A 119,346-nucleotide genomic window follows, 5' to 3' on the forward strand; every position below is an offset into this window, starting at 1 on the left:
TTGTGAAGAATCATGGTCATTGTGTGTTAAAATGTCCTTGCTGAAATCTTGGAGAATTAATATAGCAGGACAGTTCTAACCAGAGATTCCCCATATGGACTCCTGCCTGCTTCCTCTTCCAGGCATTGCAGCCTTGTGGGTCCTGCTGCTTCTCACTCCAGCCAGTTCTGTTGCTCTCCTCATGTCACACCGAGCTTTGTACCCTCACATACTTTGGTTACTGCAGTATAGCAAAGCAGACCTCTGGCTTATCCGGATTTTGGTATGATTTTAAAATATATTAATTATGAAAGTTTGAATCTAGGGAGACAGAAATGAGGTGTAATATGACATGCCCAATAATGAACAAAGTTATTAAGTCATAATTAACGTTTATTTCACTTCTACATTTGGGCAGATTTTCAGTTGCCTGGGCAGTCAGTGGACTTGCAAACTAATTTTCCTTAAGAAGAAAATGCTTGACTTGGGCTTTAATCAATGTGCTATGGTTGCTTCTCTTCACTTTCATTTTCCACATTAACTTCTATGTATGGCAGGTGCAAAATGGAATCACAGTTTATGCCACATGGACCACAATAGCCACCCTCCTGAACTTTACATTTGTGTTGATCTACAGTATGAATGTGCCCAATATGACGGCAACAGTCACCTCTCTATGCATCCTTTTCTTTGCGCTAATAGTATAGTGAGTGGCGCTGCCAGGCTAGGCCCATGTGATCCATTATATTCCTATTCCTAATGAACTGATATCATGTAACAACCTGAAAAATTAATCCGCCCTGCATTTTGCTCCTGCCTTGCAACGGGAACAACAAAAATAGTGACTGCGCTGACACAATTGTCAGATATTAACATATCTCCGGATATAACAACATTTAGAGCACTAGGATCCTAAAGCACAAACAGCACTGAGGTTGTCAGGGACCAAAACATGAAGACAAGACTTAGCTGAGTGAGAGACCATGAACAATGTAGGTTTCAAGGCCTTATTCAGGTTCAGGAAACAGCCGTGTGCAACTTGCTTCCACACAGGTGAAGGGCTTATCTGTTCTTGACATATTCTGTAATGGTTTCCCATTATTGCTCAGTGTCTCTTCATAATAAATGGGCACTGTCAAGGGATATCTTTTTCTTTAACCCATGCTAAATACAAATCTGTATTTCTGGGTAGTATTTTTACATAGAGATAGAGCCCTCAGCCTCTCCCAATTAGTCTGTGGCCCATTCATGGCAAAAGGAAGTGATCCAGGGATTTGAATGGAATGAAGCCAAAACTCGGAGCCTCTTTTGATGGTACTTCTGCTCAGATACAGGGCTGAGACATTTGAGTAGCACATAAGCTCCAGGGAACTTTGCCAGAGTCATGTCTCGGACTCACCCATTAGGAAGATGTCTGTGCCTGTAGCCTGTTTTCTCTCTCATTCCTTAAACTGGGCTTCCAGGAAGCAAAATTAGAAATGTGATTTCAGAAGTTGCCATTATTCCTTACAGGTTCAGAGTTTATAGCTTGGTGGTCTTATAGAAGTTTTGATTGCATACTAAATTCACCCTTTTCTCTAGAATGCCGTTTTTATTCACTCCCTTTTTAACAGAGAAACTAGCTGATGGCTTTGTTAAATCACTAGATCGCCTAGGATCTTAGATACAATTGCTCACAAGTGAAAACAAAGACCATAACCCTGTTTCCCACAGTGCCCCATCAATTGCCTGTGGGAAGCCCCAAAACAGCCCCATTAGACTTGCTGCCTGGGGGGGGGGGGAGAGAGAAAGCTTGCCTAGTTTTTATGACCTTCTAGTGAGTTGCTAGAAAATCAAATGAAAAAGTCCGTCACTGTCCTCCCCCGCAAAATATCACTATATGTAACTATGTTGTTTATTAATAAGTCTTCAGGCACAACAAGGATGGCAGGGCAAGGGATCCTGTGATGAGGATGAGGTTCTGGGCCCAGACCAAGCGCTTTAGAACATGGTGTACCAGGTGGCCATATCTGACTTAACCTACCTGCATATAGAACATAACATACCTGTTTATTAACATACCAGCAGAAACAAGACTGCTTCAGCTTAACATGAATCAGAAGAAAAACAACACTTTGCAAATGACTGGAAACAAGCACACCCACTTTACCTAATTGATATAAGTAATGCATGTAGCAGCTTAGACAAGATAGCATCTAGCTTTCATAAACAAGAATGTCTTGTTTAACAGCATACAAAGTAAGTCTCCAACAAAACTCTCAAAATGATGACGGAATGTAGTTGACAAGGCTGAGAAAATATCTGGAGAAAACAGAAGAGGAACAAAAAAATGCTAGATTTACACATTGGATGATTGCCAGCAACATAAATATCTTCAATTCAAATTGTGTTTCAGTAGTTTCTCCCCCCACCATGTGCTGTTCATTCAATGTGTAACATCTTCTTTGTGAACTGATGATAAATGTATAGGTTTTTGGGGTTTTTTACAGTGGCCACTCTGCTTCTTGGCACCAGGTGCTGAGAGAAGGAAAATCCACTTCCAAGATGCTAAGAGATCAAATAGTCTGTTCCAATGACCTGACCCAAACCAGAAACCTGACCAAGGTTCCCATGGCTTGCAATGGGAGAGGATGTCAGGGGGCTGTCAGGAAGGCAGGTTCATCCACAGGTCAAAAGGAAGACTCGAGACTCAAAGTACAACCAGCCTGTCCTGGGTGTCTAGCCCTACTCCTCTGGACTCTTCCCAAGCAGACGTAAGTTACAGCAAGAAGGAGTAACACCCTCTCTGGGACTGTCTGGCCCATTGCTCAGCAATGTGCAAGGATCTTCGTGATCTTGGTGTGAGGAGGGCAGTAGAGCTCACTCTAGAGGAACCAGCGCACTGCTGTGAAACTGAAGCAGCGTCCAGCTCCCCCTGTCCTCTCTTTCAGATTCTGTGCTCAAACTGAGACCCTTAGCCCCCAGCCCTGTCCTGGAATGGCTGCTCACCGGGTCCAGCGGTGGGTGGCATTTGCAGCAGGGTGCGCAGCTTCCCCGTCCTCCTGAAGCCTCACTGTTCCACCAGCCATTGCTCCGCCTGTCCACGGCAGCCTGGGGGGCAGGGCAAGAGAAGCGGACTGTGTTGGAGCAGGCTTCACTCCAGTCCGCTCCAGAAGCATTAAAAAGGGGCCAGAGTTGATGCTGGTAGCACAGTCAGCCCCAGAGCCAACATCAAGGGACATCATCAGAAGAAGACCCAGAGAAAGGATCTTTGCTGGATCATCAGCCTTTTTCCATCCGGCTTTTCCAGGCAGAACACGCAGTCTGGCTGAGCGGTGCGCCAGAGCCAGTTATAGAAGAGCTGAAGGCACTGAGTTGGCTTAACCTTTCAAGCTCCTACCGCAGCCAAAAGCTCTGATAGATAGGGCTCCCACCTTGGGCCTTAACTTGAAAATCAGCTGTTGTTTTTTGGAGGAGTGCCCAGACAGGCAACCAAGATCGCTGGATCTTGGTTGAGGGGGTAGGTATAGCACCTTTAATGGAAGCAATCTGTGTTCAGCACCATAATTTGGCAATCGGGTCTGCCTTAATTGTCAAAATGGTTCTGACAATCCATAACTTTTTATTAGTACCGGAAAAGGCATATTAATGGGCTAACTGCCCCATGTTTGAACTAGCATTCAGTCCTCAGAGAGGGCAAAGACTTTTAGGTGGGGCATTTAAGGCATGGATGGTGGAGATGGTTATTCAGTTTGAGCATGTTGCTGATAATGCCAAGATGCAGGTTTTGGTCCCCATACAGGACTGATGCACATCCCTGCATGCCGGGGGGGTGGGCTAGATGACCCAGGCTCTTTCCCAGCTCTGATGCTGGACTCCTTTGGTACGTCAGTTCGTATTGTCATGGTTTATTATATACGCTTACGTGCGTGGTGGGCATGTGGTTTGCACATATGCATACATGTGTGTGTGCATGTGTATGCATGTGCTGTGTATGTGTATGCAGTATTCACATTCATAGCTGTGTGTGAGAGTGTATGTGTGATCATAAATACAAGAAATAATAGTAATAATAATAATAATAATAATAATAATAATAATAATAATAATAAATTTTACTTATATCCCGCCCTCCCCAGCCGAAGCCGGGCTCAGAGCAGCTAACATCAAATGTATATCACATTAACATAAAATCAGACAATCAATTAAAATACATCCTCAAATCAGATCAGGATCAGAATAAAATCCAATCAGATGGCAACCCGCAGATTAGGGTTGGGGACCTTAAATGCTCACCAGGCCCAACTGTTTGTGCTGAACTTATATGGGCCTGTGAGAAAAATTGGGAGGCCACTTTCATGCAAGTTCTTATGAAAGGGGAGAGGGAATCAGACTGAACCCCGACCAAAGGCCTGGCAGAACAGCTCCGTCTTGCAGGCCCTGTGGAAAGATGTCAAGTCCTGCAGGGACTTTAATACCTTTTAAAAATCCTTTGTATATATATTCTGAATGAATTGAGTAATGTGAGTTAAACTTAGTGTTTGCGCACAATGAATTGCGCACTAGGACTCAATTTCTTGACTTTAAGAAAGCCGACTTCATAAAACTTAGGGAAGTGCTGGGTGAGATCCCATGGACAGTAATACTAAAAGGAAAGGGAGTTCATGATGGCTGGGAGTTTGTTAAGAGGGAGATAGTAAAAGCACAACTTCAGGCAATACCAATGAGACGGAAACATGGAAGGTGCCTAAAGAAGCCAGGGTGGCTATCAAAGAACTTTTAACTGAGTTAAGATTTAAAAAGGATGTGTACAAAAAATGGAAAAGGGAGAAACCACCAAGGAGAAATTCAAACAAATAGCCAGCACGTGTAGACACAAAGTCAGAAAAGCTAAAGCACAGAATGAACTCAGGCTTGCTAGAGAGGTTAAAAGCAACAAAAAAGGCTTTTATGGGTATGTTCGTAGCAAAAGGAAGAACTAAGAAACAGTGGGGTCACTCAGAGGAGAAGATGGTGAAATGCAAACAGGGGACACAGAAAGGGCTGAACTCCTCAATGCCTTCTTTGCCTCAGTCTTCTCCGATAAAGAAAACAATGCCCGACCTGAAGAATTTGGAGCAAATGATTCAGCAGGAGGAAAAACAGCCCAGAATAACTAAGGAGATAGTACAAGAATACTTGGCTGGTCTAGATGTATTCAAGTCTCCAGGGCCAGATGAACTGCATCCAAGAGTATTAAAAGAACTGGCAGATGTGATCTCAGAACCACTGGCAGTCATCTTTGAGAATTCCTGGAGAACAGGCAAAGTCCCGGCAGACTGGAGGAGGACAAATGTTGTCCCTATTTTCAAAAAGGGGGAAAGAGAGGACCCAAATAATTACCGCCCAGTCAGTCTGACATCAATACCAGGGAAGATTCTGGAGCAGATCATTCAGCAAACAGTCTGTGAGCACCTAGAAAGGAATGCTGTGATCACCAATAGTCAGCATGGATTTCTGAAAAATAAGTCATGTCAGACTAACCTGATCTCGTTTTTTGACAGAATTACAAGCCTGGTAGATGAAGGGAACGCAGTGGATGTAGCCTACCTGGATTTCAGCAAGGCATTTGACAAGGTGCCCCATGATATTCTCGTAAAGAAGCTGGTAAAATGTGGTCTTGACTATGCTACCACTCAGTGGATTTGTAACTGGCTGACTGACCGAACCCAAAGGGTGCTCATCAATGGTTCCTCTTCATCCTGGAGAAGAGTGACTAGTGGGGTGCCACAGGGTTCTGTCTTGGCCCCGGTCTTATTCAACATCTTTATCAACGACTTGGATGATGGACTCAAGGGCATCCTTATCAAATTTGCAGATGACACCAAACTGGGAGGGGTGGCTAACACCCCAGAGGACAGGATCACACTTCAAAACGACCTTGACAGATTAGAGAACTGGGCCAAAACAAACAAGATGAATTTTAACAGGGAGAAATGTAAAGTATTGCACTTGGGCAAAAAAAATGAGAGGCACAAATACAAGATGGGTGACACCTGGCTTGAGAGCACTACATGTGAAAAGGATCTAGGAGTCTTGGTTGACCACAAACTTGACATGAGCCAACAGTGTGACGCGGCAGCTAAAAAAGCCAATGCAATTCTGGGCTGCATCAATAGGAGTATAGCATCTAGATCAAGGGAAGTAATAGTGCCACTGTATTCTGCTCTGGTCAGACCTCACCTGGAGTACTGTGTCCAGTTCTGGGCACCACAGTTCAAGAAGGACACTGACAAACTGGAACGTGTCCAGAGGAGGGCAACCAAAATGGTCAAAGGCCTGGAAACGATGCCTTATGAGGAACGGCTAAGGGAGCTGGGCATGTTTAGCCTGGAGAAGAGGAGGTTAAGGGGTGATAGGATAGCCATGTTCAAATATATAAAAGGATGTCACATAGAGGAGGGAGAAAGGTTGTTTTCTGCTGCTCCAGAGAAGCGGATACGGAGCAATGGATCCAAACTACAAGAAAGAAGATTCCACCTAAACATTAGGAAGGACTTCCTGACAGTAAGAGCTGTTCGACAGTGGAATTTGCTGCCAAGGAGTGTGGTGGAGTCTCCTTCTTTGGAGGTCTTTAAGCAGAGGCTTGACAACCATATGTCAGGAGTGCTCTGATGGTGTTTCCTGCTTGGCAGGGAGTTGGACTCGATGGCCCTTGTGGTCTCTTCCAACTCTATGATTCTATGATTCTATAATTCTGAGCTATTTAATTGTTCATGGGATGATAATTAGCCAAAGAGGGCTCTTGGGCATAGCCTCGGAACTGTATATCCTGACAGCGTTTCTCCCCATGCGGGGCCAGGTTGACTACCGAAGGTGCCTCAAACTCCCTTGGCAACCTGATTGTGGGATAATCCATGTGGTAACAGCATTCTGTTTTATTTTGCAGCTTTCCTTAGGTGCATGCTCATCCTTTGTGGCTCTGTGGTTTCTCCTTATAACTCTTTGCTATACCACTCCCTAGTTTTTTACAGTTCTGTCCAGTAATAATATAATTAGCCAATAATAATAATAATAACAACAAAAGCAAACAAACAAAGAGAAATCCAATATCAACCTCACACGCTCCCTAAAGTGACAGCATGCCACCTGCCAGCACAACTGAACACCCCACACAAGTAAGGGCACAGCAAGGGGAGCTCCCAGCCAAGTTGTGCAGGTCGCAAAAAAGATCAAGAATGGGGCACTATTGGTGGGGAGGAAGCGCACCACCACCCCCAGTAGCTGGAGGCAAGAACTCGGCAGTGGGGCATCTCCCCACCTCTAGGAGCCTGGCGACCGCCAAGCATTGCACAACCAAGCGACCTGCACTTTCTTCCAGGCGCTGGGTGAGTCCTCCCCCCGCCTTTTCCCTGATTACTCTTCTTCAAGTGAACATTGATCCTGCTCAGTCTCTAGGGACAGTAGGGACAGAACTGTCGCCCGCCTGCGGCAGCATCTGAAATGGGCCGAGGCTTGCATGGCGAGATCACGTTCTCCCTACCGCCATTCATGGATGGCTAGGCACAATAGTAGGTCTCCTTCCCCCTGTAACCTATCAGGCTGTTGTTTGAGCCCTGAACCGCATAGGTCACAGCGCAAGAGAAAAAGATCCCGCAGAACCAGGACAAGAGGACCTAAGTCCAGATGGGACTCTTGGGATTCACTGGATTCCTCAGGTAGGTTTGACTCCTTAGATAATGACTATGAGGACCAGATTTGTGGGATATGTTACATCAGTACAGTCAATTACAACATGCTTTACTTCCTGTAGTGGACAGAGACAGGGGTGTGTAACTTTCTGTTCCTGCTGTAAGCGACTCAACAGGTGAGTGTGACTCTATAAAAGCAGAGTCACACAGCCATTTTGGCTCTGTTCAATTCAACACTCAGTTAAGTCTCATCCATTTTGTTGTCTGCTGGCTCTCAGCCAGCAGCACTTGGGTCCATCCTCACAAAGGATGTGAGCCACGTTATATGTTTGTAACCTGAAGCGTAACGCCTGCCTTCTAGGATGTGTACTGTGAACAACTTCTGAGCAAACTTATTGTTGTACTTTTAAAGACAGACCCATGAGTCTTTATTGTATTTTAAGAGGCAGAAAAGGGGGCACCAGAGATCATCCATCCGGGCAAGCCAGATTGGATTAGTCACTTTGTAGAGATTCAAACAAATCTATCAACTAGCTTCCATGAATATAGAGGGGATTTGCTCTGCTACATCACTCACTAGCGTGAGTGAAGGAAGGATAATACTACTGGTAACAAATATTTCCTTGCCTATTATCCTGAACATCCCCACAAGATTAACGGGTACTAGGTCACAACAGCTAAATCGCCTGGACTCCCAAAATGGGTCTGGAGAAGGAGAAAGAAGAGGCACAGGAGTGGCAATGGTACCCTAGCCCCTTGCGTTGAGGAGGGATTAGACTCCAGGGGACGCATTAGAGAGTCTAATTTCAAATGTACGGATCAGCCTCCTGGGATTTGCTTGCACGAAAAAATATTTGAGCGCATCCTCAATGGGCAGTTTATAGACATGTTTTCCTTGCTGTCCCTGGCCTCATCTTGTAGTATAAAATCAAAACCTGCCAAGCAGCAAAAGAAGGAAAAGAAGATAACTATGGGACGCAACTTCCACAATTGGATGACTGGGTTCTCCATTTATGCGGGAGTCGTATCTTCTGCTTACCCAGATAGAGGATGGCACCTGTTTAACTATCAGCATCTCATCCTCAAGGCTGATGAGCATTGCAGCGCTTCTCACTCCCGTTCAAAATGTTTTCATGCCAGGACCTTTTTTTTTTTTTTTTTTTTTTTTTTTTTTGCAGCTCCAGGAATTCAGGACCCACATATGGAAAGAAGGATTTTAGAGTGACAGCCGGAACTTTGGGCTCCCAGACAGCAGAAGGAGCCACCCGAAAATATCCTGCTTTTCTCTCTAGCCCTCTCTCCAGTCTCTCTTGCAGCTATGATGCCATTCTTGTGCACATACCCCAACAGGGAGGCAGCAAGATACCTGGAGGAGGGATTTTGTGATGGTTTTTGTATCCCTGCTGAAAGTACTCCGATTCTGACTAACCCACCCAACCAGAAGTCAGTGAGGGAAATGCCACACATTGCCCAGAAGAAGATTTAAAAGGAACACAACCTTGACGGAATTGCGGGTCCTTTCCCATGCCTGTCCTTTAAGAAATTTATAGTGTCACCTCTAGGAATAGTCCCCCAAAAGATCCCAGGCGAATTCCACATGATTCACAACTTGTCTTACCCCAAAGGTGGCTCGGTAAACAATGCCATCTCGCAGGAGAAGTGTTCAGAAATATGCATCACTGGATCATGCAATTAAATGATTAAGGAGTGTGGCCCTGGTGTCCTCCTGGAAAAGTGTGACATTGAATCTGCATTCTGCCCACTTCCAGATCACCTGGATGACTTCTGGTTGGTGGGCTTCAAGTTCCAGGATCATTGGTACTTCGATAAAGCCATGCCCTTAGGATGCTCCAGAGCTTGTCCCGCTTTTGAGACCTTTAGCACATTCATGGAGTGGCGATATCAGGGTACCCCATTAGAAGGGTCTTGAGGGGAGTCTCTGTCCACAAGAGCACAACAAGTGGGCCATAAAACACCCCCCAGCAACGTGGGAGGGAGCCAGTTGCGTAAACACACGTTTTTCAGTGGTCCCATCTTCCTGTTCGACCCTGATCTGCCTCAGACCCCCAGCGGGGGGCTGAGAGGGATGCACACCCAATGCCTATGGCAAGGTTTTTCTACATCTGAAATTCAGTAAAGTTGTGGCCATTTTAATCCCAAAGATGTTGTTGTGTCTCCCATTTCATCCCGAGGTCTGACTCCTTGAGGGGGGGGACTGCGCCAGGGCACGCCTGGGCTTTCTTCTGAATCCCCATGTTCACTTCCTGCTTCTACCACCTCCCAGCTTGTTCCCTCTTTCAACCTGTCTCCTGTATCCCATTGCCAGTGTCCTGGGTCTAAGTCTTCTTCCTCTGAGTGGGGTGGTTCTTGGGCGGGCAGCACCCACCAGTCTTCCTCATCCTAGAATCAGAGAATCCTAGAATCATAGAGTTGGAAGAGACCACAAGGGCCATCGAGTCCAACCCCCTGCCAAGCAGGAAACACCATCAGAGCACTCCTGACATATGGTTGTCAAGCCTCTGCTTAAAGACCTCCAAAGAAGGAGACTCCACCACACTCCTTGGCAGCAAATTCCACTGTCGAACAGCTCTTACTGTCAGGAAGTTCTTCCCAATGTTTAGGTGGAATCTTCTTTCTTGTAGTTTGGATCCATTGCTCCGTGTCCGCTTCTCTGGAGCAGCAGAAAACAACCTTTCTCCCTCCTCTATGTGGCATCCTTTTATATATTTGAACATGACTATCCTATCACCCCTTAACCTCCTCTTCTCCAGGCTAAACATGCCCAGCTCCCTTAGCCGTTCCTCATAAGGCATCGTTTCCAGGCCTTTGACCATTTTGGTTGCCCTCCTCTGGACACGTTCCAGTTGGTCAGTGTCCTTCTTGAACTGTGGTGCCCAGAACTGGACACAGTACTCCAGGTGAGGTCTGACCAGAGCAGAATACAGTGGCACTATTACTTCCCTTGATCTAGAGCTATACTCCTATTGATGCAGCCCAGAATTGCATTGGCTTTTTTAGCTGCCACGTCACACTGTTGGCTCATGTCAAGTTTGTGGTCAACCAAGACTCCTAGATCCTTTTCACATGTACTGCTCTCAAGCCAGGTGTCACCCATCTTGTATTTGTGCCTCTCATTTTTTTTGCCCAAGTGCAATACTTTACATTTCTCCCTGTTAAAATTCATCTTGTTTGTTTTGGCCCAGTTCTCTAATCTGTCAAGGTCGTTTTGAAGTGTGATCCTGTCCTCTGGGGTGTTAGCCACCCCTCCCAGTTTGGTGTCATCTGCAAATTTGATAAGGATGCCCTTGAGTCCATCATCCAAGTCATTGATAAAGATGTTGAATAAGACCGGGGCCAAGACAGAACCCTGTGGCACCCCACTAGTCACTCTTCTCCAGGATGAAGAGGAACCATTGATGAGCACCCTTTGGGTTCGGTCAGTCAGCCAGTTACAAATCCACTGAGTGGTAGCATAGTCAAGACCGCATTTTACCAGCTTCTTTACGAGAATATCATGGGGCACCTTGTCAAATGCCTTGCTGAAATCCAGGTAGGCTACATCCACTGCGTTCCCTTCATCTACCAGGCTTGTAATTCTGTCAAAAAACGAGATCAGGTTAGTTTGACATGACTTATTTTTCAGAAATCCATGCTGACTATTGGTTATCACAGCATTCCTTTCTAGGTGCTCACAGACTGTTTGCTGAATGATCTGCTCCAGAATCTTCCCTGGTATTGATGTCAGACTGACTGGGCGGTAATTATTTGGGTCCTCTCTTTCCCCCTTTTTGAAAATAGGGACAACATTTGTCCTCCTCCAGTCTGCCGGGACTTTGCCTGTTCTCCAGGAATTCTCAAAGATGACTGCCAGTGGTTCTGAGATCACATCTGCCAGTTCTTTTAATACTCTTGGATGCAGTTCATCTGACCCTGGAGACTTGAATACATCTAAACTAGCCAAGTATTCTTGTACTATCTCCTTAGTTATTCTGGGCTGTGTTTCCTCTGCTGAATCATTTCCTCCAAATTCTTCAGGTCGGGCATTGTTTTCTTTATCGGAGAAGACTGAGGCAAAGAAGGCACTGAGGAGTTCAGCCCTTTCTGTGTCCCCTGTTTGCATTTCACCATCTTCTCCTCTGAGTGACCCCACTGTTTCTTTGTTCTTCCTTTTGCTACGAACATACCCATAAAAGCCTTTTTTGTTGCTTTTAACCTCTCTAGCAAGCCTGAGTTCATTCTGTGCTTTAGCTTTTCTGACTTTGTGTCTACACGTGCTGGCTATTTGTTTGAATTCCTCTTTGGTGGTTCCCCCCTTTTCCATTTTTTGTACACATCCTTTTTTAATCTTAACTCAGTTAAAAGTTCTTTGATAGCCACCCTGGCTTCTTTAGGCACCTTCCATGTTTCCGTCTCATTGGTATTGCCTGAAGTTGTGCTTTTACTATCTCCCTCTTAACAAACTCCCAGCCATCATGAACTCCCTTTCCTTTTAGTATTACTGTCCATGGGATCTCACTCAGCACTTCCCTAAGTTTTATGAAGTCGGCTTTCTTAAAGTCAAGAAATTGAGTCCTAGTATGCTTGGCTGCTCCTTTCCGCTGTATAGTAAACTTCAGAAGAGCATGATCACTCGCGCCTAATGATCCTTCCACTTCTACCCCACTAACCAGGTCATCAACATTGGTTAGGACCAGATCTCAAATGGCTGTTCCTCTTGTTGCTTCTCCCACTTTCTGGACAATCAAGTTGTCTGCAAGGCCAGTGAGGAATCTGTTTGACCTTATGCTCTTGGCTGAGTTTGACATCCAACAAATATCCGGGTAATTGAAGTCCCCCATTACTACTATCTCCCTTCCTTTTGCATGCTTGGCCATCTGTTCCAGGAAGGCATCATCTATGTCCTCCTTTTGGCTTGGGGATCTATAGTAAACTCCCACAATGAGGTCCCTGTTATTCTTCTCTCCCTTAATTTTGACCCAAATGCTCTCACTTTGGCTTTGAGGTTCTAAATCTTGGATCTCTTCACAGGTATACACATCCCTGACATATAACGCCACTCCTCCTCCTTTCTTGTCTGGTCTGTTTCTCTGAAATAGATTGTATCCCTCCATTATTACATTCTAATCGTGGGACTTATCCCACCAGGTTTCAGTGATGCCTATTATGTCATATTTAGTTTGCTGTACCAAGAGCTCAAGCTCATCTTGTTTATTTCCCATGCTTTGCGCATTAGTGTACAGACATTGAAGTCCATTAATCATTCCCCCGTGTCTCTTATTTAAGGATTTTTTCCTCCCACCACTAGGTCTGCGTGCTGTTTGCTCCATTTGGTCTATGACATTTGGATGATCATCTTCATCAATTGATAGACTCCTACCTTCAGGAGCACTGTCTCCCTCCCCCACATTAGTCAGTTTAAAGCCCTCCTGATGAGGTTTCTGAGATTTTTGGCAAAAACATTCCTCCCAACCGTTGTGAGGTGCAGCCCATCGCTTGCCAATAGTCCATCTTCAAGAAACTGCAGTCCGTGATCTAAGAATCCAAACCGTTCCTGTTTACACCATTTGCGAAGCCAGTTGTTCACTTCCACTATTTTTCCCTCTCTCCCTGGGCCACGTCGTTCAACTGGGAGGACAGATGAGATGACAATTTGTGCATTTAATTGCTTCAATTTCCTGCCCAGAGCCTCGTAGTCTCTTTTGATCTTCTGGAGGCTATTGCTTGCAGTGTCATTGGTTCCCACATGAACCAAGAGGAAGAGGGGTATTTGTCAGTCCCTAACAAAGGATAAGCTGTGTGGTCTCTTTGGGGGTGGTTGCCCATGCTAATGGTGCACAATTGTCTGTGAAAAGTCTCCTGCTTTTCCCTGAGATACTCCATATAAGCCTCGACAGATTTCATAGAACAGAAACTGCCAGTGGTGAAATGGAAAACTTAATTGAAAAACTTTTGCCAAATCTGTCTCCCGTATTCCAGACCAAAAGAATGGGACTGAGTAAGGGGGAGGGAGGTGCAAGTAATGTTTAAAAAGGAATCACTTTGTTTGGTCAATATTTAATTGAAAACCTCAAGAAAATTTTTTTTAAAAAAAGAAGAAGCTGCTGCTGCTGCATTGGGCACCCTTAGATTCAGTGTGTTGGGAGTATATCTACCTTTGCTTTTTGGGTCAAGATCTGGGCTGGGGAAGTGTCTTTTTTACAGTACTGTGATGGCATTTAAAGTATGAAAGGTCTAACCTTGGTACCGTATAATGCACATGAACTAAAGCAAGGCAGAATTCCAGAATAAGTCCCCAAGTGCTTGAAACCACACTGTGTGTATTTAGCTGTGCTCTAAAGCCAAACTAGGTGGCAAAACACCAAGTACTCTAAGCAAGAGCAAAGGCAGTGTGCTACTTAATGTGACTGAAACGTCCATTTATGCTACCGAGGGAGCCTCTCAGAGATGCATTGGGAAGGCTTGGGCATATGATAGAGAATTCAGCAAGGAAACCATCTTGTTGACCTACTTGGGCCACACTACAGAAAAAGAAAAAGGGAAATCCTACTAATGCCTCATGTCAAGAAAAGGTGTGCAGGGTCCTCTTGTCAAGAAAGACAAGGACAACACAGAGGGAGATGTATTAAAATGAGCAGGGGGTGCACTGCCAGAGCATGGGAAACCATTTAAAGTTATTAATAGAGATACCTAAAAATACACACAGAGTCCCAATGCTCTCTGTGCACGCATATGTAAATAATTCATATGAGCATTTTTTAAAAGGTTAAAACCACAAAGTTATTAAAAGCCATTGCAGTTAAACTCCCAATAGACCAGCAGAAGCAAGGCTGAACTGATGCATCTTCCATGCATTCCTAAAGATCACCAACTCAAGGCTGACTAAAGCATGCAAGTTTCCCAAGACAGAACTCGTAAGCGCAGAACGCTGCGCCTCAGGCTTCACAGCAATGACATTTTAGAACAGTTGACACCAGCACTTGGGATGCTCTTAATTCCCACAAAGCTGCACAGGGGGAATTGTCTCTGCTATAGTCAACTCTACCTCCACCTGGAGACAAAGAGGAATTCAAGGAATACCAGAAAAAGGTCTAATTTGGCATTAAACAGTCTTGCTCTGCACCCATGGCTTTGCTGTTTCAGCAACTCTTTCAGTTTATGTATTTGTATTTCAGCCGCCTCACATCTTGGGTTCTCACCTTGCTAAGCCGTGCACTGATACTCCCCCCCCCCCCCGCCCATTAAACTGAGTTCATTAAACTCAGTGGTACTTAATCCTGAGCAAATGTGATTCAGATTTCAGTAAAACACCTTGAACTTCCAAGGTACAGAATAGCACGGAAGGAGAGAAGCTCTTTTGGCTTTGAGGAATCATAGTAATGTTGTTAGAGATAGAAGAGAGTTAATTCCTAGGCAAGCAATTCCTGCTCTATTAAAGATGACATTTTTCAAGAAACTAAATTTTTCTCCTGGACTTGAAATTTGAAGATCAAACATAAACTGGAAACTATGTTCAAAAATCCTAGCGTGGGCTTCCCTACTTGCCAGCATGATCATGGGGGGGGGGCGAGTGGTGAAGAACTGTCTGCCTCCAGGCACTGGAAATCCTTCCCATGGTATCCAGGATTGACCATGGAGACTGACCCTCAGGTGAGACATCCATGGCAGTGACCAGAGGAGAAATCACTGCTGGGAGAAGCACAGAGAGAAGAAGCGCCATGGTGCATCTGCAGCAGTACAGCCAGACACCTTCATCTGCCCCAGCTGCAACAAGACATATCTCTCCCTTTTTCACCTCTGCAGCCATAGCAAGTACAGTGATACCTCTACTTACATGCCCCTCTTCTTACGTATCCTTTGGGATACGCACGTGGCAAACCCGAAAGTATATTTCCGGGTTTCGCCGCACGAGCATGCGCAGTAGCACTGTATCACGCCGCGCACATGCACAGAACAGGCACCTCTGGTTGCGGAAACCTCGGGATCTGACCGGAGCTTTGGAACGGATCCCGTCTGCAACCGGAGGGACCACTGTACTGTAACTCTCCAAAGCAGAGCTTTCCAAACTTTTCATGATGACACACTTTTTAGACATGCATCATTTCACAACACAGTAATTCAATTTAACAAGCAAACTGGAGATTAAAAGTTACCCCTTTCCAGCCCCAGGAAGAGTTCATGTGACACACATGTACAATGCTGTTGACACACTAATGTGTTGCAACACACAGTTTGGAAAGCTTTGCTCCAAAGGTTTGACCTCCCATCCAAAGGCACACTCCTCCATTGCTTCTGAGAAAGACAGATGCCAATCAACCAGGAGATCTGTTCCAAGTGCTGCTGTGGCACCGACTGTTTGGAGAGCTCTCCTGTCACACATCAGTAGTGCGCCATCCACAAGACCTTCTGGCCCCATCTACATCTGTATTGGGTTTGAAATCATTTTCATATATGCAATTACTTCAATTGCTTTTATAGAATTTGCTAAAATAGAATAGATGAATGAAGCTCTTGTAGTTAAACCAAGATGTATCAAAGGATGTGGCCCATAAATGGGTTTTTAAAAAGAAAAGAAAAGAAAGGCTGTCCATGTCTCTGCTTTTCCTGCCTTCCATCTTCCCTTTTCCCCTCTGCTGCCTCCCATGTAAAATACACAAAATTCCATACCTTTTAATAACAAAATTTGTACAATAACCTGTAAAAGTTGAAATCAGAGCATTTTCAAAGTTGATTGAAGTTTTGAGTAATAAAAATGTTTACTCAGATGGAAGAACCACTATGAGTAAATGTGCATAAAATTGCAGACAGGCACCGCAATCTAAACTGTTTGATGCTAGAGCACGGTGGCGTTAACACTGCGTCCCCAGTCTGGCCGCTCATGGCGGCAGCAGCAGAAGGTGGGGCACGCAGCTTGAGCTTCAGGCTGGGGCAGCAGTTAGGCCTGGATCAGACCCAGTGCTGCTCAGTGCCAGCTGGGAGAGCAGGCATGGTTTGTCATTAGTGGAAGGGAACAGTTTTAGCCTCTACCCTGATAATGTCATTCCATACTTGTGTGGAATTGATCTTTCAGCATGACGGCACCTGCCCTGTGGAACTCCCTGCCCCTTGATATGAGAGGCAGGCACCTCCACTGTATTGTTTTCAGCTCCTGATAAAAACTTGCTATTTTAGGCAAGCTTGTCCAGGTATGTAGCATGGGCATATATTTTAATATGTACTTTTATTATATATATTTAACTGCTGGTTTTATTTATATGGGAGGGAATCAGAGCAACTTGTTTTTAACTTCTGGCTTTTATTGATACATTCAAATTATTTAAACCGCATGGAGATTTGTACAATTAAACAGTATACAAATTATGTTAAATAATATATATAATATTCCTGGATCCTTTGAATTGACAAGAGGTTGCGGTGTGGAGGTCTCCTTCCATGCTTATTATTGGTCCCACAAGCAGGTGCAGACTTTGGTCTTTCAAATTTCAGCAGTGCCTTGTGTGAGGCCAAATTTTGGTGCCTCCCCCCCTTGCCTTCCACTTTGTGCATGCGCTATGTCATAGTTGTGACGCCCTGTGATGCCCCCCCTCGACTCAGCACCCAGTGAAGTGCTGCCCTAAATCCCCTTCTGCCCACAGTACAAGGACAGACATACCTGCCATAATGGTGAACAGTTGATTAATAATCACATGACACATGTACAGTTAATAGTGTTTCGCACTTCTTACAACAATTTGGGAAAGTGGTCTAGTTTGCCATTTTGATTAAAAAAGAATTAATATGATCATCGGTACAAAGTCTCTGTTTGAAGATGCCTTCGTCAAGTGTCCTTTGCTTGATGGCATCATTTACTTAATGGCGTAATTTAAAGGACCATTTACTGCTTGTGAGGAGTGAAAACTGATGCTACAATTCTCAGGATTCTTTGTGACATTTCAAAGATGGGGGAGCATGTTTTCAGAAGAAATAAAATGTGACTTTAGCACCACCTAGTGAATATTGTGATATATGAACAAAAAAAATGGAACCTTTTTCTTACCGTGAATTTCAGTTTCCAGATTTTTTGGGGTGGGGGTGATATTACTGATAGGGATGGCTCCCCCTACTGGAGACAGGCAGGGTCTTCAACTTGCAACGTCCTCTCCAGAGGGGAAGAGTCATCCTGTCTCTCCAGACCGAGTAGCATCGTGGAATAACACCTCAGCCCCTAAACAGGTGCCTGAACACCAGCCGAATCACTGGAGCAGAGTCCTAGAAGGGAAGGACACTCATACACAAAGCATATGGTTAGACAGCAACGCCAGCGGTAATGGCCCATATAATAATAATAATAATAATAATAATAATAATAATAATAATAATCTATTATTTGTACCCCGCCCATCTGACTGGGTTTCTCCAGCCACTCTGGGTGGCTTCCAACAAAGATTAAAAATACATTAAAATGTCACACATTAGAAACTTCCCTAAACCGGACTGCCTTCAGATTCATTCGCTTATCAGTCTATAAACCCAGAGCCGCCACTAGAGGCGACAAATGCTGCAATGCATTGAACCAGAGGAAGACAGAAGAGGGTGGGATGTCATCCCCCCAATCTGTAAACTGAAATTCACAGTAAGAAAAAAATCTGTTTTTACCAGATGAATCCGGATGCCATTCCTGATAGGGAAATACCCGAGCAGAATCCCAGCACTGGGGAGGGCTTCCTCTGCCTCCAGATCACTGTGGAACTACTCTCTGCAGCACCTGGCAACCAAAGGCTGCATCAGAAGAAGCAATGGACTCAGTTTTGCAATTTTGTAATGGAAGAGGCCCATGTAGCAGCCCTACAAACCTCTGCTATTGGAAAACCTCCCTTACGTACCACTGAGGCTGCTGCCCCATGCAAGGAATGAGCAGTAATCCCTAAAGGGGGGATTTGTCAATTGCTTGATAAGCATGAAAAATGGTCCGATGGCGATGTGAAGACTTTACTATCCTACGATGCACCATCAAAGGAAACAAGCAGCACCTCTGCTGGGGAGGGGCTTTCATAGTTTTGGGCTTTCTATCAGTTTTAGTTCTTATATGTTAGTTTTAGTTTTTGTGTTGCTGGTGGTTTTGCTTCCTTTATATTTGTTTTGATTGGTTTTTGCATTTCTGGTGATTTTGCTTCTTTTCAGGTGAAGGTTTTTTAGTTTCTGGTGGTTTCAAAAATAATAGAAAAGAAGCCATTTGTGGGGCTTCTTAAAATGCAGGGTTTTCACTGCAAAACTTTTGCCAAACTTTGACATCAGTTTCGATGGGATCCCAGATGTGGGTTTTGTAGTTATTGAAGCTCCAATAATGGATAAGTGATGACTTACTCCAGACCAGCCTGGCATTCATCAGTGATACTTCCAGCCTGGAGGGCTGGCTGGCCTGGCAGCTCTGATCCTGAAGGCAGGGAGCTGATGCAGAAATGAAAATTATTGTTCGCTCTTAGTGGTCTCTTAAGCATAGCTGACCCAAATGCTGCTTGTTCTGCCAATAGTTTTCTGTATGCAAATCTACTGTATGTTTTTGCTTCAGAGGACAGCATTTGAACTTCAGAGGGTGCTCTTCAGCAAAAGCTCTTCAGGTCCCACTTGACCCCGTCTCTGTGTGAAAAGATACCCATGTAACACGGCTGGCCCACTGATTGCTTTGGAAGGTAACACAAATGATGAAGCCATTAATCAGACCGGAAAGGAGCCAGAGCAAGCATCTGCTGACCTTTTAATACTTAACTGTCATCTATTTTCACTGCTGCACCACATCTTTTAAAAGATAATGTAATCATTAAGTACTGCCAGCTCCTTCTATGTGCCAAATTAATTTAGGTACTCGGGGGATGAATCTAAGTTTTGTTAGAAACCCTGCTGCTTTTTTCTACCATTTCAGCAGCATCCATGGATGACTCATTCAAAACATATACCTCACTTTATGCATAAGCATTTATAAATGACTAAGCAATCTGGGAAATTATCACTGTGTCTCGGATTGAGTGTCCTCTCATCGCCCACCTCCATGTTATGTGTGGGGGAGATTGAGAGAGGATGCTAATCTTGAAAAGCAGACAGCCACCATTTTGTTCTCACCCTTTGTCCTATGTGCAATTCTGCTTTATTCATTCTTTGCATTTAAATAAAGAGAATGATAACAGAATCAGTTGCAAGAAAGCGAAGATCTTCTGGTAGTCCTAACTCATGTGCAAGGGCATAAAATATCACAGAGCAGTTAAAATATTTCTATGCAAAGGTACAACTGGAAAAACCCGGTGCAAAGTGCAATTTATTTCTAATAATAGGCAAAAAACAGTGCAACAAAGTGTTATCTCCACTGCAGACTCAAAGGTCCAGTTCAAATTATATAGTGGCTTATTAAGCCAAGATATTCACTAGCCTTTTGCTCTCCTCCCTTTGCTGTGAAGAGCGATCAGCCCTAGAAATATCCAACCATAGTTTCCTGTTACATTCAAATAGGAAAATTGGGGTTACCAGTTTTCTTATAATCAAGGATCTAAAACCATAGAAAGCCAATAATTTTATTTTTGTATATTTAAGTAACATGTGATGTCATTAGTATGTAGAAATTAAGGATGGGAAATCTACTTCAAACTCCTCCCATCTAATCTGATTAGTTGATGGATTTATATTAACTAATGGGGCATATATTTTCACTGATAATGCCATCCTAAAGGACCAATCCTCCCACCCCTGCTCTGTGTTCAGGCCACCAATAACAGAAGGCGGGGCCTTCTGAGTGGCAGCTCCCCTCTTGTGGAGCTGATTTCAGCAGAGACAACGAGATGGAAGAAGGGCAGGGAAACCCACAGCACATATTTCCATACCAGGGAAAATGTGTGCCACTTATGAACTATGGTGCTAGTTTCACTGCTGAAATTGGGAACTATCACTGTTAAGCTCTTGCCAAAGCCAACCAAGGCAGGGCTCCCTTTGCCATGCTTTGCATTGTCTCTGCCTGGTCACTTGCTCCCTCTTCTTCCTCTGACCACTCCCCTGGCTCTGAGCCTTCTTCTCCTGGGGGTCCCCAGCTGGTGCCTCCCACCGTTCCTTTGCATCCAGCCAGTCCATGGCACAGTGTCAGGAGAACGGTGCCTCTGAATACCAGTCACTGGGAATCACAAGTGGCAGAAGTGCTGTTGCACCCAGGTCCTACTTATGAGCTTCCTGTAGGTGAACAGGATGCTGGACTAAATGGATCTTTGGTAGGGCTCTCCTTTTCTTAATGATCCGCTGTCTGCATCCTCCTCCTCTAGCCACCACTGCAGTTTGGAGGTGGGAAGGTCTGGTCTTTTTATATCAAAATATGGACTTCATTAGGAATTCAGCCTGGGTTTTGTGGTTTGATTAATTATAATGTGTTTTCTCTCTCAAGCATTAAGGAGACGTACCTGCCTTGTCCTTAATAGATGCAGAGAGAACTTCAGGAGTCAGCATCATAAAAGGGAGTTCTTTGGAAACTGTGTGGGAGGACTTGCATCCAATATGCAAATTGGAGTGTGGCACGACAAACTGGAGGTGGCAGGGAAAGCTGAGTGGTGCGATCTCTAGCACTTAATCTGAAGTAACAATTACAGCACATTTCCATCAGTTCCGCCTGCAGCTGAGTGATACCACTCCCCCCCCCCTGCAACTTGTGAGAATCCAACCCACCTGCAGAATCATGCGGTCCTCTGTTTTGTCTAGCAGACTATTAATAAACTGGTGTTTTCTACAACTCGGGATTACTGAACAGGAAAGGCAACTTTAGGCTGCAAGGGCTGCTACCTGGGTGTGTTCAAACTGCTGACTTGTCAGGTATTTGCCTTGATTATGGTGGGAATTTAAGGTGAATAATCCACCTAGCATCTGCAGGAGGCACAGGTGCACTTTAAACAAAAACTGGAGTGAATAGGATTGCATCTTTTCAACATACACAACAAGGTACATATGTGCAGATGGAAGTTTCTCATCAGCTCACAGGGAATAGTTCGCAGAAGATACTTTATTCATGCAAGTGTAGCCCCAGATATCCTCATGCACACATTCATGTGGACAAATATATTGTGCAGAACCACATGTCGAGATTCCTGCATTGCAGAGGGCAAGGACCCTCAGGGACCCAAATGCTACAGTTCTATGGTTCTGTTATTCTAAGTGTCCATGGAGATGGCTGACTGACTGCAATTCTCAGGACAGTGCAGATGGAAGACATCGCCAAGGTTTTCTGGGCCCCCAGGCAATGAATCCCTGTTAGCTTCCTCTTTCCAGAGAAAAGAATCCATTACAGCAGTGGCTCCCAATTAGCTAATTACTGAGGACCGCTGTGGCGTTCGTACAGAGCCCCCGGTCGTTTCACGGACTATTGACCTGTACACCACAGCTTTATTCTTCCACTGCCACCAACCAGGTTTCTTCTGGTGAAATACTGAGTCTCAGTCAGGTTGTGAAGTCAACAACGAAGATTAAAGTTTATTGAAGAATAAACAAGTTTTAAATATATTCAGAACGGTTTCTCAAGTGCGCGCCCATAACTAGATGTGGCACTATCTCCCACTGTCACACTCTTCTCTCTCAGGTCTATCCCTGTCTCTCACTCTATCTGTCACAACCACTCTGTTCGACTTTCACTGGCTCTGTCTGACTCTGACTCCTCTCTCTCCCCATGGTAAAACCCCTGGGCTGAGCCTCAACACCTGGTAGGCTCTGCCTCTGAGCTTTCTCATTGGTCAATATCTACATTAACCATTTCCACCCCCCTGTACAAACAAAATCACAAGGAATGGGCAAATGCCACAATCACCTATTTTTCAAAAGCTAAGCCAGAACTCTTGAAAATTTTGATAACTCCATGGTAGCTCCCAGTGCAAAGCAATATTTGAAGAAAATAAGAGGTAACCCCTAATGAGCAAATTATTTTAGGTATATTAAAAAAAAAAACAGAACATAAAATTTGTGATATTACCATGCAAAAATGACAAAGATTTAGTTGGAGGGAAGACAAATTTAATTTTATTAATGCATATTGTACAAGTGAACAAATTATGACATGTCTAGCAGCTCCTAAACCACGACCACAACCACCACCACCACCACCACCACAATTTATTTATATATGCCACCCTTCTGGCTCGGTTGCTTCAGGCACTCTGTGCGGCTCCCAACAAAATGTTAAAAACACATGAAACCTAAATGTGATGGGAGGATTCATGCCTCTTTTTGTCCTGAACAATCTCTTACACATCTGATGCAATATTTCCTACATTTATTCTCAAAACTGGTTCATCAAGCTGATTTCTATGCTAGTTCTTCATATAACAAAATGTTGAAAATATTTGTTCACAAAGATACAGTATGTGGAACAAAAGGGAATTAGACATTTCAAAGCTTTTACACCTAACTTCTTATAATCAGCAAAAACCCAGAATTGGTCCAGTCTACATTCTTTGAAAAATGATTTCAGTGATTCATTACAAGTCACGTCAACAAGTGGAACTTGCTCTTCCACACATAGAGAATCAAAAGGATTCCTTATCCATGAGTTTTCAGGATTTGGTGCAGGGAAGTAATCTCTGAAGCTAGTTGCTAAATCACACAGGTGCTCAGGGATGTAATGTTTTACTTCTGGTATCAATTCTACGTCAGTGGCCTCCAGTGTCGTGATGTTAGTGAGGCAACCACCTTCTACGCAGCTTGCCCATAATTTTTTATTTTTATTTTTTAAAATAATTTTTATTAACCGGCCAATCAAATCAAATCACATCACATAAATTCCAAATTACAAAGCCGAATTTTAAATTTTGTTGAGGGGACCCATATTTCAAGATCCGAAGGGGGATTCTGATCATCTTCTTGCTACTGCGTTAATGTCCAAATCAGTCCAAACAAAGTTCATAATTCTATCCAGTCTTATCTTGCTGTTTCCACATCACATCTTGTTCATATATTTTCTCTTTTTTCTTTATGATCTCTTCTGATAGTCTCCTTAAGCCGATAAACACCAATAATAATCCTGTGTGAATTTTTCCATTCTTCCAATCCTCAAATCGAGATGGTTTCCATATATCATCGCCTTCATAGATAACATCGCTCTTTCCATCATTAATTACAGAACTGTCGTTCTTAAGTCCCTCTGAGGAGTTTCACCCACAATATAAAAACAGCTCTATTTCTCTATTTCTCCTCCCAGACTTAAGTCCTCCGACAGAATTTCCCAATTTGGCGACGGTATTTTTAACTGCGTCATTCCAAAGCCCTTATACATTCCACGCTCTTCTTAAAACATGCTTTGGTTCGAAAGTTTATCTCCACACAGCCTTAAATCCACAGCTTAAGTCCTTAAAATGACATTTCTGACGTGAGGGGGGGGATTCTTGTTTAATCACATAAAGGAAAGAAAGGAAAGTTTTTTCCCCCTCCCCCATCAGTCCCTTTGCCATACCGAGTCTTGGCGTATCTTCTCATGATTTATACTTGTTCCTCCGACTCGTCTTGTTTTATCAGAGATCTCTTCTGTTAGCAGTCTTTATTCCCCCTCCTTCCTTGAAATATGTGCATTCGCTTCATCCAAATTGTTTCTTTTGAAGTTCTTGCAGCTAGTGGTGCGGATCAGAGACGGCGTCCAGGAGCGCCAAAATCCCACAGGAGGGCATTGTGCCTAGTGCCCCCATCCCCACAAATTCAGGGGTGGTATAGGGCACAGCAGGCAAGGGCAGTCCCCCCCACAATCCTGGGGGGGGTAGGGAGGCTATTTACTCCCATCACAGCCTCCAAATTACCTTGTGTGTGTCGGAGAGATGTTATTGTCAGCCATCTTCTGATGCGCCCCTAGTGGCCCCCCCTGCCCATAATTTTTTAATCACTGCCTCAATCTTATCTTCAACGTAAAAAATACTCACATCACTACCTTGAAGGCTTGTGTTGAGAGTGATCAAGTATGTGAAAATGTCTGCTAAGTAGGTTAATATATACAACCATGCAAAGTTGTTCAACTGATCACATGGAAATTTTAAATCTGTCAGAAAAAATTGTACTTCATCACATAACTCAAAGAATTGCTTGACAGCCAATGCACTAAAGCCAAGTTTTAGTAGTAGTAGTAGTAGTAATGTATTTTAGTAACTGTATTTAGGAATTAATATATTATTATTATTATTATTATTATTATTATTATTATTATTATTATTATTATTTTCTTCTGTGCCAAAGTTTCATCACTGGCTTAAATATATTAATTAGTTAAATACAGTACTTATTTGGAGTGAGGTTTTTATTCTTGCTGATTACCCAATAGGAACAACCAGCTTTTTAATTTATTAGGTTTCTGTTTCCTCCCACCCCCATGTGTAGCCACATAACTTCCCATAAAAACAATAAAACAAAATCCACACAGGCTGCCTTTTGCACTGAATTAAATAATCAGAGGGCGAACTGTGGCTATTTGCTTAACTATTTTCCCTGCTGGAAACGAGACATGAATCCTAAACTCATAAGGCAAGATTCACTTAAAACCCGACCTACAAGCTGTGGGAGAGTCCTCTAAACTTGACAGTCATTGGAAGCAATTACTGTAGAGGTTATTTTCAGCTAAAAGCAGAGAATAAGGGGAAGGAATCCCTTACATTAAAAAAAAAATGATAAGCATGTGGAGCAAACAGTTTGTGCTCTGTCTCTGTCTCCCTCCCTCCCCTTCACTTATAAGAGACCTAAGAAACTGTGTCAGAGGTTTGTGCCCAATCCCAGCTCCCTTGCCATCCAGCAACTCTTTCCCAGGCACTGGTCGCAAGCAGAGACTGGATGATCTGTGGAAGGCTTTCACTGTGCAATTAACAAGGTAAGTGAGTCCCCCAGCAAGAGATGGTGCTGCAGACCCTTTGCGCGTATCTTGTGGACCCCCAGGGGTCCCTGGACCCCTAACTGGGAGCCACTGCACTGCAGTGTTTGCAGGTGGCAGGCTTCTCCACTTGCTTCAGTGCATCCTTCCTGTCCTTTCTTACCCAGGCCCTAGTCCATAATGCAAACTCTGTCTCTCCCCTGCTCCCTCGGATCCAGGCAAACTAGAAAGAAGTAATAATAATAATAATAATAATAATAATAATAATAATAATAATAATAATTTATTATTTGTACCCCGCCCATCTGGCTGGGTTTCCCCAGCCACTGTGGGCGGCTTCCATAGAAAACCAAAAATACACTAAAATATCACAGATTAAAAACTTCCCTGAACAGGGCTGCCTTAAGATGTCTTCTGAATGTCAGGTAGTTATTTATCGCTTTGACATCCGATGGGAGGGCGTTCCACAGGGCAGGCGCCACTACCGAGAAGGCCCTCTGCCTGGTTCCCTGTAGCTTTGCTTCTCGCAATGAGGGAACCGCCAGAAGGCCCTCGGCGCTGGACCTCAGCATCCGGGCAGAACAATGGGGGTGGAGACGCTCCTTCAGGTATACTGGTAGCATGAGGATTCATACTGACCAGCTAGGGAGCATCAGGGGTGCTGACTTGGATCCCAGATTATGGGTGCTCAATGGCACCCATGACGTAACGTAAAGTCAAGTTACCTTGGCGGGGCTTCCAGGGCCTTGGAGGCTAGTCTGAGGCCTCACAAGACCTCCAACACGACTTCCAGTTTGTACCTGAAGTAGTTTCCCAGGCTTCGCAGGCCTTGGACGTTGCCTCTGAGGTTGCATCGGGCCTGCAGCATGTCTTTCGGGAGAAACCAGGTGGACAGCCGTGTTGATCTGTCATAGTCATAATAAATAACAAGATGAAAGATGAAGAAATATTTTTTAATAATTCCAGTGGCACCTTAAAGATCAACTACATATAAGCTTTCAAGGCATGAGCTTTCGTGTGTAATACACACTTTGTCGGATAATCTGTTTTGTATCTGACTATAAGGCCACCCTATGTCAATGTATCTGCTGTGTAATTTTGACAGCACAACTCCTAGCCATTATTCTGTAGGATTAACCTTTTTGTCATAAAGTGCTTGAAACTCTCTTTTGGGACACTGGCATTTTTCTTCGTCATTCTTGAACACCATTACCTCCAGCTGGGATCCTGCTGCTGAGCTTCAACCAATCAAGCTGGAATTCTTTTATGACTCACCCTGGTAACTTTGCAGTAAGTTAACAGCACAGGAATAGCAGTCTCTGTCTCTGTCTCTGTCTCTGTCTCTCTCTGCCAATTGCATTCTTGCACACTTGAAAAATCCCATAGCAACACATGGCAATGGTAAAGCAGCATCTATCACGTTTCTAAAGCAATCAGAAAGCTGTTCTTATACAATACCTCCTCCTCATTAAATGTTTTTAAAGTCACAGTAAGTGACAAAATTTCAAAAGCATAATAGGATCCTGCAATTGAGCAATATCTGTTCAGAAAACCCTAAATAGCTATTCACCGTAATGGCATACACACTCCAATCTCCAAGCAGTGAGAGACTTCGGGGGGGAGGAAACATACCCCACATCTGGTTTTCTGGGAATATAGGTCACTGGAGACTGTGGTTATCTCCATGGTATATTGTTTATTTACGCACCTACACATATATATCCAGGCTGTGCACAAGATGGAAAGGTTCATAGCACTGGCACTCCAACAGATCTTGCTACCCCATTAGGTTGGGGGGGGTTCCCCAAAGTAATAACTTTGGTTTCAAGAACAGAGAGCAAGTGAAACCTCTGGTCTCCAGAGAGACCAGAACAGACTAGCTCCTCACCTATTCTTCTCCAGTCCCTGGGATGACGTGCTGTCCAGCAAGGGGGGGGGGGTCTGCCCCATCCTTCTGGATGCATCTGTAGCTAATATGGCAACATACCTTCAGTTGGTCACCTCTTTAGTCATGTGTAAAGTTACGTTAAATGTGACCTGACTAGGACTAGCAATGCCACAATTCCTCTTCTTAGTCCTGTAATATACAGTTTGTGATAATTTACTGGTGTATGTGTGTCAGGCAAAATATGACACCAAATTACATCAGTTTTAAAAGCTTAAGGGCCTTTTGCTCTTATACTGTGTACCTCATAAAATAGTAACATTCTGAAATAATTATGAAATAAACATATTTAGTAATAGGGAAGGAGCTTAATGTTTATGGCTAATCAATGCTAATCACTGCCTTTTATTTAATAAAGTCACATTTAAATTAATGGAACTGATGCATATTATGTGCAATCAATGCCTTTAGTAAGGTTAAGTACTACATTTGTTAGAAAGCTTCTTGATCAAGGAAGCAGACTTTGAAATGTGGATTAGAATCAAGATGAGACATCAGGCTAACATGCTTTGAATGTCTAAAGCAACTCAATGCTATAGGCAATTGCCATTCCCTTGTTAATTCAGATAGCCTCCATAAATTACGGGGGACGGGGGACGGGATGGGATGGACAGACGACAAATAAATAATGAAAGCTGACTTAATACTTGCGAGTGTTTTCATGTGATTTATTGGACTGCTTTCCCAAGGCAAGACTGAAGCTACTCCATAGCTTCAACTTACATTAGAATGCATTTTCAAGAACTACAACAACCACAATAACATGTAAGCTCAGCCTCTGAAGCTCTTCTTAGTGTCTCGGCTCCATGTGAATATCAAAGTTCCCTTAATAAAAAAAAATTGAGCCAAGTTCATGCCTTGTAGTATGTTGACCATGTGTACCCAACACTTCAGCCTAAAAGACTCCCAGAGCAATTTACATACAATCAAAACAAGACCGTTCCTATCTACAGCTTACCATCCTAAAAAAAGAAAACCCAAAAAAAACCATGACACACGGGGAAATGGACAGGAAGAGAAGAGGAAAATCAAAATCAAGCAGTACCAGATTCTAATCAGATGTTCCTGTGTTGAGCAGCTGGCACAGTTCAGGGCCAAGAGGTGTTGGATGGAGCTGGACCTCTATCAGAACTGATGAAATGTGACCTGGCTGCTTCCTGTCTTGCCCACTGAGGCAGCCGGGTGGAATGGCTGCCCCCAGATGACAGCTGGGCTGAGATCAGTTTGGATCCAAGCACTGTTTCAGCTGTCAGAATACTCTCTGTCTTATTTGGAAACCAGATCTGACACAGTGAATTTTGAAATTCCCAAGCTGACAAAAAGGTGTGCATGTCAAAATAGTACAAAGTTAATATATTAATACCACACGTGCCACCATCCTTCATGGAAGTGGCAATTGGCTCACTCACTACAGTGTACCTGTTCTATTGAATCATCAAGGTATGCATATTACAACTGAAGTAAGACATGAAGGCAATGGCTTCCTTTATCTTTTTACCGTATAGTCAGAGATATAAACATAAAATAAAATAAAAATAAAATAAATGTGCCTCCAAATGTGGAGGCCCAATTCAGCTTCCATGGCCAACAGCTGCTGTGAGGCCTGGTCTAAGTGAATTTGTCTCATTCTTTTGAAAGCCATCTAACAAACCAGGAACATTCACTGCATCATTGTTTCACTGAATTCCATAACCATATATTGTGTGTAACAGGATAAAGGATAACGGCTCTGCAGATAGACATTGCACAACCACTTCCATTGTAATCACATACTATGGGATATCATGGTATATTATGCCTTCTATATCCATAAAGGATAACATTATTGCTTTTAACCTGTTTTTCACCTTAAGGTATCAGAGTGGGTTACAATAATTTAAAATATGTTCAAAACAGTTCTAAACAGTTTACAATGGCAAAAATCAGATTGGTCCTTAAACTACACACCTCAAAGGCCAGGGTAAAGAGGCGCAAACAGTATAGTGAAGATGCCAGACACACCTCTGTGGAGATGGACTTCCACAACGTAGATGCTGCCACGCAGAATGCCTCTCCATGAGCTTCTGGGGGTGCAGGAACTACGAAGAGGAGCCACCATGCTGATCTTACCACCACATAAGTTATGCAGGAAAAAAGGTGGACATCCAGATATTTGGGTACAAGCTCAATAACTGCTGAGTGTCTTCTAAAAGTATTTTTTAAAATAAACTACATGTTCTGATTCTCTGTTCCTTTTACACTGAAAAAGATTCTGAATCATTTTTTAACACGCGAAAGGAATTGGAAAGGAGGGAATAGGGAGAGATGGACACCTCAATATATATCTGAGGATTGTGTAAGACGCCAAATTGTTATTCTGAGTCCAAATCTTAATTTTAAGCAAGTCTGTTCCTTTTTTTTGACATGCATAGTAAAAGGAAGAAATAACTTGCTAGGGAGAATCGTGGGATAAGTCCCACGATTGGAATGTAATAATGGAGGGATACAATCTATTTCAGAGAAACAGACCAGACAAGAAAGGAGGAGGAGTGGCGTTATATGTCAGGGATGTGTATACCTGTGAAGAGATCCAAGATTTAGAACCTCAAAGCCAAAGTGAGAGCATTTGGGTCAAAATTAAGGGAGAGAAGAATAACAGGGACCTCATTGTGGGAGTTTACTATAGATCCCCAAGCCAAACGGAGGACATAGATGATGCCTTCCTGGAACAGATGGCCAAGCATGCAAAAGGAAGGGAGATAGTAGTAATGGGGGACTTCAATTACCCGGATATTTGTTGGATGTCAAACTCAGCCAAGAGCATAAGGTCAAACAGATTCCTCACTGGCCTTGCAGACAACTTGATTGTCCAGAAAGTGGGAGAAGCAACAAGAGGAACAGCCATTTGAGATCTGGTCCTAACCAATGTTGATGACCTGGTTAGTGGGGTAGAAGTGGAAGGATCATTAGGCGCGAGTGATCATGCTCTTCTGAAGTTTACTATACAGCGGAAAGGAGCAGCCAAGCATACTAGGACTCAATTTCTTGACTTTAAGAAAGCCAACTTCATAAAACTTAGGGAAGCTGGGTGAGATCCCATGGACAGTAATACTAAAAGGAAAGGGAGTTCATGATGGCTGGGAGTTTGTTAAGAGGGAGATAGTAAAAGCACAACTTCAGGCAATACCAATGAGACGGAAACATGGAAGGTGCCTAAAGAAGCCAGGGTGGCTATCTAAAGAACTTTTAACTGAGTTAAGATTTAAAAAGGATGTGTACAAAAAATGGAAAAGGGGGAAACCACCAAAGAGGAATTCAAACAAATAGCCAGTACGTGTAGACACAAAGTCAGAAAAGCTAAAGCACAGAATGAACTCAGGCTTGCTAGAGAGGTTAAAAGCAACAAAAAAGGCTTTTATGGGTATGTTTGTAGCAAAAGGAAGAACAAAGAAACAGTGGGGTCACTCAGAGGAGAAGATGGTGAAATGCAAACAGGGGACACAGAAAGGGCTGAACTCCTCAATGCCTTCTTTGCCTCAGTCTTCTCCGATAAAGAAAACAATGCCCGACCTGAAGAATTTGGAGCAAATGATTCAGCAGAAGAAACACAGCCCAGAATAACTAAGGAGATAGTACAAGAATACTTGGCTGGTCTAGATGTATTCAAGTCTCCAGGGCCAGATGAACTGCATCCAAGAGTATTAAAAGAACTGGCAGATGTGATCTCAGAACCACTGGCAGTCATCTTTGAGAATTCCTGGAGAACAGGCGAAGTCCCGGCAGACTGGAGGAGGACAAATGTTGTCCCTATTTTCAAAAAGGGGGAAAGAGAGGACCCAAATAATTACCGCCCAGTCAGTCTGACATCAATACCAGGGAAGATTCTGGAGCAGATCATTCAGCAAACAGTCTGTGAGCACCTAGATAGGAATGCTGTGATCACCAATAGTCAGCATGGATTTCTGAAAAATAAGTCATTACAGACTAACCTGATCTCGTTTTTTGACAGAATTACAAGCCTGGTAGATGAAGGGAACGCAGTGGATGTAGCCTACCTGGATTTCAGCAAGGCATTTGACAAGGTGCCCCATGATATTCTCGTAAAGAAGCTGGTAAAATGCGGTCTTGACTATGCTACCACTCAGTGGATTTGTAACTGGCTGACTGACCGAACCCAAAGGGTGCTCATCAATGGTTCCTCTTCATCCTGGAGAAGAGTGACTAGTGGGGTGCCACAGGGTTCTGTCTTGGGCCCGGTCTTATTCAACATCTTTATCAACGACTTGGATGATGGACTCAAGGGCATCCTGATCAAATTTGCAGATGACACCAAACTGGGAGGGGTGGCTAACACCCCAGAGGACAGGATCACACTTCAAAACGACCTTGACAGATTAGAGAACTGGGCCAAAACAAACAAGATGAATTTTAACAGGGAGAAATGTAAAGTATTGCACTTGGGCAAAAAAAATGAGAGGCACAAATACAAGATGGGTGACACCTGGCTTGAGAGCAGTACATGTGAAAAGGATCTAGGAGTCTTGGTGGACCACAAACTTGACATGAGCCAACAGTGTGACGCGGCAGCTAAAAAAGCCAATGCAATTCTGGGCTGCATCAATAGGAGTATAGCATCTAGATCAAGGGAAGTAATAGTGCCACTGTATTCTGCTCTGGTCAGACCTCACCTGCAGTACTGTGTCCAGTTCTGGGCACCACAGTTCAAGAAGGACACTGACCAACTGGAACGTGTCCAGAGGAGGGCAACCAAAATGGTCAAAGGCCTGGAAAAGATGCCTTATGAGGAACGGCTAAGGGAGCTGGGCATGTTTAGCCTGGAGAAGAGGAGGTTAAGGGGTGATATGATAGCCATGTTCAAATATATAAAAGGATGTCACATAGAGGAGGGCGAAAGGTTGTTTTCTGCTGCTCCAGAGAAGTGGACACGGAGCAATGGATCTGAACTACAAGAAAGAAGATTCCACCTAAACATTAGGAAGAACTTCCTGACAGTAAGAGCTGTTTGACAGTGGAATTTGCTGCCAAGGAGTGTGGTGGAGTCTCCTTCTTTGGAGGTCTTTAAGCAGAGGCTTGACAACCATATGTCAGGAGTACTCTGATGGTGTTTCCTGCTTGTCCGGGGGTTGGACTCGATGGCCCTTGTGGTCTCTTCCAACTCTATGATTCTATGATTCTATGATTCTATGATTCTATGAGAACTGACCTATCTTGAGGCAAAGATATCTCTACTTTTAGAAAGTGTTGCCTGAAAATCAAGTCAGGTTCAACAATGTAAAGCATAAGCAAGCAAGGCATGCAGTTCTGGAATAGCAGGCTGGATGCAAGAAGCTATCGCTGAAACTGTTATTCCAGTTTCCAGTAATTGCACCCTTATGTCTAAAGTAATGCATATGAGTCTCTGTTGACTTCATGAATTGCTAAATGGGCCTTCACGCAAATCAATGAACTCTAATAACTTGTATATAGGGAGCTGAGCCTCTGATGTTGGGGGGCGGTATTTATTTTGGACATTCCGTTCAGTCAGTTACCTAATAGCAAAGTCCTCAAATCACCAAAATTCAAAGACCATATGAAGCTCAGAAGCAAATAAACATTGTAATAATAGTTTTTAAAGCAGCATTAAAATAATGTTGCTGCTTGACTTTGCCCTTGAAAGTGTTTAAAACGATTATAAACATATCAGTGCACATGGATACAGTCTCCATGGCAGCATGGCAACAGTTAAGGGCTCTTTCTAAACATATCCAAAAGGAAACTAAAAATAGTGTGACGGTGTCAAAATATGTATATATATTTGGATACCAGTACACAAAAAGAGGAGTTTGTCTGCCTACCTCAGGATGGTGTAATTTATTTTTATGGCAGTCACTGAATTTAGCAATTAATAAACTCTGTTGTTTTGCTTCTCATAAATGGCACAGTCAATTTGTTAACACAGAGGTTTTCAACCTTTTTGAGTCCACGGCTCCCTTGACCAACTCCATTCTTCCTGCGGCTCCCCTGGGGGGCACAGGAGCCCAGTTATGTCCCCCCTTGCCTGCAGAGCTGGCAGCCTCTCACCCTTTTTCAAAGACCCTCCCCTGTGGAGTGTTCCCTCAGCCGCCTTTCCTCTCCCCTCTCCTTGGGCGCCCTCTGGGCAGCCACTGCTGCCACCCCTGGTCTTTGAGCTGCCCCCCCCATAGAGAGGTGCCTCCTCACACTGCCCCACAGGGGCCTGGGAAGCACATCCTGACTAGCCCCACAGGCACCATTTGTCTGAGGAGCTTGTAGCCAAGGCTGCTGCAGCAGAATGCTGTGCAAGCCTTTGGGAGGCAGAGGCGCAAGAGGGCATCAGAGGAGGGAGGAAAGGAAAGAGGGACAGAGGCTAGTGTTGCCCATGGCACCCCTGACCTAGGATGCCATGGCACACTGGTTGAAAACCACTGTGTTAACTCCTAGGGGCCCCAACTCCTAGGAGCTTAAATATTTTAAATATTTTAAAATATTTTAAATATTTGTGGGGGCTTAAATATTTGAGGGGGCTGGGCCCCCACAAAGTTGATGGATATTCCCATTCAAATACAGTGGTACCTTGGGTTAAGTACTTAATTCTTTCTGGAGGTCGGTTCTTAACCTGAAACTGTTCTTAACCTGAAGCACCACTTTAGCTAATGGGGCCTCCTGCTGCTGCCGTGCCGCCAGAGCCCGATTTCTGTTCTCATCCTGAAGCAAAGTTCTTAACCCGAGGTACTATTTCTGGGTTAGCGGATCTGTAACCTGAAGCGTCTGTAACCTGAAGCCTATGTAACCCGAGGTACCACTGTAGAGTGTGTGCACTGTGTCATGTGATTGATTATGCAGGGAGGGCCTTACATGGGCCCCCACAAAATGTTTTACTCAGGTTGGCACCCCTGGAAAGGAAGGACATTATACAGCAAGCTGTAACTTTAGTCAACATAAACTATCACCTTTTCCACATACCTCCTGTTTCTCTGAACTTCTGCTTTGAGCTTCCTGAACTTAAGAATTGAAGATCTGTGTGAAGTGAAACAAGTCTTTGCACTCTTTCACATGTTAGTTGGTTGTTTGATTGTGTGTCTGCTTCTTGTTTAGTAATCCAGTTTGACTGCAGTAGCAGTCAAGTTGGAAGCAACCCTTATATGGAAAACATACCTAAGATTTCTAGTTCAGCTCTAAAACTCTCCCCTGCCTTCCAGATCCAGTGCTGGCCTGCGGACAACTCTCATTCAAATGATGCACCACTTGCCTCATTGCTTTATTTATTCATTGCATTTTTATCCACCTTTTCCTCCAGGGACCTCAAAGTAGTGTACATTGGTCTTCTCCCCCAGTGACTAGCCCAAGGTTACCTAGTGAGCTACCTGGCTGAGTGGGAATTTGAACCCTGGTTTCCCAGGTCCTCTTCCAACACTCTAACCACTATGGCTCTCAGCACCCCTTTCTGCATCGCCCTGGCCTAAGCACATGGCTATTCAATCACACTCAAAGTGATTCTGCTGTGGCTTCTCCTGCCCACCAACACACAAGAGCATGCAGCTGCAGACGAGGCTGCAGGACTTTAAAATATTGCAGGCAGCTCTGGCGGGGGGGGGGGAGAGAAAGAGAGACTGGAAGGGCTTGAACTTTTTAAGACTTCGGATGACCCTAATCCTGTGCTGATGCACACTCAGCCAGCGGAGTCCAGCGGGAGCTGCTCAGAATCTGGTCCTGACATGACCTCTTCTGACCTTTTTGCCTTGCCTTGCCTTGCCTTGCCCTGCTGCTGGACCAGACTGGTAAAGGCTCTGGTATTCATTACCACTTTCCCTGAGGGCTCTTAGCCCCAGAAAGGCAGGGTTTCTGTCTCTCAGTCTAACATTCTGGAACTTGTTGTTTCTTTGAGCTCCTTGAGGGAAGGATGCAAACAAACAGAGCAATATATGGGCTAGCTCAGTACATTGACAGTGCCCTATTATCAGAGGGGCAAGCATTCAAAGCAGTGGCTTGCATCATCTTCTCCAGGCCATGTAATTCATTTATTCATTTGGAGAGCTTGGGTCCAAAGGAGAGAGAGAGCATTCATATCTCCCTCCCTCCCACCCACCCAGTGGTTCTGATTCCTAGAAAATTCAGCTAGCGCAGTTTCTTGCTTCTATACTTAGCTTAGAATAACATAATATAAGAGCCCTGCTAGATCAGACCAAAGCCTGCCTAGTCGTAACAAGCTGCTTCCCATAGTTGTCAGAGCCTTCTGGACAGCTCCCAAGCAGGACATATGAGGACAGTCTCTACTGCTGTTGCTCCCAAGTGACTGGCATTCATAGCCATAGTGCCTTTGATTTTGGAGGTAGTGTACTGTTGGCATCTGTCTGTCTTGAGAGACAAGGACATGTGTGGGAGTAAAACCACAGCATTAGCAGGACCAAAATGACTTCCCCGGGGTGCAACCCTGGACAGTGTGTATGGGGGTCCTGGGCTGCCCAGACAACAAGAACGCTCTCTCGGCCACGCTGATGTGGTCCAAAGGAAAGCAGAGCAAAATGTTTGGCACCACCTGGGCTGTGGAAGTTGCTGGAAGGTGGTCTTCAAGATGCCATCTGACCATCTTTTTTTTTTTTTGCAAATAAATTTTTATTTGTTTTCGTTAATTATACATATATACAATCTATATTACATAAGTTGCATATAACATTGCTGTTACCAAAATCATATACATAATACACACTTATTTTGAGCTCCGCCGAGCCTTGAACTTCCCTTCACTTCGTTGGTAAGTATCAGATAGTTTCAAAAGTTACGTGTTTTATCTCTTTTGCACATTTGTCAAACACTGTTAGAGTTGTTCTAATCCTGCCAGAGTCATCGAGGTTCTATACTTATCTCTTATATATACCAGATATTTATTCCAATTTTCATGAAACTTCTGATCGTCTTGGTCTCTTAGTCTTTCTGTTAATCTAGCTAGTTCAGCATAATTTATCATCTTGATCTGCCAGTCATTTATGGAAGGTATTAATTCCATTTTCCAGTTTTGGGCTAACATGGTTCTAGCGGCCGTTGTGGCATATAGAAACAAATTTTTATCCTCTTTTTTTATTTCTTTATCAACTATTCCTAGTAAAAAAGCTTCAGTTTTTTGGGGGAAAGTATACTTAAAAAATTTTTTAAGTTCGTTGTAAATCAGTTCCCAAAAGCCTTTTACTTTACTGCATGTCCACCACATATGGTATAATTCACCATCCCCCTTACCACATTTCCAGCATTTCTTAGTCTTCAGGTTATAGATCTTAGCTAGCTTCACTGGTGTAAGGTACCACCTATAAATCATCTTCCAGAGGTTCTCCCTTAGTACCATACACGCTGTAAATTTCATATTTACGTTCCACAATTCTTGCCACTTTACAAAGTCGATGTTATAACCAATATCTATGGCCCACTTTATCATGGCCTCCTTCACCTCTTCATCTTTTGTGTACCATTCTAGTAAGAGGTCATACATCCTTGATAATAATTTATTTTTACCTTCTATGATTTCCACATTAAATTTAGATTTTTTTGTCTTCAAAACCCAGCTTCCTTTTGTCTTCTTTTAACAAATCATTCACTTGATGGTATTGCAGCCACCCCGTAAGCACATTCTTTACCTCTTCATAAGGTTTAAGTTTTACACCCTGTTCTGTTTTATTAATGAGTTCTTCATAGGTAGCTTTTCCCCCCTCCATGTTAGTTTTTTTTTGACAGTTAAGACATCTATTGGTGAGACCCACCATGGGGTTTTCTTTTCCAACAAATTCTTATTTCTTTCCCATACTTGGAATAAAGGTCCTCTAATTATATGATTAAGGAAGCCTCTATGAACTTTTCTATGAAATTCTGTGAAATTTCCTATGAAAATAGGAAAAGCGCCGGGGCCAGACGGTATCTCAACTAAATATTATAAAATGTTAAGTGACCAACTTTCGCCAGTGCTATGCGAAGTTATGAATAATGTATTAAAAGAAGGGAGAATTCCAAACACCTGGAAAGAAGCATATCTTACTCTAATCCCTAAAAAAGACGCGGACAGCTTAGAGGTAAAAAATTATAGACCTATTTCATTATTAAATAATGACTATAAGCTGTTCGCAGACGTATTGGCGGAAAGGTTAAAAAAAAGTCTTAAATAAATGAATCCATAAAGACCAAACGGGTTTCCTTCCGGGGAGACAATTAAAAGATAACATAAGAAATGTGATAGATATTATTGAATATTTGGATAGTAGAATAGACAAGCAGGCGGCGTTGATCTTCATTGATGCCGAGAAGGCATTTGATAACGTCTCCTGGCGTTTTATGAAGGAAAATTTAAAAATGATGGGAATTGGTGAAGGATTTGGAAGAGGTATTGAGGCTATTTATCAAGAGCAAAAAGCCAAACTCATAATAAACAATAGTACATCGGAGGCTTTTGATATTGTCAAAGGGACCAGGCAAGGCTGCCCTTTATCCCCTTTGTTATTTATAACAGTGTTAGAAGGGTTTAATAAAAAATTAAGGGAATCACCGGAGGTTAAAGGAATTAAGATAGGAAGTAAGGAATTCAAAATAAAAGCATTCGCAGATGATTTGATACTAACTTTGGAAGACCCTAAGAACAGTTTACCAGAAGCCCTACAGAAATTAGAAGAATTTGGAGAAGTGGCAGGTCTTAAGCTTAACAGGAATAAAACTAAAATGATAACAAAAAATATAACCAAGGAAGATATAATAGAATTGGAACAAAGGACGGGAATTATGGTTGCGAAGAAGGTAAAGTATCTAGGAGTGTGGATCACAGCGAAAAACATAAATCTATATAAAGATAATTACGAGGTTACTTGGAAGGGTATCAAGAAAGATCTAGAAATCTGGGAGAGATTAAAACTTTCCTTCTTAGGGAGGATATCGGTTATCAAAATGAATGTCCTACCAAGAATGCTATTTTTGTTCCAAACCATACCAGTACTGAAAGGACTAAAACAGTGTAAAGAATGGCAAAGGACCCTAGCGAGATTCATCTGGCAGGGAAAAAGACCACGAATAAAAATGAAAATATTGGTAGATAAAAAAGAAAGAGGGGGTTTTTCTTTACCAGATTTGAGTTTATATTATGAAGCGGCTTGTTTAACGTGGGTGAAAGACTGGATAAAGCTAGAGAATACTGATATTCTGGACTTAGAGGGCTTCGATAACAGGTACGGGTGGCACTCGTACCTGTGGTACGAAAAGATGCCATCTGACCATCTTAGAGACTTCACTCCAGATTTGTGTAGGGTTTGCTCCTTAGCCCTTTCTTCTTCCAAATATAGCCCACAAAGCAGTGGAGGTTTAGGATCAGATTCTAGAGGGGCTACCTTCCCAGGCTGATGAGATGGTATATCACCTTCAGTACTAGTAGCCATTGCTAACCATATATTTTTATTTTTTATTTTTTATTAAAATTGTATACTGCATCCGTAGATCTCAGAGTGGTTCACAACATAAAATTACAATATAAAATTACATATCCTCCATGGGTTTGTGTAATCCCCTTTTAAACACACCTAAGGGTGTGTACACACCATACATTTAAAACACATGTCTTTACCCTAAGAATCCTGGGAACCGTAGTTTACCCCCCACAGAGCTGCAATTCTCAGCAGCCTTATCAAACTACAGTTCCCAAAATTCTTTGGGTGAAGCACAACAATACCTGTTGGTGCAGTGGGACTTCCTCCCTCTCCTCCTCCCACATGTCCCCCCCCCCCGTCTGCTCTGGAGGGTCAGGAGATGATTTTGCTGAGAAAGCAAAAATGCTTGGGCTGACAGAATGACCTTCTTAGTGCCTCTTTTAATGTGCATATGCAACCAAAGCTAGTGGCCATCTCTACATCTTGTGGGAGAGATTTCAATAGTTTAACTGTGCACCAAGTGAAAAAGTGTTTACTTTCCTTTGTACTGAATTTCCCACAGTTTAGCTTCAGTCTTCTCTTGTAATTAATATGAAACAACTTAACATGTCGCCTGGGATGGCTGTTATGAGAACTAATTAATTACCTCTCGACTGGTTTGACTATGCAGTAAAGCCCTGTCCATTGGTACACCAGAAAAACCCAAGAGCAATAGCTCACATCTCTGTCATAAGCTCCTGAAGACCAGAACCACGTTGGCAGTTAAATTTTGTGGTTCTTCCCACCCAAATGCTTTGCCCTCCTCCCAAGAGACAATCAGGGGGAAAGGACCAAATGCAGCTCTGCCCCCCATTGGTCCTGGTCCTTAGGCTCATAGTAGAGTTCTCAAGGTTCTCACAATGCCACCAATCAATGAGAATTGAATCTAAGAAGAATCATGGTGTCAAGATGCAGGCCATATACCTTGGCATATGCTACATGTCTGCTGGAGACTCAAACCTAGAACAGATTCCTGCCCCCGTGTGCCCTTCCTCCCAGTTTCATGCAGTTTTTACAGCCACCTCCTTTGAAACTTCCTGTGCTCCATTCCTGTGCCAGGATGCAGCAGCACGCATCCAAGTGAACACACCAAATGCACAGTGTACCACTGCTAGAATGACGCCATCTGTGAGCTGGCACACGGAAGCTTCTGATACTGTAACAATATAGCAATCATGCTCCGTACTCACTGAACTGCAACAATTTGTTTTCAAAGCACTGGGGATACATTAGCTAAATTTGAGCTAAAGGTGGAGAGTGAAAATGGACAAAGGGGGTGCAGTGGATCCCACTGCTCTTTACACCAATTGTGACGGATCCAGACTACATACACTACACATCCTATAATATAGGTGGGGGCTGCCGGAGAGGGCGAGGGGGAGAGGCTGCTGCCACGGAGGCCCAGCCTCCCGGAAGGCAGAGGGCAGGGCCAGGAAGAAAGGGGGAGGGGAGCAAAGAATCTTGATTGCTTTAAAAAATGCTTTGTGTGTCCATGTCTATCTTGTCCCTTCAATATATATATATATATTTGGTGTGCCATTTGTCTTTTTGTAAATCTACCAAAGATTAAAATTAAATAAACTCAGGCTTAAAGGGTTTTCTCAGGACGGTGGAGGGTTAAATGCTTCTGTATGTGCTTCTGATAGGAAATGCTTGGAGGGGGGCACAAAAATGGGAGGCTGAGGACGGTCAGTTCCTCAACACTGGGCATTGACAAAAGTCTTTATTTTAATCTGAGGAATGTTGGAGGGTATGAGGCTGCTCACCAGGGTGAGACAGTTTCCGCATATAACACCAATCCTGTCCCAAACCTGCTGGTTGCCAATTAGTTTGGTTGCCACCAATCTGGGCCCAATTCAACATCTCAGAACCACAGTACCTCAAAGGCCACCTCTCCCCCTATGAACTGACAGGACCCTGCAATCATCATCTGAGGCCGTCCTGCGTATGCCCCTTCCGTAAGAGGCTTGGAGGTGGCAAGACAAGAATGGCACCTTCATCTTTAGGTGCCAGGCAAAAGCTTTTCTCTATACTAACCAGGCCCTTGGCCTTTAACTATCTGTGGCCTTTAGAAGTAGGTGAGATTTTTTAATGCATTTCCCCGCTGTTGGTTTTAATGTATTAATGGGGGGGGGGGGTTGTAAGTTGCTTTGGGTTGCCCTGAGCAAGATAAAAAAGTAACAAATTTAATAAATATAACAAAAGGAAGGAAGGAAGGAAGGAAGGAAGGAAGGAAGGAAGGAAGGAAGCTGGGTTGTTATGGTGCCTGAGGCTCATATATTGTACATCTCCCTGTGATTTGTCTATGCAAACATTACCTGGGAAAGCTCAATGTGGCCCATGGCACAGATATAAACCTAAACCTGTTTGGTAGCCTTGTGGTCAGAGAAGCTTCAGCACTGGTTCTGAATCACTTTTCTATATTAGAATGAATCAGGTGTGAAGTGGTTCTGACATATGTCGATCATCTGATGAGACAAGCATGGGAAAGAAACCTTGCCCTTAGATAAGGTCCACATACTAGAAAACCAAAAGTTCACAAGGTTTGAAATAGTAATCTTTAGGGCCAAAGGCAGGGTTTATTGCCTCCTCAGTTTCAAGAGATTATTGGCTCCATCTGTTAGGCGCCTTCCATTATCATTCAACTGTCTAGGATGGACATAATGCATAACATGCTTTTGACTGGGGCACTCACTGCAGCCGCAAGGAGAATGCCACTGAATCTGGCTTCTCTATAAGAACTACACCTGCCTGGCCACAGAGTGCGTGGAGACTCATAACATTGTTTCCAAGAGCTGTGTCAGCCTTCCCCAACCTGCTGCCCCCAGATATTTTGGACTACAACTCCTATCACCTCCAGCCAGCACAGGAGGATGGGAGTTGTGGTCAGGGGCAGCCCATCCCTTTTTGCCACCTGAGGCAAAATGGGAAGATGCCCTTCTCCACTGAAGACTCACTTGTTATCAGAGCTGGGTCAGATGCAAGTCAGCACACAAGACGCAGAGCTAAGCACTGTAGTTAATTCTTTCTTCAAGAAAGCAGCATACAGCTCAGTAATAGCTCCCAATAGGACTTCCCCCTATACAGCAGTTGCCAGGACTGATGGTCCCTGCCTCTAAGTCTCCTCTGCTACCAGGCATTGCCCAAGCAGCCTCAAACTACGGTGGCCCATCTGCAATCTCTGTCCAGCTCTATGCAATCCCTGTGTGCCCTTGGAGACAAGGGGGGAGAGGAACTTGTCACAGCAGCAGAGTAAGACTCCTGGGACTGCACTTCACCCTCTGATTCTGAGCTGCTCCCTGTCACAGGTTCTCCTTACTCACTAAAGCCTGTTGCTTCTTCAGCATCCAACCATTCCTCCCCCCATTCTCCCTCTGGCCTTTCCTCAGTGTCCCATCCCCAATCCTCGGGCTCAGAGCCTTCCTCCTCTGGGGCTTCCCTCAGGGGTTCCCTAGCTCCTTGTCATCTTAAGGGCCCAGCAGAGATCATGGTGAGGGCAACACTGGCTTTGATTCTTCATTGCTATTTCTAGGAGTTCTTTTATAATGTGACCACAATCCAGATATTTTAACATGAATCCAATAGGTTGTCTTCCAAGGGAGAGAGTTATATAGCCTGGTTGTCATAACAGAAATGGCCTTGCCCAACATACCCATGAGCTGTCTACTATTGATGGAACAGGGGGCTCGGTTGAAGTGGGCAGATTAATGTGGGAAAAGAGGGACCCAATAAAATCCATGGCCCCAAACTATGTAGGACTTTAAACAATCATCGTTTTGAATTGTGCTTCAAATTAGTCCAGAGGCCAGTGAAAATGGTAGAATATTGGAGTCACGTGATCTGACATACAATACAGACACACACCCATTCAAAATGCTGGCTGTTACATTTTGCAAAAGCTGTCACAAGCCCTTTGGTTCCTTCAGAATCTGGCATTGTTTGGTTGCTCCAGACAGAGCAGGAGGGGGAGGCAGGGGGGAGCTGGAACCCAGGGTTGGAGAAGAGAGGTTGTCTCAACGTCTCTCAATGTCAGGGAAGAAAGATCTAGAATAATAGAATCATAGAGTTGGAAGAGACCACAAGGGCCATCAAGTCCAACCCCCTGCCAAGCAGGAAACACCATCAGAGCACTCCTGACATATGGTTGTCAAGCTTCTGCTTAAAGACCTCCAAAGAAGGAGACTCCACCACACTCCTTGGCAGCAAATTCCACTGTCGAACAGCTCTTACTGTCAGGAAGTTCTTCCTAATGTTGTCTCTCTCCTCTGTGCCTCCTGTGTAGAGCCTCTTTAAGGAGGGAGAGAGCCAACTAAATATGAGGATGTGGTGGCAAAGCTGGAGGCAGAGAGCCAGGTGCCACCTTCACAGGTGGGTTCAGATGCATCCACCCCTACTGAGAGCATGTGTATGCATACAACAGATTAATGGGCGAGCTCACCCCCACCTCATCTTTAAAACCTTAGCAGGAGAGGCATGACAATTGTTGGGGCATCTTTGTAGCTTCTGTTCAGTTATGAACCTTTTACCATGGAATCTTGTCTTATGGACTTTATGCTGGCTACTGAGCCCATATTGCTATTTGCCTTAATAAATATCTCTTCCTTACTTACAAGTAAAAGTTGCTGTTGTAGTGTTTGGGGACAGGAGTTTGACCAAAGCTGAAGTTCCCTAACTATTTTCAAAGACAGTCCCATGTACGTACCTTTATCCAGCCTGGACCCAACCAATGTAGATGTGTAGCGGGAAGATCTGCCTTCTCTGGGAGAGGGTGCAGTTGGTGCACTATGTCCAAGCTGACATAGGTGCTATCTGGAAGCAAAGACAGTACCAGAAGCACTTTCCTACTGAGTAAAAACACTTATGACTTTCCTGTGTTTATCCAACCCATTGTTAATCTCTGGAACTGGTTCAGGACTTCCAGCGCCTCCCTGGAAACAGAGGGAAAGGAAAGAGAAAGATGGGCAGTGACAAATATGGTAACCTCCCCCAGTGGTTTCATGTTCAACAACATATGGATAAGAGGAATCTGTGTGGCATTCGTAACTCAAGAGTAGCCACTCAGAACCAGCTACCTTCCAGCAAGGACTGATATCGCTTGAACATCCACCCCACCCAGGATAAGTGACCCAGAAGGATTTAACAGTTTGTGGAATTAAAAGCCAGTGGACTGAAAGGGTCCACTGAACCAATATGAATGTGCTCTCCCTTTTCTAGCTCCTGGTGTACTGCCCACCAGAATGATAAAGAATGGCTCAGTCCTCAATCTGGGTTAGAAACCAGAGTGAAAAGGGTATTGAATACCTGGAGTTCAGTTACTACCTTATGCTTAAGTGCCTTGCCACCCGCACACCCAATTACCTTAGGATCTTTTGATGCACCTGCCTCATACTGCTAAATGGACTGGCTTTCACTACACCCAATATAAGCAAAATAGCAGAGAATGTTGCTAAACAGGTAACAGCAGAATATTCTGTACCACTTTCTAAAATAATTGTTCCCCTTCTGCCACCATAATGGTCTTTTTTACTTCAGGCATCTACAAATATGGTTCAAAAGGTTAGATCATTATAGATCTTTAAAGTTTGTTAATTAGCATGTGATAAATTGCATCTCTAACAGGTTCCAAAGAAAATAATTAAATCTACATTCAGATGGATTGCAATAATTTACACATCCACCTATTTGTCTTTAGTATATGAATGCAGTGTTACTTGGAGGCAGTACAAAGTAAAGGGGCTGGGGCAAGCAGACGGTAACAGTAGATATTATTTCCTCAAATTTGGCGTAATTTGTACTGTAGTGGGGTTTTCAGTTGAATTGTTAATGGAACCAGTGAACCTTCTATGGGGTTTGGAATACATTGGCAGAGGTAGGAAATCTACCCAGTAATTACTATAATTTAAGGGCTTCATCTTTGCTAATTGAAGCAAGTTATAACTTACATCAGCCACCACTTACATTTTAAATATCGGCTCGTATGACAACAATGATTACACTTCCCTTAAAGTGTTTGCCTTTAACTTCTGGATTCATATTTTAATGTGGCTGGTCAGCACCCAATGATATCATTGCATATCTTCAGCACCATCATCCAGTCTGTGATAAAACATAGCAGCAGTGGCAGCTGTTTGTAGATTATTATTATTTTAGTACTAGGTGTCAAATGCTTCATGGAAAATTTACAGAAAAGGCAGTGGTCAAGAATTGGATTGATTAAAACAACTCTGAAACAAGCAGAAGTATAGACTGGGAAAGTCTACCAGAATCTTTGACAGGTTCCTGTCCAGGTATACACTGGGGAGAGACTGAGCAAACAAAAAAACTGTTCCAGATTCTGGCAGACCTAAAACTACTACAAAGTTATGACATCTGGAGTCAACTTCTAAACATGACAACAGGCAGGGGCACATTCTAATGCTTCATAAATATGATTCAATATTCTATAGATGTCCTGTTTCTAAGAAGACTTCCTGCTTCTGCTAGTAACTCTTCACACCTTCTACCTTCAAATCTGGGTGTGGAGGACAGAAGAACCATGCAGAGCAGCTCTGTGACCATGAACTGAAAAGGTATTGCCAAAATGCAGTTCAATTTAAGGTATGAATCCTTGGTGAACAGGTAAGCATGCGGTACATACATACCTAAACACATATCTGCATATTGTTCAAGGACTTGGGATTAGCATGTGACCATATAATGATGTCTGAAGCATCTCATTAAAAAAGAAAGAAAAAGAAAAACATTTGTAACTCATGGCTGTTTTAATGACTTCAGCAGTTTCAAATATATGCTGGGAAATAATACATGTTTTCTGTAGAAAACAACAGAGGCCACCACTTGTCATTTTATTCTGCATATATGACTCAGAAAATCTAGTTAGACACTGATGCCAGAACAGAATGTGCCTGTCATGAAACAGAAATTGACTCTTGTTTAAATATCAAAGATGATTGTGGAACAGTGTTTCTCTCATGTATCAGTTCTCTAAGCTCCCCTTAATGTGTATGTTTGTCGGGGGGGGGGGGACTTCCTAAACAAAATGCCATTGCAATCTTCCTGCTTTCTATCACATTTCTGATTTAGCTGTTTGCTTCTTAAGATTTAGGGCAGATTTCAACATAAAAATGGCTCTGAACACATATGTGTTGGGGTGTGCACAGAACACAAGATATTCTGTTCAGAAGTCAGTTTGCCAGATGGGAAAACAGAGAAGCCCAATGGCAGACTGCAAGGAGATTAATTTGCCCCCCGCCCCCCAGGGCACAGGAGGGCGAGAGGCCTCACCCAGCACCTACCCCAAACTGGGTAAGTGCCACATATATATGTATCTCAATACATGTCCCGTTTTGCTTATTTTATTCATAAGCAAGGCAAATATGTTGAAGGGGAGGGGCACAGCCCGGCAGCATCAGCAAGTGTGTCCCAATAGGAAATGACCTGAGAAAGTGCTCTCTGTGCAGCAAGTGCTGGCGAAGGGCATTATTGGCACAAAATGGGTTATAACTGTTCCCAGGGGCAGATCCCAGGGGCGAAACTTCAGGACCCCTAATCTTGGAAGCGCCCCAGAAGTGACTTTGTCCACATTTGCTTTAAAAAGTGCATCATGCGTGTATGTAACATTTCCCTAATTTCCCTTAATTTTCATCCCTCCATAGCTCAAAAACTCTAAGGCATAGGACATTTTTATTCACAACAGTGTCTTTGACATGTGAGCTAATCTAGTACAGCAATTTCAATCAAAATCTGAAGTGTAGTAGCTATTAAAAAAATAAAATAATATGGTGTTTTTTTGTGGAACAACCTCATTGAAGAAGATAGCAGTGGTTACTCAGACCTAATTGCTGGTTGTGAAGAAGCCCCCATATCAGTTCAAGCTTCAGGGCTCCAAAAATGTAGGTCCACCACTGATTGTTTCGGCAGAATGTGCTTTGGATTGACACACAGTGTAGGACAGGGATGATACGGGGATGTAATTGTATGTACAGCATCCCCAAAATGGCACCTGCTTCCTGCACTGAATGCCAGTGTGTACTCACTTGAAGCTGCTTCTGCTTCTTGAGAGAGTAGAAGCTCGGCAGCAAAAGGAACTTCTTAGACTGTGTGCCGTGCCCACTCCCATTCATTCTGCATCCAGTGCGCTCCCACCACTGGTTTGGGAAGTGGTACACACACAACTTTAGTCACAGTCCATATCAATCCTGCATTTATCCAATTCTTCCTTATGAAACTCTACATTTTGATGCATTCCCCCACCCCTGCCCGAAAAAACCCAGTTTTGATCCAAATTGAGAAAAATAACATCTTTGCTGCATTTGGCAAGCAAGAGGGACTGGTGCTGCCTGCACAGCTGCAAGGTGGGCTGCTGGTGGTGCGGTGCCCCTTCCCCCTGTTCAGCTGCTTCCTGCAATGAAGGCAGATGGTAAAACCAACTCAGAGTGATCCCAGGCGACACTCTGCTGCTTTCTTCCACTACTGGCACAGCCAGCTTCCTCGGCGGGAGGGGGAGCAGGGAAGGTGTTTTGAGTTTGGTGACAAAAGAGCTAAAATGGCCAATGCTACTGCTACCTATACCATTGCTTCCAACTGTACCCCAGGGGGTCCCATACAATACAGAATCCAAAAACTCCTAACCTAGCTGAGATGTTACCATTGCCTTCACTTTCAACCAAACTTCACTTGGATATCAGCAACTATCTGATTCCTCATTGTCTTTTCAGCAGTTATGAAATGAAATTATAAATCAATTTAACAAATGCTTTGAGTGCAATGAATTAGGTAATGATGTTTAAACATCCACTACATTATATAAATATATTAGCAATTTTCATTGGCCTTATAACAACGAGCATTTGACAAATGCTAATGCACAACTTGTCTGAAACTTCTGACCCTTTAATCATTCTGTCTGGAGAAATGTGATCTCCAGTGCAAATTTAAAAAACACACATTTTGACTAAGTCTGTGGTAACAGTCTTAATTTCTCCTTCTCAAATCACAGCTTGCACTGGGTGGATTTTGCAAACTTTTGTGTAGATCCTCTTACTTGATTGCACTCCATATGCACAAAAGTGTGCTGAAGGCGACAACGAGGAGGCTCTCTGTATGTCCCCCTAAAAATAGTCTGAGGTCAGTTTTAACTGTTCTGATTACCTGTTGTTTTTTAGGCCCAGTTTCCTGAACAGGTGAACTAGTGTTAGCGTTAACTGCATGTGACTACAGTGGTACCTCTGGATGTGAACGGGATCCATTCCAGAGCCCCATTTGCATCCAGAGCAGAAAGCAACCCGCGTCTGCGCGTGCCATTATTCGCCGCATGACGTGCATGAGCATCTGCGCATGCACGAGCGGCAAAACCTGGAAGCAACGCGTTCCATTACTTCTGGGTCGCTCAACGCGAAGCTACCACTTCAACCCGAGGTATGACTGTATTTTTGAATGATGCCTTCTTCTTACAACCTGATCCTAAGCATCAGAAATAAGTCCTATTACAGGGGTCTGCAAACTTTTTCAGCAGGGGCTGGTCCACTGTCCCTCAGACCTTGTGGGGAGCCGGACTATATTTTGGAGGGAAAAAATTAACAAATTCCTATGCCCCACAAATAACCCAGAGATGCATTTTAAATAAAATGACACATTCTACTCATGTAAAAACATGCTGATTCCCGGACCACCCGTGGGCCAGATTTAGAAGGCAATTGGGCCAGATTCGGCCCCCAGGCCTTAGGTTGCCTACCCATGTCCTATTAGCTTCCTGATCACATACTTCCTGGCTCCAATCTGCATTATACATTTCAGGCTTTCCCCAAAGAATCCTGGGAACTGTAGCTTATTAAGGGGTGCTGGGAGACCCCTGTTCCCTTCACAGAACTACATTTTTCAGAGTGGGAAGGGGATTGACAGTTAAACCACTCTGAGAAAAGTTACAGAATGCTGCAGCACCTTAGAATCACAGAATTGTAGTGCTGGAAGGGAACCCTAGAGTCATCTAGTCCAACCCCCTGGAATGCAGGAATCTCAGCTAAAGCATCCACAAGAGGTGGTCATCCAACCTCTGCTTAAAAACCTCCAAGAAGGAGAGTCCACCACCTCCTAAGGGAGTCCGTTCCACTGCCAAACAGCTCTTGCCATCAGAAAGTTCTTCCTCAGAGGCATAGCAAGTCCTGATAGTGCTGGGGGGGCGGTCTGCAGGGGCATGCCATGGGGGTTGGGGTGCCACCAGAGTGACTGCTTCCCTCCTGGGCACCCTCCACCTTGAGGGTGGCAGGGGTGTGTGCAGCAGTTCAGGCGCGCTGCAAGCCCAGGTCCATGCTGCTTTTGCGAGTGGCGCGCTGGGCTCTCAGGGTACAGGCACGCTGCCCCCAAAGGGAAGTGCAGCTCCTGTTCTTCCTGGTGTTCAGTCGGAATGTCCTTTCTCGTAACTTGAATCCATTGCTTGGGCCCTACACTCCGGAGCAGGAGAAAACAAGCTTGCTTGTAACAAAGGCTGGATCTCGACACATCAAAGAAGCGTTTCTGTTAAACGCTTTGCAAACTTTGTATGAGAAATCGGGTCAGCAAAAACGCAACTCCACACACCATCTGGTGTCACACTGTTAGAATGCATAAACAACACATATAAAGCGCTTTTTCTTTGTCAATGAAGCTGAGTCCTAAGATGTTTCTTTGTTTCACCTCTGTTTAGCCAGCAGTCTGGCTCACCTTCATCCCTCCTCTCCTTCAGTTGGCTATCTATCTCACAGTCAAAACAGAGACTGTAAGCTCCTTGGGGCACAAGACCTTTTCATTCTTGTTTATATTCTTCCATAAAGCACCCATATACATTAACGGTGCTGCCTAAACAGTAAATAACAACAACAAACTACAACATGGCTACTCTATTGGATTTCATCTATGTGCAAACCCCCCACTCCTTCAATAACTCACAAACATCTTATTCACGTTTTGTTCACATGCCCTGACATGAGCCATGAGAAAGAAGCATGCTCAGTGAGTATTAACAGGAACTTTGTCATGCAACAACCTTAAGACAGAATTTGTGACTCACAGGAAATGAAGAAACAAGCTGTTAAAAAGGCTTCTCGCCATGTTTGAAAAAAGCTGAGACCAAACAAAATACAGGATCACAAAAATACAGGGCTATGCCAGCTGCATTCATCTATCATTCCCACACCCATATTTCCTAGTAGATTCAACTGTGGTAAAACTGGAAGCTAAGAGTAGTCAAAGTGATTAAGACACATCATGGATAATTTTTGGCCTTTCTGAAAGGCCATTCAAACATGCCTCTCTTACATACATCCTTAGGGCAAAACAGTGTCTAAATACATTTTTAAGGCCAAATGCATTATTAAGACGACAAAATAAAGTAAAAAACATCTGAAGCAGCAGAATAAGTGGATGGACTTCCTTTTGCACTCATCCAGAAGGTGTCCCCCTAATTAGAATGCAAAATAACAATTTAAGTTCAGGGTGAAGGGCATAATGGGAGGGACGTGGCAGCTCAGGTGCCCTGCAGGTCCAACCAAGTCATACTCAGACGAGGCCACTGGCATCTATGGGCATGAAGGGTTCAGCCATACTTACCATTTGCCCTGCTCTTTCAAGGCATGGTCCGCACTTTAAAGGTCCATGTCCGAGTGTCCCCCCCCAGCTCCCTTTTTGCTCCAGAGCAAATGGCAATTCAGGTTTTCCGCGGATTGCCATTTGCTCTGATTCAGCTTTAAAGAGCAGGTTTTCATGGAGAAGACTCCGGAGCAGGAAAAATGGTGCTTGGATATGGAGCTTTAAAGGGTGGACTGTGCCTGGAAAGTGCAGAGGAAAGGGAAGTGTGGATAAGCCCTAAGTTAAGAACATTGATTTCAATGGGTCTGCTGACTTAAGTTGGATCTAACTCAGCGTCTGTTACTCAGGTCTCTGTTTTGGAGGGTACAAAAATGAATAGCAACTTTGAACTGACCGTTTTTCTAATTGCAGCCCAGGCAAAAGTCCTTGGCGAGAAGCAATTTATTTCTTATAGCAACTACTTCAGCACAAGTTCTGTGTTTCCTGTGTATTACAGAAGGCTGACTAGAAATCCCTGGGTAAATGCGCTGGCAGACCTACTTGGGAAAGTTCCTCCTGCAAGTCTAAGGTTGGAGACATTTTTTTCAGAAAACTGAAAGTATTTAGGAGACTTGGATCACTGATTGTGGTATGAGCTCTCTTTTGTATGATTGCAAACAACTGAAAAACCTGTTAGTCCAGAAGTGACGTTGGAACAACAAAAACAAAAAGCAGACACTGGGGGAAGTGAGGCCTCTTTCACAACATTTTCAACTCTGTTAAAAAGTGTTATTGACAGACTATGTCCCTTGGTGCTAGTAAAGCCCTTGGCTTGACTAGAAACATGCCCTTTAATTTCTCAGGAAAAGCTATGGCTTAACATATTTTGACTGCTTCTGTAATTCCAGAATATAGCTGCAACCTGACAGCTGCTGCAAAGGAAAACACAGGTCTCCTTTGAACATGTAGCTCTGTCAGCTCTGCCCGCATTGGTGATCAAATATTTTTCATAGAGGCTAATGTATTTGATATTTTATTTTTAATTCAAAATAATTTTACATTTTGCTGGTATTGCCGTTTGGAGGCCCAGGGCAAAAATGAATTTGCTTTGCTTCTCACAACATAAAAGAGCTAAATAAAGTTACAAAATTTCATCTCTATTGCCCACTTCTTCAAAACCAGTTGTGGGCTTAATCTGATTGCGGAATTCACTCCTCATCATTCACAATCTGTGAGAGCTCACATCCAGCACTATTGATTTTACAGAAATCACCACCACCTCACCTTTTCATCTTCAAATCATTTGTCACCTCCTCAACTTTCTCTTGAAGAGAACTTCTACACTCAAGAGACATTGCTTGCTCTTGTAGTTTCTTCTTGCCTCTAAGCATGCAGAAGTTTAAAAATAAAAAATGTTTCTGCTACATTGTGAGTTGTCCTGTACTGAATGGCCTCTTTGCAAGACTGTTGGGTTTGTACTTGAAGTGCATACAAAATAGCAAGTCTTTATGCCAGGAAGCATGTGCCTTAGGCTCATTATTTCGAAAGAATTTGTCATTTACATCCAGAACAGCAGCATTGTAGATGTTATTTGTAAATGTTGTCTTAGCCTTTCTGTGTTGGGAGAAACCTCCAGTCGTCCTGCTCTTACATGGTGATGGTGGAGTTAAATTTCAGAAAGTAATGCTGGGGGCGGCGATAGTTCTGCTCCTTGGTGTTTGTGTGCTATTTAATGTCTGCATTGCAGGTGGGCTGCAGGTAATCTCAGGTTCCAGGACATGATCTGAAGGCATGTGACGTTATAGTCACATTGCTGCAGTTAAGCAGATCTGGGTACTGATCTCGACGTCTCAGTTGGAAAAAACTTGGGACGCAGGTGGCGCTGTGGGTAAAACCTCAGTGCCTAGGACTTGCCGATCGTATGGTCGGCGGTTCGAATCCCCACAGCGGGGTGAGCTCCCGTCGTTCGGTCCCAGCTCCTGCCCACCTAGCAGTTCAAAAGCACTCTTAAGTGCAAGTAGATAAATAGGGACCGCTTTATAGCGGGAAGGTAAACGGCGTTTCCGTGTGCTGCGCTGGTGCAGGCTCGCCAGCTGCAGCTTCGTCACGCTGGCCACGTGACCCGGAAGTGTCTTCGGACGGCGCCGGCTCACGGCCTCTAGAGCGAGATGAGCACGCAACCCCAGAGTCGGACACGACTGGCCCGGACGGGCAGGGGTACCTTTACCTTTACCTTTAAATAAATGCACCTCTGGCCTCATTTTATGTGCTCCTGAAGTTACCCAATTCTTCCATTCCATCAGAGTTCCTTCTTTGCTTAACATGTCTTCTTTATATTTATTGGCTTTTAAAAGTGTTCTCCCTCATTCTATTTAATTTCAGAACAAAATTAATTGATGTATGTGGTTAATTTCTTTTAAAAAACTGGCCAGGCTGTCTGTCTGTCTGTCTGGTGCAATCACTTTATTCCAAAGTGTCACAGGAACCACCTTTTTGAAAGGCACCTGGCTGACCAAGATGGCAGAGAAGTAGCCAAACTAGATCACACACTCTAGCAGGCATCATGTGTGTGTACATGTACTCTGCACACATGACATATGTTGTCTGCACACATGACACATGGCATTTCCATTCCTGCATTGCGACATTTGTTTGTTCAAGCAGCAGACAGGTGCAAGGTAGTGCAGTGAACAAGTCAGGCCAAAGTTTTGGAAGACAGAGCTGTGCCTGCCATACAGATTACCTTCACCTGGCCTGCTGTTTTTAAGTGCAGTGGAGGATGTTGTTTCATCACCAGAGTAGAAGCAAGGTTAAACCACCGGTCCAGTTAACTTCCACATGTGAACTAAGGGACATACCATCTTGTCCTTTCTTCCCAGACAGCAAACTGTCCTAGATCAGCCCTGAGCTCAAAGACACATGTACGTGGCTGTGGTCCTTCTGTTACTTGTTTGATATATGGGATACCATTAAAATTATCCCCATATTATCATCTGGCGCTCCTATAGAAGTAGAGTTTATATAATTGTATAATTCTGCCACAGAAGCCTGTTGTCCTTGAGTCACCTAGCAGCAGACATCAGGATGTGAGGGGGAGAAGGGAAACAGGGCTATTCCATGGGCTTTGCTGAAAGACCAGGGCTGTCCACCCATGAGAAAAGGGGAGGAAACTACCTCAGGCAGAAAGATTCCCTGGGGCAGCAGTTCCCAATGTCAATCTTTCTTTCCCCTTTGTCCCTGATGTGTAGATATTCCCTCCCCTCTTCCTCCCTGGCAGGGAGGGGCATCAGTATCTTGGGGTCTGTTCTTAGGTGCCAAAATATCTTGGGCCAGCCCTGTGAAAGGCCAGCTGTTTTTGGCCCTTCTCCTGCCCTTTATCCCTGTTGTTGTTTATCTTGACATTGGAAATATTGTTACAGAATATAAGGGGAAATAGGGAAATTAAAGGCATTTGCTGACGATGTGGTATTAACATTGGAACAACCAATAGAGAGTGTCCCCAAGGCATTAGAAGAAGTGGAAGGCCTTAAAAGAAACACAGAAAAGACTAAAATGTTGGTTAAAAACATGGACGACCAGTCGAAAAAGGTTTTGGAAATGGTAAGTGGCTTAAAAATAGGTAAGAAATACCTAGGGATTTGGCTGACAGTGAGAAAACTCAATTTATTTCAATATGATTATATTAAACTGTAGAAAGATTAAAAAGATGGAGATTTGGGGAAGGATGAAACTCTCCCTGTTAGGTAGAATCTCAGCCATTAAAATGAATTTACTGCCTTAAAATGTTGTCAATCCCGATTGTTCAGTCAATCCCGATTGTTAATAACTTAAGTTGTTTCAAGGAAAGGAAAATATATATTTCTAAATTCGTCTGGCAGGGGAAATAGCCTCAAATTAAACATAAAATTTTGATAGATACAAAAGAAAGAGGGGGATTTGCCCAGCCAGACCTAGAATTGCATTATGAGGCAGCTTGTTTGTGTTGGCTAAGGGAATGGATTGTATTGGAAAATGCACACATTTTAGATTTGGAAGGCCACAATACGAAATTCAGCTGGCATATATGCCTTTGGTTTTAGAAATTTTAGAAAGCTAAAATTTATAAGCGTTTCATGAACCATTAGGAAAAATTTTTATGGTGTCTGGGAGAAATACAAAAACTTGATGGAAAGGAAAACACCCCACTGGTTATTGCCAACTGAAGCAATCATAATCAAGAGACTCAATGTAGGTAGATGGTGAGCGACCTATAGAGACGTGCTGGACTTTTCAGGGAGTGAACCCAGATTGAAACCAATGAAAGAAATAAGGAGACAAGTTACTGATTGGTTACAGTATCATCAACATATTATAGGTTTAAATTAGATAAGAAAAATGGATTTTGGGACCAAAGCTCACAATTTGAAATAGAGTTAGTACACAATAAGGAAAAATTATCATCATTATCATCTAAAATGTATAAACTATTACAGTGGTACCTCAGGTTAAGAACTTAATTCGTTCTGGAGGTCCGTCCTTAACTTAAAACTGTTCTTAACCTGAAGCACCACTTTAGCTAATGGGGCCTCCTGCTGCCGCCGGAGCACGATTTCTGTTCTCATCCTGAAGCAAAGTTCTTAACCTGAGGTTCTATTTCTGGGTTAGCGGAGTCTGTAACCTGAAGTGTATGTAACCTGAAGCATATGTAACCCGAGGTACCACTGTATTGGAATGGGAAACAAAAGATGAGCTGGTTAAAGCTTCAATGACCCAATGGGCAATGGATATATTGTATAATATAGAACTAAACCTCTGGGATAAACTTTGGCAAAAAGATTTGAAATTGACGGTATGCTACACATTGAAAGAGAATTACATTAACATGATTCATAGATGGTTTTTAACTCCAAGTAGATTGGCTAGAATGTATAAAGCGGAATCCAATTTGTGTTGAAAATGTAAAGAAATGGAAGGACCTTTTTCCATATGTGGTAGGCATGCAAAAAAGTTAAAGAATATTGGGAAATGATATATAATGAGATGGGAAAATGTTTAAAACAACTCCCCCCCCTGCAAACCAGAGGCATTTCTGTTAGGAATTGTCCAGACAAAGGTTCCTAGGTGTCAGAAAAACCTATTTATGTATGCTACAACGGCAGCTTGGATTTTGTTAGCCCCAAAATAGGTGAGGGAGGTCCCTAGCAAGGAGGATTGGCAACTCAGGATGATAGAATATGCAGAGTTAGCAGAGTTACAAGTAGAGTAAGAGAACAAGAAAAACAGGTATTTAAAGAGGAGTGGAAAATTTTCATTGAGTATGTAGAAAATAATTGTGCACAGTTGAAAACGCTGGTAGTATTAAGGTAAATTCAATAGCATAACATATTTAAAAGTGATGCAAGATAGGAGAACTGAAGTAGATGGGTATATTAAAATATGCAGGAATGGTAGATAATCTAATAGAACCTTGGAAGGGGAGGGAGGGAAGTCATTGAATGGTATGAAATATCTTTAATTTGAAATGTAAAATATGAAAATTATATCTATATATGATTATATATAGATATTATAGATAGATTAGATATGTGTGTGTGTGTATGTGTATATATATATATATATATATATGAATGAGAGATTCTTTGGGGGACTGTTAAAGTGGTGTAAGAGGGCTTTAAATAATGCTTTAGTTAAAATTCCTGCATTGCAGGGGGTTGGACTAAATGACCCTCAGGATCCCTTCCAACTCTACAGTTCTGTGATTCTATGAATGCCTACGGACAACAGGTGAATTCTTTTTAAAATGTCTCAAATATGTGACAAGAAAAGATGTAACGCTAGTGGTTGGATGAACTTGTCTGACTGTGATGCACATGTGAGAAAGAGAGAGAGAATGAATTGGCATTAGCAGGTATGTGGAAAGAGATGTTAGAAGCCAAGTTTTGTTTGGAAAAGAAATAGAATTTGTTGCTATCTCCACCTCTTTCTTTCTTTGGCTGGGTTTCTACATTTACCATTCTTTTGACAGGTAGAAATTCAGCAGGTGGGGGAGGATGTGAGTCACTGAAATGAATGTGCGTTGCTAATTTAGAGCCGTACGTTTCCTTGGGTCTGCTCTGTGAGTCTGGCCATTGTAATGGATTGCTTGGAAGTCATTTCATTCTGCACCGGGTCAAGACATTTTTAGCCGCCCAATTCCCCCCGCCGCCGCCCATGTTCCTTATTTTGCCGCACCGAAGGCGGCAACGCTCATTCCAGGGATCGCGCCTAAAGCCGAATTTGCGCATCATCCAAACAGATTGGAAGCGGGGGGAGGGGTTGCCAAAGTCTTTTCCCTAGACGCCCCCCGCCCCCCCTTTAACTTTTTAAGAAGCCAAGGGCGAAAGCTGAATGCGCACAAGTTAAACGCGCGCAAGTTGCGGGTTTACGGTGCTATTAATCTGAGTTGTTGGAATGATTTAAAACCTTGTTTGTAATAATTAAGCAAACAAATGAAGGCGGGGCTTCAAAAAACAAAACAAAGACCCGTCCAATGACTCTGGGCGGCGCCATGTTGGCGGACGGGGCCTTGTTTCAGGAGCGCCTCCCTCTCCGGAGGACTACAGTTCCCGTCATCCTCCGCGGGGCGGCGCGTTCTTATGAGGTCACCGCTCCCCGCCCGCTTCCCGGGCTATATGTGTCTGTGCGCCGGAGCGGCCGCTGCTGCTGCTGCTGCTGCTTCTTGTTGTGCCGCTGACCCGGAGGCTCCGCTCGGCTTCTGGCCCCGCCGCCCTCGCCGTCTTCCTCGCCGGCCCGCGGCTTCCGTCCCCTTCGCTCCCGCCTCGGCTTGCGGGGCCTGGCTTCCCGCCCGGCCGTGTCCCTGGCCGTGGTGCTTCGAGGGGCTTCCCGCAGGGAGGAGAGCTGTCCTGGGTGAGCAGCCTCGCGCTCCGTTCCGGGTTTTCTTTCCAATCACCATTGGTCGGGTTTGGCCGGGACGCGAGGAAACTGTGAAAGGGGGAAAGGCGGTTTTTAGGAAGAATTAAACTGTAAAAGCAAGAAAACGGTCAAAGGAAGAAAAGAATCCGTTCGTGTTTACCCCCCAAATGTGTGTGCGCGCCAAGCCCTGGATTGTTTTCCGCCTCTTGCGTCGCTGTCTTGAGGTTTGCGGGCTGCTCTTTGTCCTCCTGGAAAGGGAAATTGCACAGGCGGCCGAGCTCAGCAGCCCCGCGTCCTCTGCCTCCGGAAAAAACCTGGCTATGGTTGTAGTTGTTTTATTTTGGGGTGGCGGGGGGGGGAGGGATGCCTTTGTCATGGAGCTTTTCTAGGGGAAATCTCTCCTTTTTAGGGGGAGCCGGAAGCGTTTCCTAAAGCTGGGCTTGCCCGGGACTGACTAAAGTACAGTAGTCCTGGACGTCAGCTGAATAATAAAAAAGGCAGAACAAAGTAAGTCGTGTGCTAATGTGTAAAAGCTTTTTTCTCCTGTGTTCTTACTTATGTCCCCACCAAAGGATTTCCCACCTCGAAAAGGAAACGTAAATTTTTGGTGTGGTGTTTATCCTTTTAAAGTTTGCTTTTAAAAATTGGCCTTGTGTCCTCGGTCTCAGTTAACCCTAGTGTGATGTATTTGTAGCAAAGTTATTTTCCTTCTCCAGTTTCCTTTAAGCGGCTAAAATAGAGGAGGTGTTGTTTAATTTCTTATTTGTTTTTATCAAAAGAGGAGTACAGTGATTTGAGATGGTGAGGGTTTTGATGTTGTCATCTTTGTGATTTAGTTATGATTTGGTTCAATCTGTCAGTGTGTCATCTCTTAAAGAGAAATCTTTTACACCTGCTCCTACTAATTTGAAGTTCTGTGTTATACTGTTTCATTTAAAAACCTGCATAACATAGTTCCATGAGTCTTGGTTTATGACATTGTACTTTTCTGTGAAGTGTTTTATCACATTACCTTTTAAAAGGCTACATGTTTTATATTGGCTGGGAGTCAACTGACTTTTTCAGTACAATCATTGTGATTCCTCTTCTTGGCTTTCTATCAGCTGAATTCCAGTTTTATCTGTTCTGAATCTGAGCTGTCCAGCAATGGAATTATTTTTTTTCTATGCTTAACTTGTAAGGGGGAAGGAAAGTGGAGTGGCCAGAAGTGAGAGTGAAGCTAAGTTTCCTGTTTTCTGTTTTGTATCTCACAAAGCATATTATAATGAAAGGTATAGTAGCATGCTGGATGTTTATATTAGATGTGCTGCTTATAGTCTAGGGTGTTTTTGCCTGTATGCTGTACTTTGGGTTTAATATCTCTCATATAAATTGATACTTCCTGTAAACTGTCAGTATTACCCAAACATCTGGTTCATTGACAAGATATATTTTCATGCTTGTGTTCCCAGTTTGATATTCAGAGAACATATTTTAAGAGAACTAATACTGATACTAAAAAGTGCTCCTGAGGTTTTGGCCCTATTAAATAAATGCAGCATTGCTGTTGATCTTTGGAATTATTGACTGATGAATATGGAAAAACTATGAATACACCAAGGCCAACTACTACATACATCGACTGGGAAGTAGTTTCAAGTGAATCCAAGTGCCTTGTTTCAAAATGTATTATATTTGAGGCACAAGATCAAATGCACCACTTTTGAAGTCTGAACTATCAGCAGGTTTTATTACCACCCGTGCACTTCAGTGGTGTTTTTTAAAAGTTTTGTTATTTGTGAGCTTACGTGAGAGATTCTTGGAAAACTTGTTTAAATGGTTTAGAGACCTCATTGTGGTCAGGGATTTTCTTCTTAATAGAGTTTTTTTTAAAAATCTAAACTGGCAAATAAAGGTAGAAAGAGGATCTACTCCTAATTTCAGCATGTGTAGCCTTGACTTGTCTCTCCCCCCTCCCCCTCCCCCCACTCCCAGGGTGGAGAATATATTGATTTTGCTTTATAGGTGGTCCTACTTGCTCCTTGTACATGCTTCAGCTTCAGATATAATCAATTATGACTGTTTTAAGCCTAATGTGGATATGCCTGGTCTGAATGGTGATCACTCTTTGTCTGACTGACCGGGCAGGAAAGGGATTTGGAGGCTATGGTGGATTAGTCAGTGAAAAAATCAGAAAAAATAAAAATAAAAAACAAACTAAAACAGGTATTTATCTTAAAAATTTATCTGAAAAATAATTGTGGTTTAAACTCTGTTGAAGCATTCAAATAATTTTCAGTAGCAGTTTCAAGTTTGATGTAAAATTTAAGATAGACTAAAGATTACTAAATTTTAATATAATTATGTTATGTCAGTGAATAACTGATGAGAAATTGAAGTAAGGAGTAGATGGGAAGTTGGGTCTATAGAAAAAGACCATCGTTAATTTAAAGTTTTGAGATTATTAGTTAATGTATTAATGTTCTTTTTGTTTTGTGTTGATGGATATTTGTTTTTTCTTTTTGGTGTGTTAAAGTACACAATTAAAAGAAAAGAAAAAGAAATGTTGATTCAGTGTGGGCCTGCTGTGAAAAAGGCAATATATTAGAGATCATTAGGAAAAGAATGAGCAAATCTATGAGTCCACACTTGGAATACTCTGTACAGTGTTGGTTGCCACGCCTTGAAAGGGATGTAGTAGAACTGCTGGAAAAGGTTATGAATAGGGCAAATAAAATGATCAGGAACTGGAACAACTCACCTAAAAGGACAGGTGACACTGTTTGGCATTATTTAGCTTAGAAGTAAGGCAAGTAAAGTGGGGTTATGATAAAAGTGTATAAAACCCTGTGTGGCATGCAGAAAGTCCCTAGGGGGAAGTTGTGTCCCCCCCCCTAAAAAAAACCTAATACTAAAACCTTAGGTTTCCCAATGAATCTGAGTTTTATGGAGTGCAAGACAGACAAAAAGAAGTTTTCACAAAGCACACAGTTAAACTATGGAAATTTGCTACCACAGAATGTTGTGATGGCTACAAACTAGGATAGCTTTAGAAAATGTTTAGACAAATTTATGGAGGATACGTCTATCAGTGGGTACTTGTCTACAGGATCAGAGGTAGTGCCCTAGTCACTGAGAATATTAGTTGCTGAGGAGCAACAGCAGAAGAGTGCTATTATTGCCCTCATGTCCTAGTTGGTGGCTTCTCAGAGGCATCTGATTTGCCATTGCAGAAACAGGATATTGGAGTAGATGGGCCTTTGGTCTGATCTAGCAGGGCTCTCAGGACCCTCCTTGCTCCAGTTTTGAAGGATTGCAGTTGCATGTATTGGACCGGATGTGGGTGTGTAGTGCAACCTGACCTGCATGAGGAAAAGTCATAGGCCTAAGCAAATGTTTGTTGCGGACAATACATGGATTCAACACAAGTAAAGTCACCTTTGAATGGAGTTTTTGTTGTGATGCACAAATGCCAAGGCTTAGTAGGTGAAGCTGCTTCAATTCAAATGCTGTTGGGTTCCCACTTCACTCCCCATCCCCCGCCCCCAGCAATAATTCTGGTTTCCCTGTACTAAATTCCAACAGCATAAGTCGGGAAAAGTGTGAGTTTGCATGTCCAGAGCTGGTAAATATAAAGAGATGTTATGTCAGCCTTTAGATACAGTGGCAGAACTGTATAGCTTGTGAAGGGAAAGTAGTATCTTCAAAATGACATAATTTATTTTCATAAGCTTGATGATACAGACCTAAATTCCCAAAGCTATTGGAAGTCTAATACAGCTTCATTCTCAGAAATAAGGTAGAAGTTATGTTTAATTCATATATTATGCCACCAATTAATGTTGATGAAATTGAGCACAACCAGAGTTAAAGCACTTAAAAAAACCCCATTGCTATATAAAAAGGAATGTGATAGTCAAACTACAGTGTTTACTACACAGATGTTCTGCTATTTAGATTGGTAAGATTTTAAATGGATATTATGCTAGCTAGGGTGTAGAATTGGAGGTTTTCTCTCTTTGCAGGAAGTCAGATGAATCCACTTTCATATCTGTACTGTAATCAGGCAAATACTGAATCACAGAATTGTAGAGTTGATCCTGTGGATCATGCAGTCCAACCCCCTGTAATGCAGGAATCTTAACTGAAGCATCCATGACAAATGGCCATCTGCTTAAAAACCTTGCATGATCAAGAAGCGGGAGTCTCTTAAGAAAGGAGTCAGAAAGTTCTTCCAGATGTTTAGTTGGAATCTCCTTTCTTGTAACTTGAAGCCATTAGTTCAGGTTCTGGCCTCCAGAGCAGGAGAAAACAAGCTTTCTCCATCTTCCATGTGATGGCCCTTGAAGATATTTGAAGATGTATTCTCTTCTGTTGACCTGCTTTCTTTAAAATGGTAGATTAAAAGGAGACCAAAAAAGGAACTGTGTACCTCTGTTTGATTCTCTGTTTGATGATCATAGTTTTGAGGATGAAAATATGCAAAGATCTACTCCCTTTAGCTTGTCCTTGCTACAGCTTTTGAGGCATTTCCTATTTTTGGAAGACATCAAAGGACAGACTTAGTAGGTTCCCATTGAGAGGCAGATCTCCAGCTACACAAGTCTGGATTCTGTGTAATTAGGAAAGGAGGAAGGAAAATTTAAAAATCTGATTCCTTTTGTGCTTCTCTCAACCTGTGTTTAGGTCTGTACACAAAAACATGCAAGAGATCCAACACTGGCATTATTTCATCTGTGTTGTATTTCTTTCAGTGTTAGAAACTGGCATAGGAATGGTAGGACCCATGCTGCTCCTGGGACCTAGGTTATGGGTGGCAAAACAAAATGTCTAGGCACATTTTTTTCCTGCCCTTCCACCAGACCAGGCAGCCTCACAGCAAAAATAAAAAAGCCTCCTGGTGAATCAGGTGGTCTGTAGAGTAGTGGTAGGAAAAAGAGGCTTTTGCAACTGCACAAAAGACATGTCTTTTGCTGCTGCAGTGATGGGGAAATCAGGTGTTTGGTGAGGGTAGCGCAGCAGCAAAAGAGGCATGTTATTTGCTTCCGTTGTGGCTGGCAGACCAGCTGACTGCAGCTAGGCAGTTGGAGATGCTAGGCACCAATAGTGTCGCCTGGACATTTCCATCCAGTCACAAATGGCTGGTTGCAAAATGCGACTGGCACCTGGCTAATTTCGAATGCTGGTTCTTACCCTGGAACAAAGCTCAAGAGTGATGTCCTAGATCAGAGGTCATCAAACTAAGGCCCGCAGGCCTGATACGGCCCACCGGGCTTGTTAATCTGGCCCGCAAACCTTACAGACCCTGCCACCCGCTCGGTCAGTCCCCGCTCTGAACAGGTGTGGTGCAGAGGCCTCGCCATGTGGAGGCTGACTTCTGCGGCACGGCTTGGCTTCTGATTGGCTGCAGAAAGCTCCAGCAGCCAATTAAAAGCCGTGGATGCCTCTGGACGGGCAGCGAAATTGGAATGGCTTTTGATTGGCTTCCTTCCTGCTGAGGCGGCTGAGCGGGAGGAAGCGGCCGAGCAGGAAGGAAGCAGCAGTGGCGTGGAGGCCAGCAGCATGGGCTCTGTGCCCCGCTGAGACAGAGAACGCCGACGCTCCCAAAGACGAGGCAGCGTCAGCAGCTGCGGCATGAGTGGCATAGGCAGGGAGGTGCTTTCAGGAGGCGGTGGGTCCGGCTCCCCACAAGGTCTGAGGGACAGTGGACCAGCGCCCTCCTGAAAAAGTTTGCTGACCCCTGTCCTAGATCTCCCTAATGTGCTTTTAGGCATCATAAATATGTGCTGTTCAGCAACATACTAGGTTTCTAGATTGTAAGGCATGGGCTTGCCATATTAGTGTGTGTGTGTGTGTGTGTGTGTGTGTGTGTGTGTGTACATTATTAATAATTTTCGAGTTAACAATTTGGTGATTTGGCATTTTTCAATTTATCATTTCATGGTAAAGTAGAACTTGGTCATAGTTGACCATCACCCAAATTGATAATAAATCTAAGGCCCTTGGACTGTACCATAGTGGACTTTCCTGCCATGTGCCTCTTTTAAAATAAACAGAACAGAACTAGCCTTTCTACAGCTTCATTGAACATGGCTATCTCTTATGCCACCTTAGGAGCAAAGGAAGGTGTTGGCGTGATAGCAAGAAAAGAAATGGGCATGTGCACTCCAGGATTCTTGCAGAAGGAAATAACACATGAAAGGGGGGGGGAGTCCTTTCTTTGAAAGAAAGATATAGCATTTTCCCATTGGTCTGTGCAGTCAGTCAGCTCAAAATGTATGTGCAGTGCTCACAGATGCTCGCTTGCCATTGCCTTGAGATAGTGTTGTTGGGGAATCTTCTCCTTGCTCATTTGATTAGATCAGTAAGAACTAGCTAGAACAGGGGGCAGCAAACTTTTTCAGCAGGGGGCCAGTCCACTGTCCCTCAGACATTGGGGGTGGACGGACTATATTTTGTGGGGGGAAATGAATGAATTCCTATACCCCACAAATAACCCAAAGATGTATTTTAAATAAAAGCACGCATTCTACTCATGCAAAAACATGCTGCTTTTCTCATCCCTCCATGGTCACAAAAGCCTCCTTCCTGGTGTGGACAGGAAGAAAACTATAGTGTGAGCTGAAAATGTGGTGCTTTTGTTGGACTGTATCAGTCCTTGTGTGCATCTGACTCTAACACCTATGATCTGAATATGCATCAGATTCTAATGAAGATATGGGAACATTAGACTTAAAAGTCACCAGCATTATGTAATGATGGGTAGGAGGAGGAAAGGGCCATGGGCTGGGCCTGGTCAAGTATACTGTTGTGATTGTGGGAAGAGCAAGGAGAAAGGTTGCCTCTTGCAGTGCCTTTCCTTGCCACCTACAACTTTGCCATCCGCAGGCAGGTGAGGTGAGGCTTCTCTCCCACATCCCAGGCAGCATCAGTAAACTCAGATCAGTGTTCACAGAGGTAAAGTGTGTAATGGGTGATTCTGCATGCAGCTTGCAGGTGCAGTTGTTCCTTACATGGTATGCAGTCTCAAGCAATGGCTCACATTTGTAAATGAGCTGTTACAGGTTAAACACGGGCAATCAAGCTTTCATATTGCCTGATGTCACCTAACTTTACAACAGAGTCTGTTCTAAAGTTCAGTTGTGAGTCAAATAATATGTCCCAGCCCCTTGGTTTCTCTTAGATCCAGGAAGACACAGGTTACCTTCAATGCCAAACCATTGCATTTAGGTGTGTGACTGTTTGAACTCCCATATAAGTGAATGATAACAATTTGCTAGGTAAGGACAACATACAGTTGAAAAAGCATGGAGCTAAACTACATGGCTTGTATGTGATTAGCAAAAAAATCTGAAATTCATTACATATGTAGCCTTTCTATATTGTAAATATATTCCTTTCAGAGAAAGTCATAGCTCATTCCACTTCTGTAATGTACCACTAGGGATATGTTGCTAATTCTAAAAATATGTCAGTTCCTCAGTTTCCCACCATCTGCTGCAAACTTTGCTCCACCCTCTTTTTTGGCTGTTGTGTACATGCAGGTTTTTCTCTGCAGAATGAGAAAAAACAAATGTAGTTAGTAGTTAGAGTTTCCGTGGTTACTTGTTTGATTCCAGGAAATAAAAGGAAATGGCTTAAAGCTTGTCTAGTAAACTTGGGGAACAAGCATAAAATTAGGCATCTTATGTGTGCTGTTGACTTTTATTTATTTTAGTTTTTGTGCAGTCTAAACCTTTGCATTTTATTTTCCTATTCTGTTAAAGTGAAAATAGCATTTGTCCATAGTTTTGTGACTTCTTCATAGACCAGATCCCCTTGAATCTGTATAGGGAATCTATGAGGGAGAAATAAATGCATTCTTTTGCTAGCGTATCAGATTGCCTAACCAAAGGCAAACTGCACTGTACCTGTATATCAGAAATTAAGATTGTAGCTACTTTATAGGGTGGCAGCATGGTTTGGTCATGTGCATTACAATGTTCACAAGGTGCTGTGTATAAACAAATGTAGATCACGAGAAGCATGTAAATAATAATTCATTCAATTATGAGTCAGTTTGATGAGTTGTACTTATTAAATCATTTAAAATATTTTGGCTCTTGCGGTGTTTCAGCTCACTGATCTCTGTAGCACAGTTCATGTGGCAGCTGCCTGAGTAAGCCAGCTGAATGGCATTGTATATTGTTTCTATGAGGCAACTTACATGATGGGGTTTAGCAGCTTTTCATAACCTGTGCTACTATTTAAAATGGCAGATATTGGTCCTCTGCCAAGCCATGTGCAGCATTTAGTCGTGCTTTGCCAGTTAACTCTAATATTTCCTTCAGAGATCACCTTGATGGGTATTTTAAAAGGGCGGTGGGGGGGGGCTTAAAGTGGAAATGATTAGCAAGTTCTGCTTTTGTTCTTCAAAGCCATAGCTGCTGTATTCCTGGCTCTTGGCAGACTCTGCCTGCAAGTACTTCGTGTTCTGCAGGACTTGTGCCTGATTTAGAGTCTTGCATGTACTGAAAGCTCCCAAACCAGATTTTGTTCAGTTTTGTACTCTGCATCTAGTTTTATTAAATTCCCTTTTGAGTCTTGCTTTTCATGGAGGATTTTAGGCTTCACCAGTCAATACTGGTGCATGGAAATAATAATAAATAGCCTTCTTCATTCAAAGGAGTGTCTTTGGATTGAGCTACTTTATGGTGTAAATCACAATTAAGAGGCTCTGATTAAACTTGTCAGGTTTGTTTGTTATTAATATCTTAACATCATGATGCAATTATTCCCCAGGCGGTTTAAAAAGCTGAGACAATTAGTTCTGTGAAACTTTTGGCTAGCCTATAGTTTTATTTGTTTCAGGTAGCCAGTAAGGCTACGTTTCCATGTAATGCTAAACTTAGGTTTAGTAAGCTCTGTGGTGCACACAGCTCAAGCCCTTCTGCTCTGCTCCTGCCTTCACACAAGTGGGTAAACTGGGAAGGGAATAACTTAATATGTCTAGGGCTGTGCTATAAATCGATATACTGTATCGTCTGATAGCAAATTTTAAATCAAATCATAACATTTTTTTAAAAATGACCCTGCAATATATTGCAAATTGTGTGTGAGCAGTGGCGTAGCGTGGGGGGTGCAGGGGGGGCCAGCCGCACCGGGCGCAACATCTGGGGGTTAGGGTTAGGGGGCGCAAATCCACGGGTTAGGGGGCGCAAATTACTTGCCTTGCCCCGGGTGCTGACAACCCACGCTACGCCACTGTGTGTGAGGTATTCAAAAAGCACAATATTGGAATAACTGGGAAGCCGATTCTTCTTCCTGTGTGTTAAGCCCTTGCCAACTCCGCCTCAGTCAGCTCTTCCCTGCCATCGCTACACAAAGAACTGCAGCCTCTTTCAGTTATCACAACCTCTTTTGGTTGTACTGCTGCAAAAATCGCCTTTGAGAACTAGTTAAAAGCTGAGCAAAAATCGTCCCTTCTGTGGGATTGTGCTGCTGCGCGCTCTCTCTCTCTCTCTCTCTCTCTCTCTCTCTCTCTCTCTCTCTCTCTGTGTGTGTGTGTGTGTGTGTGTGTGTGAAGTGTTTCCCTTCTGAACTTCCAAGGAACTTCTGTGAGATGCTGCTGCGCTCTTGCTCTCTTGCCAAGTAGGAGGGAACTCCCCCCCATGCTCGACTTGCAAGTTGCTTCAGAATAAAAGAGGGGGGACCCCCTGTGTTTGTTGTGTGTGCCTTTCTTGGGGGGCAGAAGCAGCCCATAGGTTTCTTAATTAACCTAGCATATGAAGCTCCTCAGTCCAAGCAGGAGGTAAATACTCTTGAGATGCTTGTTGGCTTGCAAGTTGCATCAGAGTAAAAGAAGAAAAGCACCCTGCTCTGTTGTTTGAATCTCTTCTATCCCCCCATCGGCATCTGTGTCTCTCCCCATTTTCTCCTCCAGTCCCACTCCCTACCCTAGAACTCTTCTCAGTTCTCCTCTTGCCTCTTTGATATCTCATATTTGTAGCCTCTGTGTGACCCAGTGTTCCGAACGCCTGGATTTCTTGGAGGCTCCTGAGGCTGTCGGACAGGATGCCATAAAGATGATGACAGGCTGCATGGAAGTCTGTGTGCTGCTTCGGCAGAGCCAAATACTCACCATGCTCCACCACAAAAAAAGTTTTGGCTTTTTTTTTTTTTTTTAAGTGGAGTACCTGGCACTGGCAGATGACGGATTGAAAGCAGAAAAAAAGCTAAAAGATTATATGTCTATATGCCAACAGTGAACATTGAAGAATGCCCTTTGATATGGTGGAAGAGACATGAGGCATCCTTCCCAATGTTGAAGGTGCTTGCAACTAAGTTTTGGGCTATCTGAGGAACAAGTGTGCCATCTGAAAGTGTGTTCAGAATGGCTGGCAATGTTCTTCAAAGACAAATGGTGTCTGTATTGCCAGAGAATGCTGAAACGCTAATTTTCCTTGCAAAACATATAAATTTCATTTAATATTTTTTTGTTCTGTAAAATTTTATCCATTCCTTCTGGTTTGGCCTGGATTATAAAAGAAATGAATTTTTTTCTGGCAATAGGAATATATTGTTTAACAATCTTTTGTTCTGTTCAAATTTATCCATTCCATTCTTTCTATTTTGGTCTGGTTCAGAAAAGAAAATTAAGTCAGATAACTGAGGTTGTAGGATGTATAAGACTCAGTAGTGAATTATGTTTGAATATCTAAAATTGTGACACTGAATTGACTTTTTTCTTATTTAGTTATGTAAATAAATTTTTATGGAACATTCTCTCACCTTACTTTTGATATCTATTCACCGATTACATCTACTTCTATTACACTAGGCAACAATTTTTTACTTTTTGAATGTTGTCTAGATTTCTACAACTGATTTAGGGTATTTTTGCACTGCTGAATCAGGAAATGGCATCCATTTCTCTCCATCAGGTCAGGTTTTTGTGCTATGTTGATTTGAAAGAAATCAGATCTTGTGACAAAATCGATTACATTTTTGTGGCATTATCGCTGATTTTTGTCAACACATATCATCCTAAATATGTTTTTAAGAGAAAAAAATGTTTTTCCAACAACATATATTGATTACCTGATAGAAACATCGGTTACTGTAAACTGAATAGTGGGCATTGATAAAGGTAAAATGCATGTTGCTTCACCATTTTTCAAACTTCAGGGCTTGAACTTCCGTTTCTTGGAACTCCTGGAATGCTCAGCGGCAGGGAGGTCTCTCTTCAGAGTCCAACAGTAGTCAGCCATCATGACTGCGTCCCAGCGATCCTGATACCTGGTCTCCATCTCTTTCATGTCCTGATGGAATCTCTCCCCCTGCTCGTCACTCATTGAACCCAGGTTCTCAGGAAACCGGTCCATATGTGAAAATAGGTAGTGCATCTTGACGCTCATGTTGCAGCCCAGGTTTCTGAAAGCAGTCAGCATGTTGTTGACAAGTTCTGCGTAGTTTCTGGCCTTATTGTTGCCAAGAAAGTTCTTCACTACCAGAACAAATGCCTTCCACGCTTCCAGTTCCACTTCGTTCATTGAGTTTCCGAACTCTGGATCTCTGATGAGCTGACGGATCTGAGGACCGTCAAAGATGCCAGCTTTCAACTTCTCCATGGTCAATCCTGGAAAAGCCTGGCACAAGTAAGTGAAGCAGTCACCATCCTTGTCCAGAGCCTTGGTGAACTGCTTGATTAAGCCGAGCTTGATGTGCAGCGGTGGGAAGAGTATTCTGTCTCTGTCCACCAGAGGGTTGTTGATGACGTTCCTTTCTTTGCAAGGCACCAATTCCTCCCGCACAGGCCAGTCCTTCTTCGTGTAATGCTGAGCACGGTCCCTACTATCCCACATGCACAGAAAACATGGGTACTTGGTGAAGCCAGACTGTTGTCCCAACAAAAAGTTCACAATCTTCAGGTCAACACAAATAAACCACTTATGCTGATCATAACCTATTTTCTCCAGCACATACTTCACCGCTTTATAGTTCTCCTTCAGTGTAGTCGAGTGAGCCAGGGGTATAGAGGCAAACTGCTTGCCGTTGTGTAGCAGAACACATTTCAGTGATCGCTTGCTGCTGTCAATGAACAGTCTCCAATCTTTGGGTTCGTACTGTGGAACTCCAAGCTTGAGCAGAAGCTGTGCAATATCTGCACAGTACACCAAGTTCTTCTCTTCCGAGAAAAAACGGAGGTACTCTTGATGCCTGGTGCAGAAGAAGCCGATGCGAGCACTGTCAGAGAGGAGGTTTTTTCCCTTCAATCTGGATGCCAACAGTTCGGCAGAGTCCTTTGACAAGCTGAGGTTGCGAACTAGATCATTCAACACCTTTTGGGAAAATGGATGTGGAGCATCATCTTCAAGAACCACTTCTTCATGTCCTTCAACACTGGAGGCATCTTCGTCACTAATGTCAGGAAGTTCTCCGAAGATAGGCACTGGAATTTCATCACAATGAGCTACAGGACGATGTGCTGATTGAAGATCAGGATACTTGAGGATGCTCCGGTTCTTTCTGTTGATCCCAGTCACATCAACAGCGCAGAAGTAGCAGTCAGTGACATGGTTTGTTGGTTCCCTCCAAACCATGGGAATTCCAAAGTTCAGACCCCTCTTGCCATTGGTCCACCCACGTAGAGTCTCGGTGCATGCCTTGCACACCATGTGTGGCGCCCAAGCTTTATCCTGGTCACCAAGTTTAATACCAAAATAACTTTATGCTTTGCCGCACCAATTTATGGAAGATTTTGAGGTTTTATGACTTCAAACTGATCCCTTTTCGACATTATCACTCAGAACTATCGGACCTGAATACTTCTTGTCATTAAAATAATCATTTCCAATCAAAACAATTATTCGACATGGCATTTTACCCCCACCAACTTCTTCTAAAATGCTCCACACAAGCGTACAAGTGAACAAAAACGTAAAAAAAACGACATGTGGCCATAGCTCAAAAACTTGACCTGATTGAGCAAAACCAATGTGATTTTTGGATTCAGTGCATCAGATTCATCCTAAATCATCTGAAAAAAGGCAGACAACAAATTTGTTGTTGACCAGTGTTATCGGTATGGTAGTACTATAACATAGCAGTTGTAACAATATGTTAAAGTAAAAATTTATCCATTTTATAATAAGACCCATAAGTAGTAGCTCTCCAGAGCATTGCCACTTTCATTGCTACATAGATCCAGCACTCTATTCCTATTGTTAAACTCCTTAACATATTGTCTCTCCTTAACATATACTTTGAGGCTTCAAAGCACACACACTTCAGTAATCCTTGTGATCGCCCTGTAAGGCAGACCAGTATCACAGTGATTGTTAATACCGATGTTATTGTTTTTGTATTGTGTTTGCCTGCTGTGTAATTAACCATGAACAAGCTATGCCGCAAAAGGTGACCTATGCAAACTTTTCTTGATAACTGTATACCCAAGGCCATATTTATATTTCTATGGCATAGTGATCCATGCTCTTTGCCAAGAAAAACTGAATTTGAAACTGCTTTGGTAGTCACAGGCAGGAGCAAGGAGTTACAGACAATATAACCCTGGCTCACTACAATTCCTACTAAGTGCCCTCCCTCTTTCTTAGGGGTTTCACAATCCATTACCAATATATATTCACAATCCATTTTTTAAACACAAACACATAAAAGAAGATGAGAAACTAGATTAGAAGCTTGATTTTAAAAGCTACGTACATTATTTGCTATGCACTGATTGATATATATATATATATATATATATATATATATATATATATTTATTTATTTCTATACTTGTGCACAGTGCTGGCAAAAAATAGCATATAGATAACTAATTACATGATTTAACTGTGAAATTAACAGTAACTGCATTATTTCTAATTATGGTTATTCAACATTCTCCATTCAGTTCTGCAAAATGAAATAATTTCTCTGTTGGATGACATTGAGAATGGACCAATATGACCAAATCAAATTTTCTACAACAGTCATCAGAAATAAAACTTGCCAAGAGGTGCCAAGACTTAGACCAGGCGTGCAGGGTTAACTTGGTGCAGGCTTAACTAGCTGGTGGGACCTGTCACTTCCCCTTCTGCCTGTTTGAGAGGATGCGTCAACAGCAGCAGCAGCAGCAGCAGCAGCAATGGTTTAACCTCTCCTCCCGTGCAGATAATCGGGGAACCAGAAACGCCCCGGGCTTTGCAGCAGTAGCAGCACTTCCTGCAGGATCCGTTAGCTGTCCCACCAGTGTGTCAGACTGGCATGGTGCCCGCTTCTTGGTTCCCGGGCTGGGCTGCAGCTGGCTGCTTCCTCGAAGGTGGTGCTCGTGCTTCCACCAGGACAGAGCACGTACAAAGTGCACAGCTGGCCTAGCCAAGGCATGGGAGCAGAGGGGTTGTGCTTGCTTTCCATGCAAGGCTTTCTCTGACTCGTGTCGCAGCTGGAGAAACAGCACTTCATGGGGCCAGCAGCTGCTTACTCAGGGTTCGGGCGGGACACAGAGGCGGCAGATTTATTCAGTTGCCACACAGTGGCACCAAGACTTTTTGAAGTGCTCGCAATACACTTTTTAAATGCATCTGAAGCAGGAACATAGCCATATTACTAGATTGTAAAGAGGTGGGGGAGATAAGTGACTGGAAAATATGTATTGTTAAACTTGGATGTGGGTGGCTTCCGTGATCTCTCATGCTCCATAATCTAGCTGCCCAAGCTGGTCACCAACTGACATCCTCAAGTGGTGATGGCAGAGCCAGCCTGTACCCTATAAGCCACTGGGATGACCTAGTTATAAAGAACAAATCCTCATTTCAGTACCTGCAAGTTAGGGATTCTGATTTCAAAGCCTAAACTTGCATCTGGGAGCTGGGCAAAGACCTTGTCACAGAGAATAGTACCATTTTGTAGATGAACTCTGAAGCGGAAAGAGGAGAAGTTAGCCATTAAATCTGTGGTACGCCCCTACCCACCACATTTTATGGCTGGGAAACATTGAGGCACAATCTTTGTTTTGGAGGTCTATAAGGTAGTTACTAAAAATTGCCTCATGTCACATTTTATTCCTCAGAATAATTGCAGGTGGTCTGAAATACCAGGGGTGGCATTTTGAGATGGAGAGCTTGGAGGCAAGTTTCACAGCAAGACTCAAAGGCAGTGTTTGAAAGTAGCTAGGCGCATGTTGCACCAGGATGGCACCTGAGCAGGAGCAGTGAACAATGTTATAGTTAATTATTGTAGCTCGTCTTCACTTACCCAGCCCCAGTGCCCTGCTCACAGTTGTGAAGAGCATTGTATGAATGATCCATGTCACCATTAAGAAAAAGAAGTAGGAATAGGCCAATATATATATATATATATATGGACTGTCGCTGGATCAAGTGACTTTTTTTCTTTCAGTTCTCAGATTCTTAATGTAGCTCAAGGTTGTCAAATGTACTAGCCAGATGATTAACTGATAATCAATTACAGTCAGGCCATCATTTGAAAAATAAGCCTTTAGAGCCGTCTATCCCAAATATGGCAACTAGACATTCTGTTTTAGTGACTGTAACATTGGCTTAAGGAGCCATTTGACGCCTAGCTTATATATCTGAGTTTCTAACACTGCTCAAAAGTCTGCTATTGAATATATTCAGTAGTAACGTGCAAAAAAAGCTGATTTAGTTTTCATAGGGTGGAATTGAACATTGTGCTATGATGAATGTTCCATCTGTGCAAGCACCTAACTTTGCCAGATGGAATTTCCCCCCTTCTCTTCCCCGTCCCACTGTTCTGGGCAATGTTCTGACCCTCAACAAAGATCCCAAGCACTTTGGCCCCTGGACAGATATCATCTTGCTTGTTGATGCATCTGCCATACCTGCAGGCACGTATTCATTTACCTTGACTGCTCAGAGGCCCACATTCAGCAGCAGTTCCACCTGGCCATTATTGAGAGTTCCTTTAGCTTGGCTTCACCTCCACTGGCTGAAAGCAATGTTGGCCGCTGGAGTGACTGGTTAAAGGGCTTGTCCACACTTCTGCATGTCCCATGCCTAGAAAGCAGAGTTCTGCGTGGTTTTCTACTTGCCCTGTGCTTTCTAGGCATTGGGTCTGAGTGGTCTTGCCTTTTCCCTGTTGCTTTTCCCCAGGAAACCCGTTCTTTAGTGCTAAATCAGAACAAATGGCAATTTGCAGAAAACTTGATTGCAGTTTGTTCCGATTCACTGTTAAACTGTGGGTTTTCCTGGGGGAAAGTGGAAGGGCGAACAGTTGATAATAAGATAATAATAATTTTATTATTTATACCCTGCCCATCTGGCTGGGTTTCCCCAGCCACTCTGTGTGACATGAACATAGTAAAATGTCAAACATTAAAAACCTGCTGATACAGGGCTGCCTTCAGATGCCTTCTGAAAGTTGTGTAGTTCTTTATCTCCTCGAAATTGGATGGGAGGGCGTTCCACAGGGAGGGTGCCACTACATAGAAGGCCCTCCATCTGGTTCCCTGTAATTTCACTTCCTGCAGTGAGGGAACTGCCAGAAGACCCTTGGCAGAAGGACCTTAGTGTCTGGGCTGAGCGATGGGTGTGGAGACACTCCTTCAGGTATACTGGGCCAAGGCCATTTAGGGCTTTAAATGTCAGCACCAACAATTTGAATTGTGCTCAGAAACGTACTGGGAGCCAGTGAAGATCTTTTAGGACCAGTGTTATATGGTCCCGGCGGCTGCTCCCAGTCACCAGCTGCTTTCTGGATTAGTTGTAGCCCCATGTAGAGTGCATTGCAGTAGTCCAAGCGGGAGATAACTAGAGCATGCACCACTCTGGCAAGACAGTCTGCAGGCAGGTAGGGTCTCAGCCAGCATACCAGGTACAGCTGGTAGACAGCTGCCCTGGACACAGAATTGACCTGCACCTCCATGGACAGCTGTGAGTCCAAAATGATTCCTAGGCTGCACACCTGGTCCTTCAGAGGCACAGTTACCCTGTTCAGGACCAGGGAGTACCCCACACCCACCCGCCCCCATCCCCCCAAAACAATACTTCTTGTCAGGATTCAACCTCAATCCGTTAGCTGCCATCCATCCTCCAACCACCTCCAGATTCTCACACAGGACATTCACTGCCTTCACTAGTTCTGATTTAAAAGAGAGGTAGAGCTGCATAATGATGAACACCCAACCCAACCTCTCCCAGCGGGTTCATAAAGATGTTGAAAAGCATGGAAGAGAGGACAGCTCTGAGGCACCCCACAAGTGAGCGCCCAGGGGTCTGAACACTCACCTCCCAACACCATTTTCTGGACACGGCTCAGGAAGGAGCGGAATCAGACAGTCCAGAAGGATACCATGGTCAATGATCAATGGTATCAAAAGCCACTGAGGGATCCAGCAGAACTAGGAAACAGTTTTGTTGTGGGTAGCAGCAACCAGGGTCTGCATCAGGTGAGGGGAGTGTTGGGATGGTAGTAAAATGGCTATAGTAATGGCTGTGGTAGTTGTAAAATGGAGTGGGGAACCTCACGCTCTGGGTGCAGCCACTGGAAACCTACCAGCAGCTGAACTGTGGACTGCATTCAAGATTGTACCTGCCTCTTGTTTTAAGATGTGGTGTTTTAACTGCTTCTTTATTCAAGTGATCTTGTGATGAGATAACCAAGTTTGCAGAGAGTTATTTATTTGTAAGGTTTCAAACCAAGGAAGCTCTCCAAACTAGGAAAGAGAATGGCAGGTCAAATGTAATGTAAGTGAAGGCCCAGTTCTAACTTCAGGTATGTATTAATGACAAGTTGGTAGTGGAGAAAAGCAACTTGAGTGTAAACTTAACTCTGCCACCCCAAAAGTTGTTCTAAAAAGAAAGGTCTTAATGTTTTGAAAAGATGTTCAAAGGTTCTGTAGAACCTGCTCTCTGCTCTACGTTTGGAGCCAAGGCAGCTGCTGATCATTATTCTGTCAAAATGCACTTATTATGAGGAATGGTTGCATTTCCAAAATTTATTCATAATCATGGTTTTAGAAGATTTTTGTGGAGAGGGTTCTTTTTTTAAAAAAAGTATCCTTCCACTAGCACAAGCTTCCAGCATGATCCAATAAAATAGTCCTTGAACCTCACCACACACATTATCTCTTTTAATTCATCAAAAGTGTGAGATAAATATTAGCCTCCTATGATCAGCATGCTTAGCTCTAGTAAATGCATGAACGGGTTAAGACTATAGAGTAAACAGTCCTGCCAGACTCAACTAAGTCACACACCCTCACCTAGAGAGGGTTACCAAAAGCCATGACTCTTTCACCATGTGAATCATACCAGAAAGGACATCTGGGCTAATTGCTCCAGGTAACCCAAGATGTTTGTAACCTGAGGTACCACTGTATTAACTCTAAAATTTATGGAGAGTAGAAAAGGGATTGGACATGGGTTTTTTGTTCTGCTGATAGACACTACAGTGGTACCTCGGGTTACATCCGCTTCAGGTTACAGACTCCTCTAACCCAGAAATAGTACCTGAGTTAAGAACTTTGCTTCAGGATGAGAACAGAAATCACGCGGCGGCAGCAGGAGGCCCCATTAGCTAAAATGGTACCTCGGGTTAAGAACAGTTTCAGGTTAAGAACGGACCTCCAGAATGAATTAAGTTCTTAAGCTGAGGTACCACTGTATTGCATTAAGTTACCAATTAACTTGTCTTTTTTTATTTGCTTAAAAAGCTTTAGGACAGCTTTCCCCATCCTGGTGCATTCAAGATGTTTTGGACTTTAACTCCCCTCAGCCCTGACCATTGGCTATGCTGGCTGGGAATAATGTGGATTGCAGTCCAAAATTCCTGAAGAGCACCAGGCTGTTTTTTTTTCATTACAGACTAATTGGTAGTATAACATTGCTGCTAAAAGCTTTCGGGACTACGGTAAGTAGGTTGAAAATGAGTAAGGCCGCACCTGCCTTGCCTTGCCTTCTCTGTGGTGAAACATCATTCAGAGTATCTAGTTGTCCTGAGTCATAGCAACATGACAAAATTAAACAGGTAGTTTTGCTTATTGCATTGTTTTATTGGAGACTATTGAAACCTTCAAAAGTCTGGAGATCAATGACTATCCCTGCCACAACTTTGGAGGACAGTTTTTGTTTCAAGCCTGAGTATATTTTGTGTGTGTTTCTTTCAGGTATGACGATTTATTCACTGGGTTTCTTTGCCCATTAAACATCTGAGGGCTTTTTTCAGATCCTGGAGGGGTACATCTGTAAATATAGAAAAAATATAATGTTGGTTACAACTGTAACCTGCTTATTATCTGGTTATTTGCCTCCTGGGAGCACAAGGAGTCAGTTCAGATGTAAACATGCAACATGCTTACTCTCCTGATCCATGGTTTGGAGAATCAGGAACATGCTACTTCGGTTTGTTTGCTTTTTATTACCTTTTAGGACAAAATTTCCCCTTCAAGGTGGTGGTTAAGATGTCCAAAAAATGCAACTAAACCATGGTCTGGAAGATCTGAAATGAGTTGTACTTGTGCAGCCACCTCCCACCCCGTTCTCCTTGTGCCCTTGGCTTAATAGAACCCTTCCTGGTTTGTCCAGCCACACTTCACAGTGACTTCCAGTCTGGCTTGCGTGCTCTCCCTCAACTGCGACTGCATGCCAATTATTTTTCTTTAGGTTTTTGTTTTATCTGCGTAAGTGATTGGGAGACATTGGCTATGCTCCTGCCTCTTCCAACAATCAGCAAAGAAATCACTTGAAACATGTTGACTGATGGATGTAGTAGGGCTAAGCTTGTTGCAGGCTGAGGTGGTAAAATGGGTTTGTGTCGCTTCAGAATGCAGATGGAAGATTAGTCTTTTAATGCTACCATGCGTTCAAATGGAAAGTGAACAAAACTGGGAACCATAGAAGAGGACTCATTCTCCCAGCTGAGGGGTGTGAGGTGACTAACCTGGGTGTGCATGTCAAGGAACCACCCTGAGATCTTTTGGTGAAGGGCGGTATAGAAATTTAATAAATAAAATAAAATGTCCTTGCACATAAGAAATAGCAGGGCAGGGGCAGAGCAGACTCACCTCTTATGCCAGTTTTCTGCCTGCATGCTTTTTTGTGGTATTCAAAATTGGGAGGTATGGTCTATTTTGCCACATCATTTCCATCTCATTCTGTGTGAATAAAGTCAGTCTTATGCCACTGTGTTAATTACATATGTCATCTCAGGACTGCCTTGTAATATTCTAATTAATCTACTTCCAGAATCTGAAACTTTCAGGATTTTCATGGCTTTTATGGAAGTGTGAGCTCTGACTGACAGAACGCTGGATGTGGTTTTAGAGAATAAACTGTTTTGGAAGTATTTTGTCTCTTGTTTGTTTTAAGCAAGATTTCCAATAAATGGTTCTCAGTATTTCAGCCCTTGGTAGCTAAAATGTATGGCATTCTATGACGACTTTCCCCTCTGAAATGTGTGTTTAACAAATCTTGGCATAGACAGTAGTGCTAACATGGAACACATATTGGAATAAGTTTCTGTGCCCATTTCAGAACACTGTGTGTACTGTACTTTATTCATCTTTCAGTATAATTTCAATAAAAGCTAGAAAAGGGGTTTGTATTAATAAAAGCTAATATTTTTATTTTTCAAAATCTGGGCTTGAGATGTAGAAAGCATTCGGGCAAACATGCTGCATATCCCAGCCTAATTCAATGAAATCTGCTGTGTACTGGTCATTGGCTGCTGGTTCTTTGGCTACTAGAACATGGAAATCCTTAATTGCACAATATGGTTTGCAATTAGGTGTATTGGACCTATGCTTTTATTTTTATTTTATGGTGGAGTTTATGTTGTTGGTTCCCCCTAAATAGTTTTCCTCCTTATCAAAAAGGAAGGTTTTTTAAAACATTTAAAGGAGACTATCTTCTTGCTTGCTCTCCCTTTGATAAAAACAGAAAGATTGGTGGCATGGGGGCTTTGGGGGGGGGGCCCTTCGGGGGGTGAAGGGGAGAAGATTTAGCTGGCTGCCTTATGCTGAAATGGGAGGTTGAGTACCATGTGAGAATGATGGGAAATGTGTGTTTTTTTGTAAGCAGCTCAAGCAAATGCACGCCTACAGTGGTACTGCGGGTTACATACGCTTCAGGTTTATTTAATATATTTTTAAAATCTACTACTCCTTAAGGCCCTCCACCGCTGCAGGGAGCCTCAAGGCCCTTGTCTGCTGTGGGGAAGCGTGGCGCACCCTCGTCTACCATGGGGAGGTACAGCGGGACCTGTGCTGCCGCAGGAAGGCCTGGCAAGACTGTCCGCCCTCATAGATATACATATTGTGATATTTAGCTGGTGATATGTCGTGATGTTTGTGTCACTTCAGAATGCAGACTAGAAATCCATTATTATGGCTGCTGTTAGGCTACCAGTGCCTGCATGCAGCAAACTCACTCTCTATTTTGTAACTGTAATGAGGCATGGAAGTCATATCTTGCTCTCAATTTCTCCTCTCTTCCAGAAATAGTCTTCAGTTATACAGAGGTTCAAATACCTTAACCTTATGCCTCCAATAAGAAATGCAGGCAAATATACCTCAAAAATATACAGACATTTTTACCCTGTTCAGACCATTTTAGTCACAGATTGTCCTAAATAGTGTGGAGAACCTCCATGGAGTAGAGGAGGATCCCTGTGTCGCATGTTAACTCATGAAGTACAAGAGATCTGTGGAAAGTTGAGTGCCCAAGTGGGGAGCCTGGCTAGTACTTGCCTCTGCTCTCCCTCGTATGTTTGCATGCATCTGAATACATGAACATCAGAATAGGGGTATAGTATTGTAACATATTTAAGAAACCTAGAAATTTAATGATACTGGGTTTGTACCAAGGAGCTCAATATATTGCCTCTGTAGTTCAATATCAAGAGAATCTAAACTACTTCATTGAAAGTAAATTTCTAATGTTCATGGTTGCTGGGAGAACTCTCAAGAACATGCTGGTGGACCTTGTAAAATGTTGACAGTACAGTGAATTGGTATCTATGACTTCGCTACTTAGCATGCGTTTCAGCATGAATGCCCTCTGCATATTCATAGCCATTGATATATGCTGGTTGTTATTATTATTATTTCTTGAATTTATATACCGCCCTATGCCTGCAGGTCTCAGGGTGGTTCACAGAATAACATCAGAATATAAAACCATAAAATAGTCAAAATAAAAACAGCAACCCAATAACCCCCCAACACATTTTAAAAGGGCATAGGATGTCAATCAAATCAACCAAAGGCCTGATTAAAAAGGAATGTTTTTGTCTGGCGCCTAAAGGTGAATTTCCCTGGCAGAGCATTCCTCAGATGGGGAGCCACTGCAGAAAAGGCTCGTTCTCATGTTGCCACACTCTGGACTTCTCGAGGAGGAGGCGCACAAAGAAGGGCCTCTGAAGATGATCTCAGGGTCCCGGTAGGTTTAAATGGAAAGAGTGGTCCTTGAGGTATTGCAGTCCTGAGCTGTTTAAGGCTATATAGGTCAAAACCAACACTTTGAATGGGGCCTGGAAACTAATTGGTAGCCAGTGCAGTCAGACCAGGATTGGTGTAATATACTCAAACCGCCTGGCTCCGGTGAGCAACCTGGCCGCTGAATTCTGCACTAGCTGAAGTTTCTGAACCGTCTTCAGAGGCAGTAATCTAACCCTCTCTTACCACTCTGTTCCAAAGATTCTAAATTTGCAAAAGAGGAGAAAATCAAAAGTACAATTAAAACTGAGAAGCACTTAGTAAAGCTTCTGTCAGACTGAATTACTATTGTAGAAAATGAGACAATATCAACTCACTTGTAACAGTTCTACTTAAATATTTAAGACTCCTTCTTGTGCCTTGGTATAATCTTGCCCAATGGCTGTGTTTGGATGTAATGCTAAACCATAGTTTAGCGGTGTGTGAACGAGCCTCTGGCTCCTACATTCCCCCCTTCCCTTTTTTCCAGTGATGTGGTCAGGTAGGAGGAGATTGGAAGAGTCTCCATTTTCAGCTAAGCAGAGTTTGTCATTTCTATGGCCAGTCCCTAGATTACGTGTTGGCATAAGAGTTCTAGAGAGTACGTTTAGTTTTTTTCATACGTTGTGCAAGTAGCAGAGATGGGAAGCCGAGGCCCAGACCTTTCACCAGGCATCAGGAATGAGTGAGAGTTGGGTTCTTCTGCACAGTCTTGAAGCAGGTGGTGTGTAGGCCTTGCCTCCTGGGCAGTTGCTGAAGAAGGAGTAGGTGGTGAAAGCCTGGTGGAGTAAGAATTGTGGGGGCTGATGGTCCACACACTGCATTGGATCATTTACACTGCAAGTGATTGCAGGTTGTTAGAATCTCTCATAAGGTCAAATGTGAAAATAGTCTCGTCCTGGCCATTGTAGGAAGCTTAGACAGAACTAGGCATACTTATGATTATGATTATTTGATTGATTTTATATACCACCCTATACCCGGAGGTCTCAGGACACTCTTTAGCATCCTTATTCTCTTTGCTTTTAGTCCCAACTCAAGTGCTCTTAAAAATATGAACTTGTGGTTTGGTCACTTGAAGGTGCAAAATTTGTGTACTATCATTTAAGAATAAATTTGCTGCTTTTGTACTGACCCTTTTATAGCCAAATAGTGTTAACATCTCATATTTGTTTGGTTACAACTATAAAAGAAACAAGTAGATTTGCCCTGTCTTTGCATATAAACCATGAGATCACTAGCTTAGAGTGTTTTTAACCGTTTCTAGAATACTTTCTAGAAAATTTTGTATTATTGATACATTTGTAGCCCTGGAATCCTTTAGCAGAAAGGGTGGGATATACAGTGGTACCTTGGTTTAAGAACAGCTTAGTTTATGAACAACTTGGGTTAAGAACGCTGCAAACCCGGAAGTAGGTGTTCTGGTTTGTGAACTTTGCCTTGGAATAAGAACATGTTTCGCTTCTTGTTGAGTGTGTTCCATTTGCAAATTGAGTCCCCCGCTGCTATGGGAAAGCATGCCTTGGTTTAAGAACGGACTTCCGGAATGGATTAAGTTTGTAAACCAAGGTACCACTGTAAACAGAATTATTAGTAATGAAATGAAATTGTTAATTAATTTACATTCATAACCTGGAGTACATGCTTAGTTCAACCCTGATGTTTTAAAATGGTGGTCCTACTGGATCAAATTCCCAGCAGGTAAAATCCTAGGGAGCCAAACTAGTGCCATATCAGGGACTAATAGGAGCTCAAGAGGCAGATGCCTAGTTGCCTGTGGCCTCCATTGGAATATAAGAACTGGGATCAAAGTTGACATTCCATATTAGACGAATAGCACTACATTTTATTGCACAGTGAAGCTTGCTGAACTGGTACCTGACTATGTATTGCAAATCATATAATTTGTTTTCAAGTAATGCTGGTTAGGCTTGTTGAGCAGTGGGTCAGCATTGCAGAGGATGTTAGCAGAGAAGGCAACATAGCAGCCTGTTTTTGTAGTTAGCTAGGTCATAGATGATAGGTTTAAGGAGGTTTTTAAGCTGCTCTGCTGAGAAGGTGAATGCTGCTGGACACCATGTAACATAACTTCCTAGCAAATGAAACAGATTTGCACTGAGGGTTTTAGAAGAGAATAAGAAAGAGGATAGCCAGTGCATGAAAGATCCTCTTGTCAGATTCCTGGATACTTTGGCATTCTTAATGGATATCTAAATTTCCACCTCTCGTTACAAAAAATGCTTGAGGAATACAGTGGTACCTTGGTTCTCAAACTTAATCCGTTCCGGAAGTCTGTTTCAAAACCAAAGCGTTCCAAAACCAAGGTGCGCTTTCCCATAGAAAGTAATGCAAAATGGATTAATCCATTCAAGACTTTTAAAAACAACCCCTAAAACAGCAATTTAACATGAATTTTACTATCTATCGAGAGCATTGATCCATAAAATGAAAGCAATGAACTGCAATCTACCCAGTATCAAAAACTGGCAGTGATCTACCCATTGTCATTGGAGGAATGAGGAGCGCATGCGGGGTGCGTGTGTGGAAGGAGGTGGCTAACTGGACGTGGGAGGGGAGAGTTTAAAGGGGGGAAGAAAGGGAAGCAAAAGTTCTCTCCCCCCACTCAAGCCAGCCCTTCTGGATCCCCCACCCACCCAGCGCCCTTCTTCACCTTCTTCAGGGCTGGCATGAGCAGCCCCTGCCACTTGGGCACGTTCTCCTCAGTGAAGAACTCGTACTGCAGCGGCAGCGGCTGCATCCTGCCCACGCAGTCCCATGCCCTGTGAGGGGAAGTGGCAGCAGTCACTGCTGAGGCCGAGCCACTTGCCATTGATCTGGGACCTGGAGCGGCAGCCGCAGGTGACATCCGGACCTGGAGGGGGGCAGAGGCAGCAGGAGTTGCCGGAGGTGGTTGCTGCTACAGTGGCGGTTGTGGAGGGACGCAGCGTTGGGGGGAGACGGCAACATCCCTTGCCCGCATGCTTGCTGCCCAGCCCGGCCTTCCCTCAGTGCCGGGGCTGGCCTGGGACACGGCACCGCTGGGCAGCCTTTCCCTCGCCCTGACTGAACATGGCAAGCAGGGCAGAGGGTGGCAGAAAGGGTGACGAGGGGAAGCTTTGATTCTCGGTTGGCGCAAGCGGGGGGGGGAGGGGCTGTTTTTCCCTTGCCCTGACGATTAAAACTGCTGGCAAGTGGCACTAAAAAGAGAAGTGTGGCACTCAAGCAGGAGCATGTTTGGCTTCTGAATAAAGTTTGCAAACCAGAACACTTACTTCTGGGTTTGTGGTGTTTGGGTTCCAAAGCCGTTCAAAAACCAAGGTACCACTGTAGAAAAGCTTTGGAGGAGAGTTAAAATAGTATTGGTTTGTTTTGAAAGATTTGTATATGCAAATGGATTTAATTTTTCTTTTGGAAGGCTATCTTTCAGTTAACAATTCCAGGGTAAGGACATCATGTATTAAAGACTGCCTACCTTTCTGCTGTAGATGATGATGATGATGATGATGATGATGATGATGATGATGAATAATTTTATTATTTGTGCATCAGGAAAAGCTTTTGGACAGTAAGGACTTCCTCAGGAGGTTCTGGACTCTCCTTATTTCCTTTTAAGCAGAGGTTGGATAGCCGTCTGTCATGAATGCTTTAGCTGAGATTCCTCCATTGCAACCCATCTAACTAGGTTGCTTCAGCTACTCTGGGCTCCTTAGTCTCAATGTTGCTCTTCTCAGGGCTGGGCGATAACTGCTTTCCAACATCATAATGTACCACCAACTAAACACCACAATATGGTGGTATATCACAATGTCAGAAAGGAGCCCAAGTCAAAGCAGCAGCAGATGAGGCAGGTACGTGAACACTCTGTTCATAAGCTTGCCTCATCTGCTGCCTTGGCGCCAGCGGGGTGGGGGAGCGAGCAGGCTGCCTTTCCCTCCCCAGGAGGAAGAAGCAGCCCATTCATACCTCCCCCCACCCGTCCCAAGGCAAGTGGGACGGGTGAGGCTCAGCTGGGGGTAGGAGGGCTTCTTTGAGCCTTCTTGCCCCCTGGCTGAGCAAGCCCCATGTCCCACCGGTGTGCGTGAGCTGGAGGGATTGGGGGCAGGGAGGCCCTTGTTGAAGCAGAGAGAGGAACAAGCTGTATTGCGCCTTGCCGATTCAGCTTGTTACTCCCTCTGCAGCAGTATGAGGGCAGACCACGATGGCAGTTTCACTCAACAGTATATTGCTATTGAAATTTCCATTGCTTCTGAGTCCCTCTGCCTCCAGGGCTGGCTGCAGCTTGTTTTCCCCTCAGCGCACTGGGCCCTGGGAGCAGAGGGACTCAGGAGGCAGTGGTTTCACCAGCGATGTACCACTGATTGAAGCAGTCATCACAGTCTGCCCCTAATGCTGGTCCTGGGTGATATATGGATATGTTGCCCAGGCCTACTTGCTACTGAGCAGGACCAAACCGGCAGCCACCACACTTATTAGCATATTGGAATATTGTTGCAGTACAAAAACATACCTACCAGGTGTGCTCTTGCGGCTCCTCACTGTGTTACAAGGCAGCCATTGGTGCTGATCAAGTTGTTTTGATTTATTCCAGCGATTTTGCAGTTCTAGGACTCTAATGTTTGGTTCCAAACCTTCCTTTATTCATTTATTTGGCAAGCCTCAGTCACGTGGGCCGGTGCGCCCTATAGGGCGAAAAATATGGTACATTTTAGGCTTATCTAAAACTTGCTGCCCTCAACTTTTAAGACTTAATTCTGCAAGCTGCCCCCTCCCCCAAAAAACAAGTCTCATATGGAGACAGTCGCTCACGGACACCCAAGTCTAGCACTCAGGATATAATGAATGTAGTACTTGCACGAGAACTAGAAACTTACTACAGTCAATGTCCATTTCGTGTGGGGGTTCTGTTCCTGGCCCCTGCACACATCAGTGGAGCCCCACCCCAGTTAGGGCTCTTCTTTTAGTGATTCTTTCGCGTGACTTGGGTTCAGCACTGCATGCATGTACAATCGTACGTCATTCAGATGCGCGTTAATCGGTCATTGCCTGTAGTCTTTTGGAATGTACTGTATTTGATTTGGAAGTTCAAGCAAAAATAACTGATGTGAGTGTTAGAGTAATTTTACTTACAGCAACACCTTTTAAAGTTTACTCTGCTCCAAGCATGTCTAGTGCATTGGTGCAAGACCATTCAAGGTGGTGTCAGATTTGGCTGCATGTCTTTGTTCTATCAAACACATGACAATTAAATGCTGATAAGATGGAACAAGCCAAGAATGATGTGGTAAAGTCCTATGGAGAGTAGGGTTGTATGCCTATTTGAAGTTGCAGGTAACTTTTCTTTTGTGAACATGAGTCATGGTTGTAAAACTCCTATTTATTTTATAAATATAGGGCTTTGTGGTTGTGACAGCAGTTGAGAGCAGATCTATGGAAGTTTTAATCAGTTTTTTGTCTTCTTCCTACCTGGTGATAGCAGAGTTTTCATCAGAAGTCTCTGAAAGGTTCCTGGTCAGTATTGGTTTATCATATGTTGAGATTCCTGCATTGCAAGGGTTGGACTAGATGACCCTTGGGATCCCTTCCAACTCTACAATTCTGTGATTCCAGTAGCTTTTTTCTCCACTTTTTGTGGGGGGGGGGGACCTTGACAAATCAGATTATAGCAAGTCCACATTTTGCTGTTACCTTGGTTACAGTGTGCCGAACTCACCAGTGCTTTTTCTCTAGTGTCTTGTGAATCTTGTGTGAAACAGAAGCTGCTTAGGTCAAAATAGAGCACTTGCTTCAAGGTCAGCACTGATTCCTAACTTGGTTCCAAGTGATGATTTTGTCTTAAATTCTTAAGACTTAAAATGTAGGCCTTGCATATTTTTGAGAACTGGACATCTGGATATAGGGCAAGATGTAGCCCAAATGTCATACTACCAATCTCTGAAAGCAGTTTCAACTTCAAGTATCCTTGGAGACGGCTTCTGAAAGTGATTGGCTCAATGTGTTCCTGGTTTGATACCATGGGGCACAACTGAGAAACACAGAAGGGCCCTGAAAAAAGGCACACTTCCTCCCCCCCCATCTGGACTCACCTTCACACTGGAGAGTGGTATGTCTGCATATACGGTACTGACCATCCCTGCCCTAAGAACATAAAGCATAAGGAGAGGCAGCTGGATCCGCCAGTGGCCCATCTAGTTCAGTGTCTTGTTCTCACACTGGCCACCCAGATGCCCATGGGAAAACCTGCATAGCACTTGCAATGGGTATTCAGAAACATTGCCTTTGGGGTGACACCCTCAAGTCAGGTGTTTCTCTCTAAAAGTGGGTGGCCACAGCGTGTGCCTGTTTGCTGGAAGTCGTGTTGTAGCTCTGTTTCAAAACTGCCTGTGCTCGAGGCGTTTCCAACTGCTGCTGTTCTAATACCGCCTGCATGAGAAAGTCACCGATGATGTGGGAGGTGAAGAAAGCTAGTTGGTCTAGTAAATGCTAATTTTAAAAAAGCCCCATAGTGTACCATATATTGGTACAGTTATGTAACACAGGCTGACAAGGAAATAGAACAGTCTCTCTGTCTCCCTCCCTCCAAACCTGACAAGCTGTTGGGAATTCAGTATGTCTTTTCGGGGTGGAGAAGAGTGTATTCCACACCCTCCCTCCACTTCCTTTTCTTCCTTTTGGAGTTTCTAGATTCATTTTGGGAAGGTAAGCAAGATGCTAGCTCTGACTCCAGCCAATAGGATTGGGCTTCTGCCAGGTGCTTACCTCTTTTGCGTAACTTGGGCCCAGCCTCCTTTGCAAGTGCCGTGTATAACTCCAGTGACCAACAGGGAGGCAGGCGCACTCTAGCTTGGGACCTGTGGATTGTGTGGAATTCACACTTCTCTTCCTTTCCCCTTCTTAATTTGAAGAGGTTGGCTTTCTCTCTCTTGTTTCTGCTGGCATATTGTGAATGTCTCTCTGTGTGGAGGAGGCTGGGCAAACAGCACAAAGAACAGCGAGACTCGCTGGTAAGTGTTTCAGTCCAAGTCTCTTTGTTGTAATATCTTGTTTCTGTCTCCGGAAGATATTTTTTTTTTGAATGCACAAAGGATAGCTTAAACATATATTGTAAGATTAGCTAAAAGGTGACCTGACAACAGATACCTGTTTAATGTGTGCGTCTCTCTCCCCCTCCTCTTTCTTGTCGTTACCAGAACAAAATGTTTTGTATGTGGTTGGCTACACAATCCTGGCATGTTCTGAAAAGTAAATCCCATCAAAATCAATAAAATTGGGCCATGGATTCTAAGTGGATTTAGGTTTCGTGATTTCTATCTCATTTCTCATGTATGAGTGAGATTTCTAGCAGGGGAAAGCAATTTTCTAATGAAAGGATTGCATACAGTAAGCTTGTTAGTATTCAGTAGCTTTTGGGGGGAAAGCATGTTTTAAAAATTGATTAGAAAAGGGTGCTCTTAATATGTTTGTAAGAGAATCTGCTGTTACTGGTGAATTGGGAAGTATATAGCAGTTCTTTGTCTAGGCTGGTTATTTCAAAGGAATTTAAAAATGAATAAACATTGATCACAGGGAAACAAAGCAAATTGAGAACCATCATGTTACAGAACCTGTGAGATGTAATTCAGATATTACACCAGGTTCTTTTCTCTCTTTGAAGTTTGCATTCCAGATCAAGCCTTGTACTCAGCATTTGAAGCACCCGCCTCTTTTTTATCCCAGAATGAATGTCTGTCTAAATAGAATCATAGAATTGTAGAGTTGGAAGGGACCACAAGGGTCATCTAGTCCAACCCCTTGCAATGCAATGCAGGAATCTTTTGCCCAACGTGGGGCTCAGACTCACAAACCTGAGATTAAGAGTCTCATATTCTATCCCAGTTTCTGGTAACTTCCCTTTCTTGACAGAATTGATGACTTTGCCACTGAATCCTTATAGCATTTCAAAAATCTAGGATAGTGAGTGCCTACCTTTGAAATAGGCAGTATTTTGTGGGGGTGGAGTTTGAGAGAAGGGGAGGCGCCAAGATAAGTGGATAGGAAAAACTGAGGAGGAATGGCAGAGGAGTATAAAATTGCTTGCTTTGTTTTAACAGCAGAGGCAGGATAACATTGTGTGTGTGTCTAAGATGTTAACCAAGGATGGTTACACTCTTTGGAACTGGAGCTTTGAGTGATTTTACTTAGAGGGGCTTGTAATAACAATTGAGTCACTTTCAGTCATCAACCCTGCTAACAATCATCTCAGAAACCCTTGTGTCACTGCCATAAATGTTATACCTCATTTGTAAGGCACCCATTTCAGGTAATTAGGTGACAGGAGCACAAGAACCACAATCATATTTGCACATGTATAGAGAGAAGGCAGAATAAAAATCTGGCAGATTTAAAAATCTAGCTTTTGGCTGTGGGGGTTGTAATATATGTTAATAGTGCACAATGTTTGGGTTTGTTAGCTGCCATGACTTTCTTTTGAAAATTGGGCAGGATGTAAGTTGTTGGTTTTTTGAAATTGTTTTAGCACTATGTAGTCATATCATATTCTGTTGAAATATGACTTATTCCTGTGGTACAGTTAGGGAAGTGATCTGATTGATTGGGTTTATTATATTTCTATGGCACTTTTCATTCAAATGAATTTCAAATGAATTTCATTCAAAAGGTAAAGGTCAAGGGACCCCTGACCGTTAGGTCCAGTTGTGGATGACTCTGGGGTTGCACCGCTCATCTCGCTTTATTGGCCGAGGGAGCTGGCGTACAGCTTCTGGGTCATGTGGCCGCTTCTGGCAAACCAGAGCAGCACACGGAAATGCCATTTAGCTCCATAAAGGTAAAGGAGCCCTGACAGTTGAGTCCAGTCGCAAACGACTCTGGGGTTGCAGCGCTCATCTTGCTTTACTGGCCGAGGGAGCCGACATTTGTCCGCAGACAGTTTTTCCAGGTCATGTGGCCAGCATGACTAAGCCGCTTCTGGAGAAACCAAAGCAGTGCACGGAAACGCCGTTTACCTTCCCGCCAGAGCGGTACCTATTTATGTACTTGCACTTTGATGTGCTTTCGAACTGCTAGGTGGGCAGGAGCAGGGACCGAGCAACGGGAGCTCACCCCATTGCGGGGATTCGAACTGCCGACCTTGTGATTGGCAAGCCCTAGGCTCAGTGGTTTAGACCACAGCGCCACCCATGCCCATAGCTACTGATAAACCCATCCTCCATGAATGTTTTAACCCTTCTTTAAAAGGGTATGCATACACCCCCATATATACACACTAGCACCACGATCCCTGAAATAAAATGTTTTGCATTTATATCCTACTTTTTTCTCCAATGAGCTCAAGGTAGCAGACGTGGTTCTTGCACTCCTCAATTTATCCTCACAACAGCCCTGTGAGGTAGGTTAAGCTGAGAGATTGTGGCTGGTCACCCAATGAGTTTAATGGCTGAAGGGGGATTTGAACTGTGGTATCTCTGGTCCTAGTCCAGCACTCTAACCGCTACACAACACTGTTAAAAACCCATTGTACATATAGAGATATACATGCCAGCGAGGGTTCCTTTTGCTTTCCATGCCTATATTTGCACACACAGAGCTTTTTCTGACATTTTCTAAGTGGAAGTTCATTGAAGTATGGTAGCGGTGCATGTGGCTGGTGACCAGCATGTGCCAACTTCAAACTGGGGGCTCAGGAGTTTCAGTGTAACAAGTGTCATCCCTACTGATGTTTAGTATAGCCTATGCATGTACAGTTGTACCTTGGAAGTCGAACAGAAACCGTTCTGGAAGTCCGTTCGACTTCCAAAATGTTCAGAAACTAAAGCACAGCTTCTGATTGGCGGCAGGAAGTTTCTGCAGCCAATTCGAAGCAGCGGAAGCCCCCTCAGACATTTGGCTTCCAAAAATAGTTCACAAACTATTCCAAACAGTTCCACAGTGAAGGCTGAGGGAAAGGATTCATTTAGCTTCTCTGCCATCTCCCTGTTCTCCTTCAATACTTCATTCAGACTTTTACGTTCTAAAAATCCTGCCTCCTTGACTGATTTCCTGCTTTTCATATATTTAAAGGAATATTCACTGATTCTGCACCTTCAATGATATGCTCCTAAAATTCCTGACTTGGTCATATTATTATCCAACTTACACCCCCCCCCCGCAGTTTATTATCCTTTTTCAATTTCCCCCTGTTTCAAGGACGACTTCTTTTATTGCTTCATTCACACGGCTATTTAGCCACACTGGCATCCATTTGGACTTGTGTGAAACTTTCCTAATCTGAGCCTCTGTTACAGTGGTTTTAAATAGTGTTATAGACAGGACAAACATAGAAATTCATAAATGCTATGATTTTTGTTATTTGTGGTATGAAGGGAGAATGCAAGCTGCAAATGAATTCCTGGGCTGAGTTATGCAATCCAGCTTGGCTGGCGGAGGGAAGAGCAGACTGTTAGCACTACAAAACGGTGCTGATGGGCCACAGAAGGGTCATTTGGCCTGGGGAGTGAGATGTCACAAAGGTTGCCCAGGGTAACTGTGTGTTTGAGAGGGGCAGGAAAAGGGGAGTGTTGAAACAGGGGCTTCTGGGCAGAAGGAGGAGGAAGTAAGGCTGAGATCCATCTTGGAAGAGGAGATGAAAGGTTGCCTGCAATGCCATGGGTCATGCTGTGAGCTCTGGACTACCTCCATGCAGACTGAAGGTGTAAATAGGTGAATAAACCATATTTATTAAGGCACGACAGTCTCCGCCGTGTCTTCTATTCTCTAAAGGGACACAGATCCTGTGTGTGTGCCTGTGACTCCATGCGCTCTTGCCACCACTTGCCAGGCACCAGGGTTTCGTAACAATAATTTCTGAACATCTTAAAAATATATTATCTTCCTAACTTTCTCCTTCAACTTGCTTTAAATTAAAACTCTCATATATTCCCTCCCAAAACTAAATGTGTTGATGTGTTTTCCAGACAGCTTCCCACTCTTTACATTCATTTTTTTGTTGTTGTTATTTCAAAGTGGGTAAACAATAATTACATCACTATAACATGGGCCTGGATACCACTCAGTATTAAATCAAGTACTACCTTTCCTTTTGCTGGCTCTAAGACCAAGTAGTTTAAAGCTCAGTCATTTATTACATGAGAAATGTCTCCCCACTGTGACCTGATCAATGAGTGTGATAATAAACACTTTTAAAAAGGCGTCCATTATCACAATACTTTGGTTATGAGAATCCACAGATCCACTAATTGGAGCCAGTTGCAAAAAGCACATGTGTAAAATTATAAGAAGTCTGAACCCAGGAATTTATTTTGAGTACTGAAACGGAATGGAGATTCAATCCTCCCTCCTCAATTTTCTTAACTTCAGCACAGTTTTTGTTGTTGCAATCATATTGGTGTTGCCCTTGTCACTTCTACTTTAATTCCCCCCCCCTATATTTTACCAAAATATACTATCTTAAAAACAGGATACTTGACTATGCAAAACTTGGCAGCCGTGGGGGCGGAGGGATAGAAGAAGCAGTGTTTTTGCTACTGAATCCTACCCATGTTTGAACACCCATGACATTCCATGACACACGCAGGGGAAGCATGCTAAAGAGCTCCCCAAGTTGGTGGGTATAATGTCCGTGCATAGAGAGTTTCAGAATAATGCTTTCCACAGATCTTGAACAACAGGAATTTGCTTCAAGACCATATTTGGCCTATTTGCAAAGTAAAGTGGCATCACCACACAACAGTATCCATACATCTACATGAAGAACCAAAGTAGCACATATGCCCCTTACACTAACTTGGCAAATATTCGCACAGAGCACACACGGGGGAATTAAGAATATAAGGAGAGCCCTGTTGGATCAGGTCAAAACAGGAGGGCCACACAAGCAGGACCTGAGGGCAACAGCATTCTTCTCACTTGTGATACCCAGCAGCTGGTATTCAGAAGCAGACTTCCTCTGACTGGAGTGAAGCTTTGCGCTCAAATCACTGAACAGAGTGAAAGGTTATGAGTCTTGGGCGTGGGGAGAGTGTGTGTATGAACTCAGCAGTGCTCGGTTTATTTTTTGGTTGCTATTTTGTTCATGTTGTTGGTGTTCTGTAGATTATAAATGTTACAGTACCTTTGTGAATCCTATAATTTATCATTTGTAATTGTGCTGTTTAGCTTTTTTTTTAGTTGTTTTGCTGATGGTGCTTTATGGATTGTAATTGCTTTACTGACGATTTGTTAATTGTTCTATATGATTTGTGCTGTATTTGTGATGGTCTGTTCTGTTATTGTAATTTACTGTTTGTAAGCCAGGGACGTGGGTGGCGCTGTGGTCTAAACCACTGAGCCCCTTGGGCTTGCCGATCAGAAGGTCGGCGGTTCGAATCCCTGCCATGACAGGGTGAGCTCCTGTTGCTCAGTCCCTGCTCCTGCCAACCTAGCAGTTCGAAAGCACGTCAAAGTGCAAGTAGATAAATAGGTACCGCTCTGGCGGGAAGGTAAATAGCGTTTCCGTGTGCTGCTCTGGTTTCTCCAGAAGCGGCTTAGTCATGCTGGCCACATGACCTGGAAAAACTGTCTGCGGACAAATGTCGGCTCCCTCGGCCAGTAAAGCAAGATGAGCGCTGCAACCCCAGAGTCGTTTGCGACTGGATTCAACTGTCAGGGCTCCTTTACCTTTATGGAGCTAAAAGCAAACTGCCGCTTGAAAAGTACTTTATTGGGATTTTAATAACAGTAACAATAAACAATAGTGGAAATAAGAGAGGTTAGAACAAGAATTAAAATGGAAGTACAACGGTTCTGAAAAGTAGACATATCATGTATAAAACAAATTGGAACAAAACATACTTCTAATAACTTATGTCTATCTCAGTTGCACTTTTGGTCTCTAGATTACAGACAATTCTGTATGTATTTTCAGTGAGTAAGTTGGAAAGTAATGTCAAAATGTTGAGGGAAGGGATAGAAAGGAATGTTTTTCCATGCCAGTTTGCCAGGGATTTGCTAAATCAGATGTTCAGACTCTGGGGCCATGAAGCAGAGGAAGGCTGCTGCCTTCATGCCCTGATGGCAGGCTGGCCGCCAAGGAGCCATGGTGTTTTGAAATCAGGTTTTCCAACTGCAAAATTCCCTGTGAAACACCCCCCCCTCCCAAGTCAAATGAACACAACACATGTTTTGCTCCCTGCTTACACTCTGTGTCAGTGGTGGTTTCTCCATAGGAACCAGTAGTTCTTATCTACAATACTGTAACTAACAGGACAATCCAACGGCTTTGCAATGGTGTAAATCTTAACTCAATGACACAATGGTGGAAGGTCCATTGGATCATCCCATCCTGATATCTGCTACCTGATGAAAATTGTGTGGCCAAAATTGGTACCTCTCAAGCACTGGACTTCTCCAGTTTTCACCATGTTTACCTGTTGAGCTCAACTTGGCTGGTTGCTTAAGATGCTTTGTTGTACACTGCAGTCAATAGCACTTGTAGTATAGACTTTTAGTACTGACTACTGTTAGCTCACAGAGGAAGGAGAACATCTCCTGGTGCCATGTGGTATTATTATTGTTTGGTTGTTTGTGGTTTTAGGGCATACACATGGCTTTAAAAAAAGGAATAGAAAGCAGGATAACTACCCCCCTCCTGATTGAAAACGTCCCTGTGCTGTGCCAAACGCAGACTCTGGTTTGTGCTTGTCCTAGCCAGCAAGGAATCTCCAAAAGCTACAGTTCTCCGTCCTTAAGTGGCCTCTTGCTCAATCTGCATCCCTGGTGTTGCTAAATTCTTACACTGAGATTCAGTGTTAGTTCTCTCTGTTTAGGAAAATACCACAAGACAGGCCCAATCTTCATTGCCTGCAAGGTCTTCCCTTCTCTCAATTTATAGCAGCTGCAGCACAATCTGCAAGGGTTGTGCTCAAAAGTAAAAGCAGGGCCCAATTGCCCGTGGAAACAGAAATTTTGCATCCATTGCAATGTGTTAGCATGGGTGACAAAGCATTACCTGCCTGAGGGTGAAGTAGAGGTGGCCCTAGCCCCAAATAAGGTGTGTTAATATAGTTTGGGCAGTTTAAGTATGTAAACGGAGCACATTCAGCCTTTGTGTAATTTGTGTCCGTACTGTCCCTGACATTGCCTGTCATTTAAGTGCTTTTTAACACATACACGTAATGTGTCTCATTCTCCCCCACCCCAGTTGATCCATCTGCACTTCCTTCCCACCCAACTGCACCTGCCCCCCCCCCCCCCCGGCAAGGAACTAGGTAGGTAGAAGGTGCCACAGAGGCACACTCTCAGTTAAAGGTATATGGTAATAGCACACTGCTGACTTTAAAATAGCCACCTTGTGCAAAAAGATCCATGTAATTCTGTGACATTGTGTGTGGGAAGCTGAGAACATCACAGATAATACGTAGGATGGTGTTGTGATTTCCTCAGAGTAGGCTCATCTGTTGCTTTTGCATAACAGCAAAATGTTCCCGGGTTAATAGACTTTATATAGGTTTTGTGTTTGGCCTCAACCTCTAAAGCAGGGGTGAATAATAGGATCTGGCCAACCCTCCATAGGTCACTTTGACAGGAGAGTGGGACTGCCCACCTGTCAGTCATGGGGCATCTTTTAATGTCGGGAGATTCAAGCTGCAAACTCTGTCTGCAAAGGAGGAATCAGTAGCACTCGCTCACACATGTGCTCCCTTTCTTCTTTTCCTCCTTTGCAATGGAAAAAGACAAATCAATGTCAAACTAGGATGGGCAAGGTAAGATAGGATTCCAACTTGCTTCTGGGCCCCTTTATGTTGTTTAGGTGCCTCTTTTGTATCAGTGGGATAAACTAATGCAAGTTGATCTATATAAACCAGGCTAAAGTTGCATGCTGGTGTCTGAATCCCTGGTGAGTGGTTTGACATGCACACACATTGTCTGGCAAACTTTGTTCAGTGCATGGACCTAATGTAGGCTCCATTGAGAGAGAGATTCCCTCAATTTGTCAGGCCATTCCCTACTTTTGAAACTGTTTTATGAGATGGCACTTTGCAGACACTATGAGAGAGAAAGGAAACCTGCTTCACCAGAGTCATTACTGTGATTTTTAAATACAAGTGCAGCAGTTCTGTTTGAGTTAACCTCTTGCTCCAGCTACCTCAGCATTCCTGTATGCTCTGCAGTGGTGGCCATGTGCTAATAAACAGATCAAGTAGGCCATTGTGATAGAGTAACCACTTGGATCAGTTAGCCTGGATGTTACAGATTTCTCTCAGGTCCATGAATTTCCCAAAACAGGTTGAACAGATTTAGCAGGAACAACCCTTAATGTAACGAACTGGCTATGGCAGCCCTTTGCATAGGTTTTGGGGGAGGGTTGTTCCCCAGCAAGAGGAGCACCTGTTTCCATTGCAGTGCGAATCCTCAGTCCCAGTGCATTGCTTGTTGCTTTGGGAGCTTGGCCAAGTGGTGTACGCTCACAATTGTAATGAAGAACAAACACACTTGCAAAGGAGCTGCCAAGTCTTAGAGGCTGTCTTGTTGCTATGCCAGGGCTTTGCATTTTCTTGCCCCCTCATATGTGTGTGCTTAGAGTCTGCCAGATTCTGAATTAAGCAGCAGAATTGTACTGAATTATCAACTTTTAAAAAACAACAGCGTGGAAACTCAATGTTGTCCGTTAGGAATTAGTAATTCCTTTAAATAGCTATGTGATTGAATTTCCCCTTGGCATATTGTTTTTGGCTGACAAAAGTGGGCCATGGGAGACTTTTTAGGTTCTAAGGATTTCAAATTAGTATGCTTCCAAAGGGAAGAGAGGGTGAATTTGTGGTACTGGTGTCAAAGTTATACTTTCACTTCCACCTACTGCTGCTGTCTTTTTAAACCTTGCCTGCACTGGGTGAATTGAGGATGTTTCAACCTGAACTGTACAAGGGGAACGTAACTTTAAAGCTATGCCATACAAAGGCTTCTGAGGTGAGAACATGCAGGATGTTTCTAAACAAAAGGGTGGGTGTGTGTGTGTGTGTGTGTGTGTGTGTGTGTGTGTTAGAGGAGAGGAGGAGAGAAAGTTTAAAAGAGGCAGTGTTCACTTCCAGGGCAGTGTTATGTGAACCAGATAATCAAAGAAGTAGAAATGCTTGGCACAATTTTGAAAGTTAAAACTTTCAAGAAATGGAATTAATAGTGTCCAGTGTTGTGTAGTTCCATAAGCCAACCTCTCTTATCAAAGTGAAACCCTTGCATGTTGCATGCTTAGTTCTTATGCAGTCAAATAGAATTATGTGAGTGGCGTTAAGCCTAGTAGCAAAACATGTTCTTAAACCATTTAATAGCTTTTTAAGGAGGCAAAGCACCAGTAAACAAGATAACCAATTCACTAAATAATATCCTATACATTTGTCATGCACAATAAGTGCATGCTCAGGATTAGTGCAAGAAAACTACATGCATATACTTATAACTATTTTACAAATGTGTACCTCCTTACATTCCGTTTTGAAGAGCTATAGCTTTGTATCAGCAAGGGGGGGGGGGAAATGCAGCTTCCTAGAAACTGGGTTTTTCCATGCTGTATCTTCCTCCTACCCCCCTCCTTTTGTTGCATCTAGTAAAAATGGCTGACTTTACTAGTTTTAAAACAACATAAAGCAATGGTTAAGAGTGTTAGAGTTTTGGATTTGGGAAGCCGAGATTCAAATCCTTGCTTAGTTGTGAAGCTCCCTGGGCTTACCTTGGGGAAGTCACTTAGCCCAAACAACCTGTTAGGAAAGTTGTAAAATTGAAAATGTGACTTTGAACTCTCCCAGGACAACTATGGTTGTTATAACTAAGGTGGCCATTGAAGTGCTTCTGTAAAGCATGCTTCAAGAATAACCACTATCAGGATAACTCAATATGGAAAGACTTATCCACAAATTTTGGTGCATGGGAGGCACCCTGTTGAAGGGTGTGGTGGGGAGACTGTGTGTTGGCAAGGTATAGCTTTTTCCTCAGAAAAGAAGTTGCTTGGCCAGTGGCTTGAAATGTATTTGGCTGCATTCAGACAGTTCTTTATTCCATCTTCCTGATACTTCCTTATGTGTTAATTTTGGAAAAACTGGAGACCAAATTCCCCACCATTGATCTGCTAATTACCACGCAAGGGTGGTTAATGACAATTTTGAGTTTGTGAGAGAGCTGGGCTTTGACACCCAGGATCCCCTGCCCAAGCTTCTCTCTGGCCTGCAACAGTCCAAAGACACTCCTATAAACGATGCTGAAGTTTGCCTTGCCAAGTTGTGTGTGTGTTTTGACAGGGTGATCCTGAATTGTTCATTACCAGGTGACCTGCCAGGGGAGTTCACGTTTGTTTCCTGACGAGGAAATAGTGTGTTTGACTACATCTTAGGGTCCTCAGCACTGATAAGTCAGTTTGAAACAGTTCAGGTGGTAGACCACATCGAGAGCAGTCACCTCTCTGTGATCTTAACTATCAACTCCCCTTTTCCCATGCGCCCCCTTCAGGAACCCCCTGTCAATGGAAGTGACTCAGCTTGAGCCATGAACTTTGCCGTGAGCGACCACAGCACTAGCGATTATTCATCTTTGACCTTGGCCACCAAATTTGACAGTCCCACGCTTGCGCCTCTGCCTCTGATCCCTGATGCAAGCAAAGATTTTCTGCTTAGGATCCCTTGGACCACAGACTCACCTTACAAACTTCTCCAACAGTTCCAAAGTGAGACCATGTTGGAATACAGAGCTTCTATAATTAACTCAGTAAACCCCCAATAAACTATTGAAATATTTGAAATCCTAATAAGATCTCCAAATGAGTTTTCAAAACAACAATTCAAGATGCAGAAACAATCCAGGGAGCCCTTTGCTGCTGTCTGGTTTGATAAAGAATGCAGAGCACTCAGAGCACACATCCGGAATATCTATTGACCACCATCATAAGGAAGATGCAACCGCCCTATCCCCATAATATTTCAGGTCTTAAAATTTGTTGCAGCATCTTATTGAAAAAAGAGATCTGAACATACCAACAAACAATAGGAACAGCTCCTTTATACCATAACCTCAAACAAGTAAAGGAGATTCTGGTCCTTAGTTTCTGGGTCATTCAATACTACTTACCTCTCCTCTCCACCCATTTTGCCTAGTGGTTCGTACCACTACTTTTCAGGTGTCCTGCACGAGGAACATTCCAGTGGAGTGACTTGTCATCATTCTATGCAAATGGATGCCCCTGAATGGCCCCAAGTTTCATCAGATGAAATAAAAATGTTAATAGGCCAGTTAAAGCAAGGGAAAGCCACTGGCCCAGGTGGGATAGGCCCCAGTGTTCTTAAACTACACCACGACTAGTGGGGCCCCTTGCTGGCCAACCTGTTCACATGGGTAGATATGACTGGACTTATGCCAGAGGCATGGACAAGCACAATTATCATTTCAATATACAATAAGGGAGAGTGCACATTACCATCTAACTATAGACCATTAAGCCTCCTCTCTATAGTGGGGAAGCTATATGCTAAACATCTCTTGGGAAAGCTTACCCAGTGGATGTCCCAATTTGCCTTACCAGGCTCTGAGCCAGTTGGGTTTACGTCAAGGAAAAACTACCTTGGATCATTGTGTCATACTTTCTCACCTAGTGGACAAATACTCTAGGGTTCCTAATCAAAAACTTTATACCGTCTTTTTGAATCTAAAAGAAGCCTTTGACTCAATCCCGAGGGAGTTGCTCTGGAAGAAACCGTCCAAAATGAACATCCACTTAAAGGTTACTTTTTCTCATTAGAAAACTAAACACTTCCATGAGGTGCCAGGTGAAATGCTCTCAATTAGGCAGGCTAATCCCAAAAATCATCGTCTACAAAGGGATAAAACAGGGTTGCATCTTAGCCCCATATTAATTCATTCTTTTCCTAAAAGACCTATTTACGCGGGGTGGGTGGCCACTGCCCGAAGCTCAGCTCCATCCACGTTCCCATCTTACTATATGTCAACAATGCAGTCATTCTGTCTTGCACAAGGGTTGACTTGAAGCAGCTTCTGTGCTGCTGCCAGGAATAATGTATAGCTAACAGCCTGGAACTGAACTTCACAAAATCTAAAGTGCTTGTTTTTTCAAAATCTGGAAGCCTCACAGGTGGGAGATCAGTGGTAATCTGTTGGAACAGGTTAAAAATTTGAAATACCTAGGCACCCCGCTTCCTGAAAATACCATTGTAAGCTCGCACTGAACGGGGTGGATACTTTTGCTCTGGCTATTACCCGTTTCTTCTTCAACAGAGGGAATCAATACATCCCAGCTGCACTAAAGTTCTTTAATGCAAAAGTAGGCCCAAAACTTATGCATGGCATCCCATTATGGATTGGTGCAGTTAACCAGTTGTTGAAACACATCCAATCAAAATTTCTGTGCAAAATCCTGGGGCTGCCAAAGTGTGCTGTATGGAAACGGGCTTCTGGAAACCAAAGCGTGGCTCACCACTATAAAATTCTGGCCCTGCCTACATTTCAAGTCTGACTTTTCTTTAATTTTCCATATGCTAGCAGAATTCCGCCACTCAATGGTTAGCTTGCATTGAGAACAAAATCAAAACCTGTAGCCTGTCACTTGAGTCGCTGCTTATGCTCCCACAATTGGAAGCCTTCTAGACAATCAGGCGTAGAATTCTAGAGATTGAATTCCAAACTCTTAGCCGCACTGCCAATAAAACCTGTTCTCCATTGGGGTTAGGAATTCCATCCTCGTATGGTCAGGGCACTCCATATTTACATCATCTTTACAATCCCCACTACACAGAGCTCTTTTCCTTGCAAGATTTAATGTTCTGCCATCTACAGTTTTGCAAGCTAGATTCTCTAAAATCCCATATCCTGAAAAGCACTCCCCTTGTGGCAGAAAACAGGTTGAATCCATCATACATGTTTTATTTCATTGCCCATTTTATGCAAATAAATAAATAAATAAATATTTGGTCCCCTTATTGAAGGAGGGGATCTATCACACGGACTCTTCCAGGGTGTCCTATCTGCTGAATAATTGTAGGATTGATGCTGGGGGGAATGTGGCAAGATTTTTGAGTGATGCCATGAAATTACGTCCTAAGAGCCACTTTTTGTATCTCACGACGTTTTATCCTAACGTACCTCTTACTATGTTTTATTACCCATGTTGTGTTCTGATCCATATATACGGCACACTCTTTCTATGCCAGTAAAGGAGATTGATTGATTAATACTTGTTATTTTTCATGCTTTATGTGACCTATCAAATAGCCTACAAGCCACTTGTAGAATCTAGCAGAAGTTTAGCACTTATTTCTGTGTCAATTGCTTCCAGAAAAAAATCCAGTTCAACCCTGTCAAATCACTGGATTTCACATCATTGTAATTTCACATGATAAAGTTTGGGGTAGTATCCCAGCATGCAGTTCTTTCCTTCTGTTCAAAATTTAGTGTGAGATGGTGGTATATGGACCAAAAAGCCACCATCCCATAACACAACATGCACCACAGTGTAAAAGGAGCATTAGAAATCAGAACAGAAGCACTAGCATTAGATCCAGTAATACTAATGCAATAAATCCCACATCTGAATGCAGCCTTTGAAAGAAGCCTTGTTCTCTCTCCAGCGCAGAAATAACACTCCCCAAGTATTATGCAGTGCAGACATAAAACTCAAAATTACCATGCCACAGGAGTGGCTGGGTGATCTTATTTTTCTTGTGCCTTCCCTCTTCCTCACACGACCTGTGCTAACTATGATAAAGATACTCCTAAATCCTGTCTGTAAAATAATTTGTTCGTTCCCACCCCACTATAAAAAAGCATGGTTAAGAGGAAGAATGCAACGCCTTGTTCCCATTTACTGATTGATTATTAGTGATCAGGGAGCATTCTATATGTTAAGTGCAGTTCCTGTATCACTTTATGTAAGATGGAGATTATTCTGACAAGTGGCTCTTAAATAGGTTTCTGTATTTTCCACCTCTGTACTTCAAATGTAACATGTACACTCAATTCAAAACTGAATCTTCTACTTTCTATTCCTTTAGCACCATTCAGAAGCAGGATTTTTGTTGTTGTTGTTTAGTCGTTTAGTCGTGTCCGACTCTTCGTGACCCCATGGACCAGAGCACGCCAGGCACTTCTGTCTTCCACTGCCTCCCGCAGTTTAGTCAGACTCATGTTTGTAGCTTCGAAGACACTATCCAACCATCTCGTCCTCTGCCGTCCCCTTCTCCTTGTGCCCTCCATCTTTCCCAACATCAGGGTCTTTTCCAGGGAGTCTTCTCTTCTCATGAGGTGGCCAAAGTCTTGGAGCCTCAGCTTCACGATCTGTCCTTCCAGTGAGCACTCAGGGCTGATTTCCTTAAGAATGGATAGGTTTGATCTTCTTGCAGTCCATGGGACTCTTAAGAGTCTCCTCCAGCACCACAGAAGCAGGATACTATAGCTAAAAATGCATCTCTAAACATTGATTGTGAAAGTGGTCCTCAAGTAGTTATTTTCTTTAAGTTATTTCATCTTCCAAGCTAGTTTCCTTTATCATACCCAACTTGCGTTTCAGATGTGGCTGCCTATAGAAGACAGCAGAATATTGTGGTTTCCACTTAAAACTTGTTTTCACCCTGATATTTGCAGTCTGTAGGCATTTCCACAAGGGGCTAAGGGGGCGCAGACGTCCACATACTGCCTTGCCCACATTCCACACACCCATTCACCAAAGCTGCCAGAGTGTTTTGGCAAGTGTATTCTCGGCCATTGCTGCTTGTCCTGACTTAGGATGGGGTGAAGAAAAAGAAGCACGAATCAATGGTCACAGGGAGGGGAAAGCCTCAGCAGCTGCCAGTACAATAGGCCTAAAATGAGTCTCAAGGAACTCTCCACTCCCCTTCCTCTGACTGCAGCTGCTGTTTCAAGATCCATTCTCTCATTTTGGCACACTGTCTTTTCTGTCTTTTGGCATTTCTGCCTTTTGGACTGGAAAGTTCTAGAGCCCCCAACTCTCCAAGGCAATTCAGATTCCACCCAGGTTTGAATAGGGAGGAACTGAAAGAGTAATGTGGCTCATAGGCCCATTATTCCAGGCTAAATATAGAATAGCAGAGTGTGATTGTGTATACAATATCCATATTTGGTAATAAATCTGTTACCTACTTCTGAATAAATACGCTTATGATTAAAACATTGTGGGTGTGGGTGTAGGTGTAGGTTTTACTTTGTGGACTCCCTAGCCATACTGGCTGGGGCTGATGAGATCTGTAGCCGTAAAAGACTGAGGGGGGATGCCCCTTTATCCATCTATCTACCTACCTATCCACCTACCTATCATGTTACTGACACTGTTGTTAAGATTACTCCAGCGTGTACCTTAACAGCATTTATTTATAATTACATTTCTGTCCCACTTTTCCTGCAGTGAGCTCAAAGTGGCATTCATGGTTTTCCACCTCCCCATTTGATCCTCACAATAACCCCATGTGGTTAGGGTATGATAGGCTAAGAGATGGTGGCAGGACTAAGGTCACCCAATAAGTTTAATATCTGAATCAGAATTTGAACCCCAGTCTCTCAATTCTTAGCAAAGCACAGTAACCACTACAGCACACTGTCTCTCTGTAAGTGTGGCAAATGTCATCATTATTAATGATATCCAAGGCAACCTGTGAAATGGGAGACTTGGGCAATATACAGGATCCTTTTTGCACAAATGGGCTCAACAGCAGATGAAAGAAAGCTAGTTGTTGTCATTTCTTTTTGTAATACAGTCGTACCTCATGTTACATTTGCTTCATGTTACGTTTCTTCAGGTTGCGTCCCGCAGCGACCCAGAAGTACCGGAAAGTTACTTCCGGGTTTTGACGCTCGCGCATGCGCAGTAGTGCTAAATCGCGCTTCGCACATGTGCACAAGCACCAAATTGCGCCGCATACCTGCGCAGATACAGTGCTTCAGGTTGCGGGCTTTTCACATTGCAAACGGGCCTTGGGAACGGATCCTGTTCGCAACCAGAGGTACCACTGTACATGACTCTAGTTAGTTTTCAACCCCCAGAGAAAAGCTGAGCAAAGAAAAAAGGGCACCCTATAGCTCCTGTAATGAATGAAGTAGGCCTGGAAGGTGAACAATATACTGTTGGTCAGTCTGCAGTGCTTGGCAAAACTGATAGGTGAAACTAATTTCTCCTAAGCCACTCCAATTTATGTCTTAACTTCTCCACTCTCCTCAGGAAATAATGAAAAAAGTTTGCCAAGGTTCTTGATCAGAGAAGTGGACTTTGAGATAAAGGAACTAACTAGGCTCATGTTTTCGCCTGATCAAGAAAACCATCCGTCAAAAGCACCAGTGAAATATGGTGAACTGATTGTGTTGGGGTAAGTATTTCTTATTAAAATGCGACCCAGTGAAAAAGCATTTAACTATGTGAAGTAAAGCAGTTTTGCTTGTCACTATATGCAATGCAATCTGGACCTGTGAAGAATTATTTACACTGCCATTTTCTTCTTGTACCCTGACTTCAAGCTAAAGCCATCATACTAATGTTGGACGACATGGTTAGTTAGGATATGCCCTCGTGATCTTACTGTTGTTCATGACTTTGGACATGATCCAGCCACCACTAAACATTTCTAAGCTCCATCAGTTCCAGCAGGAGAGATTTAATATATATGTAAGCTTCTCACTGAAATCAATAGGGCTTAATGTTGGCTCTATTGTGTCATTTATTTTGAAGGTATTTGGTTTATGGTACATTAGGCTATAAGTAACAGACCTGTTAGCAAGAGAGAGCATCTGTTCTTATAGGCTACCCTTCAGTGTATCTGAGTTGACAGTTTCACATAATTTTACATTTCTGCAATGATTTTTAGAAGGACCTCAGTGAACTTGTAATACTATCTCTAGGGGTGTTTTATATGTATATATTTAAATCATTTGCACCCCTTATCATTCAAATGCACAAGTAGACGTAACAAAAAAAAATCATACTATAAATTAACAATTTAAAAATCAGTTACAAAATAGTTAAAACACTAAAGCAACAGTAGGTAAATAGCACTAAACAGCCAAATATCAGTAATACAGCAGCAGTAAAAATTATTCCAAATATACAAAGACTTTTATTTTGGGTTGAGCATGAGACTCTTAATCTCCGGGTCGTGGGTTTGAGCCCCACGTTGGGCAAAGGATTCCTGCATTGCAGGGGGTTGGACTAGATGACCCTTGTGGTTCCTTCCAATTCTACAGTTCTGTGATTCTAAGTAGCCAGGATATCTCCACCTGCCCTGCTTCCACTGGCCATTCATTTGGCAAACAATCAGTTACAAACCGAATGCCTTCTTAAAAAGGAAGGTTTTTACTAGCTTTCAGAATGCCATTAAAGAGACGATAAGGTGTTCCTTTCTTGGGAGGGAATTTCAGCCACAGGGAGGGGGGAACCTCTCTTTTTAGTCCTAACCAAGTATACTGCAAGGGATTCTGGGTCGCACAGAAGGGCCTTTGATGGTAATCATGTTATACAGGAGAGAAGGAGGTCCTTCAGATATCCCAGTCTTAAACCATTAAGGATTTTAAAGAGAATCACCGGCACTTTGAATTGTTCCTGGAAACAAATTGGAAGCTACTGCAGCTGTTTAGGTTTGAAAAGCACATGCTCAGTTTTAACAACTTGGCCATGGACTCTTCAAAGGCAGCTCCATGTATAGAACATTGCAGTAATCCAGATGTAATGCAGCTAGTGCCATGGCCAGCTGTGCGTCTCCAGGAATGCGCACGGTTGGTGCCCAAGTCTCAGCTGGGCAAAGGCACTTCTGGCCTCGGCAGACACCTGGGCAACCAGGGTCAAGGCCACATACAGAAAAATCCCCACACTGCACACCTGCATTTTCAAGGGAAGTGTAGTCACATGCATCACAGGTTAAACCCCAAGAACTGAGTCAGTTCTACTGACTGTGACCACTGTATCAGGATTAAGCTTCAGTTTGTTAGCCCACATCAGTTCATTTCAGCCATAAAGACATAGATCACCACCACACTCAGTGTATCTACTTGAGTGATGCACAACTTTTTTATAATAAAAAACTACACTTTTAAAAAAAAAGATATTTAATTCCACAGGTTTGTGGTAATGTGTCCAAATTAATTCAGAGGCAACCCATCCACAAATACCCTCTGTAATGTCTTCATTCACCCTTTTTCCACAGGTACAACGGCTCTCTGCCAAATGGAGATCGAGGAAGAAGAAAAAGCAGATTTGCTTTATTTAAAAGAGCCAAAGCAAATGGGGTGAAACCTAGCACTGTGCACATTGCCTGTACGCCTCAGGCAGCAAAGGTAAGCTTGACTAATGAGCTTTCGTCTCCAAAGGCCAGCATTTGTTTCGTTATGTGGCAGCGGCACTTGCAGCAAATTCTGGTAATGAAGTTCACTGAAGTATTCCAATGCAAAGCCAGTTCTTCTGAAAAAGCTAATCTTGCTCATGGAAATGAAGACATTTTCAATAATATTATTTACACTTGCATCCTGCCCTTCTCCACTGAAGTCATGGAAGTGTCCATGCATGTGAATCCTGGACTTGGTCCTTGCAGCCACCCTGCCAAAGTTGGTTGGGCTGAGAGCAGGAGTGTCCTAAGATCCACCTCGTGAGCTTCAGAGGTAGAGCATCTGCTTTGCATGTAGAGGTCCCGGGTTCAATGCTTGGCATCTCCAGGCAGTGCTGGGAAAACGCTCCTGTCTGAAACTCCTGGAGAGATTTGAATCTGAAGCTGGCCAAAATCCAAAGCTTTAACCTCTGCCTCTTGAAAACGTTCACTCGTAAGAGCAAACACATTCATGTAACACTTGTGGTGGGTGCTGCATGGGAAATGCAACCATGCACCTCCTATTTTGAAGGGGTTCTGTCAGTGTTTAAACTGGTACTGAGGTTAGGATAAGGCAATATTAGCAGGTAGTTTATTTGCTTGGCCAGTCTCTGGCCTTTGGCACTTGAGATGTGTTTTTTTTCAGGACCCACCCTGTTTCTGTGCCTGTAGTTTGTTTTAACCGTTTTTAATTTCTGAATTTTGAATTCTTGTAACCACCCCTGGAACACTTCCCCTCCCTCTTCTGGGCCACTTGTAGTTCCCCTTCCCTGGCTGCTCATGTTTTCCTAGGTCCTCCTATCTGGGCAGCCCCCCACCCCCCACCCCCCGTTGGTCTGTGGTGCGAAAGCAGCTCAGCTCACCACCACAAAATAAATGTTGTAATGCGTATGACTTTTTATAATCAGCCAGTGGGAAATATGATTTATTTATTTAATCAGACTATAGCTTATACAGCAGCACCTGTGGAAAAAGCAAATTCTGTGTTAGGGATAATAAGAAAAGGGCTAGGAAATAAAAATACCAGTACCAAAATGTCATTATATCAATATTTGCTGCGACTGCACTCGGACTGCTGTGTTCATTTCTGGTCAGCAAGCCTGAAAAAAGATCTCACAAGTGCAGAAAAGGACAACCAAAATGATCAAGAGATTGGAGCAATTAGCATGTGAAGAAAGCTTTTTAGTTTAGAAAAAAAGGTGAATAAGATGGGAAAATATGATAGAAGTGTATAAAATTATGCATGGTTTGGAGAGAATGGATAGGGAGAATCTTTCCCTCTTTAGATGCTGCAACTTGGGGCCATCCAGTGAAGCTGGAAGAGTCAGAGAAAGGAATGTCCTTCACACAGCCCATTAATTAACCTCTGGAATTCACTTCCACAAAGGGTAGTGATGGCCACCAACAGATTGAGGTTGAATACCGACAAGACAGAAATATTGTTTCTGGGAGTCATTTTGGACTCATAGCTGTCCATGGAGTCACAGGTTAATTCTGTATCCAGGGCAGCTGTTTACCAGCTCCATCTGGTACACAGGCTGAGACCCTACCTGCCTGTGCACTGCCTCACCAGAGTGACAATGCACTCTATGTGGGGCTTTGAAGGTGACTTGGAAACTTAAACTAATCCAGAATGCAACAGCTAGACTGGTGACTGGGAGCAGCCCTAAAGGATCTTCACTGGCTCCCAGTACGTTTCCGAGCACAATTCAGATTGTTGGTGCTGACATTTAAAGCCCTAAATGGCCTCGGCCCAGTATACCTGAAGGAGCATCTCCACCCCCATCGTTCAGCCTGGACACTGAGGTCCAGCACCGAGGGCCTTCTGGCGGTTCCCACACTGCGAGAAGTAAAGCTACATACAGGGAACGAGATGGAGGACCTTCTTGGTAGTGGTGCCCTCCCTGTGGAATGCCCTCCCATTAGATGTCAAGGAGATGAGTAATTATATATCTTTTAGGAGACATCTGAAGGCAGCCCTGTATAGGGAAGCTTTTTAGGTTTAAAGTTTTACTATGTTTTAATATACAGTATGCTGGAAGCCGCCCAGAGTGGCTGGGGCAACCCAGTCAGATAGGAGGGGTACTAATAATAAAGCAGTAGTAGTTGTTGTCACTGTCATCTTTGTCTAGCAGACTACCACTGTAATGGTGCCAGGAGAGCATTCCAGAAATGGGGTGCTGAAACAAGCGGTACAGTTAAATGGAGGGGAGCACCCAGAGGAGGACCACTAAAGAAAATGCACTTCTCAGTAGGGCTGGACATTAACTGGTTTTCAATATTGCAATATATCACTAGCTAAACATAGAAATATATCGATATATCACAATATCTGAAATAAGAAGGAACTACGCAGAGGCAAACAGGACAAATGTCCTGGCAACTGCTGCTACTAAAGAGTCTAAAATTGATAAATGATGATATTATCAATCACCTCATAGTCACTTTCATCAGCGGGCAAGCCAACAAACGAATCTAAATGAGACTTTTGGTTTGGGGCTTGGCTACCAAATGGGGCATTCAGGACAATCCAAAGTAAGGTGCTCATAGTGAATACAAATCATCTGCGCCTGTCGGACTGCCAGCAGGTCTGCTTTGCGGCAGCAGCCTGGTGGTGGCAGAATCAACCATGACAGGGGAGGGGGAGAAGCAGTGGCAGCCTGGCAGCAGTGGTACAATAATCAGCAGCCTGCGAAGCTTTGCTGTGGCAGTGGGTGTCGGCAGCAGAAGCTGCGGCCTGGGAGGCCTCGTCGTGGTGTCGGCAGTAGTGGTGGCCTGCAAGGCCTCCAAAGGCGGCAGGAGACAGTAGCAGAAGCAGGGGTGGCCTGCAAGGCCTTGCTAAGGGAGGCTGCCACAGCTTCTGCCACCGCCTCCCACTGCCCCAGCAGGACTTGTGGACCGCCGCCACTTCCTGCCATCATGGTGAGGCCTTGCAAGCCCACTGCTTGTGTTGCATGAGGCCTCGCAGGCTGCCATTACCATTGCTGTCTCTATCACCGCCGCGAGGCCTAGCAGGCTGCCACCGCTATTGCTGCCAGCTCCCGGCGCCGCTGTGAGGCCTCACAAGTCTCCACTGCTTGTTCCTCCGCTGCGAGGCCTTCCAGGATGCCACTGCTACTGCTGCCCCCTCCCGTCGCCTCCACGAGGACTCACGGGCCACCACTGATTGTGCCACCACCGCGAGGCCTTGCAGGTTGTCGCTGCTACGGCTGACGAGTACCGCGGTCATGGCAGACTGTTTCTGCCACTGCTGCTTCTGCCTCCTAGCAGGCCTGCTGGCAGTCCCAGATTATTTATATTAACTATGATTCATTGCCGTACTTTGGATTATCCTGAATACCACCATTTGGTAGCCAAGCCCAAAACCCAAAGTCCTATTGGATGCATTTTTGCTTGCCTGCTGATGAAACTGAGTGATGATTGATAATTTTGTTGCTTATCCATTTTGGACCCTTAAGTGTCCTATTCGCCCCTGTATGGTTCCACCCTTATTTCAGACATTGTGTTGGATTGCAATGTTTAGTAGGTGATATTGTGAGGTTTAGCTGCTGATAACGTTGCGGTGTTTAGCTGGTTAGTTATCACAATGTTGAAAACCAGATATCACCTAGCCCTTACACACATTGTTTTTCACGATATATTGCCAGCTCAAATATTATGAAACAATTATCACAATGTGAACTTCAAACTGGTTTGGGATGATATATCACCCAGCCCTGCTGCTCAGTCACTCCTACTAACCTCCATGAGTGAGGGAGCTTTGATGGTCCTTTTAGCAAGTGTGGCTCCTTTGCATATAGACCAGGAGTGAGGAAACTGGGGGACTTCCCACTCCCATCCTCCCCAATCTTGGTTAAGTCTGGTGGAAGTCAGAGTTCTGCAATATCTAAAGGGCCACCCAGCCCTGATGCAGACAATGCTGGTATTCTCCTTAGACAGCTGACTGTGATCTGACTGCTGAAATGGCAGGAGCAGGTTCGTTTCCAAGCACTCACTGAGACAGAGTGAAAGATGAACTGGGAAGAGTCAGAATTGCTTTGTACACGCAGTCCTTGAAGGAGGAAGGGTCTTTCATGCTCCCTAGTTTGAAGCTCTCACAGTGGTCTGTGTCTGATCAGTTATAGACAACCAGGCATTATCTTGCAAAACAAGTTACCATCATATTCACCAATTCCAGGCTGTCAAATAGCACGCTTAATGTGCTTTGCTAATTTATTCCAACCTGCACTGAATAAATTTCTATTTCCTTTTGTTTTCTAGCGGCTCCCATTTTGTCCAAGTGACTTACTAATCACCACAGGGTATTTAAGTAAAAAGGCCTGTTTTGATAAACCCCACTTTTCTTCCCCATGTCCCCAGTGGTAATAGCTGGAAGGATGGGGGAGGAAGCTCTGTCAGCCATCACCATTTGTGTCTCATCCTTTGTGACACTTAATCATCCTTAGGATCTTAATCACTCAGGGTGTTTAGGCCAGCATATGGCTAACAGTAGGCATGACTAATATGCTTGTTCCATAGCAACATGTGATCTGTTGTGAAGCAGTAAGTGGGACCAGTTGGGTCTGTTTTGTTGGATAGATCAGTCATGCAGTTAAAAAAAAAGGTTTGTAATTCATAGTTGTGAAGTGACACACCTGCACCTAATTAGCATCTCTTGAGTTCAGGCTTTCAGTGAACTCAACAGGAGGCTGCTAATGCTGGCTTCTGAATGTATGCTTTATATCTCTGTGCTGGTAGTGATGGAAGTATCTCCACAGCATCTCCAGAAAGAGCTGGAACGTCTAGCAATAAAATAAAAGCAATATGTGTAGAGCACTCTTATGAATCTGTTTTCTCTGTTCTTTGTGTTCCAAAGCTGTGCTAAGGGAGGTGGGTGGGTTTTGTGCAGGGAGGATAGCAGCATTTCATTCCATAGTTGCTCAAAATGGACTTACCTTGCAGCACTTCACCAGCACTCATTAAAACAGGGAATGCAGTACACTGGCATTAGTTTGCCTTTCTTCCCAAATGATATGTAAAATTTGAAGACTTTGGCAGGTATCCCATCAGGTCCGCTGGCGTTGTTGTTTCTCATTTGCTTAATAGCTGTACACAACTCTCCCAGATCTGGAGATATTGCAAGCTCATCTCTAATATGTTTTTGCGGAATTTCTGGGAGGACCTCAGCAGCTACGGGGGAGATGCGGTTAAGGAGATGCTGGTAATGTTCTTTCCAGAGCAGTGCAATAGCTTTTTTATCTTTTAGAAGTGTGGTACCATCTGCTGAGCATAGGGGGCATGTGCCATGATTTATTGGCCCATAGATGGTCTTTGTGGCTTTAAAGAAACTCTGTACATCATGAATGTCGGCTCAGTGCTGGATCTCTTGAGCTTTTTTTTATTCACCAGGTGTTCTTTAGTTCCCTGGTTCTTCTTTGAACCTCAGCCTCAGCATTGGCGTAGGTTTTTTTCTTAGTGGCGCAGTTTCTATCTCTTTGCCAGATCTGAAAGCTCTTCCTTTTCTTGTGAATAATGTGTTCAATCTCACTGGCCTTCTCGTCAAATCAGTCCTGGGGTTTCTTGGTTTGGTATCCAGTGGTTTGTTCACAGGCTGAAGTAAAGGATGTTTTTAGCTTGGTCCAGTGTTCCTCGATGTTATAGGGAACTCTGAAAGCAGATGGTCCTTAAGAATCGTTGGGAAGCAGTCCTGCTTAATGGGATCTTGAAGGGCTCAAGTGTTCATTTTGCACCTTGGTTTCCTTCCTTGAAGCCTGCGCTGAGGTATAGTATGTGATGTTGAGCGCGTCTGAACTCTCATCTGTGTGTCATCTTCAGTTAACTTAGGGTTGTGCTCATTTCTGTTTTAAGAAAGTAACCAAGAAATGTGCTTAACATACTCAGAGTGGTGGAGCTAAGGGGACTTTAAAGCACTGCATTGTTTAAACTGTCTATTTGTACCCTTTCTTTGAACGGTTGGTTTTCAAAGATTACAAGAAAACCAAAGTAAATGTTAAGCATGGTACAGAGGAGTGTACATGCGGACTTTCTCCACCAATAGCCCTTGCCTTCATTCATTTATTTAAAATATTTATTAACATGTTGGCTTTTTCACTAAAAAGAGAAAATGCAAAGCAGCTCACAAAAACACATGTGATAATATTAACAGGTAAATTGCATCAAAGTATTTTTAAAAATACAGTGCCAAAAAATAATCAGGAGACTGAAGGCTGCTGCCACAATGATCAGTATAACAGCAATCGGTAACATAATGATTTAACTGTCATTGAAGCAGATGAATTCTCTGAGGTTAGCAGAGTGCTTCCACCCCTTATACTGTAAAAGCAAACCTCCTGCTTGTTTTGCTTGGCTGTGCTGGAGCAGGATGCTGCCATGCACAGCAATTTAATGCAGCATGAGCCCAGCCCTCTTCTCTGATACAGAGTGTAAGGAGAGGGGTGTGTCATGGTCTTCCTGGATGGCAGCAGCAATGACGAAAGGTTTGGGTAGCGATGAAAGTAAGGCTTGCATTAGAGGTGGGAAATTTTGGCTCCAGCTCTTGATGGACTACAACTCCTGTAGTCCCTGATAGGAATTGGAATCCCACAACATCTGTGGGGCCTCTGCTTCTCCAGCCTGGTTCAAATGAATACAGTATGGGCCATCTTCCCATGGTTGCTCCAAAATATCAGCTGCCTCCATTACAGACAAAAGGAAGAGGAGTCATGGTCATGCTGAGACATATCATTGGTCGGGTGATATTGCAGAATCACTGCCATGGCAGGCTGCGTGTGTGTGAGTAAGTGAGATAAAATGCTGGTAATAAGCATAAAATTAAAAGAGAAGTATGCAGTTAGCATGTATTAAGAAAGTCGTGACATTACTATTTATTATTTAATGTCAGAGCTCTTGGCCAAATATTGAGAACTTGAGATATCAGAAGGTTTTAGCAGTAATAAAAAGGTAAAGGTACTGCTGACCGTTAGGTCCAGTCGCAGACGACTCTGGGGTCGCGTGCTCATCTCGCTCTGTAGGCCGAGGGAGCCGGCATTTGTCACAGACAGCTTCTGGGTCATGTGGCCAGCATGACTAAGCCGCTTCTGGAGAGCCAGAGCAGTGCACGGAAACGCCGTTTACCTTCCCACCGGAGCGGTACCTATTATCTATTTGCATTTTGACATGCTTTCGAACTGCTAGGTTGGCAGGAGCTGGAACAAAGCAATGGGAGCTCACCCCGTCACGGGGATTCGAACCGCTGACTTTCTGATCAGCAAGCCCAAGAGGCTCCGTGGTTTAGACCACAGCGCCACCCACGTACCTTTTAGCAGTAATAGTGGAAGTTAAATGGTCATATTCGTTAGGCTGAAATCATATGCTGAAGTATTTCTCTCCTAACCTAGGTCATTAGGAAGTTGAGATGGACTACTGCAGTTTCATTACGTGACCTGTAAAACACTTATCTGAAATAGTGAGACTTGGAAAATCATAACTGTGTGTGTGTTTGAACCTTTTTTTATTGCCCTATCAACAAAGTCCTCTATGTAGTTCACACAGTATTAAAACAATAGACATTTAAAATGTTAACTATTAACCATTCAAAATTCTGCCTTAAAACCAGCCTTATTCTAGCAGGAATGTGCTTTGTTAGGATGAAGAATTGCTCTTGCTAATCTATTTTATCTGTCTGGTTTATCATAATCAAAAATACACTTTTTCTTTTCCACAGGCAATAAGCAACAAGGACCAGCATAGTATATCCTACACCTTATCTCGAGTTCAAACAGTGGTGGTTGAATACACACATGACAGCAACACAGACATGTTTCAGGTATGTAAAGTATGCTTGACTTACAGATCACCCCGGGATTAAGACTGCTGGGGCCATCAGAACTTGTTCTTGTGTTGAAAGAAGCAACTACAGTTGCAGTAACATGAAAAAATAAGGTTTTTTATTTTGCTTGCCCAGGCCATTAACACTAATAACATCAGCAACTCAACAACCCTGAGAAAAGTAAAACTAGAAAAGACCTTTGGGGGTTTATTGGCTAATGGAGATGGGAAGGAAGTCCCTGTAAAGAGCCAGGGGATCAGGGCTTTGTTCTCTTCTTGTCCACAGACAGCCAGAGTAAACATTTTTTAGGGCCATGTAATTTGATCTTTCTCTTCCTTTCTTGTGTATCACCCTCCACCCCCCTTCTATAAAGGAACTTCCTTCACAAGCAAATTTTGAAGTTTGTCTCAGCTGAAAACAATCACTACACGTTAATGAAAAGCTGTCTTGCTGGGTACAGTGAACTATTTCTAGAGAGAGAATGCTCTTCAGATTTGAGTTTTGTTCTGATTTTTGATCTGGATTAAACTTAATGATTTTTGCTCAAAGTTCTATTAATATTCTATTACTATAATGACACCCAAAATATACTATTATTCTGTCTTACCTTCCTAGGACTTTTACATTGCAGATTTTGTAAGTTATAATGTGGATTACGGGCACTTTTAAATTCAGATCCAAGAAAAATAGCTGCGGCAATGAGAGGGCAAAAAGTACTGTGTCAGTTCAAACTGTCCTATTGTGGCATGAATCTTCATAGGTAACAGCCTCTATCCAATGTGCCAGATTTCCCCAAGCTGGTGCCCTCCAGATGTTGTGTTGCCCCACTGGCCGCAGCCAGTAATCTGGGAAGATGGAAGCCGTAGTCCAAAACATCTGAAAGACACCATGCTGAGGAAAGCTGAGCTGTGAGGTGTCGGGAGAAGGCCCTGGCCTGTCACAGGACCACAAAATTAAGTAGCTGCTGTCAATGCATTCTCATGAAATACACTGGCAAGCCACATACCTGATCCTGGTGAGAATTTTTTTTGTCAAGCAGGGAACACAAAAGAAACACATTATAAACAGTCTGAAGAATCAAAGTGGTAAAGCTTTCCCTCTGAAATTTACCAGTTCAGCCTGCAAGTGGCAGCTGCATGCCTCAAATGACCCCCTACAAGAAAATCAGATAGAAAATGAGCACACCAAGGAATTCTAGTCCAGCCTTCACCCCATCATAATCCATTTTTATCTGTAGGAACTTTAATCTTTTGGGAAGCCTTCCAACATATCATAGCCTGAAACAAAGCAGCAGCCTTGTAAAAAGCATTGCTGCTTGAAGAGCTTCATCTCAGTGGCTTGCAGAAGGTCTCAAGTTTCTCTGAAACGGGAGAGTCGCTGCCACCCAGTGTAGACAGTACTGAGCTAAGTGGACCAATGCTTTTACTCAGTCTAAAGGAGCTCCTTTTGTCCCCATGTTGATACTTTTGATAGCATAAATTGGCCCAGGAACACAGTCCAGGTGAGTGGCCAAAGGTTATCACAGTAGCAGGAGAGGTCTGCAGTTGCTGTTTGACATGATGGGCTGAGGGTGTCAAAACACTTTGCCTGTGATCCTTTGGATGTGGACCAACATGCAGAACCTGTTGGCTCTTGATCACTTCAAAACAGGGCAAATAAAAGTGCCATCTTTGGTGCTTTCGAAATGGGGGTGGGTTTGACAGAAATGAGGCTGTCACTTTGACCAAGGGTGGTTAAAAAACACAACATTTAAGATGTGCTGGTTCCAATAGCTGCTCAAACAATTTATTTTTATTTATTTATTAAACCTGTTCATTGCCCAAGGCAACCCAAAGTGACTTACAAACAAGCAAACCAACCAACAAACAAAACAATAAAGCCCACATAGATACATTAAAACCCATTTGGACCCATTTCAGTAACTACTCAACAGCTATGCTGGGGGAGAATCTTCTGTGCTACTTCCTTGCAATACCCCCCCCCCAATTAAGGGGCATTAATGTTTTGGTTTTGGAGAAGCTTTTGATAAAACCTAAAAAGTGTTGCTTGCTTTACCTAATAGGGGATTCTTGGATTGCAGCCAAGAGCAGCTGGCAACCCATTGTTTTCAGCCATTAAAAAAGGTGCGAGGCTATCAGTGTTCATGTTGAACTGAGTAGCTTATCTGTGTTCTGGCCATATGCATGTGGAAAGAACATTCCTAATTTCAGGCTACCATTTCCCCAACCAAGTGGCGGGGATGTGTCCAGGGTCTCAGACTGAACAATACATGTGCTCTCTGATTCACCACAGCAAGGGCGTTAATTGAAGAACTGCTGCTAGAATGTAGCTTTGGATTCACAACCCAGTACAAAAGAAAACCTTGAACTTGAGAATACATACTACTGTTCTATAACTTTGATGCAAGATATCAGTCTTAGGTCAGTTCTTCTGCTGAAGTGGAACTCTTTTCAGGGGGCACCTCCCCTCCCCTACAGTTTTTGGCAGTAGTTCTCAGCCATATTAGAATGCCTGCATTGGGAATTTCTGCATGCTTTCTTCAATGAATAGATGGATAGTATTATTTCCCATTGCTCCAAAGATCCCAAGGGGCTGTTCTTTGAGTCTGCATTACAGTACTAAAGCACTAAAAGTCAAATGATTGAGATAGGGTAGCATGCTTGAGACTTAGTTAGGGCAGGGATGAAATATTAATTGTTGACTTTCACTAGAGTGCTTTGTATCTAAATCTATTATCCATTTTGTTTTTGTCAGATTGGACGATCAACAGAGAGCCCTATAGACTTTGTAGTGACAGATACTGTTCCCGGAAGCCAGAGCAATTCAGAGACTCAGTCTGTTCAGAGCACTATCTCAAGGTTTGCTTGCAGAATCATATGTGAACGAAATCCTCCTTTCACAGCAAGAATATATGCCGCTGGCTTTGACTCCTCCAAAAACATCTTTCTAGGGGTAAGGGGCCGCTTCCTTCTGCTTCTCAATGCAGGTTTTAACATATTAGCGTGCTTTTCAACTGATCTGCAAAGAACCAATGAATGAAAGCTGTCTTGTTGGTGTCTTCCCCATAGGAGAAAGCTGCCAAGTGGAAGACTTTGGATGGGCAAATGGATGGGTTAACCACAAATGGGGTTCTTGTTATGCATCCGCGCAATGGATTCACTGAAGACTCCAAGCCTGGAGTATGGAGGGAGATATCTGTATGTGGGAATGTGTTCAGTCTTCGTGAAACAAGATCTGCTCAGCAGAGGGGGAAAATGGTAAGTCTGAGAAAATAGCAAGTTTGCCAGACAGCTGTAAACAGCGTCCGTGAAGATGTCATGCTACATTTGGAGTACATTGCCCTATTTCCACGAGCATCTAATCCGCTACTAGATATTTGCAGGATGAGGATCTATGTTAGTATGAGCACCTGGTACCTCGGGTTAAGAACTTAATTCCTTCTGGAGGTCCGTTCTTAACCTGAAACTGTTCTTAACCCGAGGTACCACTTTAGCTAATGGGGCTTCCCTCTGCTGCTGCTTCTGCACCACCACCGCGCGATTTCTGTTCTCATCCTAAAGTTCTTAACCTGAGGTACTATTTCTGGGTTAGCAGAGTCTGTAACCTGAAGTGTCTGTAACCTGAAGCGTCTGTAACCTGAGGTACCACTGGTAGTCCAAAACATCTGGAGGGCCGAGTTTGGCTGTGCCTGTTTTAAATTAAATGCCTCAGCCTTAAATATTAAGTAAATCATTAAGTATTAAGTCATTGTTTGTGAAATTTGTATTTGTGTTCTCTTCCAGGTTGAAAATGAAACAAACCAACTTCAGGATGGTTCGTTGATTGACCTCTGTGGAGCAACATTACTGTGGCGCACTGCAGAAGGCCTTTCGCGCACTCCCACCGTGAAGCACTTGGAAGCTCTAAGACAGGAAATAAATGCCGCTAGACCTCAGTGCCCTGTGGGCTTTAACACACTAGCCTTTCCTAGTATGAAGAGGAAAGACGTTGTAGATGAAAAGCAACCCTGGGTTTACCTGAACTGTGGCCACGTCCATGGCTACCACAACTGGGGGAACAAAGAAGAGAGAGATGGGAAGGACCGGGAATGCCCCATGTGCCGATCTGTTGGCCCTTATGTGCCGCTCTGGCTTGGATGTGAAGCTGGATTTTATGTGGATGCTGGCCCTCCAACTCACGCGTTCAGCCCATGTGGACATGTGTGCTCAGAAAAGACAACTGCCTATTGGTCCCAAATACCTCTTCCTCATGGTACCCACACTTTTCATGCAGCCTGTCCGTTCTGCGCACATCAGCTTTCTGGTGAACAAGGCTACATCAGACTTATTTTCCAAGGACCGCTTGACTAACTCGTGTTATCTGAGAACTGCATTTAAATACATAAGCTAAAAGATTCTAATTTCAAATGAACTGCCGTCTTAAATTCAACTATATTTCATTCTCTGGGCTTTGACAGTTTACTTTGAGATGAAGAATACTTATTATTTAAGTGGTGAATTCCTCTGTAGATAATGGATGAAGCTGGTTATGTAGGAAAGATTGGTGGTGGATAGCTGGAGCAGACTGAAGGTAGTTCCTAGCCCATCATTTTTGAAATGGAAAAGATAACATTCTTTGCCTTCAAAGTAAATGATTTGAATAACATGCCTTTAATATCTAAAATTTGTCTTTTTAAAAAGTATATAATTGAGGGGTGAAAGTGATCAGTTCAAAAGGATATGAGTTTACAGCTTGGATACAAACATGTAAGATAGAGCAACATGTATAGTAACTCCTTTTTCTATTTATCTTTGCTATGAAAAATTATCCTAGGTGACTTGGATAGAGTAGCATGGTAGTTGTGTGTTGCATCCATTGACTGGATGTGTAGATTAGTTCTGGACCAGGAAAGGGTAGGAGATGGGAATATGATAGATGAGCTTTCTTTATTTTGTAAAAGACTAAATCAATATTGAGTTGGTAGAAAAGCAGCAGGTTTTAAAACATAACTAAAGCAAATTAAATTGATGTGCTTTTTGAAGTGCTTAACTACATGTTGGATTACTTGATAAAATCCTTGTTTTTTCTTTCTCTTTCTCTGTCTGGTAGAACTGTAACAAAATGAACTGGTCACATAACATTTACCTGATACTTGGAATATGCAATTTGCCCTCAATGAAGTTCTTTTCTCCCTCCATGTTATATATTATGTATTTGGTTTGTTTTTTGTTGCCTTGTTTTTTGCATTTGCAGCACTGAAGGGTTTATGCTTATTTAAATAAAAAAGAAAACACCAAGGTATACAAGGTGTTTAGTTTTCTTCCTCTACTGGGAGAAACAAAAGAGAGCCAGGAAGTGAGTTAGGCAGGTTCTGTACATCAGATTAGGAACTGATACTGGAGCACATTAGGATACCATGGAGATGTATTTTTGTACATGTTCATACATACTGTACCATTGCAAAAGGCCATAGTCAATTCATTTTCCCTCCCTAAAATGGAAATTACTTGAGGTGTTTGTATTACAGCATTTTATGGGAAGAAAAATATAACCCGGGATGATTATTCCCATGTTGCAATACAAATTCATCTCAGTGCATTTGTATGTATGTATGCATGCATGTATTTAAATATTTATAAAACATACGTTCACAAACATAGCAAGGTAGTATACATCATACACAATTACAGTATCAATAAATACAGTGGTACCTCGGGTTACAGATGCTTCAGGTTACAGATGCTTCCTGTTACAGACTCCGCTAACCCAGAAGTAGTACCTCGGGTTAAGAACTTTGCTTCAGGATGAGAGCAGAAATCGTGCGGGGGCAGCGGGAGGCCCCATTAAATAAAGTGGTACCTCAGGTTAAGAACAGTTTCAGCTTAGGAATGGACCTCCAGAAGGAATTAAGTTCTTAACCCGAAGTACCACTGTACTGGTTGGTAAAACGAATTCAAATAGCAAAGGCCTATCTGAATAACACATAAGATTTCTGCATTGCAATATATTTGCATTCAAAGTATTTAAGATGTGGCTAGAAACCATGTGAGTAGCCTTGCCAGAAGGTTCACAAGAGCCCCCAGCCTTCCCAAAAACAAACAAATAGGAGCTGGCCTACATAAGCTTTTAGACTTGCATCCAATGCAGCCCGGAGCAAGCAAGCTTCCCTTCCGAGTCAACCCTTTCACTAACAGGGCACTTACTTAGAGTTGCAGTGAATACAAGTCAAAGCCCACTTCTGTTTTTTTCAAACATTTCTCTGACTTCAGAAAATGAGTAAAAAACAGCTGCACTGGAATTACATTCAAACCAAAGCAATAAATAAATAAATAAATAAATAAATAAATAAATGTGGGAACTTATTTTCCCACCATGGTTTAACTTTCAAGGAACACAAAGGTACACACAGAAAAATCATGGCTACAGTTGCATAGAATCCTTTTTACCCTTGACTCCCCTTCATAGATCCTACCTATAAGCAGCCTTGCAAAATCGTCTAATAAATCTAATGCAAAAGCAGTTTCCCAGTTGTTTTCTCCTAAGGGCTCTGCAGCAAATGCACCTTC

General features: G+C 43.3%; 1 protein-coding gene across 5 annotated transcripts; it reads left to right on the forward strand.

Annotated features, from left to right (window-relative positions):
- The first annotated feature begins 45,347 nt into the window (after positions 1 to 45,347).
- On the forward strand, positions 45,348 to 118,081 carry PELI1 (pellino E3 ubiquitin protein ligase 1). 5 transcript variants are annotated; one of them, XM_083606620.1, is made up of 8 exons: positions 57,014 to 57,281; positions 86,578 to 86,676; positions 102,867 to 103,011; positions 104,839 to 104,968; positions 112,697 to 112,798; positions 115,556 to 115,753; positions 115,870 to 116,058; positions 116,584 to 118,081. In XM_083606620.1, exons 2-8 carry the CDS (start codon positions 86,619 to 86,621, stop codon positions 117,148 to 117,150), a joined length of 1,389 nt encoding a protein of 462 aa, XP_083462746.1. In that variant the 5' UTR covers positions 57,014 to 57,281; positions 86,578 to 86,618; the 3' UTR covers positions 117,151 to 118,081. The 5 variants fall into 5 exon arrangements, with proteins under 5 accessions (XP_083462749.1, XP_083462748.1, XP_083462747.1 ...); XM_083606623.1 differs by lacking the exons at positions 57,014 to 57,281; positions 86,578 to 86,676 and adding an exon at positions 45,348 to 45,426; XM_083606622.1 differs by lacking the exon at positions 86,578 to 86,676 and having other exon boundaries at positions 56,977 to 57,371.
- Positions 118,082 to 119,346: the final 1,265 nt, after the last annotated feature.

Source organism: Podarcis filfolensis, assembly GCF_964270895.1.
Source record: "Podarcis filfolensis genome assembly, chromosome: 3".
NCBI classification, from domain to species: domain Eukaryota; kingdom Metazoa; phylum Chordata; class Lepidosauria; order Squamata; family Lacertidae; genus Podarcis; species Podarcis filfolensis.

Coding starts and splice junctions, on each gene's coding strand:
- PELI1 (XM_083606620.1), top strand. CDS start 86,619: ATGTCTCTCTGTGTGGAGGAGGCTGGGCAAACAGCACAAAGAACAGCG. Junction 112,799..115,555: donor GCAACACAGACATGTTTCAG/GTATGTAAAGTA, acceptor TGTTTTTGTCAG/ATTGGACGATCAACAGAGAG. Junction 115,754..115,869: donor CCAAAAACATCTTTCTAGGG/GTAAGGGGCCGC, acceptor TCTTCCCCATAG/GAGAAAGCTGCCAAGTGGAA.